Source organism: Coturnix japonica, chromosome 19 (assembly GCF_054131305.1).
Source record: "Coturnix japonica strain WE chromosome 19, WE-NBRP24, whole genome shotgun sequence".
NCBI lineage: Eukaryota > Metazoa > Chordata > Aves > Galliformes > Phasianidae > Coturnix > Coturnix japonica.
This window is the reverse complement of record NC_140681.1, coordinates 11495236-11634807: the sequence shown is the minus strand read 5'-3', so window position 1 is coordinate 11634807 and position 139572 is coordinate 11495236. Positions and strand designations below refer to the sequence as shown.

Genomic DNA, 139572 nt, shown 5'->3' with positions numbered 1-139572 from the left:
CCCAGGCAAGTACCCACCTTATGAATCCTGGCTGAATATGAATGCCTGACCTGATAACAGTAATCTACTTCAAACGTCTTCCTATATTTCTCCTTTAGTATGAGACCTAGCCAAGATTTGCACTGCTAAGGAAGCTTCCCTGGTAAGAATTCTGACTTCTGTACTTCTTCATAATCCTTTTAATCCACTTATGATCCTAATTAGTCTAATTTGATATTTTATCATTCCAGGGCCACCTGTTTATCATGTGTGCTCAGTAAGGGAAGGTACAGGCCCATTCTACAGCTGAGAGCTCTGCACCAGAACACTATATATACACATATAGATTTCCCATATGTTTTCATGATTCATTAAAAGCTGCTGTTCTCAACAAAACTCAGCAGCAGCACACAGGTAAAGCCACATAAGCCCATTACTTCCTTGGCAAATATTTCAAAGAGAATATAGGGTTTACTTCTCAGTTTAAAGTAATACTATTTCACCTTTCATCTTTAATAGAGATTGGAAAGGTGATAAATGTAATCTGCTGAAGGAGATATTTTACCTGCTTTTTTTTTTTTTTTTTTTTTTTTTTTTTTTTTTTTTTTTTTGATCTAAAGCCACTGCAAGAATGAGTATTTTCAGAAGAATCATTATCTACCTGTTGAGAAGAAAGAACTGTATTTGAATATCTTAAAGTGACAAACACTTCATGAGCTGCTGAAACTAAAAAACCCAGTTCTAGTAATGGCAATTTCTTATAGTTGTTCTTACAGCCTGCAGCCTCTGTGGTTGAGTTCCACTGAAAATAAAACTGCTGCGACCTGCACTGGAACCTGAGACTGTCATCCATGTGGGATTATAACATCACCTACAGAATATTCCTCAGGACAATGAGCAAATCTCACCGCACCTTCTCTTTCTGCACACAAACTTCCCAGGTGTTCTGCTATAACGTGATGTTCTCCTATGGAACTTGTAGGTGCAGTCAGGAGCTACCACAGCACATTTACAATCAAATCCAATCACAGCACATAATTTTAAAGAAATTAAAGGAGTTGAATGTTTCAGAAACTAAAAGGTGATAATCAAAAACGCCAAGAAAATTCAGAGAGTCCCCTGGCCCCAAAGAGCTGGTGTATGGTACAATCACTTCCAGCACCCAGCAGTCGATCAGGCTGTATTAACTCATAAAGCAGGCATTTGGTTATTCAGTATTTAATCTCTGGTTTTCTTCAAGTTAAATTCTGCTCTCCCAGTTTGCTTATAGTGCTGCCAACACTCAGCCAAGGGATGGATTAATTAACCTTAATTTTAAGTTAACTTGCTCAAGTACCAAAAGTGGTCTAGCCACAGCAACTGTGTGTCAGCCAGCTTACCCTGCATACATAAACACAAACCCAGATAGAACTACCTAGAATAGGAATATGAATAGGAATAGAATACCTAGAACTACTTAGGCTTTCATACTGAAAAGGGGCTTTCTCTTTAATTAGGAGGAATCTTCAAATATATTAACTTACAACAGCACTCTCACCAGTTTTCAAAGGTCTAACAAAGGATAGTTAAAGTTAGCTCTGTGTTTATCAGAGAATCACCTGACAAAAAAAAAAAAATAAAATAAAAATAAAAATAAAAATAAAAATAAAAATAAAAATAAAAATAAAAATAAAAATAAAAATAAAAATAAAAATAAAAATAAAAATAAAAATAAAAATAAAAATAAAAATAAAAATAAAAATAAAAATAAATGCAGGCTATTAAATATGAATGGCAGAAGACGAAGCTTCATATGAAACAACATTCATGAAATTGGTCAACTTGTCAAGATAACCTCTGAAAGAATCAGAATGGCCTGCTGGTTTCTGCATACTGGAAGACATCCATTCAGAACTCATGAAGAATGATAGAGCTCATAGAATTTCAAAGAAACTAATGAAACCACCTGCTATGCTTTTGCTGCTATTGTTTAACCATTCCAACTGTATTAGCATCGTGAATAAAGGAAAACCTCCCTGATAACTGATAAAATAAATGAAACTTGAGGACATCGGAGGACTTAAAACCTCAACTCTCCTCAGGGGTGAAAAGTCTGAGAACATTAGAGCAACACATATAGAGTTTGTTTTCCAAAAAGTTAAAAGAACTCTTCCTTCAGGAAATGATGACATTTGAGATATTTAAAGCACGATGATAACAATAAAAGAGGAGATGAGTCTCTGAGTGGTTTGCCTCCAAACAGGGAGGTGCGAGGGGTGATTTCACTTTGATGAGAACCAGTTAGCATTGCTCACAGCTTTAAATGGATGAGGGGGTGCATAAGACTGATTGCTCTCAAAAATTGCTTTCTCTGAAGCGTTTCATTTCAAGTAAAGTATTGCTTCTCAGAAACAAGACGTGTGCCATAACGCTGCAGAAAATGGAAATGCAGGTGTTGACCTGACCTGCTGCAGAGATCAAGAGCAGCAGAGGATCAGAGCCTCAGGCCTCAGATCGGAATGAGCACAACACAGAGCTCACCCCCAAGAAAGGTGATGGCTGTAGGCTTAAACGGGGCACCTCAAAGAAGACTGAGCAGGGTCAGCAAGGCAACTCGTTTAGGAATTATTACAGTGCTGACCAGGGTAGGGTAGACAGACTTGTTACTTTTAATAGCCAAGCAAGACTTTGCAAACACCATTCTGTCTTGTGATAAGTGCACTATGAGGCCAAAAGGGGGGCAGGAATCCATCTTACATGACCCGGTCTGTGAAAAGCAGTTTTAGAGAAAGCCCACAAAGCACTACAAGCAAACCAGTAAGATTTCATCGAGCTTTACAGACCAGCCACAGGTTCCAAGCTATCATTATAACAAGATGCAGGAGATCTTCCCAACAGATCTTTCTTCATAAAGACATTCATTCCATGACTTGATTGCCACCATGAACTCTAAAGGGTTGATTAGGTTACAGGTCACGGATGCACTTTCCACCCCTTTTATCTAGAACAAACAACTCTTACAATAAAACAGATTTAAATATATATAAAATGGGAGATGTAACTACCAACGCTTGATTAACCATTTTTATTTTGGAACCGAACCAAAACCAGTGTTCGTAACAATACCCGCCCCTCCTAAAACCATAAGGCTCACCACAACTCATGACTGAGAAACACATTCATTAAGAAAGCAATAAGCAAGAACACTTGTGAAAGATCAAGTGTAACAATAATGATTGTTTCTTTAATAAAGACTACTTTATTCAGATATGTTTTACTGATGAGCACTAGGACACCCCTAGAGGAACTGTATGACAAACTTTCAGTCTTCAGTGAGACTCCTGGTACTATTCAATGGAAGGAAGACTCATAAAAGTTACCCTGATCAGTAAAACTCCACAGAAAACAAAGTTCCTGATATTTCAATAGTTTCAGGTCAGAGCCAGAAAAGCTTTTTCTTTTTTCAAGTATAAGAAATTCACAGTTCTTTACAGTTGTTTTGAGCTGCAATACCAACTGAGATGCACAAAGATTCCCCCATGAAGAAATCTACATATCTTTGGAGATCTGAGTCAATACTCAGGATCTCAGTTGATCATAGACTGAAGCAACGTTCACATTCTGGATTTGGAAAGAACACTTTTCTGTGCTGGAAATGTCAAAACTTCCTCATGATATGAGGATTAAACCAAAAGTGAATTCAAGCCCACAGAATGAAATATTACAGATATGAGCATCTGCAGACATTTATATCAGTGACAACCCACATGGACATGGCAGAAGAACTGACATGCTGAATTAATAACTACAGAATCTTCCACGTGAAGGTTGTAATGTCTCCAGTGGCCAAAGAGCTTTCAAACCCACTGCAGTATTGTCATACTTCATGATTTCAATACAGAGAATAAGTACCTACAGTGAATTCCCCCTACACACAAACTATGCCTTATAGGAAAGGCATAAATTCCTTATGAACTGGTCCAATCCAAACCTAATGAGGAAGGAAAAAATGAGGGGTCAGAAAACTGCAACAAGCCACAAACAAAGAATGCTGTAATCCAGACTACATCTCACATTTTGATACTCAAGGAGCGCATCACTAAATTTGAGAGATCAAACCCAACAATTACTATTAACAGGCTGCCACATTTAAGTTCCACAGCTCTCAGTGCTTTGAGAATCCTCATTTTGCCAAAGGTTTGGGACTGGTTTTTCTGCAAGAGCTGCTGTTCCCTGTGCTACAAGAAAATAATTTCCTTGGCTAACTGTACCTCTCTTAGTTTCTTAATGCTGGTATTCTTGGCAATAGCTCAGGCTGCTGCCTCCTCTTTGACTACTGAAAGCAATGCTACCCATTCCAGCTTCACAGCAGCAGGAGGGAAAGAAGGGAACCTGAGTGGTGACACAGTGCAGCCCTTGGTTCAGAAGTTATTTCTTCTGCGGAAAAATACGGGCTCAGTCCCATAACCTTTATGTAGTGGGATATTCTGAAGATTTATGTTAGAGTACAGATAATCTCTTCCACTTCAGACAAACAGAAAGAGTATAATAACAAAAAGAAACACTAGACAGGAACATGAGAAGCTTAGAATGCATTATAGTCACTTTCCAAGTCTATGCATAACCTAAGGCAATCCTGTTGTGTAACAGCATTCAGTGATTTAGTTGCATTTAAACAACACACTCCGTGGGAGTGCTTCAGGATGATGGACACAGAGCACACCAGTGGTTGGCATGCTGATTCCAGGAGAAATCTGATGAAAACTGAGTCAAGTGAGAATCAATACTGAATAATTCAATCAGTGCTTCAGGATCCTTGTGAAGCCTTGAGACAGCCCCCAAACCATGCACAGTATTTAGCAGTAAAAAGGAGGGAGCAAGCTGGTTAATTTCAGTAGCGTTTGGCTTTATTTCTCTTATCTCTGCTTCAATCTTTTGTGAGATTAGGAATTAAATTAAAAACAGGGAGAAAAATGAGCCATCATTCCAACCAAGCACTATCAGTCACTTCTCCATTCCTGGGTCTCATATCTGCACTTTAGAGAAAGTTTCTCTTTTTCAGATCTTCCCCTACCACAAAAGATTTTCTACTCGTTTAAGGTCTTTAATTCAGCCTTTTTGTAAGAAATCCAAGCCTGTTAATTACAACATCTTTGTTCACATCCAGATTCTCACTCTTCTCCCTCTTTTCTTTGAGTCCTTTCTCAGGAAAAAGAATCTCATCACTAATGAAGTATCCACATTTTATTACCCTGGTCTTTTTTTTCCTCCCCTCAGATCAGGAGATATCTGACACCTCAATAAAATCCCTTCTGTGAAAGTAAATGTTCTTAATTATGCCAGTGCTGGGAATATTCCTGCTGTAATGCATTTGGCAATCCATAGCTGTAAGAAATCTGTGCATGCAACATAGACAACAGTTGGGGTCAGAGGCTCAAGCAAAGTATTCTACAAGCTCCAATAGCCCAGGAAGCACTTCTTTAGAGTACTGTGACGTTTAAATTCCTTCTCCCTTAATATCAACGACAACCTCACTTTCTTCAGGCCCAGTTCTGCAGAATATGCTCTGATGGATTCCTAGAAGGACCAATTGTGGCCATTTCACAGCCTGGATGCCTCGTGGAAAATGCTGAGCAGCAGCCTCTATGACACAAAGCACACAGAATATAAGGTACATCACAGAGCTTTGGGTTACCCTCACCTGCATCGTGTCAGCCTGGACAACCTTTGTATGCATGCAATACGGACACAGGCTGCCACCAAACAGATGGTACGTCACACTGTGACACAGCATACCATGCCTGCACTTCTGAACACCTGGCAGACACACATCCAGAAAACCAGCTGGTGGTTTGGTTTATCCTCTCCCCATCCCATATTTTCACAGCATGTCACATATGCTTTCTGTAATTCTACATGCCCTCTGGGTATCCTCAGTGGATAACAGAGCGCCTTCCTAATTTTGTCACATTATGTAATAGAGGAATTCCCATGCTGGATCCCAGCACATGCTGATAGGTCACACAGGCTCTTTGAAATGTAGGCTTGGGGCCAGGCCCTGTTTGCTTATTCAGTTTTGTAATTTTTGCAGTTCTTTAGCTCATCCCTGCAGGCACTTCAAACATGTTAAGCTCTGTCTGTCACCAAGCAATTACCTTCAGTGCTCTGAAACAAAGCAGCCTTCAGCTTCTGCCCTGTACCTGAGGGAAGTCAGTGCAGAACCTCACTGTCCCTTGAACATGAGCTACTGCTTGCCAAATAGGTGAACAAATAGAAGCATAACTCAAAATACATAAGCACAACAATAGTTCCATCAGTATTATTACCCTTACTGGTACTGACAGTATCAAAGTTGATAAATTCAAGGAAAACAATGCAAAAAATCTCTTAAGAGATGCAAAATGGGAACGTTGCTCTCTGGGAGAAGGCATCACAACAGCTGCAGTTTTAATGTGCAAAAACAAACAGGAGGCAAAAGCTGGAAACACACAGAGGTGGTGTTTGTGAATCCAAATGATAAATAGGCTTTTTTGAAGCACACACACTAATATTTGTCACAGTAAATTTCAATTCAGGTCGCCTGGACAGGGGTCAGAGAAAAGAGAAGCAGTCAGGAATGAGGATTTAAAGAAAGCAATTCTGCTCGTACAGCAATCTGGATTTTGAGTTTCTTTATTCACAGAATATAGAAACAAAGTCATGTCTTGACTGTAGAGGCTGCCACAGAGAGCTGACATGCTGGCAAGATCAAAGCATCACAGAGTTCTGCTGCAGGAAGGCATGTTCCACCAAGGTATAAATACAAGGGCTGCTCCAGAAGTAATGCCTCCTATTTTATTGTGCTGACCCACCACCTCTGAGGTGGATGTTGATGCTACAGCACCAAAGACCTTCCCACCAATATTCAATTACATTTTTTTTGCCATGTGATGGGTGGCAGCAGAAGAACAGACTATTACGGGGCGGTAACAAACCAAACTGCTCATTAAATACAACTACAGGTGAACAAGACGACAATCAATGCTCACCAATCGATCCAAAACACCGCCAGCCCCCGCTCTGCAACGCCGACCCAACACCGCCACCCAGCGGTCCGGCAGACTGCTTTAGTTTAGTGTAAAACCCAAGTTACAAATGCTGTCCTAGAAAAGAGACTCGCCGAGCAGTAATATGATGGAAAAAACCTCAAGCTTCTAAGATAACAGCAGTTGTGCTTATGAAAGAAGGACATGAATCATTATGGATTAAAACTACCTGGATTGCTCAATCTAGAAATGTTGTCAACAGACACGTGTCCAACAAGAAAGCTATTATAAACTAGTGGTATTTCACAACTTTGGGAAACATTGTAATCAAACCAAAGAATTTCTTTAGGTAAAGCCACATTTATATTAGAACTCAAAAGTCCAGACCCTGGATTTAAAACATGGCAGAACACCTTGCTTGACACTGAAATTATTGAGTTCTAGGAGTAAGTTTGAAACATTAAATATATTTAGATTGCATAAATGAAACAACAAACACACCAAAAAACCCAAACCAAACAACCAACCCCAACACTCCCTTCCCCTCAGTGAACCACTCCCCAGTTGTTATCCTGAGTACCAAGGAATTTGGGAACAGAACGGACCAGGAAGTATTCTGAGCATTCTCAGTTAAGCCTGCAACAACTGAAAGCCAACAACAACAGTTAAGGACAGACCTTCTTTGGCTCAAACCTTCCTTTCACTGTCTGCTTTGCAGGCTGTAATTGCTGACCTTTGGTGTAAGAACGCTGCTGATTCTTATTTTTCAGTGTTCCTGGAAACGTGTATTAAAGCCCTGAAGCCTTTCCTAAGCCCTAAGCTTAATGACACAGACAAGAATGTTTGCTAATGAATTTCCATTTACTCACAGTCTCTTAGACAAAAGGTACTTAAAGCATCTCATGAAGCAGTCCTCCATTTTTCTCTACAGAGCTTCTCCAAATACCACCCTTCATCCTCTGCATTTGGGCTTTACAGTTCCTTCTTAGATACATGGTTGTTAGAGAAGGCAACAGTCTTGTGTAACTGTTCCATTCCTCTTAATTATTCACCATTCCATGAATCACCGCAATTTGTGATGGTTATTTACAGTAATTGAGATGTTGTTCATGAGTAGCACAGCTCACTGTTAAAGACATGGGAAACTAAGCTAAGAAAGAGCTACTTCTGCCATCACTGAGAAAGCTGTCCCTTCCAGCCCCTCTGCCTCTGCTGGTGGTGAGATCTGCAATGAAGAATGGAAACAGAGACAAACTGTTAACACTGCATACAACTACAAGCTGCAAAAATAGAGTTGGTGTTCACAAATTAAACCAAGAACGGGCTACTGACTCTCCAGAACACTTAAAAATGCAAATTCTCTCTACGAGATGCATCTGAAGTTATTAGGAACTGTATGATTTCCAGTGTCTGACCTCCTTCAAAGCAAAGCCAACACTTAGCACCACCCCATCTTTCCTACAGAGCTCACTGCTACTTCACTAGGAAGAGTAACTGAAAGCCTCGAGTTCCTAATAGTGTAGGTATGTGCAACAAAACATGTTCCATTCCTATAAGCATGCAGTGATTTACACATGAAAACTGAGTCTCTCTCACTGATGAGCTGAATTCTAAAGTATTTACCACTTAATCACATCAAATGTATATATGAAGGTTACCTAAATTATTCTAATGAATGATCCCATGGTGGGTAACATGAACACACAATGTTATCCTTCCAGGCAATAAGCCCTAGTAACTCAATGTACTCATTTAACACCAAAGATGACAGAGCTGTTAGAGATCATTTGAACTCCCATATGCTGGGGTGTAAATTGCATGCGAGCAGTTCCTTCTCTGCCTGGCCTAGCTTTCTTCAGTTATGAAATCTTCCTTCACCTTTTATTCCACAAAATCTGGAATTCTCATCACTGATGGGCTCACCCAAGGACAAACACGCCTAAGACAACATAAATAAACTCAGTCCAAAGTCAGCAATGGACTTTTCCTGAACTTTTCACCAGACATAGAACTGGATCTGCACTTTCAGACTGAGAGTTTTTTTCTTCAGTAATTAAAAACATGGCAGAGAATTCCATCCCCTTTTTGAGCCCTATACACATTCTGCTGGCCTACATTCAGAATCAAGTTTGCTGCTGTTACATTTTGAGAACATTTACAGTAAGAGTAAATGCATTTGTTGATACTTGTTTCTAAACAGACACTAACACAGGGGGCTGGAGCACAGGTCGCACAAGCAAGAACTGATAAAGGTGGCTTTCTGCAGCCTGATAAAGAAAAAGCTGGGAGCAACCCGCAGTCTGCTCTGCCTATAGGGTGGAGATGCAAAGAAGTTAAGTTGTTTTTAGGGATGCAAAGCAAAAGTACAAAACGCAATGATCCAAGGTTGCAAATAAGGGAAACAAATTTTGGAACAGAACTGCTGAAGCACTGGAACAAGTTGCTCACAAAGCGTGGAAATGCCATCCTTGAAGACTTTCAAAACATGATTAATCCTGAATAAATGTAGTTTAACAACTGGATTTAACTTCACTACAAAATGGCCGTCCTTTGAGCCGGAAGTAAAAAGCCTGGATAACCTCCACAGAGCCCTTCCAGTCTAAATGTTCTCACTGTTCTGGGACTTCTAAAAAGGGATTTGATTAAATAAACCTATGTATACACAAATGACCTCGAAATACAATCACCAAGACTGTTGCTTTTAGATCTCAGTGAACTACTAAGAGCCAGTTAAAACATGCAGCCCTTCATTGTACATGAACTAATAATGACCAAGCATACTTCTCTATAGGTAAATAATCACTGAAATTCTTTCTGAACACAATGTATTCGACTGCTCTAAGAATGGTAAATGACAGAGCACCTAAAGCTCCTTCACACTTTTCCACTACTGACACAATTTGATTTAAATACAGAAATGCAATGCTGTTTTTTGATAGACATTTTTATTTAGTTGAGAAATTGTATTCTTTATTATCAGTCCATTTAAATTGCTTACATTCATCAGGCCATCGACCTGCTGAGACCAACACACAGTAAAGCTGCTAGTTGAGCAGGTTTATTTTTACTGCAGTGTGGTTCCTAAACTAGCAGTGCTTTCTTTGCACAAATGAAGTAGCTGAGGTTAGGTAATCAGAACCCAAAGGGTTATCATTGGTATGAAACACAGGAAATCATTTGGATGGTTACTGTGCCAGAAAGTCATTGCTAATACAAATGTTTCTTCACAGTAGTTTAACAGTTATGGTGCAGCACATCTATATTATACCTTCAGAATCCTCTGTGAGAATTAAAAGATCAAAGCAAAACAAGAACACTTACACAAATGTTTTGTAAATGAACTCTTCCAGATTACTGTTCTACTGGATATACAAATATTAGAGATAAAGTCCCATACTTCAAGAGAGCTGCTAATGCTAAAAGTCAGGATTTATGTCAGTTTACTTCTGAGACTCCTTCCTGACTTGGATACCATGAACACAATGTAAAGTGATGGTTGCTCTGAAAGTAATGCTTCCTATTTATTTCCATGAAACTACCACAGGCATAACTTCTGGTACAGCTCTCACTTTGTAAAGCCCTTGTTGGCACTCGGCACTGACAGTGCAGAGACCAAGACAGCCCTGTGCTTTATTATATCAGTCATTAAGTGGTTGAGTTTTTAATGGAAAAATTTCTTTTTGGTCACAGGTCCCAGAAATTCATCTTGCATGTAAAGAGGAACACTTAAATACCAACAGGCCAGTCAGAACATGGAGTGAATCTGAGCTGTAGGTGCTTATTGCCCATCTGCCACTTAGGAAGCTCCAGTGTGAGTTGCGGATAGAGTGGGTTATTTTGTGGGTAAGCAAAGAAAACAAGAGTGGTTTTGGTCAGTGAAGTGAAAAGCACTCAATGACGAGAGGCCAGGGAGTTGGGTAATGCCACAAAGACAGTTAGCATGGGAAAGGAGCACAAACATAATGAAATTAGGCTCAGTAATGCCATCATTTTCAGAACAATTTGCTGCTCATGTTTACCCTATTGCAATTTGGACTGCAAATTGGATAGGCATCAATAGGAAAGGAAAATTAATTTTACAGGCAGGAGGTCTATAACATACAACAGGAGAAATTAAAATCACTGGCTGAAGAAGCCCTTCCAGATCCTGCCTACTCTGAGCAAACATTTCAAATAGAGGAAGCCCAAGCTTACACTGTAAGAATAATTTCATATTTTAATAAATCCAGGGAACACAATTTTTCTCATATCTCCTTTAAGATCATATTAAGCAACTGTTAAAAAGAGCTTCAGTACAGAAAAGAAACTATTTTTCTGCATCTGGCAAAGTGCTTTTTGCATCGCTCAGTGTCTCATGTAAAACTCACCCCCATAAAAACAGATGGCATGAGGTCTCTATAACCCACTGGAGAATGGCAGTGAGGGGCTCCTTTTGTGTCACATTTAGCAACCAGGAACTTGCTGCAGTCACAGGTACAAATACAAGCTAAGAAAGTTGTGTTCTCAGAATAAAACTTCAGCAACCGAATTCTGAGTTTCACTCACTAAGTTTATGGCTCCTCACTGTCCTCCCTTCTCACACAGTTTGTTAGGAGCATAATAAAAAGGACTCTTACAATTGTCAAATCCTACATTACTACTTCCCTGCTTTGAATTACTGTGTTCCACAGTGCATGTTTTGTTTTAGAGAGATTTGGAGGAAACAGAACTTGATCTCTGCACTGTCAGCACATCGGCCAAGGCAGCTCTGTGCTTTATCATGTCAGTAAACAAACTGCAGTAGAGAAGTCCGGTTGGGTAACTGAAGAAAAGAGACCAACGCTGTGACATGAGCTCAGCACCCTCTGTGATGTTCTGTGCACATGTAGGGGGCCTTCCTTTGATCTCTGACCTCAGTTCCACACGAGGGCAAGAGCCAGCTCGTGTTTTATGACTTGGGCACTCAGCCCAAGAGAATTCTGGCAAATTGCACGATGGTTTTTAATCCTATTTCTCATCTCTGCTTCCTATGACTCACTTCTATCATTCACCTTCACCTCCCAAAGAGAAAAAAGGTTTTTGGTGGTGTTTTTTTTTCCAATGAAGAAAATTAAGTTAAATTGCTTGAATGTTTGGGCAGGATTTACTTACTCAAGGAGTGGCCACTATTTACCATTATAAATATTTATTGCAACTTACACTACAAAAAACATCCACAAAGGCCTGAGGTGCTGATGGCTAAAACTGCAGTGACACTGGAGTGCTACAGCTCCATCACACTGGGATGGAATTAAACTTTAATTTCTAGTCAAAGACAAGCTTCAGGTAGAAGGAAATGTATCTGTTAGCGCTGAGTTCTGTACAAAGAGGCCAGTTTATAAAACCTGATCAGTAAAACTTCTCAAAGTAATAAATGTGTCAATTACACAAGCATTTGCACACTTATAATACCTGAGTACATAACACAACCAAATATAGCACTGACTGACACATTCTCTAATTGTGTAGATGTAATAAGGAATACTGAAATAGATGACAGACAAACTTCCTCTCTGAACCTGGCTGTTTGCCACATCTCTGCACATATGGGAAATAACCTCACAAAGGAGATGGAAAAGACAGCTTTACTTCTTCACCTTCAGTCCACCGACAAATATCTGTTACCAAAGTCAACATTTCATGTTTAGAAAGAAGCAGCTGTCATAAAAACCTGTTTTGACAACATCAAGTGACCACAAGGACTCTGACCAATGACTTAAGGTTGAGTAAAACGGCCCAACAGATATTCATTCTAAATAGTCATTCCAAATTCTTTCAAGATGCTCAAGATGTTAGTAATTCTGGGAAATTACCAAACTGTGACAAGTAAATGTTTTAGACTCTACCATATTATGACTCCTCTTTAAAGTAATTGATTGCTTATGATTGAATTTCATTCTTGATTGGTTGCAGTGGAAATCCTGATTGTATTGACAGTTCGCAATGGAAATAACTGGCAGCTTGCAGTAAGAAGCATTCTTTACTTCCTTTTGGCTCTGCACAATGCTATAAGACCAGTTCTTCTGGTTTCACACAGTGCAGTCTAGGGAAGCAGTTGACTTGTTATCCTCTAACATGGAAAATAGAGCACACTGGAACACATTCATAAATACTTATCTTTGACAGCTCACCCAAGTGCCTGCCTTGACAATAACTACATAACTTCTTCAAATGTTGAATGCATTCACCTTCTCCAAAGATCTCCAAAGAATACAGCAACTCAAGGCACTATAAATGTGTTTTGAACTTTCTTCCACTAAAATTTTCACTGTCCTTATAGCAATCACTCATCTTTATCTCTCATGTGAGTATCTAATTGCTTTTCTTCCATAATTTGTTTTCTCAAGATTCTGCGCCCCCCTCCACCCCCCCCCACCCATAAGGTCTTCTTAAAAGAAGTTCTAGTTCTAGAAGGGTTGTTCTGGTTCAGACCAGATGCAGGCACATGTGGAACTCTAAGAGCATCTCTTCTCACCTCCCAGTTTAAACCCTCCAGTCATTTTCAGTTCTCATCCTGCTCCAAATGCTATTCATGTATTTTAAAATCTCAAATACTCTTTTGAAAAGTATTTTTCTAGTGTCTTCAGAACTGCTTGAATCATCCTTAGGAGGAAACACACGCATTTGGTAAGACAAAGCAGACATAATTATTCCTTGCTGGTATGTACATAATAGATATTACAACTGTACACTGACAGCCCAATTCTACTTCACAGATGCATCCCAGCAAACACTATTTCCAGAACCCTCTGGAATTCCTTTGGAATAAAACTGTACGAGGAATCACAGTGTTACAGGTAAGAACACCAAATATCATTTTAATTCCACAGTGATTTCCAGCAATAAAGACCCTTCCCATACATTCCTTTTCCTGTTTATCACAGATTGAATAGATGATTGTCTTCAGCTTATGTTGCAAGGCTGTAATTATTCATACATATCCTTAATATTAAATGAGGAAAAAGTACCTAACAAATCAAGATTTGGCTCTCAGCTCAATAGAACTCTGGAAAGCTCCAATCAATAAGATTTAAGCTGATGAAAAGATGTAAGTTCTGGCAGCACTGCAAATGTAACATCATCTCCTTCATATTATTCTCCTAGCTTCTTCACTCTCTTGGTTCCAGAGCTCGTGGACACTTGTATGTAAGACTCAACCCCCAAAAGGAATGAATGTAAGTGCTCACAGGACTGGACCCTTTGAACTTAAAAGGACATCCATCTGGCTTGATGCAGCCAGCGTGTGCTCTGCTTCATGAGATTTTAATGATGAGGATTGTTTGAATTAGACTGTCTCAAGAGAATGCAAGTGACACAACAAAGATAAATTGGGGTTAAACAAAAAGCCAACTGATTCAGCATGTAAATAGAGAATCAGCACAGTAAGCCCAGTGAAATTACTATGGATTTATGACTGTATCTGTTCTTCAACGGCTTTTATTCATTAGAAAAATTATTATATTTAATCATTTTAAATGACATCACCCATATTTTGTAGTTTTAGTGAAGGTGAAAGCTGTCTCATGCAATCATCCTGTGATTATTAGTAACTAATAAGTACTGTGACTGAAAGTCTACCTGGCATTGACTTTCCAGCGTAGCTCAAGTACACAAACACTTAAATTAAACACGGAGTGTCATTACTTTTGTAATGAAAACATGCTCAAGTGAAATCCAATTAAATAAGAAAAACATATCAAAAAATACATATCAAAACCATCTCGAGCAGCTATAAAAGAAATGTCCAGAATATATCAGATACCAGAAGGATACTGATATTGCTATCAACTTTGGAAAGTCTGGGAAATTGACTCTGGAAACCTCCCTATAGAAGAGGGTTGCTGGGAAGCAGATAATTTAGGCAGGCAGAGAACAGGATTATTTCCCCTCCCCGCCCCCCCCCCCTTTTTCTTTTTAATTTGGATGCTAAGTGGCAGGAACTTGCTACAAGTACTGGCACTAATGGGTAGATAGAAACCACCTTTAGCTTCCCAGGATACCTGTGATCTCACAGAAATGCTTACGTGGTCTCTATTACTGCATTCTCTGAGCATCTCAGAGCTGTCAAAATATTTATCCTCTAATCAGCCTGGGAGGGACTTAGCATCCTATCTGTTCTACAGATCAGGAACTAAGACACAAAGACTGCCTTCACTGCAATGGAAAGCGCAAACCTTCCAAAAAGAGCAGATTTATGCAACCCAATCTGCTTGATCCTGTGTGCTCTCAGAATATATTATTGCCTGACAGCATGGGAGGGAAAACACCTACACCACTCACAGCAAAAACTGAGCTCAGGATATTTGCTTGGAGAGTGATTTACTTCACGCACGCTGTGCGGTCTTACTTTTGGTCCATTTGCCCACATATGGACAAAACTTCTCTATAAGGGCAGTAAATATACTTATGCTTCCACTTCAGCAGGGAAAAGTATGTCTCAAAGCACAGCAACACATTCAAAGATCCTTGAGGCAGATGAGGAAAACAACATCCATGCTTTGCACCAACACATTAGCAATATGGTATGCAAAGTAGCTGCCTTGCTTAGGGTGAGCTACCATAGTGTTAACATGGCACTGCCCTACCCAAGGAAATACTCATTCTTTGCAGTCTGTCACACAGAAAGCCACACACCTTAGATGTTGGGACCTCAGAAGATGAGAAGAGCAGCTACAAGCTCTTTGTTGTCTATTTCTTACTGAGTGGTGCTCATAGAAAAATAAAACTCTACCGCTTCTGAGCTTTCTTGCTTTCCTCTTCGTTTTTTCTTAAGTGAACAGATAAATTCCAATGTGAATTTTAGTTTATTTCTAAAGAAGTGGAGATGTGAAAGCCTGCTTGTGCAAACCTGAGCTCCCAAGATCAGGTATGAAGCTTCTTTTCTGTTTACATTGTATTGTAGTAATGATTTCAGTGTAATTAATGCGTCACAGAGAAGTACAATTATTTACTGAGATGAAACATGCCAGATGCCTTCATTTAACTTCCATGCAGGGAAATATTAAAAGCAGTGAAAGGTTAAACAGGATATTAAAACTTTTCCCCTTCTCAAACACACAGGGAGTTCAACCATTTGATTGAGGTAATTAAAGTGACAAAGAACAGCTGAGCTCAACTGAGTTGCCTGAAGTATCCTGCTGACAAACAGGAAGGAAAGAAGGAACATCTAGGAGAAACCTAGAAGCAAAACACTGCTTGTTTTCAAAGGCAGATTTTCATTTTCTTACTCTCTGCTTAATGTTGTCATTCTCTCAGTTTGACACTGCAAGTACAGTCACAATGAACTGTGCATCAGAATGAAGATTATACTAGAAAGCTGAAAGATTTGACGATCAGCCATGATGTAAGCTACCTCCAATATGCCACAAAGAGTTCCCCCAGTATCAGACAACAAAAATCCCAAAGCATAAGCAGTTTTGGTTAGGAAACCAAAAAACACAGAGATGGGTGTCACAAGTGATGTGTTTTTGAGCAACATTCAGTTACTTCATAAATATGACTTTCCATGTCCCATCAGTCTGAAGTGAAGTGCTCAAGTGAAGCAGTTGAGCCCACACCTTAAAACTGTCTCCTTCATGGGACTGAAAGGCAATATTCCCCTTAACTTTATTACAGTGTCAAGGAGAATATGAATCTACCTTGTATCAGCATCTGCTGTACTTCCAACTGCATAGGTGAGTTATACCATTTTCTCCTCCTAGTGCAAAGTATGAATGTTGGACAGGAAAGGGCACAAAAGAACACAATGAAAACCCAATAGACCTGAAAAAGATGATGTGTTGGCAGAAAGAAAAGACTTTGACAGTTACATCCAAACTCAATTATTTAAGAAGAAAAACACAAGGCCTGGGGCACTTCTCCTCAGCAAAACGCAACAGATCTCAGGAATAGGAGTACAACTGCCAGTCCCCATAAATAAATTTATAAGCGGCAGAGTTTTAATCTTCTCATTGAAACTGCCATCAAAAGTTCTTCTAAATTAAATGAGATTAAAAACTATCTTTTAAAGAACAGGAAAAATCAGAAGCGATCTCTAAATCTCAGACATTGGGGTTCAATAGCATTGTAGGTCTGTGATGTCATTTGAATGTCATGTTACACAGCAGCAGCCTCTGGAATTGTCAAGATCCCTGACATCCATTTTGTTTCATTTCAACCTAACCACAATATTTGGACATATCTTTGCAATAAGGCAGTGGAAATCCCATAGGTAGCTGAAGATGCATTGTGTCTGATGAACAAAAGGCAATTATTACAGCAAAAGCCACAAGCTGCACTGTACTTGTTAACACAAGAGAGAAAACCCAGAGTGACTAAACAGCCTTAAAGTTACCAAAGTGGAGCCGAAAACAATCATTCAAACCAAGGAGAAATAGAGCAAAAGAGAAACTAAGAAATTAAATCAATGTAAATGTCAGCATTCTGGCTGTGAGCATGAGGAGTTTGTGTCAAGTTAAGATGCTTGTTAATTGCACTAATACTGATCAAGCTTCAGAACTATTTGGAAGGGTTTTCAGAGGAAAACTCTGGATTACAAACCCCACGTTATTACCATCCTTGGAAGCAAAACGCACAGTAAAATTGTGTTCCATAATTAAAGTGATAAACTCCTAAATCTTGTGATGTGGTAAACATGGTGCTGTGACAGACCTGGGTGCCACTGACATTTTATGGCTTTTCCTCCTCCACAATCCCTCTAAATACAGAGGAGATGATTATCTCATGTTTTAGTTTGTAGCATATTAAAAGACAAATGCTGTTACATAGAAAACAGCATTACTTTGCAATGCTGATATTTTCCCCAAACAAAAATAAGACACACACTAAAAAAATTACACAGATGAGGTACAAATCTTGGAAGCTTCTAGTTGTGAAAGGTTTTTTTCTGCTGAAATATTACATATTTTCAAGTAAAACCAAGTGATCTCATGGAAAAAGTACATCTACATAAAACACTGAAGTTAATTGATGGTGTGAAAAATAGAGACTTCCCAAAGGCTGCACTGAAAAAACACTCAAAAGCAGAAAAACGTTTCTCTCTGCCTCCAGAGCCCAGCACCTATTTGGCAACCCAGAGGGGATTTACACCACTCCCCCGCAGTTAAACAGCCAAGGGGCTGATCCTTGTCATTGGATTGGGGCAAACCAGGAGCACCTCCACAGTCAACACATTTATAGAAAACACTCAAATTCAACTATGCTCAGATAAATCCTACAAATCAGACCATGAGCTGCTATACCTATTAGCTTGCTTTCATATTAAATAGAATCAGACTACTATAGTTACTGCTTTTGTCATCCCTCATTTACAGTTGCTAAAATAACTCTAAAAGCTAAAGCAAAATTAAGCTAATATCAATAAGTGTTCTGGGTATCACTCATGGCAACAGAATTTTCTTGATTTACTTCCTGCTGTTTACAGGGAAAGGATGAGCAGCTCCAACCAGCTTCAGCTGTTGGAAGGTGTGTTGGAAAGAAGGATGCCAGGCAGTTTCAACCCATTGCTCATCTCTGTGCTGCAGCTTGTTTGGCTGGACAGCTATTGGGATGCCTACAGTGATTTGTGACCTCCATATATATTCATTATCAGATGCAGCACAACATTCATCTGATTTCCTAGCATGTGTATTTTCCTGGGAACAAGCTGTCTAAATATTTTGTCAACTTGTACAGCAACTGGCATGAGGACAATATGGATTTTTTTTTTTTATTTCCTCCTGTCTTAGTCTTAAAAAGAGGAGAGAAACTGAAGGGGTCAGCAGTTGTTTGCATTCTTCCACAGCAGCATTTTTACAGCAAATCACAATTGGTTTATTTTACAGCTTTATTCTATTCTTAACAACTACAACAAATGAAGCCTGGGTTGTGGGAAGATGCTGTAGCATGTAAAGCCTTAGTAAATACTGAATTGCATGTTGTTGGGCAAGAAAGGAATCAATGAACTGAATGTATTATCAGCAGCCTAACCCAAAGCATTACAGAGTATTAAGTAAATAATGTTCAATTAAAGAACTAGAGGGGAGAAAAAAATGCATAACACATACATAATTACATTTGCATAACAATTCATAAGCCAAAAGAATTCAGTTCTGATTTTTCCAAAGGTCACTGAGACAACAATCTATAAATCATCTGCACACAACAACAAAATAGAAAACCAGTTGCTCAATTCCACAATCTAAAGTCTGTCCTCCTGCATTTCAATTCTACGGGACACGAAGCCAGAAAATTAGTCTGTTTGCATATTAAGATCCCACGACTCTTGTGTGAAATCAATTAAGCCAAAATGACTTACTCAGACGACATTGTGCCCTATAAAACACACACTTATATTTTAAAATAACAAATGCAGAGTTCAAAAGGACTCCTCTGGATATACAAAACAAGTATAGGATTTATGAGAAATTGATGGAAGGAAAAGATGTTTGTTTAAGTGTGATAGGATGAGATACTGCCTGTCAGCTACACACATAACTAAATTTAAACAAAAAAATGCATCGTGTTTTGTTATTTCATAAAAAGAAGCAGCATTGCAGAAGATTGAAGAGAGATTTTAAATGAAAAGCAGCAGCTCGAAAACTAACACAATAACATAGGTAAGAGCACACACTGTTCTTGTGAGGCATTAGTAGTCCCAACAAATAGCGTACTAGGTTACTACCATAACATAACACAAGCAACTCCTAGGGTATATTTAGCAACACTTCTCTACTTATCCTTACATTGCAGAATAACAACATTTGCTCTCAGGACCAAATGCGACAAAGAATTGTTAGCTTTAGATGTACAATAACATCTTATTAGCCAGGAATGCTGGTTAAATTTGTCATTGTGAAGGAAGTCTGAATCTGAGACAGAGCAAGACACCCTTCCTGCCTTCCTACTTCCAATTAAAAATGCCATTATAAGAAAAATAGCTTCAGAAAAGTGAAGGACTTGATCTTTATTTGAAAAAAATAATTTAAGCAGCCAATTGCCCCAACCTGACCAACTCCTTGTGCTGGAGCTCATTCTGGGAGTAGCCTTGGCTGCTCCAGGAAAGTAGGATATCCCATGTGTCCCTCTGAAGTCAGACTGAGAGCTATCAGAGTGTAAAACCCAACCATCTCCACTTCAACCTAGAGGTACATCTGTCTGGCTTTTTGCCCATCAGGACCCCCCTATATCCTTCCTCACAGTGCTGTTCTCAGTGCATTCTTCTCTCATTCTGTACACATATTTGATACTGCCACAGACCAAGTGCCACACTTTGCACTGAGCCTTGTTGAACCTTGTTAGGTTCAGGTGGGCCCACTTTCCAAGCCTATCCAAGTCCCTGGATGGAATCTCTCTTTCTATTGCATCAACTGCACCACTCAGCTTGGTTTCATCAGCAAACTTGCTAAGGGTTCACTTTATCCCATAGCCTACATCATTGATGAAGGGGAGATTATGGAAGCATCAGTCCACATCCACTCCATATTCAAACCAACTGACAGGAACCCCTACATAGTTACTGTGGGGAAGAAAAAACAGCTTGTGTGCAATAATTCTTTGTCCTCCAACCTCCTTGCTCAGGTGCTGGGAATAAGCACAGAGTAAACACTTCTGCTCTTCATATCATACCTGCTGCATCAGTCCCCACAAAAGATCTAGAGCTCAGTGATTAATGATGGTAATTCCAAAAAGTAACTGAGATCCATTGATGTAAAATTACCAGACAGAAACATCTTTCTTCCTACTTACAGGTGAAAAAGAAACATTATTCTGGAAAAATAAAGCACTAACATTCTGAAAGAGAAACAGTGCATCAGTTTAAAGGACCTGACATCTCTATATAATACAGTATCCACTCTCTTTCAAAGAGGATTACTAATATCCTTGCAGACATGCAAGAACTCCAGCCAGAGGCAAGCCATGTTGGGACAAAGAGAAGAGACATTAAAAAGGAATGTTGCCATCCCACTTCAAATAGAAGATTTTACATGGTGAGAATTCTGTTTTAAGACACACAGATACAGAGAAGAGATGAGAACTGTGCACAGACCACCAGTTGAGTAGGGAAACCTTCTGGAACAAGTCAGAAGACACAACTTGAGGAATAAGTATATAGAAGGAAAAACTCCCCCTGCATCAGAGGACAGAATGAAACAGTTTCTTAATAGGTAAAAGGAGAAGGAGGAATGCTGACAAACAATTCTCTAGAAGTATTCCCATTCCAGTTAAAGGATGGCAACCAGATTCACAAACTTGCCAGCAGCAACTTACGAAACACAACCTAAAATGCCAATTTCATTTTACGGTAAAATCAGATTATAAGATGATGAAGAAACCGTCAGAAAGCAAGCTATGGAATTTGCCGTGCCATGGCTAAATAGACTAAAACAGCAACCACATCTCTGGCTGGTCCATATCTCCATTATATTTGAGCCATTTTCAAACACCTAAAATTCAATAGAAAATTACCACAGTTTCATGCTTGGACAGAGATGCTCCTTTAAGCAACAGTTGGCAAATGCTGAGTCTGCCAAGCTGGGCTTCTCCATACACAGTTTGGTTTCTGGACACACAATTTTACCAGTAAGGCTGGAATCTCTAATCTGAAAAGTATATTTTATGAGGGAACTGGACACATTAAACAGACCTTGCCAGGTTATTTACAGGGATATATTATTAGCTTTGATTCTACCCCAATAGAAACCAAACCCAAATAAACAATATCAATAAAAAAAAAAAAAGAACAAACCCCACAAATTTAGCAAGGCTTCGGGTGTTTAATTGATCAAAAGATGAGAGTTAAATCATCATCCTTAATGAATTCTAAACATATTAAGAAAATTACCATACTTTAAATTCTTTTCCAGCCTTTCTGAGCAATTTACTCGGCCCTCATATAAACTCACCCTGAAGCTTTGCTGTAAGTAAGAATGTTTGATAGGATGAAACAGGCAGCCCCAAGGAGAGACCTGTTCTATACAAGCTCACTCATCAACACAGCCATAAAACTTCACCTTCACCACATATTACTCACTGCTCTCAAAAGATCTTAAGATATTTTCAAGTTCATTTTACAGTAGCTGATTTTTAAATTTTTTTCTCATATAAACATATTAGCATGGTATAAAGAATTAAACTAATAAAGACCTAATAGCTGACCCCAGGAGTCACTTGATCCAAACCAGAGAGATGATCACAGGATGGGGTAAAGCTGACCTTACAGCTAAAAGACAGAGGGCTCCTGACTTAGAACTGTGACATGATCCTAACACTGCCTCAAATGTAAGGCTTCAAAATCCCCAGCATAAGGAGATGCCTTTAGATGAAATGATGGCATACATACTTCCCACAAAAATAACCACCAATCCTTTATACTCTGAAGCCAGTTTTCAGCTTGGTGTGGAACTGCATTAAGAAGCTCCTTGCCCTAAGAATTAGAACAAATTGAACCTGCCAAAGTATTCACGACAGGCTCAAGCATAACTCCTCCCTGCAAATTTGTTCTTCTGCCATAGCTTTACCAGCTCTTTGCTATTTATACTGCACATCTAATCCTCTCACCAGTAACATCTGATACTATAGGATCAGTATCTCTCCTGCCTAAGGCAGTTTCCTATTGCCAGTACAGCAGGTCTTGGAAAGGTCCATATCCCTTTGCACCTCTTCTTTATCCCTACAGAACCAAGACATCTTCTGTCACTGAGGGAGGGAGCAGAGTATACTGGCTATGAGTAGTAAGCCATTTTTTCTACCATTTTCTTTCAGAAGCACTAATTATTCACCGCACCCCAAACACAGCCCACCTGAGTGGAACAGCCAGATAGACCCCAGGCTTAAGGTAGCAAACCTCATATCACTTGTGAATGTTGAAACAGCCTTCTTGGAACTAGGTTAGAATAAGCACAGTAATGCTACAATGTAATGAAAATTATAGCAATAATAGCAGGGAATCATAAAACCACAGCAGCACAACCCTAGGTGGCAGCAACCAAGAACAAGCCCAAATACAACAGACATAGAAAAGAAGAAAAAGAGCTGCCTACCTTCAGAAGGCCTCAGATACGCAGAGATTGCCAGCAAGACCCTCACACCTGCACTGCCAACCCTTAAATAAGGGCTGGGAGGGGGTGGATCCTGGCTCCAGCCCTTCTGGTCAATCAAATAGATTGCGTACACCTGAGCTGCCCTGGGTTGGCCCTGCCTTCCCACCAGGTGCTCCCCATTTGTGTTCATAGCTGCTGCACTGAGCAAATCCTTATTTGTTGCAATCAAGGACTTCGCTGTTCCCCTCTTATTGCTGTGCTTTGTATTGCGTTATAGCATTATATACCTGGTAATTTATTTTTTAGCAGCTTTCTTAGAAGTTAATGTAGCTGATACTGGTTATTTTCTATTTGCTTTGCTCTGTGTTTATTGCAGCCCTCGCCTCTTCCTGGCCTTCACTTTAGAATGCTGTAAAAATCCTTGCAGGGCAAGAAGTGAATATTGATGTAAGAAGTGCTCACCCAGAGAAACTGACATGCAAAATGAAACGCCAGAGATGCTTAAATCCCGGCTTAACATACTCGGTTCAAAACTAAAGAGGACTCTTGAAACACAGTGTGCAAACCTTTCCTATTTAACTTCGTGCCTTATTTTCTGTTCGGCCAGACCCCAACCCTAACCCCGCTTCAGACAAGGCACAGTCACGCATTGCCCTCTAGTGGTTCCTCAGTCAGGATGGTCCCCAGGTTTAACACGGGCAAAGGAATCAAAGTATTCGGTCTGTCTGTCCTGGCTGAATGAGAGCTCAGAGCCTCCCCCAGGGATCACCACACCTGCAATACGAGTAATCCAAAGTGCATTGTATAATTGCATAGATCTCTTTTTCCCCGTCACGCTGTACCCTTCCTTGCTTGTCTTCAACACCTGTAACTTCCTGCTATGTACCACCAGTCACTCTCTGTAGCTCTCGATACCTTTTAAAGAAGCAGAATGTTTGACAAAATGATGGGCAGCCATCAGATATCAAGAGAGGGAAGCACAATTATCAGTGGGGTGGTAAGCAGCTCTTTATCAACATCTCCATATCAACCATAAACCACAGAGCTGGGAAATCACTGGATGTTAATGTAACTGAGAATTGGTTCTGACACTGATGACAGTCTCAGGACCCCTGGGGTGCTGGTATAGGGTGAACTGGGGTTGCCAGTTATGCTGCTATCGAAACAGCAGCTCCTTCTGCTTTGGCTTTATCCCATTTTAAGTTCTATTTGTTTCATGCATGTGAATACAGTTATCATTGGCCAGTCTTTAATGTGGGGTGTGGACAATGGAATTTTTCAGTCCTCTACGGAAGCATCGGTACCATACACAGCACTGAGCCATGAATTGACTATTGGGTATCAATGCCGCTTTTTCGAGTCTATCTGTCCCCAAAAGGGGCAAATCTACCTATCTGGGGACTGAGAGAAAACCACTGAAAGATCCCAGATGGTTTTGCCAAGACCCGGACAGCAGATAGCAGTTCTGTGCTATAGGAACGACCCCCCCGTCCAGTTTCCCTTCCCCCCGACGGGAGGAGCAGCCGCTGACTCCGCCCCGTGCCGCCCCGCTGCGCATGCGCCGCCGTTGGGCCACGCGGTGCTTTGCGGTCGCTGGGAGGGGCGGACATGCTGCACAGCCTGGGGCTGGTGGGCACCATCGGGGAGGGGGACGAGGTGCCCGAGGAGCCCGAATCGGGAGACTCTGAGGATGAGCAGGTGGGGCCGGGCCGGGCCGGGTCGGGTCGCTTTGGGTTGGGTGCTGTGAGGCCGGTTCGGTTCGGTTCGGTTCGGCCGCCTGGTGGCGGTTGTCGCTCACGGGTGTCGTTGCAGGAGGTGCGGCCGGTGCCGGGCCCCGTGCGGCGGGGAGCGAAAGGAGGGGACTTCAGCGCTGCCTTCGTCTTCGGGGAGGTGGAGGCCGGCGGGGAGGGCACCTGGGCGGCAGCGCTGCGGCAGATCCGCGGCAAGGTGAGAACAGCCGCACGGAGCGGATCGACACGCGATGTCACGGTCTCATCTCACCAGCACTTTTCTTTTCCTGCTTAGAGATCGGCCACCACGTTGGATGAGAAGATTGAGAAAGTGAGGCAGAAAAGGAAGCTGCAGGTCAGGCTTTCCTCCAAGAGTCACGTTACTGAACGAGTTTGCGCCCTCTGATCGCAGTGCTCGAGCTGTGTTTGCAGCTATACCTGCCTGGGGTTTCTTTTGTATGCAGAATTATCCATTTCATTTTATCCACTTGGCTTGTTTTATGCTTTGTCCAGGAAAAAGAAGCTAAGCAAGGAAAAGTGGAAGATGGTAATGCAGAAACTGAGGATGATCAGTCCGAAAAGAAGGAGTGCGAGGACTTTGATAGAGAGGAAGAAGAGGACAATGAGTCCCAATACTCATTGGAAGATGAAACTATCTTCACCAAAGCAGGTACATGGACAGGCCCCTGATCTGCAAAAGCAAAAGTGGGACAGGCCACTGATCTGCTGGAGAACAACCTTTAATGAAGTCTTGGTGGGAATGAACAAGGATTTCTTGCTTTGCGTTGGCTGCAGGTCTCTTTGATCAGTCAAGCTCATTTTGAATGGTAGCTCAGGTATTTCTATCAGAGTGGTTCTTGAATGAGGAGATTTGCTTGGTGTTTTACTCCACTGCTTGCCTGTATTTGTTTCTAAGGCTTTTTCATCAATAACTTCTTAGAAGCAAAAAGTACCAAACAGGGGTGCACAGAACATGCTGTTCTGTGTTTATCTGCACTAAAGATCCTGTTGTCATTCTTTGCAGATACGCTTAAAGTGAAGGAAAGGAAGAGATCAAAAAAAGGAGGGCAAAAAGTAAGTGTTGGAGACAATGGCACCAGGTGTCCAGCCAGTAAGGTTGTAATGAACTGTAGGACACAGAGCAAACCAGAGCGCTTTGACTGCGTGTTGTGTTGCTGAATGTGGTTTTCTTGTTTTGCTTTTGTTGCTGTTTCTAGGAAGCAGAAAGCTTTTTTGAAGATGCCTCTGAATATGATGATAATTTGTCATTCCAGGACATGAATCTTTCCCGACCTTTGCTAAAGGTATTTATCTGGTTTAGTTATTATGTGTTCTGTTGTAAGGAACATTGGACAGTCTCTCTCCACCACCCAAAGCCATCACATTCCTCCTCTCTCTGCAGCCCCTCTGAAAAGGAAATGTGGTGTGGTATGGTGTGATAGTTAGCTCTCTAAGCCTTTCCTTATGTGGGAGGTGCTCCAGTCCTTTACCATTTTTACGACCCTCTATTGAACACTCCAGTAGTTCCCCATGTGTTGGGGAGCGCACAGGTAGAGAAAGGATTCTAGATGTAGCCTCAATAGAAGTGAGTAGAGACAGCACTTAACTGTTCCATCTCCTTTGAAGGCAATCACAGCTCTTGGTTTCAAGCAGCCGACTCCAATTCAGAAGGCTTGTATCCCAGTGGGTCTTCTGGGCAAGGATATTTGTGCTTGTGCTGCTACTGGGACAGGTAGGGGCTGGAGCCATGGGGAACATGGGGAATTCAGAGTATTCACAGTAACTGATAATTTTTGGTAATTCTTCTCAATTTTTCTTCTATAGGCAAGACAGCTGCCTTCATCTTGCCTGTGCTTGAGCGCCTGATTTACAAACCTCGTCAGGCCCCAATAACAAGGGTACTGGTTCTTGTGCCAACACGAGAATTGGGTATTCAGGTGCATTCTGTCACAAAACAGCTGGCACAGTTCAGCAGTGTCACAACTTGCCTCGCTGTAGGTGAGTATGGAGTTTGCATACGTGGATTGCACAGGTCACTGTAAACTGCTGTATGGAACTGCAAATGCTGTGCTCTAAAACTGGACACTGTGGTTGGTGTAGACATGCTTTTGGAAGGAGTACTAGAGTTTAAAATCTCATTTTCCAGTGCCATGCAGGTTTTTTGGTTGTTGGTTTTGTTGTTTTCCATAAAAAGAAAAGGTGAGGTCACTTCCAGTTGTGAATGTGTAATTAATATGTGTTTTTTTCCCATTTCTCAGGCAATCTGGACGTAGGTACTTAGTTGCATCCTGCTCAGCTGTCCACTTGCTCTCTTCCAGGTGGCCTAGATGTGAAGACTCAGGAAGCAGCTCTGCGCTCTGGGCCAGACATTCTTATTGCAACTCCTGGACGACTAATTGATCATCTCCACAACTGTCCCTCTTTCCACCTGAGCAGTGTAGAAGTGCTCATTTTGGATGAGGCAGACAGGTAGGCTAGACACAACAGTGGTGAAAAATGTAACGGTGGTTTCCACTTCTCCTTTTCCCAGGGTATAAGGCAGAGTCTTTGCTACCCTGCCTTACAAAACGGTTCTTAGCTAGAACTGGATAAAGCTGCCTGATCTTGCTGTGTTTCTACTGTGTAGGATGCTGGATGAATACTTTGAGGAACAGATGAAAGAAATAATCAGGTTATGTTCCAAGCACCGGCAGACAATGCTTTTCTCTGCCACAATGACTGAGGAGGTAAAACAGGCTGCTGGGAAACCTGCTCAGGCAGACGGTTGAATGGATGGTTGGCTATGAAGTCTTTCACTAGAAAGCATTGAACTTCTTTTTTTAATATTTTCTGACAGGTGAAAGATTTGGCTTCTGTTTCCCTGAAGAATCCCACCCGAATTTTTGTGAACAGCAACACGGATGTTGCCCCTTTCCTGAGGCAGGAATTCATCCGGATTAGACCCAACCGAGAGGGAGACCGTGAGGCCATTGTGTCAGGTGAGCAATGACCAAGGAAAAGATGGAATCAGTAGTTGACTGTGAAGCAGGCTGCTGACAGGACTTTATTTCAGCTCTACTGACACGGACCTTCCCAGACCATGTGATGCTTTTCACCCAGACAAAGAAGCAAGCTCATCGTATGCACATCCTGCTTGGGTTGATGGGTCTGCGGGTTGGGGAGCTTCATGGGAACCTCTCCCAGGCACAACGGTTGGAGGCACTCAGGTATTACCAGGCTTATTGGGCCGTCATAGGAAGAAACAAGATAAGTAAAAGTTGGAAGTTTTAGGGAAAATGTGAATCTCCGAATTCATAGCTAATATATTTGCTATGTTTTCTCAGGCGTTTTAAGGATGAACAGATTGATATTCTGGTAGCTACAGACGTGGCTGCACGAGGACTTGACATAGAAGGGGTTAAAACAGTGAGTATTTGCAACGCTGATCTGTTTAATGAGTCCTTCAATGTCATTTCCCTACTAACACTTTATTTAATAGGTAATCAATTTTACCATGCCCAACACCACCAAACACTACGTTCATCGAGTGGGTCGAACAGCAAGAGCAGGTAGGGCTGGTCGCTCTGTTTCACTCGTGGGAGAAGAAGAGCGGAAGATGCTGAAGGAGATCGTGAAGTCTGCCAAAACACCAGTGAAAGCCAGAATTCTCCCTCAAGGTATGCACAGAGATAAAAGCAGAGCCACAGGCGAGGAACATTGTTATATAGAGAAGAGACTGAAAGAGATGCTAAGTAGTAGAGTGGACATTAAATAGGCTACTTCTGATAGAATTCACACTGGATCTTTTTCAGATGTCATACTAAAATTCCGAGAAAAGATTGAGAATCTGGAAAAAGATGTGTATGCAGTTCTGTGCTTGGAGCGTGAGGAGCGTGAAATGCAGCAGTCAGAGGCTCAGGTAAGTTTTCTTTAGGATGCTGACCTGAAGTCTGTAATGCATAAGGAGAAGACAACCCTAGTGTGCTTAACCTGTGTACTTCAGAAGGGAAAGTGGTGGATATTCCTTGGCAACCATGAGCTTGAATCTTGTCTGACTTGTTTCAGATCAATAAGGCAAAGAAGCAGTTGGAGGAAGGAAAAGAGGAGGCTGCAACCAAGGGTGTAGAGAGGAGCTGGTTCCAGACCCGTGAGGAGAGGAAGAAAGAAAAAAGTGAGTTGTAGCAATGCTGGGCATGCTAAATTCCATTGCTGCAAGTAGAACATGCTCTGTCACGAGACAGGGACGAGAGATCTTTATGCCCTGATTTTCTGTCTTTCCCCAGTGGCTAAAGCACTGCAGGAGTTTGACTTAGCATTACGAGGCAAAAAAAAAAGGAAGAAATTTATGCAGGACACACAGAAAAAAACCCAAATGACAGTGAGTATAATTATGGGTTAATGGGACCCTGGATTGAATTATCCAAGTTTTTTCCTAAGCAAAGCCTCTCATTGCTGTAAATGCACGTTTTAACACTTTCTAGCCAGAGGAGAGATCACAGTTTGAAATCTTGAAATCTCAAATGTATGCTGAGCGGCTGGCAAAAAGAAATCGGCGAATGAAGCGAGCCCGAGCTTTGCCAGAAGAGGAACCAGCAACAGCACCAAAAGGTGGAGAAAACGCTTCTGTTTTACAGCTGATAAACCTTACGTTGATTTCTTTGTTGCATATGGGTGAAATGAACTAAGTTGTATAGTGGAAAGCTCCAAGTTAGAAGGAATGGCTGCTGGTGCTGGCCAGGGCGCACAGTTGCAGAGGGGGGAGTCATTGCTTTTGCTGATGGTGATGCTAATTGTTGTGGTTACAAATACTGGGCTTTAGTAAACAAGGTGATGCTCTGGCCTTCTCTTTACAGCCAATGTTCTGACTACTGTATTGTCTCCTTGTATTAGGTCCCAAGCAGAAGAAAAAGGTGTCTGTGTTTGATGAAGAGCTTACCAACACAAGCAGGAAGGCTCTGAAGCAGTATCGTGCAGGGTAATGGCTTAGCAGCAGTATATTAGCATTGTACGTCTGTAGTGTCTGAACTTTTTCAGCAGTAGTTTGTGCTGGGTAAAAGGATCCATTCTAGACATGTTACGGGCAGAGCAGAGCAGTGCAAGGCATCTTTCTAGAAATACCTGTGACACTTACTTGTTTTTCTCTCTGTTAAAGTCCATCATTTGAGGATCGGAAGCGGTTGGGTATGGCCCAGCGTAGGAAAGGAGGAAACTTTAAATCCAAGTCCAGGTATTGCTCCTCTTTCTATTCCAAGTTTTTTATTTCTTTTTACTGTAATGGTTTAAAGGCCCTTTCTAAGACATCTGATGCTTCTACAACAGTTTAATCTGCTGCTGCAGGGTCTGGGAGAAATCAGAGACTGTGGTAGCATGTTTCTACATTTTAGCATGAGAGAGCATTGCCCAGTAAAAGCACCGTGCTGCTCCTTATCATCAAGGTGGGCTGGTGCAATGTGATTCAAGGATCTTCTCTTTCAGGTACAAGAGGAAGTAAGAACTGTTCTACCAAGTGGGGAATCTGGGCTGTCTGTCTGCTTCAGACTTGTCTCCAGTGCCTGGATTTCTTCACACTGGGAGAAGATGTTCAGTAAAACTGAAGAGATTTTCATCAAGTCTCAGAATGGCTTTGGACTGTTCATTTATAGCTGGTTGAACGCTGTGTGAAAAAATATCTTCAGCCAAAGTAATAAATTTTGTAAAAAAGAAAAATTCCTTTTTGTTATAAAACAGCTCAAGCAAGCGAGAGCTGGGCTAAGTTCCTTCTTTCTGTCACTCTTCATGCTTAGTTCTTGTGCTTCTGTGTTTGTTACTTAATGTGGATGAAAGGATTTATCGAGGTTCAAAATCTGTTTCTAAGTGGAATACCCCAAATGTCCTTCTGAGGGGTAGTCTGATCCTCTAAAAGGATACTGAACAGAAAGCAGCCATAAAGCGAGACAGTTGCAACCAGAATACTGATCTTTCAGTAAGAAAAGGGAGAATTCTGATTAGTAACCCCTAATTTTGCAGCAGTGTTAATCTCTTGTTGTTACTGTCCTTACTCTCCCTAAGAATTATATTTCATCTGCTGCTTGATAAAATCTTGTAACATCCCTCAATTCCTAAAAAGGATGAGTCAATATAGACCTAAATCCAACTGCTTATAGATGATCTGTCTATGGGAATCAGTCTCCTGTTCAAACATCTTCCTTCACACCTTATCAAAGAGCAAAAAGGTAACGAGTGCAGTCCTGAAGAGACCAGTACACTAGTCATAAACTGTTGTTTTCCAGCTTTATTAAAAAGGGCAAACTTTACAAGCAGTAAATAGAAAATATACATAGCAAAGTTCAAACAAGTGATACTGCTCAGTGTGTTTTCTTATTAGTCTTCTCACAGTTCTAAGGTACGTTGTAGAGGATCTTAGGGCCTTGGTGGACGCATGCCAGGGGGAGGGGGTCCTGGAAATAAAGAAAAAGTGATGAATATTGGAGAAGTCAGAGGAAGCAAAGCTAATGAACCAGAGAGCTCTATCCTATGCCGTTGCGTTGGGCCCCTTTTTCAACACTGATATATCGGAGGGTAGCCAGCATAGCTATGGAGCCACTGAAGCGTATCACTCTTCAAATGTGGGTTGATTTTTACGTTATAGCTCCTATGCAGATAGGAAAACCTCTACTCACCTCTCATTCCTGGGGGTGGTGGTCTCATGCCTGGTGGTGGCATTCCCATAGGAGCACCTCGGCCAGGTGGCATTCCCATTGGTGGACCCATGGGTGGTCTCATGCCTGGAGGGGGTCCCATCATTCCTTAAGGCAGAGAAAAAAAAAACAAGTACATGCATGAGTTCAGCTGAATGCTAAAGGGCCTAATGGCATATCAGAATATCATCCTCAAAACCAGCTCTCCATCACCCCCATAATGTGGGCTATTTGCTGTTCCACTCTATGGTAAACCCTACCTGGAGGAGGGGCTCCTCTGCTCATGGGTGGAGGAGGACCCCCGCGTCCTGGTGTGTATTGAGTTGGGGCTCCTGCTATGCTAGCAGTGGCAGCTGCAGCAGCAGCAGCGACCGTTCCACGACCCTGGGGTGTCATCACCTGCCAACAACATAAAGAGGCTCACAGAAAACTGTATCTGGTTTATATTAATAACTTACCGTAACCAAAACTTATATTCTTAATTCCAAAATCCCTCCCAGTCTCCCCTTTACAACCGTGTAATACAATTCCCTGAATACCACAGGATCCCAATGTGGTCCACAGCATCTCACCTGTTGGGATGGTCCTCCCACTCCTCTGACAGGGCCAGCTAATCCTGCTGGAGCCTGGGGCATGGGTGCACCAGCTGGTACTCCCCTTCCAGCTGCTCTCCCAACTCCAGGTCCTCCAGCAGCTCCAGCGAGAGGCACACGGGCGATTCCAGTCTGAAAACAGACACACACACACTCAAAAATTTATCAAAACAGAAATCCTCAGGTTTTAGCAACCCCCACATCCCTCTTCTGTCCAGTGAGTGTCTGAGGCAATGAACAGGTGAAATTTCTGCATTGAAATTTACTGTGCCTACAGCCACAGTGGCATCTGGAAGCCCAGAACATGGCATAACAGCCACCTCTTACAACCAAACATCCCTTCCTTTTCTCCTCGGTTCTGCACTCGTTCTCCTTACATCTTTTGGAGGTGGCCCTTCAACTGTCATAGACACCAGGTTTTCTCCTCGCAGCAACACAAGACCAAGGACTCGTTTTTCTTCCCGCTCTGGCTGTTTTGAATTCTTAGGTCTAACGAGGAAAGAAAAAGAAAACGTTACAAGGCAGCGAAAAAGAAAATCACGTTGTTCTTTGAACATGCACTGAATAATCATAGAATGGGTGAGTTGGAGGGATTTGTCCAGGTCACCAACTGCAACCCCAGCAGTGCACAGGGACACCCACAGCTCCATCAGTGCTCAGAGCCCTTCAGATGGACCTTAGTGCCTGCAGGGCTGGGGCAGCCACCTAATCTCTGTGCTGCTGCCTCACCACCCTTATGGTAATAACTTTCTTCTTTACATCCAATATAATTCTCCCATCTTGAAATCATTCCCCTTGTCCTATCATAGAGGCCCTACTGATGGGTCCACATCTCTTTTCTTGCTCTTAATAATGTTAAGAAACCTCCTAAAATACTGAAAGACACAACCTGACTGCTCCAGAGCCGAGTCTGTGCTATGAAAACAAACAGACACACATACACCACCAGGCTAAGAACGATGAGAAACCCAAACAGAAGATGAACAGCATCTCTATTTTTTCCTCCATATCACGTTTAATGGGCTGTGGTAGCATCGCTTAAAGGTACATCTTGGCTATTAGGATATTACTTGGCTATTGGGATAGAAGTGAAACAAACACGAGGGTTTTGGAAGAGGTAGGTGGTCCAACTGGGCCGGGAGGTACTTCCACTCACTTGATCTTCCTGAACTCATCGCAGTCGCAGAGGATGAGGTTCATGTGCTTATCGAAGGCCTTGAAGGTGCCGATGAAGACCCGGCCGTCCTGCAGGATGCACCGCATGCGGTAATCGATGTGCTGCAGCATCTTGCTGCTCTTTCCCACCGTCTGCAATAGACCAACGTTACACCGCGCGTTACCGGGGACAGCGGCTCATCCAGGCCGGCCCCCCCCGCAGCTCCCGCTGTGCTCACCATGGCTGCGGCTCTCGGTGCTCCCCGTTCTCTCGGTGCTCCCCGTTCTCTCCGTTCTGTCCCCGCCGCCGCTCGCACACCCACCTCCCGCTCTACCGGAAGCTCCTCTATCCCGTACCGTCGATTTCCGCCCGCCCGCACGCGGACCGCCCGCACGCCCCGCCCGTTCCGCCGCGCAATGGACGCGTTTCCGCCGCCGGCGGGGGCGGCGCTGCCCGGCTGAGGAGGTGCGGGGCGTCGGCGGGAGCTCACGGGGCGGTGTGGGGGCTGTGGGTGTTATGGGTGCTATGGGTGCTGCCTGCGGGCACCGCCGGTAACCGCCGCAAGAAAGGAGGGAGGGCTGTGCCGTGCCGTGCCGTGCCGTGCCGTGCCGGTCCTCGAGGAACCCGCGGACGGGGCCGGGCGGCACCGAGGGGGCGGAGGGGATGCGGGGCCGGCGAGACTCCGTTCGTCCGTGGGCCGCAGGGGGAGCCGGGCAGCGCTGCCGATGGGCCCGACCCGCACCTGCGGGGCTCGGCAGGGCGGGGCCGCCCGGGCTGCGTCTCTATGGCAGCGCGGAGGGACGGACGGGGGCGGCGGGGGATGGAGCCGTCGAGGGCCGGGTGCTGCTCGGGGCCGGGCCGGGCCGGGCCGGCTGCTGTTGCCGCCGCTTCCTCTCTGTCCGTGGTCCTTCCCCATCTGGACGCCCCGCCGTGGGGCTTCGGCCTGTGGCTACGAGCCCGCTCCGCGGCGGTGCTGGGCCGAACCGGAGCCGAGCAGAGCTGGATGTTGGGGATGGCAGCTCACCAAAACAACTGTTTCATCCCGTAGGTCGGGGTCTGGCCCGCCCCGGGGTGTCGCTGAGTGGCGTTACAGCCTTTTTCAGCTCGCTTGACTGATGATAAATAATAAAGCCTTCTCTCTTTTTGCCTGTTACCACGTTTCTGTGTTTGCCAGGGAGTCCGTGCTGAGCGTTCAGCCCGGTGCCATCAGCCCGCTCCGCTTTGCACAGTCATAGGAGGCCCCCGGGCAGAGATCTGAGCTCCTGGCTCAGCACTTTCTGCAGCGAGTTGAGTTTCTCATTGAATTGAGTTTCTCATTGAATTGAGTTTCTCATTGCTCGGTGTGTGAAGTAACCTGGAATGCTGTATGTGGTCCCATGTCGGGCTGCCGTCTGACTGCTGCTGGGTTAGGAAGCCGCCTGCTCTGCATGCTCAGCCGGGTGGTCACTCCGTTAATGGCACTAACCCTCCTTTGGCCTGGGCTGGCCGTACAACCTGCTGGGGACTCGCTGGGAATCAGCTCTGATATGTTTTCAGCTGTGCAGTCGTGCACTGGTTAACTGGGGGACTCTACCAGGCAGCTTTTTTTTTTCATTGAATGTTCTTTCATCCTCCTCATTTTCATTCTGCGGGCAGCACAATTTGTTCTATCTGTGATGAAAAGAAGGTTGAGTTTGTGAATAGGGAAGTTCTGTTTAAAATACTCCAGTTGTTTTAGCTCACAGCTCCTCAGAAGTCTCTTGAATGGCGTGTTATAAGTGGCTCTGCTGATTTCTTCTTGCTCTGCAGCCCTGCGTTGCTGATTCATATGATGGACCTCGCTCTGCAGAAACAGAGTGAATTTGCTTCTGATGGATTTCATCTTGACTGCTCTCTCCCTGCATAAAGCCTTGAGAACTGCTTATGTGAGATTTATATATATATATATATATATGTGCTGTGAGAGACCAGCAAGTAACTGATCACAATGATGATGTGAAATTGTAGCAACTGCTTCTTCACAAAGGCTTCTAAACAGCTGTTGTATCAGATACATCATTAGTACTGATCTAATTAAGCAGTCTTCCTTTGTGTGACCTCACCTTGTTCAAGTTGGAGGGTTTCTTGTTACCTGACGTGCATTCTCTGAAGGACAGACTTGTTACAAGAGGTAATTTATTGATTCAAAGTGAATCTTGAAGAGGGAGGCAGCTTGATTGTCTTCCCTCCATGATTAAGAAGTCAAGTATCAGCTGTTGTACGAAATTGCATTTTAGAGTCAACCAGTTGCACGAGCAATAGAGATCATTATATAAATGTTTTTTCTCTCGTTGTCCTCAACATGTGTTTATCCTGATTGCTGAGTCTGTTGCTTTTTGAAGGGCAGCTCTTTTGGGATTTTATTCTAAACTAATAGAGTCTGAGTGCAGAAGCTGAGTAAACCAGAGTGAGAAGATACTCACAGGTTTGTGTGTGTGCAGAAGCAGAGAAATTAGTGTGCCTGAGGTGTTATGTGTCCGTGAGGTCTTACCAGTCCTTGATAGAGAAGGAAGAGCCATGTAAACTTTATTTCTTGAGGTCATTTGTGGTTCTTTAGGCCAACATCTTATACAGGCCTGGCACACACACATTCTGTGGTAGACTCAGCAGATTTCATACTGTACTGTGTCCAAGGGCAGTCCAGTCATGTAGACCAGCTTCCTGTGCCAACTACTTCTGCAGCTGCTCGGTCTTTGCTGATCCATAGAAAGGTCTTTCATCTGTTCTTCCTTTTAGTCATTCTCTTTGCATCAGGAAAGCTCCTAAGGTGGCTGGTTTCCCTTCAGGTCTTAGCCTGTCTTAGCATCTCTTTCCTGGTTGATCAAAGAAGCTGGACAAGTGCGCTAATCGTGAAACACTGTCCCTGCTCTGCATCATCTCACCTCTGATCTTTCACTCTGGGAAAGCTGAATCGGGTCGTCCCAGCAGGAGGTGCCATATGAGCTGGGGAATTGTCATTTATATGCTTATCTCCTGGATTTTCTGGAAGTTGAGTGTAAAGAAGAGTCCTTAAGGGCAGGACTTTTGTGGCATGTCAGATCTCATGTCTGGAAGCATGAAGCTGTTGTATCTGAGAGCTGCTGGTGGGAGGGTGTCGGTCTTCAATGTGACTTTCTCCCCATGTTTCTATGGGAGTGAGTAGGGCAAGTCTCTCCACATGGGAGAGGACAGAAAAGGAACTGAACAAGTACATTTCTTTACAGCCTCTTACTACCAGATGAAGCACAAATCACCGTGTCTGACAGCTGTCTGGGACCAAACCCTGAACACAAGCTTATGCTCTAAGGTAGATAAAGGAGTGAAAGGTAGACTTCCAGAGCAGATGTAGAGTTGTCTTTTCTTTTGTAATGAGTGCTCATATTTTGAAATAAGGGTGTTAGAGGAAGGGAGAGGAATAAAGCCAACTGCTGCTACTTTGTGTAGGAGTGTCTTGAATAGATTGAGATATCTGAAGTGTGATAACAGCATCTGTAAACACTGGCCCACAGGAGGGAGGCTGTCAGGTCAGTATACCCCTGCTCTCTCATTCTGGTAATAGCCAAGTCTAGGGAACTTCTGTTTTATTAGTCCTGAAAATTGAACTTACAGCATAGAGTGGATGTTAAATGAGAGAGTTAGTCTCCTTTTGTTAGGGTACTCCTAACAATCTCTCAGAAGTATATCTTAGGGATTAATGTTAGGCAGAAAACTTCACAGTGTGTTGTTTTAGTATGATGCCTTGGTCCCTGGCATACCAAATGTTTTGTCTATGTTGAGCATGCCCAGCAGGCTGCAAGGCTTGTCTGTAGCCTTTGGAAGCTTGATGTCAAATGAAATGTAATAATTCAGATCTCACTGTTTTTTCTCCTAATAGGTGTGGGGGTTGCATGCTGTTGTGAAAGCACCTGCAGGAATCTGGAGCAATGCCACCCCCTTCAGACATTGTGAAAGTAGCCGTAGAGTGGCCAGGTGCCAATGCCCAGCTGCTGGAAATAGATCAGGTGAGATCTCATAACATGCTGGAATGTAGTGCTGAGTCCTGGCCTAAACTAGTGGATGAGTACCTAGAGAAAAGACCAGCTCAGCCCGGGGAGCACAGGTGAATGCAATTCATCTGTGTGATTAGAAGGGGTGCAGCCTGTCTGCACCTCTCTTAGAGCTGACTGCCACTGGGGAAGGATCTCTTTCTAGAGATCCCTTTCTGGTGAAGTTTCCCCTGTGAACCTGGAATCTTCTGATACAAGTGTGCAATCTTCTTCCCTTCCTTTATAGCACCTTTCTGTTGTGATGGTCCTTCCGTCATCACCACTTTTGTTGCAATGCCTTTCCCATTGTATTGATCTGTCCTATTGCTGCTTTGTTTGTGTTTGAGAGAAATATACTGAGAACTCTCTCTCTCTCTCTTTATTTTAGAAAAGGCCTCTTGCATCCATCATCAAGGAGGTCTGTGATGGGTAAGTCTAGTTTCTGTTATGCAGAAAGTCTGTTACCCTGATAGGTGTTGCTGAGGTACTGTGGAAAGTCTTCTGATTGTCAGTGCACAGCTAGCATCATTCATGTTGCCTGTTGCAGTTCCAGCCACAGAATGGGCCTGTATTTGTGTAAGGGAAGAAGAGAAACTCTTTTCCACCTACCTGTGATTGAGCTGCTTTTCCTAATAGAGAGGAAGAGGCTCACATATTCTTCCTCTTCCAGGTGGTCTCTGCCAAACCCTGAATACTACACATTACGGTATGCCGATGGTCCTCAACTGTACATCACAGAGCAGGTCAGTCTGAGAGATAGCTACATGTTGATGTCCTGAACTAACATCACAGAGCAATACTGTGACTAATCCATTAGTCAGTATCTCTACTATCAAAAGTACTCACTGAGAAGGTATCATTCCAGTGAAAAGCCTTGCGCTTCTCCATTTGCATGACTGTTGGTGCAAGGACTCGATGGCTTGATTTCACAAACCTTAGCAGAGCTATATGGTATAGTAACCCCTTTAGTTTTGCATGCGATTGTGCACTGTAGGTTCAGTTGCATTCCTTTTCAGACACTTCCCTGTAGTTTCTGTTTCTTTTGTCTTTCAGACTCGCTGTGACATCAAGAATGGAACGATCCTGCAGCTGGCAGTCTCCCCAGTAAGTACTTCTCACATCCCTCTTTCTCCTAGTGTGATAGACTCTTCTTTGCCTCTCAGCTTTTCTTCTTCTTTCCCCCAGAACTGTAGAGCCTTTACCTTTCTGTGGATAAATTCAACTGGCATCTTTAGTGCATATCCTAGATCTGTGTGTAGGAAGGCACCTGACTCTTATTTTCCCAATTTGAGTGTAGTTGGTACCTATCAGAAAGCAAGAGTACTGATGACATCATGTAGAAAGAAAAGCAATAGATAAACTTGATCCCCTGGGAGTTGTTCCCAGTGAGTTCTTGTTACTGTAAGCTCAGTAGCCATCTTCTGCAGATTAGTGCTGTTGGTCTAGATTTGTATATTCACTTCCATTCACCTTGCCAAGAATAAAGAGATGTTCTTTTACATGTTAGAGTTAAGGATTTTTACTTGTCTGCCTGTCACCAGAAGCAGCTTTTTTTTAGTCTATCTTACATCTGGTGATTGCTGTTACTTCCTCTGTCAAATGCTTTCACCTCTCTTGCTTTTTCCTGTCTGTGGATATCTCAAAGAATGCTGCTGATACTGACGGGACTCAGTCTCCAGTCTGTAATGGAATCATCCCTCCTTCCCAGTCTAGGGCAGCTCGCCAGCTAATGGAGAGGATCCAGTCGCACAGTATGGAAGTCCGACTCGATGCCATGAAGGAACTGGCTAAACTTTCAGCAGATGTGACCTTTGCCACAGAGTTCATCAACATGGAAGGGATTACAGTGCTGACACGGCTTGTGGAGAGTGGGACCAAGCTTCTGTCCCAGTAAGCTTCTTGTATTCCGTAACTCTGGAACAGGGGTATTGACTTAATATAACAGGGCTTCAAGTAGAGGCAAATCTTGCTTGTTGAAGTAGTGGTATTAAGCAGCTAACCTTATAGCAAATGCTAGTATAATAATTCAGACAAAATCATACTTTTTTTATTAGGTGATGCTTTTCTGCTTAGTTTATCTGAGCTGAATTCTTCCTTGCTACCAACTTGTTATCACTGCATTCCCTTTTGATTTCTTTTTTTAGTTACAGTGAGATGTTGGCCTTCACCTTGACTGCCTTCTTGGAGCTCATGGACCATGGTATCGTCTCCTGGGACATGGTCTCAATAACTTTCATTAAACAGGCAAGTTTGGGTAAAGGGGGTGAGTGGATACTATTTCTTCTTGTGATTTAACACTGCTTCCAGGACCAGCACAATGACTTTTAGAAGCTGAATATGAACTGACAGCTCAGTGTGATATTATGGTTTCATCTCAGCTTTCTGAGTCGTATTTCCCTTACCTTGTCTCATTCACCACAAGGTTTGCTGGATGGGCGTCTGTTGTTGACCTGATGGTTCATCTGGTTTTAGATTGCAGGATATGTCAGTCAGCCTATGGTAGATGTCTCCATCCTCCAACGATCCCTAGCCATTCTAGAAAGTATGGTGTTGAACAGTCAGACTCTGTATCAGAAGATAGCAGAAGAGATCACTGTGGGGCAGCTCATTTCTCATCTGCAAGTGTGAGTACCCACCAAACAGTGGTGTGATCTAAATCGATTTTGTGAATCTCTGTTCATTTGAAAATATACACATTTATCTTTGAAACACATAAAGATACTGTCTTTGAAGTACTTATGATATACTTGAAATTGAGGATTTCCAATGTTTAAATTTAGTGAAACTCAGTGAAAATAAGGAAAAGATTAGGTTGAGCCAAACTGCTGAGGTTAGAAGGCAGTGCCATATGTTTCCTTCCCCATTAGTTCCTTTGGCAGAGATGAAAGTGTTCGGTGGCTTCCATTGACATGAAGAGAAAAAGGGCTTCTCCAGTAAGGTTTCTAGCTGTAGCCATATAACAGACTGAATTATCACTAGGCTTTAGAGTGATGCGTTTCTCTGCTGAAATTGTCATGCTCTGAGGTCTGCTAGGCTGCAGCCCACACAACCTTCTTAATAATGGAGTTACGTAGAAATTAGGAAAAATTTATATACCGTGTGGGTAGTCAGACACTGGAATAGGCTTCCTAGTGAGGTGGTTGGTGCCTGTTGATGCCTGTCAGCATTCAAGGGCACTGGGATAATTCCCTCAGTAACATACACAAACTTTTTGTTAACCCTGAACTGATCGGGCAGTTAGACTTGATCTTTGCAGGTTCCTCCCAACTGACTTGTCCTGTTTTGTTTTACTGGTAATTTGTGTCAGAGTTTGCAGCTCCGCAGGAAAGATTCGATGACATCAAAGTAGATTACCTGAATCCTGCTTGTACACTGAAATGCAGAAGAGCTGCAGTAAATGTTGTTACACACAGGCAAAGAGCCTGTTCTCTTCTTATGATCTTCTCGTTATTGTTTCTGCAGCTCAAACCAAGAGATTCAGACATATGCCATTGCCCTGATCAATGCCCTCTTCCTGAAGGCACCTGAGGACAAGAGACAGGTTTGTAGTTGCTTAGTTAAACCCAAATAATGCTTACTGAGTTACTTCAGATTTACTGGTTTACTGTTGTGCTTTAGGAATTGCGTTGATTGGCTGTGGCAGACCTCAGACCTTGCCAAGAACTTAATGCCATTCTAAAACAGCTGCTTATAGAGGAAAAAATGCTGTCCTGTATAATAATTTGTTCTGGAGACACGTCTGCATATAGAAGATTCTTAGAAATGAATTTGAAAGACCTTGAGAGACAGAAAACAATCTGTACAGCATCAATTTTTTTTTAAGGAACTGCACTCTCTATGGGACACCAGTGGATGGCAGAGGGAGGTTGTGGGTAGTGTCCTTGATGTTGGATATGCTTATTTAACACTCGGGTACGCAGAAAAAGCCAACAACAACAGCAATATGTTTTTGAAGTCATATGGGGATATTTCTTATGGCAAATGGGAGGAATGAAGCACCTGATCTGAGAAACCCTGTGACATCTCAGCTATGTGCAAAATGTGTGTGTGTCTGTATTGTGTAGCTTTTCTGTGTGAAGCCTTTCTTCTCCAGTGCCCTGTTTGTGTTTTTATTTTTCTGAACTCAGAGCTAAATCTTGTCTGCTTCTCTTTGTGCCTTTTTTTTTATTTTTTTGCTTTCTGCCATCAGGACAAGCTGCTTAACCCGCTAGACCTGCCCATCACTGTAAGTAACTCAAGGTTGGGGGCTGGTCATGCAGAACTGTAGGCATGTAGCTCTTCTCCAGTTGTGCCTCCTTGTATCTTAGAGACAATACATACAAGATTCAGATAGTGGATGAGCCTAGGGAAAAAGATGGGGGCCCTCCTGGGAGTGTACTCAGATTATGAAGGGGAGAAAAGGCTCAGTAGCATGAGAGAACTGCCTGACATAGTGTGTGCACGAGACATTAATGATCATAAAAGGCTTGCTTTGAGAACTGATACTATACTGTAAAACTAATGAGGTGAGACAAGTTTTAAACTGGAAACAGTTCTGTAGAAATCTGGGTCACCTTAAACCTAAATAATTCATTTTTTGCTGAAGATGTAGCCCCTTCAGAAAAGAAACGATGACCTCGGTAAATTTTGCATAACAATCTGAAATTAATCAATATGCTTAACATGTGAAAATGAGGGGGAACATATTCCTCTATAGATAATTTAGCTTGGATAATATATTGCATAGCAAACAAAATTCCAAGATATGTATTACTTTCTTTCTTCCCTTGAACACAATACACAAAGCCATGAAGGGCTATGAGGATAATTAAGGGACTGGAGCATCTTTCATATAGAGGCTGAGAGACCTGATGTTGCTCAGCCTGAAGAAGAAGAGGCTCAGATGGATCTTCTCAATACAGATATTTATATATCTGATGGAAGGGAATAAAGAAGATGGAGACCAACTCTTCTCAGTTGTACCTACATTGCTGACAAGCAATGATATGCACGTTTTAAAACCCAGAAAATTCTGTCTGAACACAAGTTGGGGGGGGGGGGGGGAACTTATCTGTGGAAGGTGGTTAAACACCAGAACAAGTTCCCTAGAGATTGTGTAGTCCATGGAGATACTAATAACCTGACTGGTCACTGTTCTGAGCAGCTTCATTGAGCTGATACTATTTGAACTGGGCAGATTGGACTAGATGACCTCAAGAGGTCACTTCCAACCTGAGTGATTTTGTGATGCTATGACCCCATCAGGCAGTGAAGTGGGTATTTTTGGACTCTGTGCTAAACACAGATCCTTTGGCAGTGGTTAGGCTGTGTGCGTGCTCATGCTTCTTACTCTACTGTTCAGAGTCATTTAATTGTCTTTGTCCTTCCCACTGTTTCCTGTGCTTCAGTCACTCTTACTTTCTCCCATGTGCAAACTAATTCTTTTTGAGTAAGAATTCTTTGTGTTGTGTGTGTGAACAAATTCTAACAGCAAGCCTTGTTCTAGTAGAACAATACCTCTTACGAGTCACGGTTAAAAATAATGACTCAGAGGGCAGTCTGAAACCACTTCCTACTTCATTGAGTTGCTTCTTAAGATACCCTCAACAAAAGCACTGGCTTATTTTGATTATAATGTGAGTGCTGCTTGACTTGGAGATGCTACAGATTGGCTGTCAGTCAGCATAGCACCCTTGTTTTAGCAGGCTTCTGCTTGGAGCAGAAGTGATAATGGGGACTTCTGATAGTATTCCACCTTGACATTAGCAATTGTCTTGCTCTCCAAACAGGTGAAAGGAGATTGCCAGTATTGTCCTTAAATTGACTTCTAAACATCTTTATAGGATTGAAAACAGAAGGCAGTGTACATTTTAGAGGGCAAGTTTTGAGATGGATGAGAACTGAATGCTGTGTCCTCTGGTCCTTGTTATCTTGGGTGTGAATTTAGGTATAGAAAGCTGCAGAAAACTTATTGAAGGAACCTTTTGTAGATCACAGGTTCTCTGGGCAATCTACAGTATGCTCCCTGCAGCCATATCTCCTGATATGTATCGTTAGATGTTAAGTGTTAGCTAAATTTTCTTCTATTCTTGGTTTACCTTAGCGCCTTGCTCCATGTTAATGTTTTGTATGGGAGCCATCCATGAATTGTGCCATGGTAAAGATGACTATTGCATCCCAACTTAACTGCTTGCTTTGTGGTGAGACTCCATGCTAAATTGACAGTCTGTGGTGAAAGCACTTTGTCATTTGTCAATGCTGTCTCCAATTCATAGGCTTCCTTCTTTTTCTCTTTTCTGCATGATGTGGACTTCTTGCTTATGTTTCACTCATTTAATCTCCCAATCTCCTACAGGAAATGGCTAATTCATTTGCCCAGAAGCACCTGAGGTCTATAATCCTGAATGTAAGTATGCCTGAAATGGCTGAACACTTTCTAAATGTTTTCTTAATAAAAGTCTCACTTGTGCACAGTTTAAAGTCTGCTGCCCTCCCAGCACTTCAGAAAAGTGAAATTGAATCGACCTGTTCAAAAGGGAGTTATCAGCATGCTTCTTCCTGCTGTTAGAGAGCATTACCATTATGCGTCTGATGGAATATGGAGGTTAAAGAGTTGAACCTTCATATGCAGAGATGTAGATGCAGCCTGGCATGTTGCCTGCAGCTAATACCTCACTGTCCATTTGTATTATATTCATTATATTCTCTTCTTTTTTTTTTTTTTTCTTTGCAGCATGTGATCAGAGGAAACCGCCCAATTAAAACAGAAATGGCACATCAGCTGTATGTGCTGCAGGTCCTTACGTTTAATCTTCTGGAAGAGAGAATGATGACCAAGATGGATCCCAATGATCAGGTCGCTATTAGAGCTGATAGAAACTAGAAGGGGTTTACTCTACTGAATTTGCAGTAGTCTGTACATAAAGTGAAACTGCTGCTCACATCACATTGTGGTCTTTGAGCTTCTCGTATGCTCATGACTAACCTGCTGTATGCTGTGGGGCTTTTACAGACACGGTTGCTGGAAGACATGTATTTTCCTGACCAGTGTGATGCGAAGTTGTCAAGCTGATTTCTCTGCCTCAATGTCCTTTTTGATACTTTTCTTTGCAATGTGCATGGAAGCTGGACAGTTATTAAGAATTGTTACTTAATTATTAAATGTGTTGCAGTCTTAAACAAGAAATACCTTAGTGTTATCTGAATGCATAGAGATTGCTGAAACTTGCCATTTTGAACTGGGTTGCCTCATTTTATGTAATGTCAATGACCTTTGGCACCTCCTTGTGTTCACTGTGTGGGCTCTGGAGAGAAGTGGGTTTGTGTGTTATAGGAAAACACTGCCCTGCCGATTGCTCACATGTTACCATTTCCTCCCCTTCTGTCCCTCAGGCACAGAGAGACATCATATTTGAGTTGAGAAGAATTGCATTTGATGCAGAGTCTGACAGCAACACCATCCCTGGCAGTGGAACAGAAAAACGCAAAGCCATGTATACCAAGGACTACAAGATGCTGGGATTCACTGTATGCACCTACAGGGTGGGGTGGGCGGGAGGAACAGAAACAGCTGTTTGCTTCACCATGTTTCTATATCTGACTTCTAGAAACTCATCTAAACTCAGACTTCCAGGACAGGTTATTATGAACTTACTGTTTGGACAAGTGCAAGGGCTCATTAGGCACATCCTCTGAAGATACTGACTTATTCTTGACAAACTCAGATTTGGCTTCTCTTCTAGAAAGTTTAGATAGCATTGTCAGTGGGTGTCTTAGGTTACCTGTTGGGTAGATGTAAAAGGAATTTGGGAAAGATTCTCACAATGTTTCTTTGGGCTAATTTATGTGGCTTATTTCTGCATGCTTTGCAGAATCACATCAATCCAGCTATGGATTTTACTCAGACTCCTCCAGGGATGCTGGCATTGGATAACATGCTGTATTTGGCCAAGTTTCATCAGGACACCTATATCAGGGTAAGCGAAGCTGCTGTTCTTTGCAAGTAGCAGCACCTCAGCAACAAATTCTGGCTATTTCTTCTGCCCTCTTCCTTTAGATTGTCCTGGAGAACAGCAGTCGAGAAGATAAGCATGAGTGTCCCTTTGGACGCAGTGCCATTGAGCTTACCAGGATGCTCTGTGAGATCCTACAAGTTGGGGAGCTCCGTGAGTAACATTGCCCTGCAATCTCCTGAGTGACTGTCCTGGGTTAACATACAGATTGGTGAAGATTCTCAAGCATTTGTACTTTGGTGTCTTTTCTGCCATGTAAGGATGGGGTAGCTTGGAATTGTATTGTCAGTTTGCCCGTAATACCAGTATTGAATTTAAACAAGAAAATTTGTTGTATGTGTTCTGGTTCTTCTTAAAAACAGAAGCAAGTGGAAGACTCCGGCTTCCTGAAGCTTCATTAGGACACTGTACAAAAACCATTCTAGAAACTACCATAAACTTAAAAGTCAAGTAGCTGTGACAGTCTCAAAAGAAACCAACCAAACTGTTTCTGTTTATTCTTGAAGCTAATGAAGGCCGGAATGACTATCACCCCATGTTTTTCACTCATGACCGTGCATTTGAGGAGTTGTTTGCCATTTGCATCCAGCTTTTGAACAAGACCTGGAAAGAAATGAGGGCAACGGCAGAAGACTTTAATAAGGTCTGTCAGAGTGGGGAGCTCTTGTAGAATTGTTTGCAGAACAGTGTGTTCATTCAGCCTTGCGTGACAGTTGCGTGACAAGTACGCTTGGTTAAAGAGATGGGGGTGGAGAGTACGTCAGGGCCTTGATGTGGACTGTAAGGGAGGATGGTGCAATCTTTACTTGGTATGACCTGAGATCATTCTATGTTTTGGATCTTCAAAGCCACTGGTACACTGATGCTCTTGGCTGTGTTTTTTGATGCCATTGAGCTGAGCCCTAGTTCTTTTCTGCCGTTAAACAGCAAAAATGATACTTGCTTCCCACTCTGCCTACTTCAGGTTATGCAGGTTGTGAGGGAACAGATCACACGGGCTCTCCCCTCCAAACCCAACTCTTTGGACCAGTTCAAGAGTAAACTGCGCAGCCTGAGCTATTCTGAGATTCTGAGACTACGCCAGTCTGAGCGAATGAGCCAGGATGACTTCCAGTCACCACCTATTGTGTAGGTGCCTAACAAGAACAACTGCTTGTGCTTCTTGTTGTCACTGGTTCCTGCTTACTCTTCTGTGTTTGATTGCCAGGGAGCTGAGAGAGAAAATCCAGCCTGAGATCTTGGAGCTGATAAAGCAACAGCGCCTGAACAGGCTCTGTGAGGGGAGCAGCTTTCGGAAGATTGGAAATCGCAGAAGACAAGGTGAGGTGACTTTGTGCACTGCATCTCTTCATGTGAACTGTAGGCAAAAATACCTGATGGGTTAACTTGTCGGAAAGGGAAGCTGGCAACCTGATCTGTCTGTAGCAACCAGTATTTTGGGATGGAAGAGATGTGCATTTCTAAGAATACAGCTGTATCCTCATGAACAGCAAATAATGCTGAGGAATTGGAGGGGTAGAGGGGTTGGTCAGTGGTTGTGAGGCCTCAGGTGAATGATCCTGCTCAGCTTGCTCTACTTCTTCTGAGTTCCAGAAAGATTTTGGTATTGTCGCCTTGCTCTGAACCACAAAGTACTGCACTATGGAGATCTGGAAGATAATGCCCAGGGGGAAGTGACCTTTGAATCACTGCAGGAAAAAAGTAAGTCCCAGTTACTGCTCTCTGAACACAACGAGTGTTCTGTGCATTGCTATCTACTGGCTCTAATGAGTATCATCCCAGAGAAAAGAGGGATGGCTGTGGCTGAAGCTCCTAACAGCCACAAGATAAATGTTTGACCTTTGCACAAATCCTTTTAGCACCATCAACTGCTTGGCTTTTCTTAGGACAGGCAGCTGTAGGGATGCGTTGCTCGTACTTTATTTTGGAAAACTGCAGTAATGAGTTAGAAAGCAGAAAAAAATTCCCAACTGCAAAACAAAAAGTGCTGTCTCTTCCTGATCAGTATTTCCTTTGTGTGAGTTTTACTTTTCCTCTGTTAGTTCCAGTTGCAGATATCAAAGCCATTGTCACAGGGAAGGATTGTCCACACATGAAGGAGAAAAGTGCACTGAAACAGAACAAGGTAACTGCTCTGTTTTTTTGCCTGTAAGTAATACCTAAAGCTATGGAGATATGAAGGCTGGGAGCAAACAAGAAGAGCAATTGGTCTTCCAAATTGGCAACTTCTCATTGCCTTGTTTCAAAAAGAAAAGGCTACTATCTGGGCTTTTTCCATATGATTGCAGCATTCTGTGAGCTTTGGGGCTGGTTATATTGTAGGCTGCTAATGCTGTTCTAGGAAAGTGCACTGAGCTGCAGCAGTGCTGCTGTTCTCGTGTTGGCTGAAAGCAATGTGGTGTTTTGTTCCATCAATTGGTGAGAGATTCTTTTCTATTCAGGAGGTGTTAGAATTGGCCTTCTCGATACTGTATGATCCCGATGAGACGTTGAACTTCATCGCGCCTAATAAATATGAGGTAAGAAGCGCAGTGATTAACTATAGAATCATACAAGTTCTGGAGCTGAAAGGGACCCACAAGGATCACCATTTAACTGCTGGCTCAGCACAGGAAAAAGCAAAACTAAACCCTTTACCTGAGTGTTGTCCAAACTTGTTGAACTCTGGCAGCTGTGCAGCCATGACTGCTTCCCTTTGGAGTGAAGGGACAGAATATAGGACAAAAGTCTATTGCAGGAGACTGAGCACGATCAGTTGAGTCTCACTGAAAAGGCCTTTGTTTCACCCCATTCAAGCACTTGTTCCTTTGTTACTATTTGCTTTTTGTGCTGTTTGGGCCTCAGTAGAAGCTCTTGTTACTTCCCCTGGAGCTTTAGGCTCCCACTTATCACCTCTAGGTTTCTGACTTACATTGGGAATCAGTGCACGCTGGTTTCTTGTTCGGTGTTGAGTTGTTTGCCCCACGGGTTGCCTATTTTGGAGCTGTGTGGGGGAATCCTGATGCCTGGAGCTGTCAGCTGTCCTGTTCTCCGCAGTACTGTATCTGGATCGATGGGCTTAACGCTCTCTTGGGGAAGGACATGTCCAGCGAGCTGACACGGAGCGACCTGGACACGCTGCTGAGCATGGAGATGAAACTGCGGCTGCTGGACTTGGAGAACATCCAGATCCCCGAGGCTCCACCGCCCATCCCCAAGGAGCCGAGCAGCTACGACTTCGTGTACCACTACGGCTGACGGGGCTGGGGCCCGTCCCGGTGCGGCGGGGTCCCGTTTGTCCGCCGTGCTCCTTTTGTACGAGTTGTAATAATAACCAATAGCACGGCAATGGCTCCCGGGCCTCCTTCCTTCCGCCCGCCTCATTCCCCGCCCTCCGCCGCGTCGTCACCGGTTCCTCCGTTCCTCGGCCCGGCGCTGCTGGTCGCGGGGCCCCGTTCGGTCGCATGGGGACGGGGGCGGCGGCGCTGGGCCGGGCTGCGCTGGTGGCGGCGCTGGTGCTGCTGTACTACGGCTTCTCCATCGGCATCACCTTCTACAACAAGTGGCTGATGAAGGTGCGGGGCGCTGGGCGGCGGGGCGGCGGGCGGCCGGGCGGCGGCGGTGACGGCGGCTGTCGGTCCCGCAGAGTTTCCCGTTCCCGCTGCTCGCCACGTTGCTGCACCTCCTGCTCATCTTCGCGCTGTCGGCGCTGTCCCGCTCCGTGCTGCGATGTCGCTCCGGGCGGCCGCCGCCGACATTGTCCTGGGCCGAGTGGCTCCGCCGGGCCGCGCCCGCAGGTACGGCCGGGGATGGGGCGGCGGGGGCTGCCCGCGGCTCGGGCCGTGGTTGTGTTGTCTCCGGCCGAGGACAACGGAGGGTATGAGACATCCATAGCACCGCCCCGAGCATCCACGGAGCGCTCCCAGCCCTCGGCCTGTCGTTGGAGTCGTGCTGCTCCGCGATCTGTCAATGCTGGGCTCCTGCCGGTGTTTCCCCTGTGCTGGGGGCCCGGTGTCGGGATGTGGCCCCACCAGTGCTGAGTAGAGGGAAGGACCATCTCTGTTGACATGCAGGTGACACATGGCCCGGCACAGCCAGGGCTGGCTCCCTTAGCAGCACGGAGTGCACGCTGCTCACTGTGTTCAATGTGATGCTAACTGGGGCTCCTGGGCGGTCCCAGCACCTGCTGCTGCCTGGGGTTGTTCCTTCCCAAGTGTGATTATGTGCCCCTACCCGTGGTCCACTTTATTAGGTTTCTGTGAGCAAAGCTCTCTGGCTGCCCGCCCCTCTGGTGCATCAGGTTCATCCATGGAGTTACTGAGAGTGCACTCACCATCCAAATCTACTGACAACTACCAATGACTTTCTTCTCCTTCCCATGCCTGGAAATGGTTTTTACTGATAGCTGTTCCATGACCTTCCCTGGGAATCTCAGCCTTTTGATATTAATACTGTATCAGGAGTTGTTCCTTCCCAGGTGCAGCTCCCTGCCCTCATCCTTATTGAACTTCATGAGGTTGTTAGCAAACCTCTCCATCCTGACAGGATCCCTCTGGACAGCTGTGTGACCCCCTGTAAATGAGCTGCTCCTCCCAGTCTATTTTCCAGCCTGGTGTTTGTTACATTAGCAGCTTTCTCTGGTTGGAATTTGGTCTTTGGCTCCAGAATAGAAACAGAGCTGAGCATATCCAAGCTGTGTTAGTATTGAAAAGTTAGTGAGAAAAACACCGTTATTTTTTCCTGACTCTGCTCTGTGTTTGTGGTCACTTAGCAGGGATTTCTTTTGTGGGCTGGAAGGCAGTTAATTTCAGGACGTTTTCTTTGATTCTTCAGCTTTGTCGACTTCCTTGGACATTGGGCTGAGTAACTGGAGCTTCTTGTATGTCACTGTGTCCCTGTGAGTACAGATCTCATCTTCCTTAGGAGTCCTAATAATTCTTCCTAATAGTGCTTCTCTGGTAAAAGACTGCATTGGAAGCTAATGATGATGTATTTTGGTCCTTACAGCTACACGATGACCAAATCCTCTGCCATTCTCTTCATCCTGCTGTTTTCACTGCTCTTCAAGCTGGAGGAAATGGTAAGAGTTCAGTGCAGTGCTTTGAGGGGGCTGAAGCTCAGGCACAGGGCGGCAGGAGAGATAACACACGTGAGAAACTTAAGTAGAGGAGGAATGCACTTGTGTGGGTGACTGAAAGAGTTAACTGTCTGTTCAGCTCTAGGAGTCTTGGTAGTGATTTTGTGTTTGCTCTCACCCAGAGGGTGCAGTTGGTGCTGGTGGTTGTGCTGATCGCTGGGGGGCTCTTCATGTTCACCTACAAGTCCACGCAGTTCAACACACAGGGGTTCATGCTGGTGCTCTGTGCCTCTTTCCTTGGGGGTGTTCGCTGGACTCTCACACAGATACTTATGCAGAAGGCTGAACTGGGTATGTAAAGAGCAGGAACTGGGAAGTGGTGCTGGCAAAGGGTGGGGAATGAGGAGGCTGTAACTTAGTGCAGAAACAGAACCTCCTGTGTAAGGGGCAGCATTTGAAACCTGGGTTGGGATCGTCTGTTGGTGGGTAATAAAGATAGCTTGGTCTCTGCAGCAGCAGCAGCCTGGGCATTGCAAAGAAGGTTTACATCTACACGTAGTACTAATAGCTCAAGGAATTTACTAATCCCTGGCTTGTTGTTACCTGATCCGTTATCGATTCTCTTCTTGCAGGGCTCCAGAACCCCATTGATATCATGTTTCACCTGCAGCCACTCATGTTCCTGGTGCTCTTCCCTCTGTTTGCAGTGTTTGAGGGTGCGTGAGTTCATTAGGAAAAGCAAGGGTAGCTTAATAGAGTGGTTGGGAGTTTGCTTAGCTGGTTTAAGATGGTTCGTGTAGTGACCACATGTGAACTTTACAAAGCAGTCCTTGAGTTACAAGGACCAAGATATAACTTAAGTAGAATGTCACAGAGTATGTAAGAGTTGTAGCTTGCCACACTTGTGGAAATAAGGGGACTAAAGACCTGGCTTTACATCCTCCTGATACTGGAATGTGAGCAGCTCAGCTGAGTCTTGTGGTGGGGCCGGGGGGTTGGGAAGGGTCCTCTGCTACTCACTGTCTTGTTCCTAGGCCTGCCTTTGTCCGTATCAGAGAGGCTCTTCCATTCCCGTGAAGCAGGAGCGATGTTCTGTATGGTAGGAAAGCTGTTGTTGGGTGGAATTCTTGCCTTTGGTCTAGGCTTTTCTGAGTTCCTCTTGGTTTCCAGAACGTCTAGCCTCACCCTTTCTATTGCTGGCATTTTTAAGGTAAGACATGGTTCCTGTGCTAATACTAAAGGGCAAGTACTGAGGCACCCCTAATGGGCCTAATGTGGTGGGAACTTCCTTACAGCCTCAGTGGTCATCTCCTATGTTTTATTCTCCTGACACAAAAGCTTGATGCTTTGACTTGCTGTCTCTGCAGTGAGGGCTCATCCCTGGTGCTCTGATGACAAAGAGCAGAGGCATTACATACTGTTAAGGTCCAAAGTTTGGTGGGATCTGGGAGGAGCTCGAACACGTGGGCCTTGTGACCATTGGATGGTGTGAGAGGGAGGAGAGTTGAGAATGTTTTCGTGCATCAGACCTGGATAAGGATAAACCTCTGGGTAGAGGTAACTCATTAACCTGATGTGGCATGTGCTGTCCTTCATTGAAAAGTACAGTGCATGTACTGCCGAGCTGGTTGGTGACATGTGAAAGTCAGCTATGTAGGAATCTTATAACTTCCAGATTAGATGAATGGTTCAATCAGGGGACGTAAAATCCCTGATCCCAGTTTGACAGGTTGTTCTGATTCTGGAATCTGTTGTTGGAACTTTTTACACATGGTGGAAGTCAACAGCCTGACATCTTGATTTAGGCTTGAGCTGCAAAATAACTTATGCACGTCTCGTCCGGTGCTGTGCTGCCACTTGTCATATTTTTTCTTTCCACAGGAAATCTGTATTTTATTCCTTGCCACGCACCTGCTGGGAGACCGCCTCAGTCTCTTGAACTGGCTTGGCTTTGCTGTCTGTCTGTCAGGAATCTCCCTTCATGTCATTCTCAAAGCTCTAAATTCCAAAGGTGATTCTGTTTTAAATACCTTTGTGTTTCACTGTAGGTGTTCTTGAGTTTCACCAGGAGCTGCACCTGATTCCAGGTTTGATGGGTGCTCCAGTGTGAGCTGGCTTCTTAGTAAATGAGCTGTTTGCACACAGGTGAGAAAACACTGAATCTACACAAAGAGACATGCTCTGAGCCTGACCTGGAGCTGCTGCTGCACCACACTGAACACGGGGAGGAGGAGGAGGAGGAAGATGTTGGAAGCCTACAACAGCACTGAATGAACGTGAAGCAGAGTCCCCTGCTCTGTGCTTGCCAGGTCATACAACTGCCTAAGGAGAAGGTCCAAGATTCTCTGTCTGACTTTCCAAAGGAGAACGAGGGTCCAGTGAGAGTCCTGCTGTTCTGCTGTAGTGTGGATCCATAGATGCTGCACAGCAAACAAGCAATATCCTTTGCCGGAGAGCAAACTTGGAAATTGAATCCCAGTTCAGCAGAAGTAAAATGGTGAGACTGGGAAAACTTTCTAGGGAATCCTGAAGGCTTTATATTGAGATTGCAGACCATGAGCTGTGGATCAAGTATGGACATGTCTGGACTGCAGGCTGAGTGGTTCCAGGATGGTTTTAGTGGTGTTTAGGCTTTAGCTGCAAAGAGGAAGGTAGGTGCATCTTCCTGTGCTTGTTTTGTGGTTCTGCCAAATGGGAGCTCCTGTCCTTGTGGGTGCAGGTAATTGCGTGTAATTCCCAGTGACAAGGAGCCTTTGTGCCTGGTGATATCCATGTGTGTATGTAAGGAGGGGAGTACTTATCAATCTGCTGGTATTTGGGATCAATTAAACAGGGCCAAATGATGTTGGGCAGAGAAAAAATGAGGGTGCAGGGAGTCCTGCTGGCCCTACAGCCGAGGGAGGAGAGGGCACAGGACGCCCAGCTTAAGCAGTAAGCTTACCAGAAAGTATGTGGGTATTTTTTATGGCTGGTTGGTTTTGGTGGCTTGGTTTTTATTTTCAATAAACTAGTTTTCTGATTCCCTACTGTCTGCACCTTATGTAGCTGTGCTTCAGCAAGCAGAGATCATCTCCCTTCTGAACTTTGTCTTAGACCCATGGCATCCTTGCTACTGCGTGCCCTATTGATTTGGACAAATACTTGCTCAACCTCAAGGTTGCTTGACCTCTAGGATTGGGATCCCTATTTGGAGGATCTGTCTACCTTGATGGTGCTAACAAGACCCCATATCCTAAGAACATGTGCTATTCTGTTTCACTGTAGGAACCTTATCTCTGCCCCATTGCTTTGGGTCAGTGAGAGCTGAAATTTTGTCCAGGGAAGTGGAATAGTGCAGGATTTAAGGCGTATCTACTTCCTTTCTGCTATGAAATGGGGTTGGGCAGCAGCTCTTTATTAAGTGAATTTCCTCATACTCAGAACCTGAAACATCTTGACTGATTGTCCCTCCATTGATTTTGCTGGGTAGCTTTCAGACTGGAGGCCTTTCTTGCTGCCTTTAATCAGGAACATATTCTGAAAAGAAAAAAACAAAACCAACAAACCAGCTGGTTCTGAGGAAAACTTTTGTTAATGCTGATCGTTTTACATCGTGTTCTAAAGGAGCCTGGTGCCTTGCTTTAGAGCAGACAGCAGGTGGAGCAGCTACCTCATGGAAAGCTGCTGGTGCAGCACCCCCAGGGGATCCTGTGTGCCAAGTGGGACGTGTCCTGGAGTGAGAATGGTTTGTTCTCTCCCTGGCTGGATTTTTCAATAGTTGGGGCTTGTGGTCCTTCCACTGGGGTTTACCATTTGCCCTGTTGAGAGGTGTGAGCACCATCCTCTTTTGTGAAGCACTGAGTGCTGTTTTTACATGCTGGAGGGCAGTGGTGCTTTCTGCATGTGGGCTGTTAGCAGTGTTGCAGCTGCTCTTTGCCTTTCATTTTTCACTCTCCTTGGACTGAACTTTAGGCTTCTTCCTACTGCATAGCTCTTGCCTGGGATTTCAGGTCCCTGCAAATCCAAGGTAAGGTGACTTTGTTCACAAAGATTTGCATCCCATATGGTGCTGAAAGATAAAATTTAATTGTGCCTGTGCAGGGTCTTGGGAGCCATAGGGCTCTGTAGTCTGGTGCTTCCAGAGTTGTTTCTTCTTTAAGGCAAAGGAGCCCTACAGCCTGGTGTCCAGCATTCTGTCTTTCTGACCTAGGTACAACCTCTTGGTGACTAATACACCACTGACATTTACTCCAGCTCTATGTGCTGCTAATGCCTTTTGGAACAGAGATAGTCAGGGTCTCCTGTTGTCACTGAAGCTGTTGCAGATGTGGGTCAATGCAGTGAGAGGAATGAGGTGGTCGTGCAGACCCCCAGCCCTACGTCAGGAGCTGCTTGAGAGGTTGGGAGGTCACTGTCTTCTGTGCCATTGTGTAGCATGGTTTGGTTTGCCTCTGTTTCCCGATGGAAGAGTGTGAAGGTTGGTCTTGCTGGAACAGTTGAGCACTGCAGTGCTGAGGGGACCTGCATGTGTGTGACAGCACCTTACATGGAGAGAACATGCACACGTGTTCCTGCTGGGGAGGTTTGTGACGGTCTGCACACACACTGACACAGCCAGGCACAGGAAATAAAGGGCTGTGATTGAATATTGATGACGTTTGAACTAATTAACGAGTGGAAGCAAAGCTGAATGAATCTGAGGTGCTGCACTCTTCCCACAAGCTCTGTCCTTGCCTGTAAGGCCAGGTGTTTACATGGACGCTGATTTTTGTTCCCTTCCTCCCCCCCAGGAGGTCTCTTTACTTGTGCAACAGCTGCTTGCCTTCCTGCTGGGATTTCAACACAGCAAACACCCTGAGGGCAAGGAGAAATTGTCCCTGCAAACCCCTCTGCACTCTCCAGTTCTCTGCCCAGAAAACATGGTCTCATCAGCAAGCTTACTGTCAGAGCTCACATGCATTTGCAATTTTTGCTATGTCAAATTCTTACCCTGCTTCAGCACCAAGGCTCTCCCGTTCAGCGCTGTGGTGTTGAGGTTTTGATGTTCACAGCCTTAAGTATCTGTACTCCAGGGGTGGTGAAGGACCTTTGCTCCTGGTTTGCACCCCATGCATGGAAATGACACCTTTTCATGCGGTTGTGCTTACCTGAGAGATTCTGTGTGTTGAAGCTGTCTGAGGAGTTGTAGGTTGGGAATGGCCTTAGGGGCAGAATTGTTTGTCTTGCTTTGCATTAGGAAAGGTGATGTAGCCAAAACAGGGTTGTGTGTGTGTAGGGGGGGATTGGGGTGGGGTGCTTAAGAAAGTGGTGGTGGCTTTTGCTTCCCTCTCGCAGATGGTCTTTCTGACAGGAGCAGGGATGTCTGAGTGCCTGGCTGGAGCTGTGCTGCCCACCTGGCCTTGGGGCAGCACCCAGTGCCTGCCCTGCTCAGGACCTTGCCAGGAGCAGAGCTGCTGCCGTTGTGTGGCAACTTGCCCAGTGAAAAGTAGCAGAATTGACTGTGCAATTGTTAATGAAAATCACAGGCAGGAAGTTGTAGCCAAGGCCTGTAATTGCACTAATTGGTGGCATCCTCATGAATGTGCCAAGAGCCATTCTCCTGATCTCAGCCTAGTAATTCTTCTCATGTCGTGTTTCAGCATCTCCTGTGTGAGGCAGAGCCACCTGCCTGGTGGACATCATCAGTGTGGAAGTTGCTGTAGATCTGCTCCTTTGTTTTCAGATGTTGAAAGTTTTCAGTGGAGAAGGTGTCGGAGTTGGTGCCGGGTATTGCAGCATTGCATTCTTCATCTGTGAGATGAGATGGATCAGCCCAGGCCAGGCAGGAACCTCGTGGACTCTCTCATTGGGCACCACTGCCAAGAGCCTGGTTCTGTTTTCTCAGGTAGCTTCTATGTGGTACTGGTTGCTGTGAGGGACCCAAAGCCATCTATCTCTTCCCCAGGCTGAACAAACCCGTCTCCCTGTGCTTTTCCTTCCAAGAGCATATATTCCAATCCCTGTATTACCATGCTGGCTCTCTACTGAACTCAATCCAGTTTGTCCATGTCTTTTCCTGTACTGGGGGGAAGCTAGATACAGTATTCTTCATAGAGTTTTCAAACTATGGGTACAGATGGATAATCATTTCCCTTGACCTATCGCCTGCTGTGTAGCTAGCAGTTAGGATGCCATTACATGCTACTGGCTCATGTTTAATGTCTTGTTTACTGAGATTTCCTGGTTCTCTTCATGAGAGGAGCAGGAGAGCCAGGGGTGGTCCTGGAGGCACTTGAACAGAGCCCTAGGCTGCCTTGATAGGTATTTCAGGCTGCTGTCATGGCACAGATACCACAGGGACATTCCCTTTGCTAGTGTGAGTTTAAAAACAGTGTGGTTTTGGGGGACTTGACTTGCAAAACTGTTAAGATGGTCAGGCCTGAAAGAGGAGGGATGGGCAAGACCACGTGGTGAACTGCTGCCTCTGCACTGGTATGGCTGACAGTTGTCCAGGTTCTGAGACAGGAGCAGGTTGGCCTTGCTAATAAGCTCTGCAGGCAGGGTCTACTCCCAGGTCTCTAAAGCGTCCAGATCCTCAACCTTTTCTTGTCCTCTGCATATTCTATGGAGATGGATGCTCCTTCTGCCCAACACTCTCTTCCGAAGTCATTTCTTGTGAGAGAAAACCGCAAACCCAGCATAGCTTTTGCCCTAGGACAGGTCTTTGGCTTCCTTGACACAAGTGCACTGTTAACATTCTCCCCAGTTTCCCTCCAGGCGTTTGTCCTCAATCTGCCAGTGTCCCTCAGCATCTGACCGCCTACCTGTGCAGGATGCAGCCTGCAGGATTCCCCTTGAAGCTCCGATTCTTCCCTACATCTCTGTTCTTTGATGTTCGGCAGCATCGCCCTTCCTGTTAACACTCTTATCAGAGCCCACAGCTGCACTCCCCTGCTGTTGGCACGGGGAGGGGAGGCAGTTCTGCACTGCAGTCTGATGGGCTTCGGTGTGGGTGGTAGGAGCAGAGAGATGAGGAAGGAAAGTGTGGGGAGAGGGCCTGGAGGAACGAATGTTCTTGTTACCTGTCCTTGCACCAGCCTCAGAGGGAAAGAAAGCCTTGTTCCCACCAGGGGCCATACCAGCATCCATCCTCTGCAGCAGTGCTGTCCATTGTAGGTTTGGGTAGAGGTAGGCACTGATCCTGGGTCCATCCCCAGGTGGCAGGTGAGACCAGTGGCTCAGGAGCTCCCTGCAGGTGGTTCAGTGCCTCCTCGCATGGTGCCAGCTGTACCTTGTGCTGCCAGCTTCATAGATTTTAAGGCCTGAAGTGGCTGTTCAGCTGTCCGGGGGCCCTGTGTAGCTCCAAGTGAGAAATGCCATTATCTTCTTTAGCCTGTAATGAACTCAGTATCTCTCAGCTGATGTATTTTCCATGACAGGATGGAGGATGCTAGGAGGCAGAGCAGATGGCACTTCCCTGGTAGCGTGGCCCAGTGCCGTGTTTCTTATTTGCACTTGCTTGACTACAGGCTCCATCCTCTTTTCTTCACAAAGTTAAAGAGCTCTTTCACACCAAGTATTTTCTCTCTGTGAAGTGCTTACAATCAAATCACCTCTCAGTCTCCCTTTTTGGTGAGATAACAGACTGAACTCTTTCATTCCGTCTCTGGCAAGTGTTTTCTCCAGCCTCCAAATCACATTTGTCATTCTTCTGTACATCCTACATTATCTTATGTATTTTTTTTTTCAAATCCCTTTAGAAATGTGGGCACCAGAACGGATCGTCAGCGCCATCCCACTCATCGCAACCATCCACATCTCTGAGCTTGCTGCCACTGCTTTCCCCACTGAGAGCATGTGCAGGAGACTGGGAGTGCTCTGTGTAAAGCAAAAAGGACTCTGTGGTCCCGTGAATGGCTGATTTCCCCTCAACTTATTATTAACCCAAGTGGGTCAGTCTCATTGTCATTGCCCACTGGGGTTGGAAGCCGTCTTGGAAGGGGCTGCCCCACCAGGCTGGCAGGTCCTGGAGGATAAGAGAACGAAGAGCAGTGAGTTATTGCTAGGAATTGCATTACTGTTCCCATCATTGGTTCATGACCCTTAGTTGCCTTCCCCACAGCCACATCTTCCATGGAAAAGCAAGCAAAGGGAGGCTTTAAACAGAAAAGAGGAGGAGGCACCTGACCAGAAAAGGGCACAGAAAACAAGGGATGGGAATGGTGAGAGATTCAGCTGGAGGGCATGAATGCAAGAACTCATTCTGTCCGGCACTGAAAGGGCTTTGGTGGGACACAGAACTGTCCTACAAGACCCCCCCTTTAGCATAAGTATCCCTGCTACCTTAATTGCTCTTAAACTTCTCAGCCTTGCAGGACTGGGTGATTGCTTTATCAGAGCTGCTTGCATTAACAGGCAGTAATGGGCACCTGTGCTAAGGAGCCTTTTTATGATTACTGCTGAATGCAGATCAAACTCTCCACAGCTGGGAGATTACGTGGGGGAGGAGTGGTAATGCTCATGTTTACCCTGTCTTTCCAGCAGGTGCTCCTCTTCCCTCAGGGCTGAAGCATTTTTGGTGTTTGTTTCTTGTGCCTTAAATCTGCAGTAGCACCAGCCAGGGCTCCATGGGAAGCATAGCTGTGTGCTTCTCTGGAGCATAGAGAACAAGCGCAGCTCACGCAGTGCTCATCTCTGTTCTTTGTCACGTGGGTGTTTCGTACAGAAGCTTCTGCTAAAAATCTTACCTTGACTAGTGAAGGCATGAGAGGGATTTGGTCCTTGGTTGTTCCCTTAGCCCTATGCATCACCAGCTGTGGGGGCTCTCCCCCTGGCATACAGCTCCCTTGGCTCCTGCTGCATCAGCGCTCCCTGTGCACTGGGCCCAGCCCCCTTCTGTTGCCATTTGTCATTTCTGATCCAATAAATAACAGTACAGTGAGGGACTGATTTAGATTGTGGGTAGGAGCCCTAGGCTGTGTGATGGAAGCACAGAGGGTTGGCTGCGAGCACCTGGGGGTAAACTGTGCTGGCATCTCAGGAGTGCAGCAGCCTGGTGGATCCCAGGTGGTGAGGAGGAGTCCTGCTCTATGGGGGAAGCAAGGCCTTTGTAGGCTTCACTACAGGACTCCTGTCCCACAGTTCTGTCTAAGAACCAAACCTTGAGCAGTAACAAATTGACCTCAGCTGCATTGCTCACCCTTTGCTCTGTCTCTGCAGGGTGCAGTGCTCTGGCAGAAGCCCATGAGAGGCCCCCATGACTGCTCCAGGGGACTGCAGCAGCTGTCCCACTGCCACCTACATCCAGTGCTCACAGAAGTGGCAGGAGTGGGTGCAGAAGGAGTTAAAACAGTGCTGGGAAAATTGGTATTTAATCCAGCACTGTCCCTTCTAGCAAACCTAGATGGGAAAATGCCTCCCTGTTGGAAACGGTGCCTCTCAGAAATGGAAATGCAGGATGGCTGGGGATTAGGGTGCCTATCGCTGGAAATGGGTTTCTTATCGTCTCTCTGTGTTGAAATGGTGGGACAGCCTCTGAAAATTGAATTGCTTTCCCTGTTTCTGCCTCTGCCATTGCATCCCTCCTGTACTGTGGCTTTGCACTTGCTTTCCTGCCTCTGGTCTCTCTTGTCCCAGTGCTCAGCAACGTCAGCAAGGAATTCATGTCTGTGGAGAGAGATGGTTCTGCAGCGGGCTGTGGGCAGGGCTGGCTGCATTGGGAGGGCTTCATTCACGGGACTCCCAAGGCCAGGATGCAGACCCTCTTTCCAAGCTTCCTTCCAACCCTGCAAGGACAGCAGAGGCAGAGCCTGATAATGGGGCAGCACACAAGGAGGCTTGGAATGATCAGAGGACATCGGGCACAACTGGAAAGGAGGACTAATGGTGAGGAGCTGGGGGAGAAACCAGTCTGAATGTGCAGCACGAAAGAGACTGAATTCTCATGAGACAAGAAGCAGCCTTGATCCCAGGGCTTTGCTGTGGCATGCAGAGGTGTGGCATCCCACATCTCTGGCTGTGACTGCAGTGGCCATTCCTCCTCTTTCCTCCTTGCAGCTTGTCTTCGTAGTGTGAAACACACGTGTCCACAAGCAACAGTCAATCTTTACACAGCTCTGTGATGCTCTCAGGCAAACCCACACAGCACGGCTGTTGAGCACACCAACCTGCAGCCATGGTGCTGCACCTGGGTTTGCTCACTGCCCTTATATCTTTCTCTGCCACCTGTGGAGCTTGCAAAGAAAAAATGATGGAGCAGAGATTATGGGAGCCAGCACAGAGCTGTCCCTGTGTCAGCTGTGGATACTGAGGGTCACCCAGCTGGGCTGTGCCTGGCCTGGATGTGCATTTTGTCACCTGGGGCTCTCACAGCCCCTTGGGTGTGGTCATGTGTTGAACAACTATTAAAACAACTTCTGTTTCATTTTGGGCTAAAGCTGATAAATCAAGGTGACTTTGGGGAGAGAAATAATTCCTTTCCTCGGATTTGCATAATCCTGGCTGGTGATATGATAATGGTGTTTGTTAAAGACAGGACACAATAAATTAATACTGTTAAGTTGTTGCTGCAAACTACAAAGCAGGTAATTTACTCGGGGTGCAAAGGAGAGAGTGAGTGCTGCAGGCATGGCCATGGCCTCTGTCCTCAGCTTTCACCACGTGCACCTGGGTTCAGCTGATGTGATGCTGCAGGACAAGTGAGGAAGAGCTGGTGTGATGCAGAGGTAGGGAGAGGTGCTCAGTAGGGGTGCACTGGAGCCTCACTCATTCCCTGGGCTGCTGCTGCAGCTCCAGAGCCATCCTTGCATGTCATATCCCACTGGAATCCTAATGCACCATTTATCTCTGCAGCTTCACAGCTCTATTAGAAGGAAGATGCTGTGTGGGAGCCAGAGCAGGGTTTCGAGCTAATTGGATTCTGTGTCTCCGTGGTTTCCCATGTAGGCAGGCAACAGGGATTAGTGCAGTGTTTCTGAGGAACAGAGGAGAGTTGAGGATGACCTGTATGGGGATTTCCTCCTGCATAACCCCTGCTGCTAGCAAAGGACTTTTAAAACAGGCTGTTGAGGTGGAATGGCTGGGAGCAGCATGTCCTTAATCTTTGGTAGAGTTGCTGCCTGAATTTCATGTTCTCTTCCTAATTCTTTGAGCCAGGTGCCATTCACTTTCCAGGGACTAAACCAGCTCAACCAGCCTCCAAGCACAAACAAGCCTGGCACTGTTCTGGTCTCTCCTGCTAACCCCTTTGTAGGGGAAACCAGATGGAAATCAAACTGTTGGTGTCTCCTGAGCACAACTAACCACCTGCCTGAGTTATTCCCTTTTGCCTCCCTGCTCCCCTTCCCAAGCCTAGCTGCTGTCTGGAAGCAGTGCACATCAGATATCCATCCTCCCTGAGTTCCTAGTCTGCCAGTGCAGGAACAGAATTCTCCTCATTAACATAGATTTATTCCTGTATCAACATTTCATTGCTTTAATTGCAAACCAGTCATACTGCAGGCAGTGGTGGCAATGCCTCCATTTACACTAAGCATTGGAGACAGCAGAGTACATATGGCACGTGGCTGAGTGCACACAGGTAGGACGTGCCACGGTGTCTGCGTGCAGAAGTGTGTGCTGTGCAATGCAGTGGCAGCTGGTCTGGGTAAGTGACCCTTCTTCCTGGCAATAGTGAGGCCCTGGGGCCCCATTCAGCTGAGCACCAGTGCAGGAGGATGCACCCAGGCAACGGTCTGCTGATCTGACAGCTCTGTAGGTGCAGAGAGGTACCGGTTCTTGACAGCCTGCTGCTGCATTTCATGCTCTCTGCTCTCCCACATTCTCACCCAAACGTTAATTTTACGGACGCCTTTATAAATCTCGCCGTTTTCTCCTGTTCATGGGCTTCATAGATTTCATCATGCTGAGAGATGGCACTTCTGGCCTCTGGTACCAAGCTATCAATTTAATACTCTGAGTGTAATAAAAAACATGGGACGATATTAACTCACAATTACTCTGCTGCTCCTTGCTGTAACTCGTTCTATTCCATCTGAAAGCTTGGGATGCAGAGTATGTGCATCAGCTGCTGGCAGAGCCACAGGCTCAGGGCAGCCAGTGCCTCCCAGCTTGGATCTACTCATTTCCCAAACTATGAGCTGTTCTTCTGCTTGCCAAGAATACAGAGGTGTCTGTCTGTACCTCTGTCAGACCAGACCATGTGGATGCTGAGATTGCTGCCTTCTAGAGAGCGCTTTTCCAGGTCTGTTGAGTAAATATAGACCTGGAAATCATTTTTTTTCTATTCTGTTCCCCCGCTATTTCATGAAGTCGGGACATTTCTCATACAGAAGGCTCCCCCAGCAGCCCAGCCACAGGGTGCAGCGAGCGCCCAGGTCCCAGCTGACCTATCACTCAAAGAGCAACAGCAGATGGATGTGAAAAGCCTTTAAATTCAGCACATGATCAATGCTAAACCGATCTCCCGGAGTCCTTTATAAGATTGCCCCAGCTTCATGCATCCAATTGTAACGAAAAAATCACTCGGCACACAGGGGAGATGTGAGAAACGCTGTAGATCCCATTTAGGATGCAAAGAGCCAGAGTAAGTAACTTCACATTGTTTCTTGCCGTAAATAATTTATCCAGCTTACATTTTGGTTTATTGCCCCTGCCCCCCTCAGCTCTATTTTACCAGTTTCCTTCTTTTGTCCTGAAATTCCCTCGCTGGGTCACTTCTGTCACTATGATTCCCTACCACACACGTGTGTGTGCTTGTGCACGCACAGTGGCACGACTCTGACCCAGTTCAGCTTCTGCTGGTTGCGGTTTATCAGGGCCACCAATGCTGGGCCAGGGATGCTGCCTTTTCACCCAGCTTCCTCACCCCGGGCTCTTCCCCAGCACAGCTTTTACACGGTGTCAGGATGCGTTAATGAAAACGTTTGGAATGCGTTAGCAATGCTAATAGTATTGCTGTACTAATTAGGAATGCCATTTGAACGAACTCTCGCTTAACGATACAAATTACCAGCCAGCCAGGCGCAGAGCGAGGGCTGCAGCTGCTGCATGGAGAGCAGCGATTACGGGCTGTGAAGTTCTGGCACCGGGCCTGGCAGCAGAATGAGGCCCTGGGCTTCTCTGTGCTGTCAGAACCAGGAGGATCCCTGCAGCGGGTGCTCTGCATCTGGGCCGGGGTGCGTGGTGGGCTCTGCCCTGATTGCACAGCCTTCCTGGTGCAAGCTCTGGTGGTACCACTGAGCCAGATGACCTGTGTGTCAATGCAAGTTGCTACAGCTGCAGAAAGAACAGGTTGATGTGTGTCCCCGCCATGGGAAGGAGCTTGTCTGGCTCTGTTGTACTGCAGTTCTGAAGCCCTTGGCAGCACGCTGGCTCTGGGGCATCCTGCTTCCTGGAAGCTTGGTGGAAAGGGCTGATTTACAAACAGACAGGTGTCCCCAGAGCTGAAAACTAGTTGGGAAGAGCAATGCCTGCATACCCATCCCCAGCCTGCTCCTGGTTATTGCTCCTGGATGCTCTGAAGACATGACACAGATTGAAAAGACTCTCCCAGTGGAAACCATTTGGTGCCCAAGGAAACCAGAGCCCTGCAGATACCTTCCAGGGAGTGGTTTTGTTGGGACAGGTGGATGCTGTAAGTATCCAACCCCACCTTTGGTTCTGTTCACCTCTTGTTGCTGTGAAGGGCAGGAGAGTTGAGATCAGAGAGTGTGGCCTGTTTGTCCGACCCAAATGGCACCTTCAGGAGCAGATCTTCAGACCTTGTGCAACCCTCTCTATTGGCTGTTCTGCTGCTCCTTCCAGCCAAGCAGCAGGTGACCTTTAGGAGAGAAATGATCCCAGCATCAATGTGATATTTTGCATGCTGTCCCCTTGGGAATCGGTAAGTATTTATAGGCCAAATCTGAGTTATTCTAATCCTTTGTTTTGTGATGTGCTGGCAAGGTGTCACCATCTGGAGGTCAGGGGCTGCTCTGGGTATTTTGAATCCAGACCAGAATGCCTGTAACGCCTGTGGGGCTCTTACTGGGCCTTGGTCCAACCAGAGCTGATACTAACGGGGTGCAGAGCGCTGCACAGCACAGCCCTGCAGGTGAGAGCTGTGGCACTCAGCACCTCTGCAGCCGCTCTCAAGGCTCTGACTTTGCTTTCTATTCAAAGAAACATCCTGGCTTGACCCCCATGCTCTTCCTGTGGGATCAGACATGCTGTGCCTATGGGCTCTCTGCTGGCAGACCCTCTGTGGCAGCAGCCAGTGGTCCGGGGCCGCGTCAGGCAGCGTTGACAGCCCTGGTGTGAAATAAGATGAATGGGCTGAAGTTGGTGAAAATGATTCTAATTTATAATCTGCTGCTTTGTGGAGCTCCCCAATTAATTCTCTGTAGATACATAAGTAGGCCACATGTTTGCTTTGCTTCAAGTGTAATAAACATTACGCTCTGTCCTTTGCTTTTGGTGCTGGTTCCTGTCAGAGCGTTAGTCCCTATAGCTAATTTCTCACACCTGTCTCCCAGGCTCCTGGGAGCTGGGCTGAGCACGGGGAGGAAACGCCAGGCTGCAGGAAACTTGTGGCATGGAGAGATAAATTGCTGATCAAAGGGCTAGCACACAGTGCCTCTGAATATTTAGTTGCAGGCGAGGCAGCCAAACCCACTCAGGAAAGAGCTTTGTTCTTGAAGAGCTGTTTGCCTGGTTCTGCTCTGCAGCAGTGAGCAGCTGGGTGTGATGGGGCGGTGGGATCAGCGCTACCTCGGAGCCAAGCAAAGAAATGGATACTGGGGTGTGATGGCAGTAAGGGGCTGTACTCAGCTCTTGACAGGGAAGAGGTGGGAGGGGTTCCAGAAGGTGGGATATTCCTCCATCTAGATGGTAAGAGTGCTCAGGTGGAGGCAGTAAGTTCTGATGAAGAGACAAGCACAAAATGTTGCTGGATGCACGACCTTCCTGCTTGCTCTGATCTTTCTAGATCTCTGGGTAGCCAGAGACCTTCTCCAGACCTTCATCTTCATTCCATACCCAGCAAAAAAACCATCACAATTGCTTGCTTGCATCAGTTTGCTCAGCACCCTGACCTTGCTCTGGTGCTCTGTGGGTTCATTGGGTGAGGAAGCGCAGAGCTGCTTTGCTTGCTGAGATGCCCTTGAGAGGGGGTGAACAAACTGGAATTGCCACACTGCCCGCAGGTGCCAGTGGGCACTCACTGGTGCTCATACATAGAGCTCAGTCTGGGTCAGGATCCAGAGCCCTGGAGATGGAGAGCTAAAGCACTACAGCAAGAGGATGCACAAAGCTCTTGAGACTCTATCCCACTGGCTGAAGGCATTTCTGTATGGCCCAGGGCATGGTGGCGGTGCCCTCAGGTGCCTGCTGCTCACCCTGTCCCCAGCAGCCAGCTCTTGGCAGCAGCAGAGTATGTTTCCAGCCCTGAGATGGAGTGTTTCTCTCTCATCAGTCCAGTTTGGTTCAGGGATGATGGAGCACTCACAGCAGGAGTGGGCTGAGGCTGCTGGGCAGCCAAGCTGCTGGAGCATGACTTTTTAAATGCTTTCCATTACAGCTCTCTGAAGCTTGTGTCTCTCCGGAGCTGCTTTCTGCACAGCAGGGGGATGGAACTAGGTGATCCTGAAGGTCCCTTCCAACCCGAGCTGTGCTGTGATTCTATGGTCTCAGCAAACAGGAGCTTTCAGAGTACGCTGCTGCAAGAGCAGCTCTGGGCTCCTTGAATGTGTCCCTGGGAAGAGCTGCTCTGCACCTTGCTTTGGGGATCCCCAGCACCTCTGGAGAGGCTGTGCTGGGGTTCTGGCAGTGGGGAGGGAGAGGGCAGTTTCCTATGGAACAGGACTATGCTTTTCAGCCTTTCTTAGCCCAGCTCTGCTCCCTCTATACCTGTCTTTGGCTCTTTCCTTACCACAACATCACAGAGAGAAGACAAGGGACTGCAAGGAGTCGGAAGAGGCATCAGGGCTGATCATCCAGGCCCACCAAGCCCAGGACCTCCCTCAGCCCCAGGTTCCCTCATCTTTGTACTACCTGCTCATGCTCAGAGAGCTGCCAACGTGCAGAGAGGTGCCTGCTTGCACCCAGCATCCCCATCCTGGCCTGGCTCCTGGCCTGAATATATTTTTACATGTTATGACTCAGAGGTTTTTAAATTTAATGGGTTCTTTTTTTCTTGCTTGCTTCTTAGCACCTGAACTGGATCCTCTCTGAGCTGCTGCCAGCTCCAAGGGATTACAAGTGAATAATTCAGGTTCGATGCTGTTTGAAGTTTCAGGGAAGGAAGTGGCATGTGAAGCCTGTTCCCCACACCTGTCCCAGGGCCACGCTGCTCCAAAGGCAATCACAAGAACACCCTGAGGAGCCACACTCTGAACATTTCTGTGTGGATGTTGCCTTCCCAGCTCCTGGCAGCCTGGACTGAGGCTGTTTGTACAGGCTGCAGCTCTGCACAGGGGCAGCTCCCCAGCACTAGAGGATTGCTGCAAGGCTTGAGAGTGCTGTGGAATGAAGCACAGCATCCTGCTTGTCCAGGAGGGGTTAAATGCCAGACTACTGTGTCTGTTCCAGCTGCATTGAAGCATGGAGAAGAAGGCAATGGACAAACATGACCTGCTGTAAACAAATTTACAACTGAAAATAAATCAAAAGCTGAATTGCCATCAGAAGCTGGGTGTTCTTCCGTGACAAAGATGGTGGGAGCCACATCCACGGGCACTCATGTTTGGCAGCTGGTTCTCAGATGGCCTTCAGAGAGGTTTCCATAAGCAGAAGTCTGTGTTAAGACAGGGAAAGGGATAGGTAGCACAAAGCTTTGCTTAGAATCTCAGAAAGGCTCCTAGGGATCTTTGGAGGGATGGTGATGATCACAGAGGGACTATACTTTGTCTCAAGGGGTCCCTGTTGCTAGGAAATGCCTCTGGGAGCGTGTCCTAGACGAGGCAGTGCTTTCCTACCCCACTGCACCACTGCTCAGACACTGCTCTTTTCAAACAGCACTCATGGATCACCTGTCGCCATTGAAACTGCTATGGCACTGGTGGCAGAACCAGGAGCAAGGAGGCAATGGGAGCTGCTATCCAGCCAGTGGCTTCGTGCTGCTCTGGGAGATCACTTGGTGTGCATTCCTCTGCTGCTGAACTTCAGTGGGAAGGGCTGAGTTTGGGTTTGCTGCTGCAGGCTACAAGAGGCACCTGTGATCCTCGGGCTGTTGGCTGCAGTTGTGGCTGGAGGAGGAAGAGGTTTGCAGTGTACTGAGGGATGGAGAGCACAGAGCGTTTGTCCGAGGTGTTCATCTTTGCTGAGCACAGAGCACATCTCTGCTCAGCTCTCCAACCCCTCGGGGTCAGGAAGCAGAGCTGACTTCCTTCACTGCATCCCAGGGATGTGTGCTCCCATCAGTGCTCTCCACAACCCGTGTTTGCACAACGCCAGGTGTTGCTGCTTCTTGAGACGGGGGACACAGAAAGATAGGCTGGGAAATTATTTTTAACCTCCTGCAATTTACTGTTCAGAAAGATGTCACATTTGTCAGGGCTGGTTCATAGCAGCCGCAGTGGAGGCAATCTTTCCCTCATATATACACTTCTTTTTGTAAGGTGGCTCTCACAAAATGTAAGTATGATCTTTGATGGCTTCTGAGAGCTCTTGGAAGAACTAACAAGCATATCACAGGGTCCAGTATTAAACCCTTCCCTGCAGGGGTGCAGTTGAGAATGGAAACTATCAGGCAGTTTGAGATCCATTTAACAGCAATTAGTGTGGATGAAAGAAACGCTAACGTGAAAGTGCCAGTCTGTGTGCATAGGGTCAGAGGAGGAGAAAAACATGGAAGGGAAAATATAAACGTGACTAAATGTGGTTATGTAGCCCATGAAACAACGACTCCTTTTAAGTTTTTTTCACGCCAGCAGAAGCCAATCAGTCTGCAACATGATTGAAGACCTGCAGTAAAACCACGGAGCTGACGGGATTGGAATTCTGTGTGTGGTATGAAAGGAAAGGCAAGCGTCCAATGAACGAGAGCCAGAAGCTGCAGCAGCAGAAGCCTGGATGAGAGGACCATGCTTTGGCAAGGAGAAATCACCTCTGGTATGAGATACGGAGCAGGTACAGAAAGCAGGAGTATTACCCAGGAAAATCCCAGGTCATGGCAAATGTGGCCCTGAAGTACAACCTGAAATATGTGACTTGGATTGTGTTCTTTGAGGCTGCGTCTCATGGAGGACTCTGTGGGTAAAAGCATATTGTGGACTTTATGCTGTGAAGTGGTGTATGAAATGCAGAGGTGAGGTTGGCTTCAGGGGGGGACGGGGGGGAGGTTGGTAGGATGGCAGTCCTGGAAAAAGGGAAAGGAAGGAATACACAGCAGCTGAACTTCATTCTGTGGGCAAAGGGCACTCTGGGCTACACTTCAGTGTGTTCTAAAAGTACCTACGCTGCTAGGTCCTACGCTTGGGAAATAAGAGGGAAGACACATATTTGCCATTTGGAAATACTGACGTTTGTTACAAGGTTAGTGTTATTCCCTGGATCCTGGTAACTGAGTGAGCTCGACGTGGTGCACTTGTGCTGTGCCTTTGGGGAGGCTTGAGTTCCTGCAGCTGTACACACTCATTCAAAATGATACACAGGGAAACCTGCTCGCTGAGACAGAAGAACACGTGGCACAAGGAAAGTGTATTTCAATGGGAACTCTATGAGTGGGGCTGTAGGAAGCAGGGGATTCACCGGGATCACACAGATGTGTATTAAAAGATGGTGGATCTGGTGGTGATTGCTGAGCAGGGTTTGCATAGGAGGGGACTGGGCATGGGGAAGGATGGGCTCTTGTGCTGTACCTCCAGATGCAGGCCCTGGACAGGGCTCCTTCACCAGCAGTGCTGGGGCTTTGCTGCTCCCTCCCAGCCATGTTATTTATCAGAGTAATGAGTTCAGCCATTACAACACCGACATACTCCAAAAGTGGTCACATTGCTGTGCCTTGCTGGGATATGAGTCCAAAGACCATCCTAGTACCAGAAATAAACTACTGCTATTTTCCAACTTACCTGCTCTCCGCAGCTTTTTGCAGCAAAATTGGGGCTTTCACTGCATGTGACTGCACCACAGCTCTCCTGTCTTTATGGGAAGATTACAGTTGCTCTGAGCCCTGTTTCTCCCCTCTCTCAGATGGAGAAAGGGAACAGAAAAGCACGTGTGAGTGTGCGTGTATGCATGTGTATTTACTAGGGAGAGAATCACCGGAGGAGGCTGTGTGGTGCTCCTCCTTCCAGTGAGCCCTGTTCTGAGGTTACAGTCCAGCTGGGATCCTTGTGTTTAGCCCAGATCTCTGCCTTTCCTGTGTTTTCTTTGCAGGGTGATGTATAACTATACATCTAGGGGATGGCTTCTGTCTCACTCTGCCTAAGTGGTGAGTCTAAATGTAGTTCTTGGAGTAAACACCGCCTGGAACAGAATGTCTGTGCTGACTGCAGCAGGGCACTGTGTGAGTGCATCCCATAGCAGTGGGTTGTCCTCTCCCCATCACCTCTCTGCCGCTGCCTATCAGCAACTCCAAACTCTTGCTGCTGGGCTTTCTTCAAGCCACAGTCTGGGACTGGGCCGGCAGGGCAAGCGCTGAGTCACTGCTACAAATGACTGCCCCAACCATTAATTTTTGTAGTCTGAGTGGCAGCATTTCATGCTGGGCACAACCAGCGGCAGAGATGAAAGCTTGAAGCCAAATAGGCATCGCAGAGCCAGCACAAGTGCTATTTATTAAAAAAATGCCTGGATTGCAGAGGAAGCAGAGGGGTGCGCCTTGAAAGGAACCTTTAACACCTGTGAGCAAAGAGCAGCGAAGGGCTGAGGAGCACAGGGAGCTGCCAGAGGCAGCAGCTAATGGCTCTGGTCCTGGGGTGAGCTGGCAGCAGGGAACGTGTGGCTGAGAGCCAAGGGGTACTTTGTGCTGCTTCCTCTGTAGCCATAAAAGCAAAGTGAATGAGGGCTGTCGTACTGCTGGCTGTAGGTGCTGCTCAAACTGAGCCGAGAGGCAGTGAGGTGCAGGTGGGGAAGGGGATATCCCTGGGCTCCTGCAGGGAACTGCTGCCCTTCACTGTCCCAGCCTGCCTGCAGGGATTGCCACGTGTGTGTGCCCGTCCCCAGCCTCCAAGTTGCTCCGTGCAGCAGAATCTGCTGCATTAGGTCGATTTCAAGAGCCCCTCAGGTCAGTTAGCAATTACCTGCACCAGATACGCGCTTGGAAAGGAGCTTCTGATCTCTTCAATGCACTCGTTTTCCTCTCTCGATTTCAAATTCCCCTTGCTGGAAATAGGCACTTCAGCCTCTTTTACAGACCGTAGTAAATTAAGATTTTGTCCAGTTCTGTTGCTTTTGCTGATGGAGATGTTTTTCCCTACAGAGGCAAAGCCATGGCCAATCTGAGGTGTGCTCAGACCCCTCCATGCCAACTCTTCCAGGTGACGTCATGGTGTGCAGAGTATTTCTGCTGGCCCCGCTGTGGGCTGAGGAGCCTCTCCTGAGATTGTCCCCACAGTGCCAAAGCTCTGCTAATGAATTCAGGCTCCAGGGAGGGGGTCAGCCCATTTGCTTTGGGGCTCTTAGCTGGGCTCCTGCTGTCTGATGGGAAGTTGCGTGACTCCCTATCCCAAACCAGCGGTTCAGTGCTCACAGGCAGAAGCAATTTTACATAAAGTTCAATTAAATATTTGCTTTATAATTGCGCAACAAATTATTCATAAAGGCATTGGAATTTAATCACAAGGCTGACACCGCAGAGGCTGCAAATGACACAGTACTTGGGGAGAATAAAGATAGGGAGAGATTGCCTAAATGCACGGGACAGTGGAAATGCTCCTAGAAAAGGGCTGGAAACCACCATCAGCCAAAGCAAGGCAGTGCTGCTCGGGCAGCTGGAGTGGAGCAGCGTGTGAGAACTGCTCTGAGGATCAGGCTGAGGGGGACGGGGTGCTCTGTGTATGCTCAGCAAACCTAGGGCAGTGTGCAGCTGTGCCCATCCAACTGTCTCCTGTTGGCTCTGATGTCACGTCCATCCTTGCAGCACTGAGAACGCAATGCATGATGTGGAAGGGATGTGCTGGTGTTTGCTGTGGAGCAGAGCTGTGGGGGCTCACACACGTGAGGAGCTGTGTTCCTCTTGGCCTTCAAGGCTGGGAGTCATGCAGTTGTATGAGGTTTGGAGGCCTTGTGCCATCCTCGAGCTGTAGGGGGGAATATCTGTTCCTGAGATGGTGCCAGGTGAGAGCTGGGAATTTAAAAAGGCCTTTGAGCCGATGCTGAGCACAGCTCTCACCACAGCCCGATTTTGCTTTACCCAGCAAGGACCTCTCCATCCCAGATATTGTCCCTTACTGTCACTCTGAGTAGCGGGGATGAAGGTGTCCCACCATCCTGCTTGGGGGAAGCTCTGCAGGGCAGCAGAATTAGGCAGGTTGTGAGTGACAGGGAGCTGGGTCCTGGACAGAGAGCAGGACTGGAGATGGATTGCCTGCCACTAAGATATGGACATTAGATAGGGAGTTAGATTAATGGGAGCTGGCTCTGCCAACATAGAGGTGAGTCACAGAGCTTGTCCTGTGCTGAATCTGCTCTCCAATAGGGAAGAAGTAGGAGGATTTAGCAAGATTAATCCCTCACAGCATTGTGAGAATAGCCAGCGCTCAGGAGCTCCTCAGCAACAAATTTCCATGTGAGCAGACAGCTCTGTATGGAGCATAGATCCATACTTGGGAACCTTGGAATTCCCTGCTGCTGGGCACAGCTCAGGTTGGCTGTCCTTGTCCTGCAAAGCTCTGCCTGCACCGAAGCACCATGAGAGCAGAGGTCTGAAAGCACTTCATCCCAGAGCTTTCCCTGGGGTCATTGTCTGCAGTTGCTCTGCCCCAGACAGTGCTGGATCCTGCATAGAGCACACAAGAAAGGGGTAAGAACTCCATGCAGCCAAGAGGGGTGCTGACAAGCCTCACTGTGTGAGGTGTTTATGGGAACAGTGGATAGAGATTATCTCAGTGGCAATGAACGAGGGAGGCTTACATGGAGAAGACGAATCTCCATGCGATGCTGGGAGTCCCTGTGCTTTGTTCTGTGTTGTGTTTTTCTTTATTTGTTCTTTCTGATATTTCTTTAGTATTTCTTCGGTTCCTGTGATGACTCTTTGGTCTGAGCAGTTTTACAAATGCTTTTGTGCTGTGGAGATGAAAGCACCAGGGAAAGCTGCTCGGGATCAAGTTGGGAAAGCTTTTCATTTTCAGCTCCTACAGACAAAGGCACGTGGGAGCTGGTGGGGAGGTGGGGGGGTGGTTAGTGCAAAGAGTGGGAAAAGGAAAGGAGCAAAAGAAAAGAGGAGAAAAGATGAGTGAAAGGGGCAGAGCAGAGAACACAAATCACAACATGGGAGATGGAACAAGTCAGTAGCAGGAAGAAGGTGAGAGAACAAAGCAAAGGGGCCTGGAACCCCATGAGATAGGGAGAGTGTTGCAGGTACAGAAGGACTATTTGAATGCTGGGACAAAGAAGTATAGGAATAGGAAGAAAGGAGAAGCCAGATAAGGACTGAATTACTGTGGAGGTACAGGGGAAGTCAGCAAAGTTAAAGGATGACCGATCCATCCTTGCATCACTGAGAATGCAAGACATGACATGGAAGGGATGTGCTGGTGTTTGCTGTGGATCAGAGCTGTGGGGGCTGCCCTCAGTGCTCACACACGAGGAGCTTTTGGCCTTCAAGGGTAGGAGTCATGCAGTTGTACGAGGTTTGGATGCCTTGTGCTGTGCTTGAGCTGTATGAGGTGCCTGAGCTGCTGCCTTGCTCAGCTCATGGTCCAGAAAAGAAGTCATTTCCCCTGGATTCATGCTGTCATTATAAGACACTCTTTTTGCTTTACATCCTCTACTCTCTGACCTGCAGACAACCTGCCAGTGTGGGAAGCACCATACCCAAGTGATATGTGGATGAGAAACCCTGCTGCTGTGTTACCACCGTTTCTTGCCCCTATTGGCTGAGCACAAGATGTGTACAAGGCACTGCACACTCGGAGCAGCAGGGTATTCCCTTCTCTGCTGCTCTGTCTTACTCTTTCCAGGGCCAGATTCCAAGGCCCATTACTAGATAGAGATCACCGTGAAAACAGTGGAGACTGGAAAACATCCCTCTGGAGCTGTTTGCCTGAGTTGTGGCTAAACCTTGACACATATGACCAAATATATCAGTCCTAAAACGATACTGCAGCCACACCAGCCTTGATCGTCTTTTCTTCCCTGCTTCCACTTTCCCCCTGCCCTAATGATGCCCACAGCAATGTGTAAACTTGTCACCCCGTTGTGGATCCCACTGGCACATGGCTCTCCACCGCAGTCACTGTGCTGCACAGCTGTCCCTGTGACCGCAGGGTGCTGCTGGGCCCAGATGATGCTCTACTGTACAGCTCTGGGGGAGGCACCTTTGACCTGAGCTGAGGATGCTCCAAGCACATGTGGAGTGGGGTCTGCCAGTGTGCAAAGTCCATGCCCATTTTGAAGCCTCTGCCAAGCTTCCACTGGGCCATGGAGATGAGGGAGGGCAGCCTGGGGTCACCCCGCCCTATGGATGCTCAATTCGGCTCTATGCTGCCACGCGCTGTGTTTGTGCGTTCTCAGCCATGGGTGACTCCCGGCGGTGAGGTGCGTCCCGTGCCCACAGCGCCATGGCTCGCCCCCTAACTCTGGGATGGCCCCAGTCTCTCAGCGAACCCTAGGCGGCTTGGTATCTGGATGCTGAAGGAATAGGAGCCGAGGGGACTGCTGGTCCGTAAGGCTGGGCTCGGGCCGCCCCGGGGGCAGGCGTGGAGCAGGTCCCCGCAGCCCGTACCCGGAGCTCGCAGCTCGCCGGTCCCCGGGGCGGGACACCAGGGCCGGTCCCGGGCGGGGACCCGGCGCTGCATTCTCAGAGTCTCCAGCAGAGGCTGGGCTGGGCAGGGCTGGCGGGGAAGGAGGGAAGGAAGGGAGCGAAGGAAGCGAGGGGGAGGAAGGCGGCTCTCGCCGCACATGCATCCCCAGCCACACACCCCGCCGCCCGCGCCCCGCCTCGCTCCGTGCCCGCCCGGTGCCAGCAGCCGCTGCGCTCCGCTCCGCTCGGGGCCGCCGGGATCCTTTCGGTGCCGGGGAGCGGCGCAGGATGCCGCTGGAGGCCGGGAGCCCCGCGCGGGGGGACCGTCGCGGCCGCCGCCCCAGGTAAGAGGCGCTGCGGGCGGCGGGGCGGGCGGCGCACCGCGGGGGGAGCCCAACTTCCCCGTCCATCGCAGCGCCGCAAACTTTAGTGCCGCTCGGAGAGGCTGCGGCGGGCGCTCCCCGCGGGGCTGTGCGGGTTCGGCCCTACCCCGACCGGCCCGGGACCGCCGCAGCACCGCACCCCGCCGCCCCTTCAACGCTCCGCGGCCGTAGCGTTGAGCGCTTCAGCTCCGCAGGGCGGGTGAGGACTTGGATTTATGCGCCGTTGGGCATCGCTGGTGGTACCCAGGGCTCTGGCAGCTGCGTGGTTCGGCGTACCCTTCAATAAAGGGCTCGGGTTCTCACGGAGCTGCGGCTCTTTTTAAACCGGTGCAACCTTCAAGCAGCTTCTTGGAGCTCCTTCCTACCCAAGAACGATCTCATTTTTCTTAGTGAGCCCGGAGCCCTCCATGCCAGCTGCACGCTCGGGGACGGGTGTGAACGTGAGGCTGAGCTGCCCAAGGAGTCCTGCCCGCGTCCCTTCAGCAGGCAGGGGAGCATCTCTCTGTGTGGAGCCACGTTTGTGGTGTTTGTTGTTGGTTGGTTTTTTTTTTCTTTTTTTCTTTTTTCCAACAACAAACTATAAATAACCGTGCTAGAAAAAAAATAACGGTGCTAAAACTGGCACTTTCCTAATTGAAAACGTGGTTCCCCAATGGCTGCGCAGGGCCCTGCTGAGGGCAAGGGCTGCAGCTGCGCCTGCCCCTCCTGCGTGCACAGCCACAGCACTCACACCAGCGCCGGGTGCTGAGTGCCCTGGGAGCTCATCCCGTGGCAGCCAGGCTCCCACTGCTGCTCGCCGTACCAGCAGGGCAAGGAGGGATGTGGTTGATGCATCCATTCTTCTTTTGTGTGATTTCTGGTCGTTGTAACATTCAGTTGTACTGTATGCGGAGATCTGCGCTGTCTTTTCTCCTAACCTCATTTTATACATGAGCAAGAACAGTTACAGGCATGATGGTGTGGGTAGCAGCAAGGAGAAGCAGGAGCAGAGTTCAGGGGTAACTTCCTAAGACAGCACAGTGCATTTCAGGGAAAGCTTTGCACCTAAGAGGGGTAAGAAGGACGCTCCTCCAGAGCTCTGCTTCTCCAGAGCTCGCAGAGAATCAGGGACATGTGCCTCTCCCTGTCTGCTGCTGGCTTGGTGCTGTGCTGTTACGTGTGTGTTGCAGCAGCAGCTGGTCCTGTAGTCTTTCATGCCACTGAGGAAATCCCAGGTAAGGAAACCCCGGGTGATGATGGTTTCTTTGGGATCTGTTCAGAGGACTTAATGTTTCTGCTGAAGCCTACAGAATGTGCTCCTGCACAGCGTGCTCCTGCAGACCTGGTGCCCAGCTATGAGCCCCGGCTGCACTTAGTTTTCCCAGAGACCAGTGGATGCTCTCCACCTTTCTCATGAGCACCGGTTAAGGAGTATGTGCAGCAAACACTTATCAGGGTTGAAGATTGTGATCCTGGCACATCAGTTTTCAAAGGCTGGAAATAAATTGCTTGTCTGGCTTTGGGTATCGCATAGCGGGGGAAAATGGAAACAAGAGTCTGAAATGGTTTTGCTGTACTGATACTCCGTTTATTTGTGTTCGAGGCCAAAAGGTGGGTCTGCTGCTTATTGATGGAATCCCTGGAAATGCTGACAGGACCCTGAGAGTTGCACAGGGGAGAGCCCACTGTAATGGGATAAGATGGCCCAGAGTCTGTACTGACCTCAGTACTGCGTACATCTCTGCTCCAGCTAAGTGGAGGCTGGAGCAGGTAAAACTTGGTCTCTGTATGAAATGGTGGTGATATGACATTGGAACTGATGGGCTTGTGGAAGAAAAAAAAGTGGGTGCTGTTTCATAGGTTAAAAAAAGCAGCTTTTTTCCTTAAAATAATACAAGTCCTTCGCTTTGTGGTGCACTGCCTGTGATACGACACGGTGATTTTATACCTAGGACAGACAAGTGGCGACTGAAACCAATCATCCTGAGAGCCCATGTTTGATAACTAAAGCAGACTACATTGAAGTAGCATGGTGACATTTGTTTTCTTTTGCCATCAGATCACCAAACAGCATTTGTACAAAAGAATACAACCACGCACGGGTTTGTGTGGGTATCTTTTAACCATGTTGTTATGCTGCTGTCTTTGAGTTTACAAGGAGTGACACTTCTCTGTGGATAAGTCCACACATCCTAAGGCACGGCCTGTTTAGGAGGATCTGATTTTTTATGAACTTCATGTAGGAATTGGGTTTGGCCAGCAAAATGCTGCCCGTCAGCTTTCCCTGCCCTTGTGTGAACCAAAGGCGTGGGGAGCTCATTTTAGAGCTGTGGGTCTGCAGTTGGGTGCCCACGGGTCATCTGTGCCTGCAGCTGCATCCACTTTGAGCATTGGATTCCACTTCAGAGAACTGTGGAGGGACAGTGGGAGTTGCTCTGACCCCACCAGTTGCCATTGCAGAGACTTTTCCCCCCCGATCACAATTCTTTTTGCAGTCATCGATGACACTGTGTTATTTGCAAAGCTTGTAAAGGGAACACAGCACACCCCAGTTAATTTCAACTTGATTCCTTGCAATGACAGACAGGGAGAGCTGGAGCTGTGCAGCCCAGAAGGGAAAAAGAGGCTGTGTGGAGAGCTGAGAGTGGACTGTCAGCGCCTGGAGGGGCTGTAAGGGAGGGGGTGGACTCTTGAGCAGGGACAAGGGAAATGGTTTTAAACTGAAAGAAGGGGGATTTGGATTGAATGTAAAGGAAGAAGGTTTTACAGTGAGGGCGGTGAGGCAGCAGCACAGAGATGAGGTGGGTGCTCCATCCCTGCAGGCAATCAGGTCAAGCTGGTGCTCTGAGCACTGATGGAGCTGTGGGTGTCCCTGTGCACTGCAGGGGGTTGGGCCGGATGGCCTTTAAGGGTCCCTTCCAATTCAAACCATTCTATGACTCCATAATGAAGACTTCACCTCATGTTAGCCCTATATCTCTTTCACTTCTGTTTCTTTTTTGTTTGTTTCAGTTTTTGTTTTGTGTTTATTTTGTGCTACATTAGGAGGAGATAGCTTTGTGCCATGCTGTTGGCTGACACTGTACTGCTGGTTCTGTGGTGCAATGTCTGCATAGCAAAAGCAGATGTCTTTTTCAGTACTTGCTGCTTTTCCCTACCCTGGAGGCTGTCTGCCATGCCTGCAGGGGGTGTGGGGTCCTTCTTTTCCTGTGGAGGCTGAAAGATCCCATAATACTTACTTGAACAAAACGTAAAGGACAGACCCTGCTAAGGCTGAGGCTGCACAGAAAGCAGCCGGTCCATCCACCTGCAGCCCAGGGGTGAGGTTCTGGCTGGATCATTCCCTGCTGCTCCAGGAGCTGTGCTGAAAATCAAGGTGCTTTCCAGAAAGTGACTGTGCTCTGTGCTGCTCCTTCTAATTCGGGCTCCACTGTAAGGGACCCGTGGTTTAGTTCACACACTGCAGGGCTGGTGCCTATTAACACACACAGCAAACTGTTGTGTGCAGGGTCTGCTGTGCAGAGAACTGCCTCACCTCTTTCCTGTGCTGATTTTGGCACTGAGTGGCTGACAAAGGAGTGAAGCTGTGGGTGTGATGGAGGTGATGATGGACCTGATGCTTGTCAGCAACAGCCACGAGTCTGCGGCTGCAGCATTTGGTCAGGTGTTCACTGAACAGAGCTGAGAGCATCCCGGCCTTCCTTTGGGAAGCAGCATGCCAGGGCCAGCTATTGCACAGGGTAAGCATCCCTGTGCTGCAAGGGTACAGCTGTGCGAGCCTTGCTAAGCCTTCCCACCCAGGAATCATCACAGCAGAACTCTGTTCAATCCCCTTTTACAGATGCCTCTACCCCTTTTTCCTGCTCTGCCGTGCTACAGCACTCCAGAGGACACTGAGGGAAAAAAGCTGCAGGACCACTCCTTTTTACTTGCAACATTGCTTCACTCACATTCACCACTTCAAGTAGGTTTTGCTAATTTTTTTAATTTTTTTGCTAATTAACTGTGGCTGATAGCAATAAGAAATGCTGGTGATTTGCAGCTTGAAGCCCTCAGCCCACCTGAAGATGCTGATGGCCAGAAGCCTTTTGCAGCCAATGATGGGAGTCTCCATAGAAACATCCTGGGCAATAAATAAAGCCTCAAAAGCACTGTGTTTCTTTTGGCAGAAGCCCATGCACAAGTAGGGGCACAGGCACACAGTGCTGTGTGCAGGAATGGGGAAAGGGATGGGTTGGTAGGCTGTGACTGATAGAAGGTGAGCTGTGGGGAGGCTGAGGCTCATAGGGAGCAGAGCAGTGATTTCTGTATGTGCCTGAGGATGCTGTGCTCTGTTTCCTGGTCCCACTTCCTTCCCTCTCTGTCACACTGGGATTATCTCCCTCCACTCCTACTGCAGCTGCTTCCTGGAATTTGCAATCCTCAGAATGCTGTTTCTCTGGTAATCCTTGCTGCCAACGGTGGCTCCTAAACTCTGAACACCTCCTCTCCCCATCCGGCACCTCAGCATCCTTTCAAGAGAGATACAGTCTGAGATGACCACATGCTCAATGTGAGCAAAGTAGATTGATAAGCAGAGAAATCAGAGACAGGACACCGCCACCCCTCATCACCACGAGCCCATGCTGGAGTCACCCCAGGCCATGGGCTCTTCTGGATTTTTCACTGTTCTGTTTCTGAACAGTACAGAGATGCTCTCCCCTTTGCTGCCCTCATGGCCAGTGGGGCTGCTGGAGGCTGTGCTGTGTGTGAGGGGCAGCTGTCTTCCCCTCCTGCTGAGTCTGGAAGGTGAAGGACATGAAGTGAGCAGTTCCTTGAGGAGCATTCAGAGCTCAGCCGGTGGCGATACAGCAGAGCCCTTGGAGAGCATCAGCACAGCCCTCAGGAAGCGACGTCCCAGCTCAAAACTTCTAAAAGTCGGCTGAGCGCCTGTTTGCAATGACCACCCCCCCTCCCCGGCCCCCCTCTCCATGGATGTGCTCTTCTCCCCAGCAGTGTGCCCAGGGACAGGGTGCTTCCTCGGGAGCCTCCCCGGGTGGGATTCAGGCTGTGCCCCCCGAGGTGCTGCGTGCAGAGCAGCGTTGGGGTCCCAATGTTTTTGGGGAAGGGAGGGCGTGGGGCTCCTCGGGCCTCGTGCCGGCAGAGGGAGCCATGCATCCTCCGTTCCTATGTGCAGCCTGACACGCCAATTAACGAATTAATTTGAAAGGTGCTCTGAGAGATGAGATTAGAAGCAGGATCCTCCAGTGGGCAATGGCTGAGGTAGGCTTGCCGGGGGCTGAGAAACGACCGCACCCTTCCCAAATGTCTGTGTGTTGCTGCCTGAGTTTGGATCAGACAAACCCTCAGGTGGGTTTGGTCTGGTTGGGCTTTGGGCATCTGTGCTGGGCACAGAGAGCTCTGAGCAGATGCAGCTGGTGTCGGTGCTGTAGGCAAAGTACCCAGCAACCAGGGCTGCAGGGGTTGTAATTGATCCTCACCCAGGGCTTGACAGTGGCTTAGCTGGGCAGACAGGAGCTCGTGGGTCAGGGCTGTGAGGTCCAACACTTTGAGACCTGCCTTGTTCTGTGTGCTGTGCTGGCAGCTGGTGCTGCTTCCTTCCTTGGTACTGCCATGTGATGGAGGTATGAATTGCAAGCACTGGGCCACCCCTGGGTAGAGAAGCAACTGCAGGTGAGTATTTACAGGCTTTGGAAAAGCTGCTGGCATTTTTGTGTAATGGTGGACTCTGAGAGGTGACCACATCTAGATGAGCTGGTGGTTTGGGGCTGCTCCACAACAGATGTGAGCTCATGCCACAGTGCTGAGAGGCTCAAAGGATGGTGCAAGCACTGTGGTGGCTTCTCACTATGCTGGGGCTGCTGCTTTCTGGTTAACAGGCTGGGAAAAGGATTGATATGTCTTCTTCCACTCTGGCTGTGCATGCAGCCAGTGGTGATGCTGCCATGTGTTTTGGGACTTCTAAACACTTCTTACTGTGTGCCTTTGCAGAGTGCCTGAGCTGTGGGAAGTTGCTTGATGCCTTTTGCCAAAGAGTCCTTGTTAACCTGGTTAGCACAGTGGGACACTTGGACTGTACTCCGTGGGTCTGATGGCAGAGGCATGTCTGGGACTGCCTGTGATGCTGCCAATCACAGCTCTGTTTTGATAAGGCAGGGAGAAACTGAGTGCCAAAAAACAAGCCTCAGAGCAGGGCACTGAGCTACCTCAGCTGTTGCAAATTAGCCTTGCTTTATTGCTGTGGTTGAGCTGGACAGGCAGGATCTGACCTGTGACTGCTCTCAGGTGTCTGCAGACACTGCTGAATGTCCCTCTTTAGTTCCTGGGTACAGACACCAGTCCAGCTCGATGCTGCTGGGAAGGCCTTTTTTGAGCCTTTTGCTGTCCAAGAACCAGAAAATCTGCAGCTGGGTCTGTACTTCTCCTGCCAAGTGCTGTCCTGGTTGTGAAAAGCTGTCTGCTGCAAAATAGAAATGAGAGGGAGGGGCTGTGAAGCAGCAGGCTGGAAGGCCCTTGCTTTGAAGCATAGCTGAGCTGGGCTCAGGGCTGGGAGCACGCTGCCTGGTCCTGGCTGCCATAAGGCAGCACGTGCGTTTCCCTTGTGAGCACTCAAAGGATGGCACTGAGTCTCATCTCTGTCTATTTTCTTTCTTCCTATCTGCTCCATCGCTGTGCTATCTGGTGCCTCCCAAGTATGTTTAGAAATAGAAATGCCAGCTTTTCTTTCTCCTTTTGTATCTGGTGGGTGAGGTGTTTTTGTGTGTGTGAGGTCTATCTGTGCACTAAGACCAGCAGCTGTCTCCTGAGCGTCTGATGTACCTGCCATGGGCTGAGGCCTGGGCAGATCCAGTGCCTGTGTCTAGTTCACTCTTGAGCCTCTTAAGGTTCACTCTCAGCACTCCAGGCAGCTGGGACTCATTATTCTGGTTTTGAATCACGTTGTGTATTCAGGTGTGAGTTTTGGTGTCAGTTCACCATGAGGCTGTGATGGTTGGGGGCAGGAGGTGGGTACAGCTCCATGTGCATCATGGGGTAGAATGGCTTTTTGTCTGCGCTCTGCTTTGTGTTCCCAAGCTCTGCTGAGGCTGCTGCTAATCCAGCGACCTGAGAAGGGGGTTATTTGGATGGTAGGGAGCAAAAAAGCACATCTGCCTTTGTGGTACCGCTCCTGGTTGGCTTTGGGCACGTTTACAGAGCTCAGTGTTAGGAGCGATGGGGGCTTGGGGACTACCATTATCCTGTACATGAAGGCAGTGTGCATGGCTGGAGTCAGGGTGTATTGTGTTTTGGCTGGGAGAGAGTTAATTCTCTTTGTAGAGTCTTCTCTGATGCTGTGCTTTGGATTTTTGATGAATATGATGGCAATAACACGGATGTTTTCAGTTGTTGCAGATTGGTGCTTATGCCAAGTCAAGGACTTTTTGGCTTCTCACGCTGCCCTGTTGGTGAGGGGCTGAGGGAGCACGTGGGGATTCCAGTGCTTTGCATGAGGATGCTGGGCTCTGGGTGTCCCTATCCCTCTTTAGGTGTGCACGAGGGGCTGTGGGGCTTTGAGCGTGAGTTCTGACATGATCATCATGGGGGGAAAAAAAAAGCTAAAGAGAACAGTGGAGAAGGAGGGGGAAGTGAAACAGCCCAAGGAATAAGGGGAGAGGGAGCAAAGGTCTGCGATGTAATGATAAAGACAGCAGGAAGCGAAGATGCAACGTGTGAGGATGACAAAGCTGGAGAGAGCCGTGTTTGCATGTAGGCAATGAGAGGTGTCTGTGTGCTGCCACTTCTCCCCATTTCCAGCATGGAGCTCCGGGGAGGAGCGGTTCAGGCACTGCTGAGAGCACTTGGAGCCTGAGTTACAGCTTTGGTTTGGCTCTGAGGATTGTCACTGCCACAGGATGGCTGTGAGGGTCTGTGCTGGATGGAGTGAAGTGGGTCACAGCATCCTATGTATGCAAGGGACAGTCTGTGAACCCACGGAGGGTCTGAAGGGCTCAGGGCTGTGCAGGACCACACCTGCTTGTGTGGGTTTCTGTGCCCCCTCCTGTGTGCATTACATGCTCACGTGTTCCAACACGATCCTGCTCGCTCACGTGTATGCATATCTCTCCTTGGCTCTATTCTTTCACATGCACTTTGTCCATTTGCTTTTCTGTCTTCCCTGTTGCTACTGTAATCTCTCTCTCTGTCTCCCTTTGTTGCCTGGGCTGCTTTGTTGCCTCTCACCTCACCATGTCCTTCTTTATTTCTTTTGATAATAATAACATTAGAACGTACACGCAAGGCCTCAAGGTCCCTGCTTTGTGCAGATACATCAGGAAAGACCCTTCAAAGCTTGTGCGTTGGAGAGAGCAGATTCCCACAGTCTCCCTGTTGCCAGGACTGATGGAGGTGAAGGGTTCAGTAGTGACACAAGACCTGTGCAAAGCCCTGTGTGTGTCCTGTGTCCATCCTGGGATGTTGGAAAGGGAGATTTGAGTCTCTTGTTTGATGGAGTTCAGCACCAAAGCCCTGAACCCTTAGATCTGATTGATGGATTGGCCAATTCACCTCCTTTCATTACTTGTGTTAAGCCCAGTGCTTGTCCCCAGAGCTCCCAGTCTGTCCCTTCCTCAGCGTGATGTTGGACTGGTAGGAACGCAAATCTGAAGCTACTTGTGGATGCAATTCGAATGTGCTCAGCTTTCAGAAATGTTCTCCTTTCCAACTGTGTTTTGCATGTTTGGCCTCTGCTGAGAGCTGATGAACTTCAGTGGGATGCTGAAGGAGGAGAGCAGAGCTCCCGGTGACACACACTGCTCACAGTGCCTGCTGTCCCTCCTGCATTGGCAGTCCTGTGTGACTGCTGGGTGCTGGGCCATGTTCTGCAAACACAGCACTGGAGATGGGGGAGGAGGAATCCAGTTTTATTTTCCACCTGACAAAGTGGTCAGAGTTCTTTGTGAAGGGAAGGTGGGTACTGTCTCCAGCTTGCCAAATCATATCCAGCAAGCCAAGCTATTCTTTTTGATTTGTCAGAGAGATGTGGCTCTGCCGTGCCCGTCCATCGTGATGTGTCAATGATTCAGGCTTGAACTAGGAAAGTGTTCTGAAGTCAGAAAAGAGATTTAACACTCTTACAGCCCTCTGAGAAATGTGCATTCTGTCTGTAGTGGTCTCTTTCAGCTTTGTTCAGCCACGCTTCACAGTTTTCAGGTGCTTCCTTCTGTTCTGGCTCTGACAGAGGAGCCTTTTGCTGCGCCTGTGTCAGTTCCTGTGTCCTGAACCTCCTTGCTGACACCTGGATCTGGGGAAGAGTGAGCAATAGGCAGTAAAACCACGAGCCCTCACCTGGCCCTGGGTTTTGTGGTTGTCTGCAAAGGTTGCTGAAGCTGCAGGTTGCCTTGGCAGATTTGCTTACCATCCACTTTCTCCAGGAGAGAGTTTGCTCCCAGAACAGGTGGCCAAGGTCCCTCTTGGTGAGGTCTCATCCTGGGCTCATCACCCCCAGAGAAGGAGCACGGTGGTGATTTGCCTTCCTCCAGTTGCTGACATTAGATCTGCCCATGGCAATTGGAGCTTCCATCTGCTCTGCGCTGCTGTGCACCTGCCTGCAGCTGTCAGAACAATTCCTCATTGCCAGAAGTGGAGGGAGGGAGGAGAGCGTTCCCCTCCCTGGACAAGGCATGCTAGTGAAAAACGCTGGATCTGGCCAGGTGAAGGTTTTGAGAAGCACCTGTAGGCACCAGCAGGGCTGTTCTGGATGGCTGCCTCTCTGTGGGTCTGCGCACCTTTGGTCTTGGCCAGGAACTGTGTGCAATGAGTGGAGTGACAGGCATCAATCTGTCTGGGGGTGCACGTGAGAAGTGTGGCAGGGCAGGGGGAAGCTGTGTCTGTCCACCAGCACAAGGCACACTCCTTGGCAGGTGGTCTGGGAATGGAGTGGGCTCTTAGACCTGTTGTGAGCCTTGACTGTGTGTAGTATCTGCCCTTGCTTATGGAGAAATGAGGACAAGTTCTTCTCCCCCCTGTGCACACACAGGAAGGCAGTGGGGCTGGCATGCCTGCCTTCAAACCATCCTCTTGCTCCCGCTCCGCAAAGCCTCCTCCTATAGCTAGTTAATATTAGTATTCAGTTTGTGGAATGGGCTATGCAATTAACACAAAGGTACAGTCATTCATTCCGACTGGAGGACTCATGGGATCAGATGTACTGGGGATAGGAAGCGGAGGCTTTCTGCTGGGAAAGAATGTCACAGCACAGCGGACACAGAAATGAAAAGCTATTAATAATGATCCCGGAACTTCACTTCCATCAGCTGTTTATTTAAAGGTGCTCCGTATTCAAAGCCTCCTGATTTATGTGGGCAATAACACTCACAGTCCTGGGATCACTTTTTTAAGCAAGGCTAATGGGGTGAAACCATCATACTGCGACAGTAGAGATCAAGCTGGGAAAATGATACTGGAGAGAAAAATAAACTATTGCCTAGATTATCCAGGAGCTACGCCGGGCTGGGAGTCAGTGTGAGCTCCCTGCTCTTCCAGCATTTATTAAGGCTTTTACTTCTTCTTTTTTTCTCCTTGTTCTTTGTGAACAGAATTTATTGGGCATGGAAGGATATAAAAAGTTGATTCTATCAGACAAGATGCCAAAAGCTTCTGATTTTTGCGTTAGTATGATTTTTTTTTTTTATGGTCTGTGGTAGGACTGTGTCATTTCCCTGACTCAGCCCCATATCTGAGGGACCCTCCAAGGAAAGGGCTTTCTGCTTGTTGCTTGGCTTCTACTTGGACAGTGGTGTTTCTAGGGTACCTCTGCCTTCAGCCATGTGCCTGCAGGGTGAAGGTGAGAGATGTGGTGCTGTGCTCTTCCTGGAGGAGCTGCCTTTCAGGTAGACTTCTGCAGTCCTGATGGCCGAGAAGTTCTTCCCGAGGAGGTGACTCAGCCTCCAGGGATTCCTGCCAATTCTGGATTTTTCTGAGCAATGCCGCATCTTAACAAAACATCTTTTCTTCCCCTTTGAGGAGTGAGGCTGCACGATACTCAGTCACCTCCTGATTCCTGAAGTGGTTCGGTGCTTCCTTTCCCTTCTGTGGTTGCTCAGTGGTTTCTGGAGAGCAGAAAGGTTTGGGCCTGAGCCCCTTCCCCATACCAGCATGTTCTATCCTGAGGTGGTACTTCCCAGGTAGCAATGTGATGGTGATGGCACCAGCCTGGTGCATCACACAGATGGACATTCCAGGGGCAGCCTGGGAGGCTGAGCAGTGCAGCTGCAAAGAAGTGGATTTTGGCAGGTTTATTGTTGCAGAAATAATGTTCTTATCTGTTATACTATCTTGCTTCTAATTCTTATTTAATGAGCTCCTCTGAAAATAAGAAAAGCATTGGAACAGTTTTCTTAAGTGTGAAAGATCAGGCTGAAATTGGCGTTAAAGAGACTAATTACTCTCATTCTTCCATCTTCCTGACAGCTGTTTACTGCTGCAGAGCTTGTCCTGAGGTGCTGAGGAAGTCACTTACATCTTCACAGGCTGCTTTCGGCCCGAGGTGCCAGCAACAAAGTCAATGCCTGCTTCTGATCTGGGCTGCGTGCAGCTGATCATCCTATTACATGGGCGGAAAGCACTGTCACAGCTGCAGGCGTGAGCCCTGTGGTGCAGCTCCCCCAAGTCTTGTCCTGCTTTTTGCTACTCTCTTTTTCTCCTTTATGTCCTCCTGGCTTCAGTCAGTGTGACCCTGTACTGCCTTAGGTCTCACCATCTCAAAATGGCACTGTGTTGGACTGGGAAGAGACTTCCCTGATGTCATATACTGGAAGGAGGTGACGTGCATCCTACCATAAGACGGAGAGGTTTACAGGGACAAAATTGCCAAGAACACCTAAGAGAATCACAGAATGGTTTGAGTTGGAATGGACGCTAAAAAGCCACGTAGTCCGTGCTCAGGCAGTGCACAGGGACACCCACAGCTCTACCAGTGCTCAGAGCCCCCCAGCCTGACCCTAAGTGCCTTCAGAGATGGGGCACCCACCTCATCTCTGTGCCTCTGCCTCACCGCCCTTATTGAGGAGCAAAAAACACATCGGAAAGAAGAGTTGGCAGCAGCAAGACCTTCTCGAGAGTGACGTGTACCTGCCATAGCATTTATTTAACCAGGGAACTGAACCTGCCCTCAGACCCTGAGCAGTAAACAGAAGGAAACTGCTTGGAGCCCTTCTGGCTCAGTGATGCCCCCAAGTTTCTGTAGAAATGTGAGGTAGAGAGTTGTAGGTAGGAAAGCTGTGAACATCTTCTATTTAACTACACGATATTGAGTGATAAATAATTCATACATCTGCCAAACATTTGATTAAAAGTACCCGATTCCCTCCACATTTGTCAAAGTCTAAGAATTCCATTTTGTGTCTTTTATTTTAATCTGTCCTTTAACTCCTATCCAGGTGCCCACTTGTCGGGGCTGTCAGCCTTGATTCATCTCACCCTGCGCTGGGTATCCCAGTGCTGGGGCTGTTCCTTTCTCCTCTCTGCTGGTTTGCAGGGGATGGAGGGGCAGTGGGCAGGGAGGTGCTGGGTTAATGTCCAGTGCTACAGCAAGGAACAGCAATGTCACCTTGTTTGCCTTCCCAGCTAGAGACAAGCATCTCCTTCATGTGCTTTCTTTCAGCTTCACCTCTGCATTAAAGCCAATTTGGCACCGCCTTTCAGTTGCAGTTTGGCCAGTCCCTTGGCTCAGTCCAACCCTTCAGAAGTTCCTTGCAATAGCCTTGACTGGGATAATCTCCTTTCCTTTATGGATTTTTCTTCCTACGTGGGCCCCCTTGGCATTTTCTGGCAGGTCATGATTGAATTCACTGCTTGTTTTTTCCCTTTCTTTGTCAGATTTGTCAGATCTTTGTCAGATTTGGACTTGTGGCAATGGGATGTATCTTTTTAGGGTTTTTTTCCTTTTGTTGTTCTTGTTTGCCATCTTGGTTTATCTCCCATCTGCTGCTGAGAGCTGATTCTTCTGCTCCACAGCCTTTGGGGACCTGCAATGGGAAAGTAGGGAACAGCCTCAGTATGTGCCAGGGGAGGTGCAGGTTGGATGTCAAGAAGAATTTCTTCTCAGAAAGAGCGGTGATGCATTGAAACGGGCTACCCAGGGAGTGGTGGGGTCCCCATCCCTGGGGGTGCTTAAGGAAAGGGTGGATGTGGGACTGAGGGATGTGGTTAGTGGGCAACATTGGTGGTAGGTAAGCAGTTGGACTTGGTGGCCTTTGGAAGTCTTTTCCAACTCTAATGGTTCTGTGATTCTCCCTCTGCCAAAGAAGCTGGTGTGTCCTAGCAGACAGCTTGCCTATGTGAGGGGAAAACCAGCCGTGCCCTGTCCTATCTGGGTGCACCAGTGCCTTGTTCTGCTTTTTGTTAGCGCTTCAGGCAATTTGTCAGCTTCACAGGAAAGAGCAACCAGGAGCTATCGGAGCTGTGTCCAACAGGTGGGCAGCGTGGGTGCTTGCAGGTGCTGTGCTGAATGGGGAGGACGGGTCTGGGTGTACACAGCAATCCTCACTGGGGCTGTGGTTTCTCCCATCTAACTTTTGGCATTCAGTGCAGGGATGTGTGTGCTCAGCTGGGACGGCAGTCTGTCCAGGTGCACTGCTTGTCCAGCTGGGCAGTGCTGCTGCTGGCTGCTCACCTATGGGGTGCTGGGGGGGCACAGTGCAGCCAGCTGAGCTCTGCTCCAGGCACGGAGCCACTCTGCTTTCTTCTCCTTCTGGCTTGGAGTTGGTTCCTTTCAGACGTGGGCAGAGATTGTGTATGTAGTCAGGGCGGCGGGAAGCTGCCTTTGCTTTCACCTCCTCTGAGTTTGTTTTTAAAGGCAAATTAAAAGTATTGTATTCACGTAGACAAGGCATGAAAATTCCGTTTTGGAAAAGAATTGCTGCAGAGCGAAACCGTTCTGGCTGTAAAAGCCTCTTCCCTAAGGCGGACTTTGAGATTTTCTTTGCAATTAAAATTTCTTTGAAACTTGGACCAAAGATGATTTGGAGGAAAAGAAAAATAGGAAGGAAAAAAATAAAATAAAAAAAAATCCTGAACTTTGAAAATACGTTTTTCCAAACGCTGCTTGTGTGAGAGCTTGAACAAATAACTCTTCCTCCCAGTGTGTCTGATAGCAGACAGTGGCTGCTGAGCATGAGAAGCCAAGAGGTTGTGAATAGCTTCTGCTCTGACAGTTGCTGCACTCTTTTATTGGAATTTCTCAAGGCGGCATCAAAGGGGACAATAATTAAACTGAACTTAAAAAGGAGGGAGAAAATGGGTGCTTAGTCACACGGCCCAGCACTGTTCATGTAGAAATTCCTTTAGGAAAACAACTTCACCTGAGCTGTGTGTGTGCAGGTTCCCCTCAGAAGAAAGGCAGAGGCTCAGGACAGAAGATGTGCAGAAAGGCACCTTGCCAAACCACATTGCCTGCATTTGGGATCAGTTCATCTGCTTTACAAAGGCCTTTCACTGCGTAAGTGAAAAGGCTTCTCTGGTTTTGAATCCCTTGGCCACTTATCTCCGGCATTTTTACGCACATTTATGCTGTGTGCCACCCAGATCAATATCTCCTGCCTTTTCTCTATTACTTGATTGGTAAAATGCATTGAGATTCTGGAAAGGGCACCAGAGTAGAGTGCGCCTCATGCATGAATGTATTCCAGCAGAGGGATGCTATGGGGCATTCCTGAGCTTGCACTGCTGACAGCCTCTCTAGCCTGCTGTTGCTTTCTGTGGCACCATTCAGACATATAATGTCCAGATTTATTTCATCAGAACATTGGACCTTGAATGGGATCTGGTATGGAATGGGGACTTGCAGTGCAGTGGCTATGACCATGGCCACTCTCAGTGTGGTTTGGCATCCCCCACCTTTGCTCTCACCTGTGATGATGCTCCTTATGGACTTTGAAATGCAAGTCATATATTCCAGCCAAAGGCACTTGCTCATTGTGGCAGTGGTACAGTAGTGGTACAGAGGGAATGGTGGTCCCCATTGTGCTCAATGTGCAGAGCACTTGTTCCTTATAGGGCTGAAGCTGGTGAGTGCCCTGGCTGTGTTACTGTCCAGCCCACAGAGATGCTCTTAAAATACCTCTTAGAAGCCAGGGAGAAACCATGGGAAGATGTGAGCATGTGGGTGCTTGGGCCTGGCACAGTGGTTACAGTTGGTGTTGCACTGAGGTGAATTGTCAGAGGTAGTATGTGGGATGCTGGTATGGGAGGTCCTTGCCTTTGGCCTGCTCTGGAGTTGGCACTATCTCATATCTGGTGAGGTTACTTCTTTCTTCCTTCTTCTCTGGATTTTGAGAAGTTCATAAAAGGAAAAAAAAAAAAAAAAAAAAACCAAAAAAACAAAACCCAGAAAAACACTATTTGCCTCATTTTGTCTTACAATATCCAGTAGAGAAAGCGAGCTCCAGAGAGCCTGAGTTCATATCTTAGCCGTAGGCCTAGAGATTATGAACCTTCTTAAAGCTTTGCAGCAAGCTTGCCGTTCTTGTGTTGCCTCCATATTCCAGACAGCAGTGTTAGCTGGTCCTGTGTCCCAGGAAGGGGAGCATTAAGTGGCTTTGTATCCTGTTTAACAGGAGGAGCTGTGGTTACATGGCATGTGCGGAGCTGCAGGCAGTACGAGACAAGAATCTGATGGTAAATAACTGCAGACTTTTTGCTGCTCCGTCTCCCAGAGAAGTGTGGCTGGCCCGGCATGCTGCCTGCTTGTGCTCAGGGATGCTGCCTCGCTCTGAGCTGGCACAAAGTGTGGTCCTCAGAGCTGCTGTGCTGCTGCTTGCACATGGCCTCAGCTATTCTCTTGTGACTGAGGCAGCTGGTGAGTGTAGGTGGTGCTGGGCCCCATGTTGGGCTCCTGTTCTCTGTTGTCATTGCTGCACGCAAGAGATGGCAGAGCTGTCCCACCGAGCTCCTGGGTAAGGACACATTTGTGCAGAGAGTGGAGAGCTCTGCATGTTGCTGGAGGTTTGCCCGTTGTTGGACAGGACTTCCAACCATGCTCTACTGCTGCTGCAGTGCTGTTGCATGTCTGGCTGTGCACTGGGAACCCTGCAGGAGCCTTTGTCTCTGCTGTCCTGAGCTGTCTCCGGGGGCTGCAGCTCTGCCTGCCAGGAGCAGCACTGTGAGCTGTGTCTGTGCTCTGTGTCCATATGCAGCCGCCTCTTGGTGCACCTTCCAATGCTCTTCTCTCTCCCGTGTAGCAGCTATGTAGTGCCAAAGCTAATCAAGCCCCATGGGTTGAGGCTGAGCTGTGCTTGCTGACCGGCTGCCTTCCTGCTGGAGCTGTTGCTGTCTGTTGTCCTTTGGGTTGGGAAGAGACAGAAGAAGGCTTAGGCTGTAGAGAGCTCCTGCCCTGTGCCTGGCAACTCTGCCTTCCAAGGGTGGAATGAGCAATGTCTGCCCATGCAGTGGAGCTGCAGCTGTGGCACAGCAGGTGCAGTGCTGATGCAGTGGGTGATGCTTTGCTGTGGGGGGTAAGGAGCAGAGTGCTGCTGGTTACACATTAGTCTGGCAGAGAGTTGGGGGGAAGGGAGACTTTCCTGCCTTGTTGCATCCTTTGTAGCTGATTGTCAGCTGTGTGTTTTCTGCTGATCATAAGGGCTCATCTCAGGGGTGGTGCTGGTGTGTCAGTCCTTCTGACATGGCTGTGGGCAACAGCAGTGCTTGGAGCTCCTTGTGTGTTTACCTGGTGCTGGCTGGGTTGGCACACTCTGCTCTGGTGTGGCACTGCTGCAGAGCTGTGATGGAGCAGGCGGTGCTGCCTCTGCCTGTTGTTGTCTGTCCATGCCTTCCCCCTCCCCTGCCTGCTTTCCTTTGCACCGGGCTGCATTTGTAAAATGAAATAAATATTGACACGGACGGGATGCTATTCAATTTGTCCTGATCACTGGGCTGCGGTGAGTCCTGACAGAGCAGAGTGTAAAACATAAGCTCAGGATGTAATTTCTACTGTCAACATGATGTACAGTACGGCTGTGCCAAATATACACCGACAAACGGCACAAGCTCTTGCAGGGAGGAGAGGGGGAGCTGTGCTGATAATTGGGAAGTGGGGATGACGGAGCATCAATAGGAGAGGGGGCATGTTGGGGTGATGTGAGAATCTGCCTGGCAGAGCAGGACCTGGGCACAAAGCCACGTGAGTGCATGTACTTCTGTGCATCTGCAGGCTGCTTGGGGTGCTGTGCTGGGGCTGAGTGGCTGCAGAAAGTAGCAGCTCCCACTTTGCTGTTTGTGGCAGGAAGGAGAGGTACCTCCAGCTTTGTGGAGGCAGTGGTACAGGTTGCCCAGAGATGAGGTGGATGCCCTGTCTGCGCAGGCACTCAGGGCCAAGCTGGAGGGGTGTCCCTGATGACTGCAGGGGGGTTGGACCAGATGCCCTTTAAGGGTCCTTTCCAGTTCAAACCATTTTATGACTCTGCAATGTGGGGCTCTCAGGTACTTTGCCCCTGGAAGAGCTCTGTGGTGTGACAGCCAGAAGGAAAAATGTGCATTGACACAATGCTGGCCGTAGGCATGGCCTGGAGCTGTGACAGAAGAGGAAAAGATGAAAAATTTTCGGTAGGGTGTGAAAATCTTGTCTGTGGCAATGAACCTTGTCAGAGATGTGGCTCTGGGTATGTACTCTTAGGTGGCTCTGGGTACCAAGATCATAGGATCACAGAATGGCTGAGGTTGGATGGGACCTTGAAGATCACACGGTTTCAATCCCTGTCATGAACTGGTTGCCCCACCACCACATCAGGCTGCCCAGGGCTCCATCTAACCTGGCCTTTAATGCCTCCAGGGATGGGACATTCCATCCAGGTCTGGAGCTCACAGTGGGGTGAGTCGAATCTGGGACCTGAGTGTCTGGGAGGTGCACTGGGACTGGGATGTGCTCTGCTATCACCTGCAAACAGCTCAGCCGAACGGAGCTGAACTTTGTCAGTGTGAGACAGCCACCAGCAAACCACAGTAGTTCAGGCATAGCTGTAAGATGAGAAATCTGTTAAATGTAAAACACAGCATAATGGCTGGGACTCGGAGCACAGTGTTGTGGTTCCCACAGCAACGGCAGCCCAGCCCATGCGCGCCCAGCGGGACTCTCCTCGTTGAGCCAGAGCTGCTCTACGGAGTGCTCAGATGCAACAGGGCTGAGCAAGTTGCCTTGGGAACTGTGGGCCAGCTCTGCCAGAGCCGTGCTGGCCCATTGCAGCATCTCCTACCCTTGCATATTTTGCCTTGCTTCAGTGTGTGCATTTAGCTTGTTCTTTCACTGCTTTGTTGATGCTGTTTTGGATTTAGTTGCTCAGGAGGTCTTCAGAACTGTTATGTCTGTAGTGCTATTGCTGCCTGGTAAGGCTTCTGCAGGGCATTAAGAATCACACCATGCAGCCTGAATGGCCTCAGGGCATGGGGGGAGATGGCTGCAGCTGGTGATGGCCTCTCCCCAACGCTCTGCTTATGTGGCAGTCCTTGAGAACATGTACATACGCTGTAGTTCTGCTTCAAGCAGCTCTGTTGATCAGGTACAGTCTGTTTGTAAGAGGATTCTGGGCACATCTGGAGGCACTGCCTGCAGAGTAGCAAGAGGAGAGATGCTGGATTGGGTGTTCTTCCCATGCATATTGCATGTACCGGGTGCCGACCTGAAGCTGTTGCTCTGGCACAACTTCGGTCTGCTGACATCTCTCATTGTCGGGGGAACTCACTCAAAAATAGCTGCGGATTTCCCAGGTATGAGGAATTGGAGAGATGCTGTTTGTGGCAGCGACACTTTGTGTCTTGTTATTTGTATCTCCTCTGTATCCACGCAGGAATGATAGAAACAGATTTGTACGCACCCTGTTACTTTGTCAATCTCTGTTCTTGAATCCTGCTGCAGGTGGGGCAGCTCCTTCACATCCGTGTTTGGCCCACGAAGGGAGCAGTTGCTTTATGCTGTCAGACTCTTATTGGTGGGAGGGAACAAGTCAGCCCATCACCCATCCACAGATCATCCTACTCCCCTGGATGTAGTCTGCCTTGTAAAATGCTTCGTGGTGTTTGTTTATAGGGATTCCTGCCCTTTACGTTGGCAGGAATAACCTGACCTCGTGGGGCAACGGCTGCGAGAGGGAGCTCTGCCATCTCTGCCGACCTTATGGGGCCACTGTGAATATGTCTGAATAACAAACAGGCTGGCAGGGCAGAGAGGCAGAGAGGAATGTTAGTGCTTCTGCACCGTGGCTCCTAACAAAAAGATACACTGGGGACTCTGTGCTTCTTGGAGCGTGAAGTGCACAGGGCTTGCACGTGGGAGAGCTGATATGTGCATGTGTGCACGGAATATGGCATGTGTACATTGAGGGAAACCTGGCACGTGTAGACCCAAATGAGGCACAAATATGGATAGAGAGGAGTGATGGCTTGAGGACTCTGAGCTGTGTGTGTGAAATATGAGTGAGCCCTTGTGTGCAAATGTGTTTGTATGCATTGCCTGACACACTGTGCACGAACCAGGAGTAGGCAGCGCTGAATGATGCCTGGCACTTCCTTGGGTCAGCAGCTCTGTGCTTCTCAGTGCTTGTCTGGACAGGGAACTGTAGAACTGACCATGTGCCTCCTTGGATGCTGTAGGGAACCTGCTCTGTAGGTGCAGTCACAGTAGGGAAATGGCAAGAGCAAGGAACAGCTATGGTGATATTTGCTGGCTGCCCCTTCTCTAGGCTGCTTGGGCTGTTTGGAGTCCTGCAGGGGGCTGTGCAGGGCATGGGTCCAGGCAGCTGCTCAGTGCCCTTCCCTGGGGAGCAGATAGCAATACCTGGAGCCTCGCATGTGTGGTCCAGGATGGATCCCCCTTTCTGTCCATCTACGTTCCCTCTGCTATTTAGAGAAACAGATGGCAAGAGATTAACTCCTCCAACCAGTGAAGATGAGCATGTTTCGTGCCTGGCGGGTGTTGAGGAGCTCTGGTGGAAGCTCAGGGTGTTGGTGGAGGGAGGGATGGGTGCTGCATGCCTATCCCTGACCCTTATCAAGCTCGCTCTCTCACTGAGTGCTCTTGTTTTTTATCCTTACCACCTCATTTATGGCTTGAAGCTTACTCCAGAGGTTTTTCTTTTTTCTTTCTGTTTTTTTTCTTTTCTTTCTTTTTTTTTTTTTTTTTTTTTTCTAAATTGGCTTTAACATCATCCAGCTGATGAATCCTTGAACAGCTGCCTTTCTCCAAACCCACTGGCAGAGAAATGAGGTGCCAGGAGCACAGGGCTGGTGGCAGGGGCTGGAGAGCCAGCAGCTCCCACTGGCAGGGCTCTGCCAGCTTCCCTCCAGCAGGACCGGTGGGGTTGGGCACTGCAGTGGGACACCCAAGGTGGGGAGGGGGGGGAGGTACCAACTGAGGGCACAGGGGCAGCGGGAGGCATGGAGCCCCACTCTTGCAAAAGCACTGACACTTGGCCTTTTCCAGGCTCCCAGAGTTGCTGCTGGCTGCCCTACACCTTTCTGCATGAGCTGGCAGAGGATGGAAGTGACTGGCGTCGGCTGGGCCAAGGATCCTTCACCAGGTGCTGGGATATCACCCCTCTGAAGACAGGATTTACAAATGGGCTCATGAGCAGCGTGTGCAACACAGAACCCTGTGCTGCTGGACCCCTCATGCAGTGCTGCGGGACTGCCATGGGACAAACAGAGGCTGCCTGCAGCACCTCATCCACTTAAATCCTCTGTGAACCTTTCCATGGAGAAGCTGTGCTGTGCTCCCTGCGGATGCTGGTCCGGGGCAGCGGTGTGTTGTGTGTGGCTTTGGAACTGTCTGCCTGCAGGGAGGGCACCAAGCTATTTGTGACCCCGCTCTCGGGCACGGCTGTTGCAGCTGATCCCAGAGCCGTGCAACCTGTCCCCAGGGACAAATGCAAGCTGCCAGACTCTTCTCTGGAGATGCAGGAGCCTCCTGCAAGGCACCAGCACTGAATGCTCTTGAGCTAGCAGCAGGCGGCCCAGGACACCTGTAGTTGCAGACAAGACCGCAGCCAGCTGGAACAGGAGGTGTCCAGCTGCAGGATGTAGCATGCTGCAGGGATGGACACACTGCAGTGACCAGTGAGTCCCACGCTGCCAGTGTTGACTTTACTCCTCCTCTTCCCATAAAGATGCCAGTTGCCTGTCCGAAATCTGCAGCTCATGCGGCCTCCTAGAGTGCGATGGCAAAGGGTCTGCAGGGCTGCTGCTGGACCATGCTGTTGCTGCTCTGTGCCATCCAGGAGCTGGGGGCCTGGGCCATGCACACCACGGCGGAGGGTCCTGGCCTGGGGCAGCCGGGGGATCCCACACTGCTGGCCAGCGGGCGAGTGAAGCGCGGCTGGGTCTGGAACCAGTTCTTTGTGGTGGAGGAGTACACGGGCACGGAGCCACTGTACGTGGGGAAGGTAAGGCAACCCTGTGTCTCCCTGGGGCTGGCCAAGCCTGTGCAGAGCAGGGTGTGATGTAGCATTGCTGAGCCTGGTGAGGTGAACTGGCAATGCTAGAGCAGTAGCCAGGGCATGGACTGGAATGACAGGAGCCTGGCTCTACAAACAGCACAGCTCAGGATGGTCAGTTCCTTGTCCTGTAGCCATCTCAGCATGGGGATGGTGTGCTGGCTGTGTTTCCTCACCCCTCCCCAGGGCTCCCTAGTGGTCCTGGAAGGACTGTGCTGTTGGATCTGTGAGCTGCAGCTGTTTCTATGCTAATCATCTGAGCAGACCGAGGCTGGCAGTGGGGATGCCCTACTGTGGCCATGGCATGGAAATCCTGGGGCCAGGATGAGGTTAGTGTGGGGCTGAGGCCTTGGTGTCCTGTGGTCATCTGCCTTGGGGTTGCTGTGCTTTGTCCTCAGAGCTGTTCAGAGGGTGCCCCATGGTTCCCAGGAGCATGAAGGATGTCATCTGTGCTCTGATGAAAGAGCAGCACTGGCTGCTGGGCCCAGCCCAGAGTAGAGCTGCTCCTATGGGGGCATGGGCTCTCCCCAAAGGAAAACACCCAAGCAAGAGCTCCTGCAGCAGGGCTGTCTGATGGCTTTGGCTGTCAGGTTATGAGTCTGGAGGAGGCTCGAAAATGGGCTTTTTGGCTGGAGGCCAGGTGGAATTTCAGCCATGATTTGTGTCCATTTCAGCAGACACTCGAAAGCCGCACTCCTCCGCCGTGACGCTCGATGCGGTTACAGTTAATTCACAGCTCCCCTGGGAGGTGACTCGAAGCATCAGGCCCTGTCAAACTCCAGAGGTAGCCTAGCAACGGCCTCATCTCCAAAATGAACCCAGGAACCTAAAACTAACCCATTTTACAGCCCCTTTCACATCATTCAATGCATCACTCGTCCTGCTTAGAACGAGCAGCCGGGCTGTGCTGGGAACAATTCCCTTTTGGTGATGCTCCCTGGGGCCAAAAGCAGCCAGAGCCCAGAGATGGGAGACACCGATGCCCACTGATAAGGCTGTGCTGGGGTCTCACAGTGCCCATGGGATGCTCCCTCCATGGATGCTCCTCGCACACCTTTGTGTGCTCTTCCAAAGGCCGATCCCATTTCCCTGAAATCTGGGTTCTCCAGCTAATCCTTCCTCTGAACTGTAATTTCCCCCGAGGCTGCTGTCAGTTTGATGTGGATTTCTTTGTTTTATTATTATTTTTTTTTTAAATAGAATTATGGGGTCAGCACTAGTTACAAACTTCTGCGTGTGGACAGATCTATTTTAGATAGAGGAGAGGATTAAAGGGGGAAAAAAGCAGATTTAATTAAGTTGCTAATATTTAAAGAAAATTGATGAACTCGGGCTTTATGAGTTGGAGCAAACAAAGTGCGCCTTTATTACGGGCTAGTTTTTATTTGATTTTCTTTCTTTTCCAGCCCCAGAGTCATTTTTTATTTGTGTATCTGTGCTTTCTGTTTAATCGCTTTTAATAAGGAATGTGCACCTCTGTTCACATTTAATTTCGATTTAATTATTAGCAAGTAATTAATGGCTCTGTGAAATTCCTGGGTTTGGTTCTTCAGGATGAGGGAACTGTTTTCCCATAGAACAAATGGGAGCAATGGGACACATGGGTGCACCGGTGGCTGTGGCATTGCTGTCTCTGCACTGAGCATAGGGGGGACCCCCAAGAGGGTGCCCATGACACACAGTACAGCCCAGAGCTCCCAGGAGAGGTGCAGCGGTGCTGTGGGATCTGCTCTGCTGCATTCCCCCTGATGTCTGTAGTCAGTTTTCCAGCCCTCCCCCATTAGTTGTTGTTTAGCCAAGCAGCACAGATTTAGGTCTTTTAATCTTCCCTTGTAAATCAATCTGTATGGCCCCTTGAGCCCGAGCTCCATTTTTCTTCCTTGCTCTCCTGTTTGCGGGGATGCTGGTGTCTGCTCCAAGCAGTCAGCAGTGAGCAAATATGTAAAGAGGATGTGCTGGGAGCTCAGCATGGTGCTGGGTGGTTGATCTCTGCCCTAATTATTAATCACCAGCCTGGTGTTCAGCAGGAAAGCTCAGCTTTCTGCTACCTGCACTGAGCAGAACAGGTGCAACTTTGTCAGATAAGGCTCAATTGCTAACAGGGTGTAATAATGAACTTCAGGGATATTAATAACATGGAGGGGTTGATGAATGCCCCAAAGCTGAGGGGTGTGTGGGGATCTAGGAAAGGATGCTCTGTGCACCAGCCCTGAGGGTGCTCTGATCCCCATGGAGGTGTGGTTGGAAGTTGTGGGGTTCCCCTTGGTGCTGTGGGACCCCCACTGGCAATGGAAGACACCTATTGGTGCTGTGGGATCCCCATTGGCAGTGGAAGTTCCCTACTGGCAATGTGGGACTCCCATTGACACTACAGGGCTCACAGCCATGCTTTAAGCAAAGGTCTGAGTGCTGGGGGTGCCTGGGGAGCTCCTTCAGGTAAGAAGCAATACAGTAATGTATGAAATGCATTGAGTTGTCCAACGTGCAGGCACCTCACTCATGAAATAAATATAGAAACTGTATCTAACAAGACAAATATAATGAAGGCATCATAAAAAAAAAAAAAAAAAAAAAAAAACGAGAGAAAAGAAAAAAGAGGCAGCTCTGGTATAAATTCTTGCTGGTAGAGCTGTGTGTCTGAAAGGTGGATTATAGAACTGCAGTTTGGAAGATTGAATGGCCCATAAACATTTTCATATTTCATTAGCCGATTAATGGGCAGCTTTTTTTCTTCTTCTCCTTTTTTTTCTTTTTTTCTTTTTTTTTCTTCTTTTTTTGAGTTGGTGGGAGAACTTTGCTGATTCTAAGCAGAAATTGCAGGGAGCAAATGAAGACGACTGATGAAACCTTGCAGGTCCCTGTCCTGTTATGGATTGTCCCAATTAACGCCCGTGCTGCTCTCTGTCAAGATGCATTCTGCCTGTCCAGTTACTGTTAATAGATTTCTCATAAGTGGCTAGATTGTAAAAACCTCATAACTCAGCTTAATGCCACCAATAAAATTATCTCTGGACGTCTGGCCTGGATTCCAGTCAGCTCCTGGTCCAGGAGGAGCTTCTGTTTACCCTTTCTTTTCCTAATTTCAAACGTTGTCTTAATTAGAAAATGAAACGGAGACTGGCTACAAAAAGCACCTTCCCCAGGGTCTGTTTTTCATTCAGCACAGCCCGTCTCGCCTCATTTCACTGCAGGCTTTGCCCAAAAGCAATGTCTGGCAGCATCAGCTCTGCCATGAGGCTCCCCAACCCCAACCTGAGCTGCATTCCTACCCTGTTTGCTGCACAGCCTGGGAGAAATGGCCTTGTGTTGCATCCTGAGTCCCTGCCATGGGGTAACCTCTTTTTAGGGGGCTGATGGTGAGTTCTCCTTCCCATACATCTCCTGGCCTCGCCATGGCAAGGTCTGTCACTTGGTCTGTGGTGTGGGTGGGTACCGGCAGTGTTTGGGTCCTGCTGAGCTCACAGTGGCAGAAGCAGAACTGATGGTGCTGTGTGTTGTGCCCTCCCATGTGCAGCATCCCCTGTGCTCTGTGTTCTGGTGGTGGCAGAGGGGAGCAGACACAGGGCTCCTCATCCCAACCTGCTCCTACCCTCTGCTCTTTCCCTGGCAGATCCATTCGGACTCGGATGAGGGGGACGGCTCCATCAAGTACACCATCTCTGGGGAGGGTGCGGGAACCATCTTCCTCATCGATGAGATCACAGGTGACATCCACGCCACCGAACGCCTGGACCGGGAGCAGAAAACCTTCTACACACTGCGGGCTCAGGCCCGTGACAGGCAGACTGACCAGCTGCTGGAACCCGAGTCTGAGTTCATCATCAAGGTGCAGGACATCAACGACAGTGAGCCACGCTTCCTGGAGGGACCCTACATCGGCAGCGTGGCTGAGCTGTCCCCCATTGGTAGGTGTCCTGATGGGTGAGAATCCTCCAATTCTGCCACTAAACCCTGAGCCTGCCATACCCCACAAACCAGGCTGCAAATCACAAGGATTCCCACTGAGAGCAGAGCTGAGAAGCCGAGAGGGACAAATAAATAAGGTAGCTTAAGGAAAAACAAGTGAATAAATCCTCTGAGCTGATTGCCAGCCTGTGGCTGGGCGCTCAGCCCCAGCCCTAAGCTGTGCCCTGGGGATGGGCCAGGGAGATGCCAGATGCCCTGGTTTTGTTCAGCCCTCAGATCCTGGGTGCTGTGGGCAGGGGTAGGAATGAGCCCTTAGGAGCCAAGGAGCCCATGGCTACCTGTGCTCTGGATTATCCCAAGGTCCTGCTGTGCCTCAGCAGCTGCTCTTGCTGTCTCCCCCTGCGCTCAGAGCCCTGTGACTGCCTCTCCGTCCCCTTCAACACCCCTGGGCAGTGATGCTGCACCCTCTTGCCCACTTTCTGGCTTCTCTCCAGCATTGCTGAAGTCAGGGAATTCATGTCCAATGTAATAGAGGTGGTTTTCTCCACACTACCGCTGGCCTGCTCCCCCAGCTCCCCACTGACTGTCAGCTTGGTGCTGTGCTCAGCTGTAGGTGGGATGTGTGCCATGAGCATCCATCATCAGGGATGGCAGCAGGGCAGTGAGCTGCACTCCCCTGAGTGCTGGGAGGGACACGGGGAGAGGATGCAGCACTGCTTGAGCTGGGGGTGGCTGTAGATGTGCAGGAGCTGCTGCTTGGGTGACTGTTGGTGGATGGGGAGCAGACACTCCTGAAGCACCCCGGGCTCTCCATCCTCTTCCATTTACCTGCACTAATCCTCTTCTGAGTCAGATGGTGACCCCTTGAACCGCAGCCATGTGCTCCTGGCGCAATGAAAGGCAGCATGAGAGCAGGAGGCATCCCGTTCCCAAGGGGAAGAAATAAATTAATCTATTTTGCTTGAACTACTTTTAAAAAGCAAAGAATCCTCAGCTCTGAGTATTAGACAAGGATCCCAATTCTTTAAAAAACGCTAACAATTACGGAGCTGCCTGATCACAGACTGATGTGAACAAGACATATCAAAGGAGACAGTTTCTATGCGAAATTGGAGATCAGAGCAAGAAAGAATCACGGTTTCACAACATGAAAGGAGGCGATTCCTGCAAATTAAAATACTCAGAAGTTAAAAGTAAAGAGAAGTGCTGTGAACGGCGTGGGATGTGCTTCCAAGCTGCATGCTCAGAGCAGGGGGAGCTGGAGCCGAGAGCTTATTGGGCTGAAGTCCGTCTGCCTGTGGTAGCCTCCGAGCCCTCTGCAGCCTGGTCAGCCCAGGAGGTGGAAGGGCTCCTTCTCAGCAGCCCAGCGAACAAGCAGGGATTGCTTCACACAGCACCTTCTTATGGTGCTGCTGCAAGTTCTTCCACTGGGCATGGAGCTGCACAGAACATGCCTTGCTGCTGTTCTGTGTGTGAATGAAGGCATCCCCCTGTAGTGGCCAAGCAGGGTCAGGAAGGCTGGGTGGCTGGAATTGGCTGTGACATCAAGATCAAAGGCTGGAGACCTGCTGGCAGTGCTTGTCCATTGCTCCGTTTCCCTGGATGACCTGTGTCCCTAATTCAGCTGCATTCTGCTAGGATGAGTCAGCCCCAGGGAGCAGGGCTGCTCTTCATCTCAGGTGTGGTTTGCAGGGAGCTGCTTTTCATTTCCCACCTCTGCCACTCTGCAGCCCAACCTGAGAAGTGAAGGGTGACCCCTTCTTGCTCTCCTGGACCTCCCTGGGGCTCATGCTGAAGGCTGGCCATGTGGGTGGCTTTGCTCTTACCAGCAGCAGCAATCAGCTGCAGCTCCCTGCCAGAAGCACAGTCCCAGCTCCCAGAGGTGGGTCCCTTCCTGGAGCATAAAGAGAAGTAAAACAAATACGGTCAGATCCGCTCTGTGACAGCAGGAACAGATCAAAGGACATTATTTGCATAATGAAGGAGTACTAATTGGGAGGGAAAGTCATTTGACTTCCCGGTGCCTAAGAGGGAATAACGAATAATGAGGGAATTGCACAAACTCCTGTGCAGCACCTGGGAGCGCTCACATTGGCCCCATGTTCTGTTCCTGCACAGAGCTCAGCCCTGAGGCTGCATCCCCTGCTGGGCACCCCCCCCCCCTGCCCAGTGCCCATCACCCCCCAAAGGACTGAGCTGAGCCAAGTCAGTCTTGAAGGAGCTGCAGAGGAGGTAGGATGGACCCAACTGACTGCTGGGGAGCGGCAGGAGTTTCACCTTGTAGCAGGAGATGCTAAAATTAGCTGTGTTCTCCATGAGCTCCCTGGGGTCTGCTTAACAGCTGTCTGCCGCACACAGGTATGAGCCCAAATCCATACTGCCTCCTGCAAGACATCTCTGCTGCACAGAGCGGGTGGCGTAGCCCAGAGCTGGCTTTTGGGCTGGGTAGAAAGCATGGTGGTAAATGTGGATGCTTCCATCAGAACAGCTCTCCTCCGTCGATGCATTTTGCTTTCATTTCTCTGTGTAGCGCCAAGATTAGAGATGATTTGGCTGTGCAGACAGGAACTCGGGGTCAAACCCTGGCTCCATCACAAAGCTGGCTGAATGCAAAACTGATTACTGTGAAGAGAAATTGTTTAATCTCCACACTAGAAGCAGAGGAAAAGACTTTGTTTAACGTGCAGCCAGAACACTTGCAGGCAGTCTGATGGGTTTTTCTTAATAGAAAATGCTCAAAACGCTTTTGTGCATCTGGCAGAGGCTGGGGCAGCAAGTGAGCGTGTGCTGAGGATTGCACTGCCCTGCAAGCTGTGAATGGTATTGCTGGTAGAATCAGGGTTTCCCTTGATTCCAGGCCTCCAGGTCACTCAGATGGAACTGCTGCCCCCTGGCATCCATCCAGGGTGCATGGCTCTGCAGGATGAGGTGCTTACCACAGGGTTAGAAATCTGGTATCATATGGAGAGCACTGCTGTGGGTAGTGCTGTGCCTGGAGAGCAGGGTTGGGTGCTGCTGGAGGTGGACCCTCACAGATATCCTTCCTGAGGGCTGTCTGTAGGTGAGATTAGCAGCTTCTTCCTCATTTCAGTCGCCTTTGAGGACCTCAGATTCTTTGTTCCCAAGGCCATTCTCATGTCCTGGGTCCCGCTTCTGTCAAATTGAACATGATGTCAAATTAAAGCCATCTCAGGGACAGCTGGAGTGAAGCACCCAGTTTAGTGAGACAGCGTTGGAAATCAATAACTTAATTGCAGACATTTGATGGACTTTTATCCAATTTATGGTCCTTCTGCCCTGCTACGTGTGGAGCATGACGACACAGTTCAGTGCCTGGCTCTGGGCAGGCAATAGCTCTTCCTCCCCTGCAGCTACCCTAAAATGTGAGATGACTGCTGGGAGCAAAGCTACTTGCTGATCTGGTGAGCACGTCCTGCCCTAAGGTGGCCCATGTTCCCATCCACCTCTCACTCTGTGGGACAAGAGGGGCAGTATTACTGGATGTCTTCTGATCACGCTCTAAGAAATCCACATCTCTTCAGTTTTTGTTCTCATCCCTGCTGCAGGCACCTCTGTGATGCAGGTGATGGCCTCTGATGCTGATGACCCCACATATGGGAGCAGTGCCCGTATCGTCTACAGCGTGTTGGAGGGCGAGCAGCACTTCACAGTGGACAGCAAAACAGGTGAGCAGCACCCAGGGAGCTGCAGGGAGCCTCACCCTGGGGGTTCAATGCATGTCTGCACTGTGAGCAGCTGGCTGAGCATTGGTATGGGCAGCAGTGATGGGGGGAAACTGCAGCTACAACTGCACCACCCCCTTCCCAGCCTGCACCAACCGCAGAGCGAGTCCACCCGTGGGCATGTAAAAGCTGGGAAAGGTTTAAATACTACCAGAGGGGCCTTACCAAAGGCCACGTTGTTATCGCCGGGGTTTTGATTAAAGGTAACACTTCAAATTAAGGAGCGGTTTATAAATGCTCTATTAATATTTAATGAAAGAACAGTAGAAGCTGCTCCGTTCCTTAATAACTTATAATAGAGCCCATTGTAAAATGCATCTCTAATAAATCCCTAGCAGATGATGCTCTGACATACTGGTTAGAGTAGACCATAACCAGGAGATGTTGGGGTATATATTCTCCTTGCCTCCCAGGAGTGTGACTCTCATTACCCTTAATGGGAACCTTGCAAGCTTTCTAAGGAGGGAAGACACTCAAATGCTAATAAGAGATATTTAAGGTACAAAGCATGCAGTAAAGAACCTTCAGTTTAATGAAAAATTGTCAAAAGATGAGAGCACCAAGCAGCTGCAGCTCCGTTTTGAAAGCTGGGCTGCAAAGTGCCCCCACCCTGGCTGCCTTCTCTCCCACATCATCTTGGTTTTCCTTTTATTTGTGAGGAGACAACGAGCTAAACACTGAGAACTCAAGTGTGTGTGGGATCCTGCTAGTCTGAGACAGCTTTGTGTGAGTGGAGGCTGAGAATGGGGCTGCTGGAATGGAGAGGGACCACTGGGAGCAAAATGCACAAGCCGGGACGTGCAGAGGCTCAGCTCCCTGCAACAACATTAATGCTGCAGTATTAAGGCATAAAGTAAAATGCGCCCTGTGGGACTGTGGTGAGAATTAATGTCACTCCAGGAGTCCAAGCTTCTGGATTCCTTGACTTTTTGTGTCTTAACTCTCAAGCTGGCTGTTCATACACTGGCTGTTTCATACACCGGCAGGGTTGATTTACGGTTCTGCCTGCGATTCATAAGAGCAAAACTGCTGACAGCCTGCAGCAGCCATCCTCAGCTCTATGGCAGTGCAGCCCTGTGCCCCTCTGCCAGCAGTGCCATGTGTGGCTGTGCTGCTGGAGGAGGCAGGGGCAGGGCTGGCTGTGCTGAGCAGGGAGCGATCTCTGCGTCTGCCTTTGGCACCAGCCAGGAGCTGGATCATCCTTCTGGTGAACCCCATCCTGCTCCCTCTCTGAACCTGGAAAGGTTTTATTGCTCCAATGGGAGTCCTGCCCTGCCCGCTATGGGTGGCCAGGCTTCTTCCCTGAGCATAAGATTTAATTATCCGTAGCAGAAGCATCACTCTTCAAAGCCACCATTGTTATTAATGGCCATAAAAAGAACCATAAAAACCTGGAATGTTACATTTCTCATAATATACGATAATGAAGAGCAATTTGTTTTCCCTGTTTGGTTTCGACCTCCTTCTCCACCTTTCCTTGCAGTTCCACACACACCTGTGCTCCCTCATGCCCTGCTTAAGGCAATGCTGCTGGCACCGCTGCCTGGGTAGCTATGGGTGATCCAGGGGACAGGGAGCAACCAGCCCACAGCAGGGGGTTGGAGCTGGGTGGTCTTTAAACTCCAACCTAAGCCATTCTATGACTCTTTCCAGCTCCACTTCTCCTTTTCTTCTTTGTCTTTGCGTTGTACTTCACACTGGGGGGTGTCATGTGTATGGGTGTGATTTGCTCACTTGGATACAGGATGCAAACTGTGTGTATGTAGTTCTGTTTGTCTCCTGTTCCTGGGTGTTACCAGCATTAGCATTCTGCTGGTGTTTTGGACTTGACAGAGCTTTCAAAGGCAGGACCTAACCTGCCAGTATGCCAGCAGAGCATACTGTGCTCAACCCCACAGCTCACTAAGGCCTGAAATCCTGTGTCTTGTGTTGGAAGCCTTTTTGGAGGGAGACAAGCAGGAGCCTGAAGGTGTTTGTTATATTTAGGCTTTGCGCTGCCTTCCCTATTCACCCTCAGTGTGCCAGTAGGTTGCTGCTGATCTTCACGTGCTCTTTATCACTCCGAGCTGCATTGCACTGCTTTGTGGCAGCGGTGTTCCTCTTGGAGGAGGCTGCAGTCAGTGCACACACTGTGCTTTGCTGCTGCTCTTGGGACATGGTCATTTCTGCTGTCACACTGAGAGTGTTGGCTCTCAGCATGCTGCAGACTTTGCAGGGATATTGGCTGTCATAGAACGATGCTCTGGGTGACATTCCTGGCCTTGTGTTGTTTGTTGCTTCCCTAAAAGCTCAGCTTAGGAGAGTGTATGTGCATCTTGTTCTTTATTGGAAATAAGAAGCCGTTCTTAAAATCTGTCATTCTGCTGCACACAGAGAAAAAACAGAAGGACTCTGAAGGCTAATTGGAATGCAGTCTGGCATTTCTTATTACTTAAAACAACTCCTGAGTTAGAGCCTGTCTCCTTATTTGGAGGCTCAGCCAGAGAGGGCTCAGAGGTCCTCGAGCCAGGGAGAACAGGACGAGAAATACTGTCCTGCTGGGAGGAAGTTTGTTTTATTGCGTGTAGTCGTGAGTTGTTTCATCCTTAGCTGCCAGCACTGTTGCTTGGAGATCTCTGGAGACCACAGGCTTGGTCCTGGGGTAGTGCTGGTGGGATGGGAGCTGAGCTGCTGGGAGCATGGGGAGCTGTTCTGATGAGCTGTCACTGTGATGCGGCGGTGGGAGGCAGAATGTGTTTCTCTGCTGCTCTTGCCAGTTTGTTAACAATGCTTCTTGGTGCCTGGGAACACAGATACCAGGATGCGCCTGTCTTTGTGCTCTCGTGGGTTTCAGCAGGTTCATGCCTCAATCCCAGAAGATTATACACCGCAGCTGTGCACAGGGAAGAGGAGCAGGTTTTTATGATAGAAGTGGTGAGGCAGTGGCACAGGCTGCTCAGAGATGAGGTGGGTGCCCCATCCCTGCAGGCACTCAGGTCAGGCTGGGGGGGCTCTGAGCACTGATGGAGCTCTGGGTGTCCCTGCACACTGCTGGGGGTTGGGCCGGATGGTCTTTAAGGGTCCCTTCCAACTCAAACCATCCTATAACTCTTGGGGTCTGTAGAAGAGCCACCTGTGGGCTGATTCTATGAAGTTGAAAGTTTTCTCCTTGTCTGGGAATGTGGACATCTGAGCTAAAAGCATTTGGGAGCAGAGAAAAGCCCGTAAAGGTAGGATTCCTGGAAGATATTTTACCTGCTGAGTGCTTTGCCCTGCTTTGTTTCTGTCACCCAAATAGTGTCTGCTATTGAGCAGATTTGGTGCAATTTATGCGATGCTGCAAGTGTCCCCTTGCTTTGTAATTACACTGATTAATCTGGATCATGCTGGAAAGCCACATGTGCCTTGTACCAGAGGGTATGCCACCATGTGTCTGTATTATTCAACTATAACAGATGCTGACAAGAACTGGGGAGATGAAGCGAGCTGGAGGTTGTTCTTGCTGTGTTGGCAGAGTTTGGGAAGGAGAACGTTTGGCAGTTTCTCTGGCTGGAAAGAAGGTGAATTTGTGGATCTTAGGAGATGACAATGAGGTTTTTCCATGTTCTGTCTGCAGCAGCACAGGTCCCTTTCTCTTCTGTCTGTGCACCCATAGAAGGGCTCTGTTGCTGTCTCTTAGTGCTACTGTGTGCATGGCAGGCAGCCCGGACTTGTTCCCCACTGGAACGAGTGACCTTGGTGGTGTTCTGGGAAGCCGAGCTCTTTCCTCCCATCTTACACAGGGTACTCTGGGCTGTGTCATTACAAGCAGCTCAGTTAAGTCATTACCGCCTTGGTGAATACATGAGCTTTTTCTCTCTCATCCCAATTCATCACCTTTGTGCTGACATGAATCATTTTCATTATAAAATGCTTCAGACCCCGTTAATTAACAGAATTGCTTAAATTTCAGTGAGATAGTGCTTACCCAGAAATAATGGCTTTATATTCATAGCAAAGACAGGGGAGGCCCATAAACATAACTGGCTGAGGCCAGCCCTGTGCAGAAGAGCTGGGATGTGTCCTGCCAGGAGCTGTGCTCTGTGCTTCTGACCTGTGTGCTCATATGGAGAATGGGCCTTGGTGAGGCAGCGACAGGAGGGCTGAGGCTTACCCCTGTGTGGTAGTAGGCAGAAGCTGGAAGTGCCCAAGGAATAGGGGACAAGGCAGAGCCCCCTTTTTCAGATGGCTGAAGATGGTGACGGTTCAGGCAATGACACAACTGAAATGACAGAAGGACTGGGGAAAACTGAGTGAGATTGTGCCTGTCCGTGAGAGCTGGGGAGCTGCAAGCATCTGAAATGGCAGTGATGCCTTTATAATAAATCCTAACAACGATAATTGTTGGAATAATTGCTAGTTTGAGAAAGCAAGGAGAGAGAAACGTCTACAGAACAGCATTGCCAGCTACTGCTGCACCCATCATGTCATGCAGAGGAGAAAAATAGATCTTTCTTCCTTTCAGCTCGGTGCCATTTGACTGCCATTGTGCCACACCACCGGCAGCTCCTTTTGTGACCTGTCCACTGCTGTCAGGAGGTCGGGCCCCATAGCTGCGGGCAGCACAGGGCATGGCTGGGCATCTGCCATTCAGGCTTGGGTAAACCTGAGCAAAGGAGGATGTGCAGGGCTGGCAGTAATGGGCAGTAAAGCCAATAGTTAATCAGAAAAGCCTGGAAGAGAGCAATTACAAAAACAGAAAGCAGTGTCTAAATCTGTGGAATGTTACGAAACTGAGCTGGAGGGGATTTTAAGCTGCTCTGGGCTGCTGCTGGGATAGTGGGGCTGGGAATGCGCCGCTAATGACCTTGTACTCATGTACACATGCTTGTGTGCCCCTGGTGCCACCTCAGGGCAAGAGTCGGTTCTTTCTTTCTTTCATTCTCAAAATGTTTCTGCGTGCTTTGTTTCCATGTAAATGAAACATGTGGGCTGACATAGAAAGTCATAACTTCTTCTTTCATGGTGTTTTTTGGGCTTCGCTACTCTTTCCTTCTTGCTTTACATCACTGTATGTTTTAGTCCAGGTCATTTCTCCATGCTCAGATTATTGAAAACCTGAAAAGACTTTTTATGCGATGAAATCTAGAAGGAAAAAAGAAGCACCAACACACTGTGCATTCTGTTTGGCTTTGCCTCAGGTGTGCTCTCAGTCCCCTGACACTGGCAGCTTCCCTGGTCTCCCAGCTTAGAGACGCTTTTTAAAGACCCATTTGGAAATGAGGGGGGTCTGTGCACCTCAATGTGTGAGGGGGGATGGAGGTCAGGCGGATGGACAGCTCTGCCCCACGTCCCTCCTGCACTGCTCTGCAGCAGCCGCTCCTCCCATGGCTGCGAGCTGTGCTCATCCTCCTGTGGCTCCTGTCGGAGCAGATAAGGATAAGTGGACTGCTGCAGATCGGTGCCAAAGGGGCTTTGTGACTCAGCAGGGGCTTTTACATAGCGTTCCTCCACACAGCATGCAGCTGGCCCCCAATAATCCATCACCCTGCTCCTGGCTTCCCCAGAGGGAAACAGACCTCCTCCAAATTTGGTGCTATGAAGGTTAGTTAAGTGTTGGAGTTGCTGTATGAGCAGAGGCTGGGAGATGTAGTTGGTCCCATTTGGAGCTCCATCTTGCTCTAGGTAACCCCAGCAACCTCTCCCAGCCTCACCTGTTCTGTGACTGCAGATGCTCTGCCATGTGCCTGCACTCACTCTACTGCCCGTTTCCAGGTGTGATCCGAACAGCTGTGGCTGACCTGGACCGTGAGACACAGGACCGGTACGAGGTGGTGATCCGTGCGACAGACATGGCAGGACAGCTGGGCGGGCTGTCCGGCTCCACCACGGTCACCATCGTGGTCACTGATGTCAATGACAACCCACCACGCTTCCCACAGAGTAAGTCCTGCTTGTGTTGTTGGGCTCCTGGCACAGACTGGTGTGTGGCTGTGGGCTGAGCCGGTCCTGCTGCTCTGGATATTTTTGGGCTGCAGCACAGCACTGCAGAATGCACAGCAGTGTGCCTGGCTCTGAGTGTGTCCCTGCCTAGCGACCCCATGGGGGGATTCCCTCAGCTGAGAGTGTTGCAGCTGGAGGTGGCTCAGCTCTTTAGCTGCTACTCCTAGAAATTAGAAATGGCAATGTTTGCCAAGAATTGGACAACGCTGCTGTGCAAGGGAGAAAAATCACCCCTTTCCTTACCTAGCTCTTTGAAGCATTAGCTTTCCCCAGTTCTCTTCTTGCAGCCCGTTGTTGGCTGGGGTTTGTTTTTCTCAGGACATTCTAAACTACAGATATCAGCAGATTTTGGACAGTATTTGTGACCCAAGAGTGATCCCAAGGAGGAACATAAAGGCATGCATCAGGCTGGGGAAGGTGAGCAGAGCTGTGACCCCGGTGCCTTTCTCTCCTCCAGAAATGTATCAGTTCAGCATCATTGAAACTGCCCCTGTGGGCACTGCCATTGGGAGAGTGAAGGCAGAGGACTCTGACGTCGGGGAGAACACTGACATGACCTATCAGATGAAGGATGAGGAAGGGGTGGAGATGTTCAAAGTCACCACAGACAGCAATACCCAGGAGGCTGTCATCACCATTCAGAAGGTGAGGAGGAAATGCTGGCTGTGGGGAGGGCAGGCATCTCTGGGAGAGCTCTTTCCTTTGTAGGCTTCTACTGCATCTGAGTTGAAATAAACACTCCTCTGAGCGTAGCTCTAGCAGTAGCATTTCTGTGCTTGCAGATGCCTGTTCTGTCTGGATAGCACAGCACAGACCTGTTTCTGGGTGGAAAAGCTGAAAAGGAGCAGCAGTGCAGTGCCTTCTGCTGCCTGCACGGCTCCTGGGAGTGAGCAGTGTACAGATGAAGTGCACAAAGTGATGGAGAGCAGTGCTTACAGCTCTTATTGATAGCACCTGTTAGGAGCAGAAATGTGCTCACCATGTTTCTGATCAGCAGCACCACGTATGGCTAATGGGGGTCCTGGGGCTGTTGGGGGGCTGTGGGCCAAGTGTGGCTAATTCTCTCCTGTTGTCTCAGCCTCTGGACTACGAGTCAAAAAAAGTGCACACCGTGGTGGTGGAGGCCCTGAACAAGTTTGTGGACCCGCGGTTTGTGGACCTGGGCACCTTTCGGGACCAGACCATTGTGCGGGTATCTGTGCTGGACGTCGATGAGCCTCCTGAGTTCTGGCCCCCCTCCAACACAATGGAGGTCCAGGAGGATGCGCACATTGGCTCTATTGTGGGGGTGGTCACTGCTCTCGATCCGGACACAGCGAACCACCCTGTGCGGTAAAGCACTGCTCCAACTTTGTGTCCCCTTCCTTCCCTTCTGATGGTGGGCACAGGGTCACAGTGTGGGGTTCTCTTGGCCACCACGTGTGACAGAGAGGGGGTGGAGAGGTGGTGCAGGTGATGAGAGCTTCACGTGTGTGCTGCAGGGCTGGCAGCAGGCGGTGAGCAGCAGTCTGCACATGGGTACCGGCAAGCTAGAGCCACCATCTCACAGGTGACAGACGTGTCGTGGGCAAGTGACAGGCTTGTGAATGGCAGGGGAGTGCTGGGGAAGGTGGCTGGGTGATGCCTGCATGTCCTTGTGCTGACAGCCAGGCAGCCGCAGTGGAGCCTGACACGGGCCAGGCAAGCAAGCAGGAGTGACAAGCGGGCAGTGATGGGGAATGATAAATGAGGTGAGGATTGGGAAGTGCAGAGCCAGAGCTCAGCTGTGTGTGCGCCTGCGTGCGTGCACGGGGATCAAAGATCAGAGGAGTTATATTTGGGCAGGGGACATAATCCAGGCAGCAGCTTATCTGCACAGGACATTTCCCATTTCCATTTAATTTGTGGCTAAAGAGATTGTTACCTTGTTAAATTGTTATTACCTAAGGCACAAAGCAGCCTTCTGGCTCTGCCAACTGGCCTGAGTCATGAGCAGTCGGGATGAAAAGCTGGTGTTCTGAAAACATCCTCAGCGCGTGGAGAATTTCCTTGAAATGTGTGTTCTTGTGCCAGGTGACAGCGGGGCTGCAGGCACCTTGTGCACAGCCTCACATCAAGTGAGCAGCATCGCCTCTGCATTGAGGGTTCTCTACGGAGCCCATCCCTGCCTGCAGTAAACTGGGACAGAGCATTGGGATGGCTGGTAGAGACCTCAGTGTGTGCATACACAAGTACCTGTGCTTTGCACTGGCACGTTTCTGGCAGTGCTACAGAGCAGAGATTTGATTTTGTGATCTGCAGCTGTGAGGAAGGTGTCTTGGGGACAGAACTCTCCTCCTTATTTTCTCTTGTTCTCTGTGCCCTTCCCCATGGAGCTTGTTGCAATATTTGCAGACAGAAAAAAAGGAAGCAGAGGAGAGGCTTCTACCACTGTGCAGAAGGCTGAGGACTTGGAGCAGGTATATGCAGATCCAGCTGATCAGCAGGAGGGTTAGAACCCAAATGTTGCCATACAGGGAGCTCAGTGCCAGGTGGGGCAATGCCATGTGCTTAGGGACAGGGCACAGCCAGCAGGACTCTAGGCAAGGAATTGCAGTGTGGCTTAATAAAAGGCTTTGCCACACTTGCAGCTTCAAAGCAGCACCCAAAGATGAAGGCAAGCATCCTGCCAGGGCGTGCCAACAGCCCATCAGTGAGAGACAGCAGCACATCACCTCGCATCTCAAGTGTGCAGCTCAAAGTGCAGTCACAAGGAGCCAGCACTTGTACTTCACCTCTCCTACATGAGAGAGCAGCTGGTCCTGACAGCGTGACCAGCATTTGATCCTCAGCCCCTTGAAGTTGGTGCGAAGCCTTTCAAGTTGGTGCAGTTCTGTGGATCCCTTTAACTTCCTGATCCTTGTCTGCTGGAGGGGGGAGCTGGAACGCGGCTCCTGGGCTCTGCTCCATCAGCTCTGCTCTGTACAGAGGAGAGGGCCAACACCTTCTGTGCAGCATCTCCTCCAGGCGGGAGAGAAAAAGGACAGCCAGAGGCAGCCCAGCAAAAATCAGCACCGTCAGCGCTCCAACCCTGCTGACACCAGGCTGCTGGTAACGAGGTTTGGGAAGTATTTTAAGCCAAGTGGGACAGGAGGTGCCCTTGAGTCTCTGCATCCATCCCCAGGTGACGCAGAGGGCTGTGCCACATCCCAGCTGCACGGTGCCCACAGAGCACCAGCCTCTCTGGGGGAGCAGCCCCCCCACTGCAGCCTCACAGAAGGGCCACAGTTCTGCCAGGTGGATCTGGAGCTCAGCATGGGCTGTGTGTCCTCTGGGGAGCTCAGGAACCCAGCAGGGGTAGCACCATGTGAGAGAACAGTGCTCCTGCTTTTATTCATCCTTATTTGTTGCCTGACAAAAGCTGGAAGCGCTCTTTTTCAGAAAGCATTCAGTTCCCATTTGCCTTTTTGGAGTTAGCTGTGTATTTCCTGAGCATAGCACTGTTTCTCACCCAAACCATTGTATTAGGTTATACAGCAATGTGCTGTGTGTGTGTGAGGCTGTTTGGATGGAAGCCTTTTGTTTCTCTCTCTGCAGTGAGCCTGTGTTCTGATTGCATGCATCCCAGCCTTTATCAGCACTGGGAAAACGTTGCTTGGGATTTAAGGTTCTCAGAGATATCCTCGTTTGGCATTCACCAAATCCAGACGCACGTGTTGGACATGGGCATTTCGCAGACACCAGCAGCACAGCGAGAACTACAACCTGCTTCAATACAAAAGGGAGAGGAGGAAAAACAAACATAACAAAAAGCTTTTCACCCAGTGGTTGAAAAGCTCGCTATTAGCAAAACACATGGCATAAAATGTGCTCCTTGTTGCATTCAGGAGGAGAAGTGAAACAAACTGCTCGAGAAATGCATTCACGAGAAAGATGAGCACCGAGAAAGCTGTCTAAATTAAACAGTCGCTTGTAACATCCAGACCAACAGGCAGTGCCAGCAGGAGGAGAAGAAAATGGTTTACAAGGTCTGCATCCCAATCAGAGCTGGGCACTGCGGTTCCAGATATGGAGCAGCAGCAGCTGAGCAGGAATGCAGTGACATCCTCCCTCCGAGCACAGGGAGGACATGGGAATGATGGTGTCCCTCCCTGGGCAGAACATCAGTGAGACAATGAAGGGGAAGTGGGAGTGCTGGAGGAGAGAGGCTTGAGGAGGGCAGCACAGACTTTGGTTAATAAAGGTCCTACTATGCAAAATGACATTAACAGAGAAGAACTGGATTCCTTCTCTCTGGAAGCCCTGGTCTCAATGGGGTTGGCCATAACTCCTTGAGAAAGGAAAGTCTATGGCCACATGGAGCCAATGGAGCACTGCAGGTCCACCTGGACTGGCCACTTTCAGATCTCAGCCCCACATCAGTGATAAACGCAGGCAGCACCCAGAGCTCTGTCTCCTTCTGACAGCATTGCACTGAGAAGATGTGTAGCATCAATGACAAAGGGATCAGGTTCCTGGTCTGGTTCGTGTCCTGCCATCAGTGGGCAGTCAGTCCTTCCCAGCCAGCTCTGAAATGACAGCAGACAAGCTCAGCAGTGAAGCAATTAGAAGCACAAGAAGTGGTTACCAGTGACACCACGGTGCTCCCTGCACCCTCCTGCCCTCTGGCTTTGCAGGCAGCTGCTGCCAGATGTGATCATAGAACAGGACGAGTTAGGGGTCAGCAGCTGTGGGAGAACAATCGGAGCAATTACACAAACATATCAATTATGCTATTGGAAGGACAGCAGATTTTGCCATCCCAGTTTCTGTTCCTCTTTCTAGCACAGTGTTGGATCTGCAGGAGTTGCCAGACCCTTCCTGTCCCTTCACAGTGGGTGAGTGAGGAGTGAGAGGCTGCAGTGTGTGCTGGTGTCACTGTCCCTTGGCTCCACATTCATAGATGCTCCATTTCCAGCTTGGAGATGGGGCAGGAAATGCAGGAGGGCTGGGAAGTCCCTGGGATGTGGTTTGGCAATGCCTGGGCTTTTTGTGACAGATCACTGTTACCTCCAGGGTAAGACAGACATGCAGGTGTGGAACACAATCGTTTGTGCACGTGCACCAGTGAGATTCAGATAGCAATTTTCCTTTAACTACAAGCAAGTGCTGTTCTACATTCTCACCCCCGTCTGCCTGAGAAGGAGGGAGCTGAGGAATGCAATCTGGTGCTGTGTAACAGTGAGGGCTCGTAGGCACGGAGCCATTGTTGTGCTGTTTGGGTGCCTCCATCAGGTAGGGATTCTCAGCTGTGTGGATGGGTGACCTGGGACATGACCACTCCCGCAGCTGGCTCCCTCCTGGACATGGGGATGGGAGGCACGGGGCTGCCCATGGCTCTGTACAGCGTGGCCATGGCCATGCCTGGAGTGCTGGGCACATGAGCTGCACACTGTGAGCCACAGGTGCTTGGAGCAGCCACCACGCAGTGTGCCTGTGTCACCCCTGAGCCTGCTGCCAGCCTGGGGCTGCCCTGAGCCCTACCCTGTCTGTCAGCTCTCCAGCTTGCTTTGTCCCTACGTTTATCTTCCTCCTGTTGTTGGACATGTGACCGAAGGCTTTAATTTATTCCCAGCCCTCCTCTCGGTAATTTATCCTTTGTGCTCTTTGCTGTCTTGTATTATTTAATTCTGCAAAGCGCTCTGGGATGCAGCGCATATGAAAGATGCTGTACACAATGGCATTATGCTGCATTGTTGTGATTTGTAGGCATTCTGGATTTCTAATTCCGATCGCAGCGGCAGTGGTGGTTATTTGTGTTACAGCTGCACCTGATGGCCACAGTTGGGTTGGGCTTCCCTTCCAGCCCTGCCCCCAAACAGGGCACCAAGGCTCTCTTTGGCAGGTCCCATTCTTCACGTTTTCCCCTCTTGCCTGCTCCCAGGTACGCCATTGACCGCAGCACAGACACGGAGAGGATCTTTGACATCGATGCCAACACAGGTGCCATTGTGACAGGAAAGGTCCTGGACCGGGAGACGGCGGGGTGGCACAACATCACCGTCCTGGCAATGGAAGCAGGTGAGAGGAGGAGCAGCTGTCTGGGCTGGACCAGAGTGTGACAGCCGTCTCCTATGGTCATCTTCCCTATGGCTGTGCACTCTCAGTAAGTGCAGGATCTGCTCACACCCAGCTTGGAGAGGCAGGAGGAGCTGAGCAGCTGTGAGGGTTTTGTTGGTTGATCTTCCCTCCCTCTGCGTGATGCTGAGGCAACAGAGCCCAGCTTGGATGTTTCCAGCAGAAGTTCTGTTTGTCTTTTCTATTCCGGTAAAGAAAGGAAAGAACAAACCTGGGTCCTGCTGCTCAAAGGAGCTTTGAATAAACTCCTCTTGAGGAATGAAAAGAAAATAATAGAAGCAAAGGGAAGGCTTTGATTCCCTGCAGATGCTGTGCTGTGGGTAGGAAGATGGTGGAACTGCCCTGGGCATCCTGCTGCTCCTGTAATGTTTGCACAGGGCTTTGGTGCAGGGGCTGTGTTGGGTCCCCGTGGACCCCAGGGAGCACTCAGATTCTCCGTGTGTTCCTTTTTCTGAGCCTTAAGATGGAGGCAGACTTCCATCCCAGGCACTGTGCTGGGAAGCAGAAATGCACTGCCAGGTTTTGTGCTTTGGATGCACAACACCTCCCAGTTTCCGTGGGTATTTGCCAGGACCTTCTTGTGGGATGGAGCCTTTCCTGGGCTTCACTCTGACACACCCCACAGGGTTCCTGGTTCCCTTTTCTTTGCTCATTCTGAATAGGAAAATGCCATTCAGATTCAAGAAACAGCACCAGGGCTTTGGCTGAGGGCCCAGCAGTTCCTTCTGGCTGCAGAATGGTCACTGCCGCAGTGGCAATGATCCTCTCATTTAAGGCTGCCCCAGCGAGGGCGGTCAGTGACCCCACAGACCCCACTGCCCCGGGCTGGGACTTCTTTGGCTCCGCAGCCCCATGGGATGCTCTGTGCCCATGGGTGGGTGAGCTCTGCACGGCACTGCCCCGCTGCAGGGGGAGGAGGGCTGACGGTGCTCAGCATCCAGAGGAAACGTGAGGTGACAAGAATCAGAAGGAAAATATTTATACGCGGCATCTAAGATTTCAGAGCAAGTCAGTAAATGCTGCAGCTCCCCTCGGGCAGGAGCGCCTGTCAGGCTGCATCGCTTCAAAGCCAGGGAGACTCCAGCGCTTCGACTTCTCCCATCAGCAGGCTCTGACTCATCCATTTTAACTGCCCAGACATTCCTCCCCGTGACATTATCCTTAACGTTTTGTAATCATGAAATATTAATGACTGATATTGAATTTAAAGCGCAATTTATGTCTGAATCCTCAGGCAGAAAGGGCAGTTGTAAAGGTAAGGCCTTTGGAGTGACAGGGGGGGACTCATGAGCAGGGCATCATGGCACTGCCCCGGGGCAGCTGGAGCTCTGTGTTGGCGGTGTCAGCCCCACAGCTTTGCAGCAGTGCTGCCCAGTGTGTGCTCAGTGGGGTGCGGATGCCCATCCTGAGGTTGGCATGGCACTTCCCAGGGGTGCGTGGCTATTCTCTGCAGCAGGTGTCCACCCACAACTGAGGGACAGTGCCAGATTTAGTGAAGATGCGAGGCTTATAGAGCCAGGTGCCCAGCTCTGGATCATCCTAGGGCTGGTGGGAAGCTGTGTCCTTGCGATCAGGTGGGGTACAGCATCCTGAATCTTGCCTTCCCATCCCTGGCAGCACTGCCCTGCAGGGGTTTAACAAGCAGCAGCTGCTGGGAACGTGCCAGCTGGCAGCACATGCTCCTGTGGCCAGGCTGGCTGCTTAGCTCTGCACAAGATCTAGAAGCAGGTGTTTCTGCAAGAAAGACCACATCCAGGGTCTATGCCCCACCTGTAGATCACTTGAGAGACTGTGTTTGCGTCTGAGGAGCAATAAGAGAAGCAGTTGAAGGCTCCTGGCATGCCGGTGCCGGCTGCTGCTGAGCGCAGTATTTGGCCTTGCAGCAGTGCAGCCAGCGGGAAACATGGGAACCGTTCAGCAAATCTGGGCTGGGACGAGGCCAAGCACTCCTGGAGATAAATCTTCATCTCACTCACAAGCTGTTTACCTTCCTTGGGCTAATATTAGTGATTCTCTTCCTGTTTTCCTCTTTGCTCATGTAAAATGATGAGGCCTTGACTGCTGTGTCCACTGCTGGTAATTGAGATGATAAATCTTCCTGCTGGAGACTGGCTTTAATCAGAGCATTGTGTTTGGATGCGATTTAATGACTCTCATGCTGCTGAGTCTGGGCAGGGCTCGGGAGAGGTGAGAGCCATTTGTATGTTACTTGGCTGCTCTGTTGTTTCCACTTTGCTTCCCTGGAGCTGCGTCATCAGCCCCAGCTGCTGGTGTTGGCCCTGTGTCTGAGGAGCTGTGCCCTGGCCAAGCCCCTGCAGGGTCTCTGCTATCTGTGCTCCATTCCACAGTCTGCAGCTCTGCTGACAGCTGTAGAGCTGCCCTGTGCTTCACAGCTGGAAAGCAGCGGTCCATCCCAGTCTGCATTTTATTCTTCCAATTTGCTGAGATAGTGAGGATTAAAATTCCACCCCTGACTCTTCTGGTTTCTCAGCTGATGTAAAAATTCTGAATTCAGTATTGTACCAATTTGGTCTTGATGCAGAAGAAGGTGGTTGTGTGCTGTGCCCAGTGCAGACACCCCGAGGAGTGCTGCAGCCACAACCATGGCCTGTGGCCCAGGGGGCCTTACTGGAGCTGGGCTTTGGGCTCCAAGATTGCTGCAGAGCAGCTCTCTGTGGTGTGACCATGCAGCAGGGGAGCACAAATGATATGGCTGCTTCGGCACAGCTGGGTATGGGGCTGCACAACAGAGGTTTGGTTGTGAAAGTGTGAAGTGCTTTATCATGAGTTTGCATGAGGATCTGGAGAGGCACCAGCTGGATCCCAGCATGGTGTAACCATCACTGTCCTCCTTCCCTGCTGCAGAGGGGATGGACGAGCATCTCCAGTCTCTTCCCATCGCTGCCAGCTTCAGCCACACAGCTCCCAGTGCTTATGGAGCAGTGGGGCATCCCCCTGGCAGCTGTCTGGGAGCCTCTGCCCGGGGCAGAGCCTGAGTCCCTTGCAAGATCACTTTCCTGGCTAACTGAATTAAATAAACCACTTGTGGCTGCAGGTCCAGCCAGAACACTGGTCTCAGACTCAGTGTCTCTGTGCAGTGGGGCCCTTGGATGACATCCAGCCCAGGGAGTGCTCCCATGGCAGCACAGGGAGCAGAGCTGCTGGGGAGGTGCTGCAGCGTGGAGCTGCATAGCACAGCTTGTGATGCAGCATCTCCGACACCATCAGGCCCAGGTTGGCAGAGGCAGCTGCCAGCCATCCGCCCGCTGCGTTCCCAGCATCTCCCCTGTGCTCCACGTGTTTTCCATGTCTCTTTCCTCAGTCTTTTCAGATTAATAGCATTCCAACTCCTGGAGGAAATGCAGGAACCCGACATGTTTAATTTTAATTTAGGGAACCGTTTAGGTAGCAGCCTGGTTTCCTCGCTGCTGTCAATCAGGTTTTCTCAAGGCTGACATCAATTAGTTTAAAAATATTGAATGTAATTTTGCCTGACACAACATATTGCAGCCACTGCAAAATATAATTTATTTTAGAAGAAGAAATAATTAAACTAATTTGCATGTCAGTCAGCTGGGCTGGGAGAGACACTGCCATGGAAAATGACTTTTTTCCTTTGCGGTCGCACTCGGTCCCAGCGCGGCACACAGTGCCCCGTTGTGCTCTGCCTGGTGGTGGTGAATGGGAGCGTTCATGTGAGGGCTGGGAGCGTTTCCGTGCGCATGGAGGTGCTGCACAGCTGTGTTTTGGGGTTGCAGTGGTGCTGCTGGCAGTACTGCAGTGTGCTGTGCGCCTTCCATCACTGCCGTGTGCTCCTCATCGCGCTTCTGACCGCCGTAAATCCACTTAACGCTCCGTGAGCTGCAGGAAGGGTATTTCAAAGATGGTCTGGAGATATTTTTATCAAACGCATCCAAATATTTTTCGTATGTTATGCCCATAAATTCAGGTGCTGGCTGAAAGGAAGGGGAGGTTTATAAGGAAAGCGTCTGAGGAGCCTTCACATAGATCATGGTTCCACTGGAGTAAAGAGGAGCGGGTTGTGCTGCTGAGCTCGGAGCTCTTGGAGGTGGCTGCATCAAAGTGGTCTGGGAGCACTTGGCAGCATTGTGATCAGCTCCTGCACTGGGGAATATGACTGGGGAAGGGAAGAACGGGGACATGGGCTGTTCCTGCTGCGCTCTGCCTCCTCCCTTCTCTTTCTGTCTCCTCTCCTCCTTCTCTCAGTGGGGCAGTGCCAGATTTCTTGCACCATAGCACTGAAATAAGGGTCTTCATTTTCTTACAGTGAGCTGAGGGTGGTGAAGTGGTGCTGTCACCCCTCTTCTTGCAGGAGCTGAACTGATTTCCCCCCAGCTCCTTTGCAACCCCTGTGGATACAGAGCGCTGCCCCTGGGTTCCCATTCCCTCCCGCCCCACTGCCTCCCGCTGTCTCTCCCCCTGGAAGTGATGGCAGTTTGTTTCACTGCACCAACATGCTTTTTAAAATAACACGGCGTTCCAGGCTTTTAGTCACGACTTCTGCCTCCCTCCCCCGAAAGCAACCATCTAATCACCAGAGCAGCTGCTCTGGGTGAGAGGGAGTGATAATGCAGGAGTGAGGTGAAGGCAGCTCCAGGAGGGGGGCTCAGGTTCCTGGCTAATTATGGAGCAGTGTTAAATCTCCCCTCCCTTGGGTCCTCCTCTATTGATACATGGGGGACAGCATTAATTCTGTAGACAAACAGACAGCAGAGCTCCTGCCCATGAGGGGAGAGGTGCTGGGTCTGTCTGATCTGTAACCTCTGGGTGGAACAAAAGAGATGGAGAATGAGGGATTCCTCCTTTCTGGAATCACATGAAGAGCTGCAGGAAATGGCAGGCCCTCCATAATGATTTGCTGATATTTAGGGCACCTATGGGGCGCATGCTGTGAGCATTGCTGCGTGTGTGGCTCCAGGCTGTATGCCCCAGAGCAGCTGCGGTGCTGATGGCTCTGACCTGACCGTGGGGCCTTGCTCCCAGCTGGGTAGAATGGGCTAACTGCAGTGTGCTGGGAGTCCTGGGCACACAGCCCAGCCATTGGGCTCATTTACTGGGAAGCACAGGCAGTGAGGCCAAGAGCTGCTCTGCAGGAGCAGCCAACCCGCAGAGGTGGTCACCGGGCACGACCTCGGCACTGGTAGCTGCTGCACAGCCCACCCACGGCCACGGGCAGATGGGATGAGAAGGGCTTGCTCCCTGCCAGCAGCAGATGGCACTTCCCACTGCAGCTTGGTTCTCCTTTGTTTCAGATAATCATTCGCAGGTGTCGAGAGCCTCTCTGCGCATCCGCATCCTGGACGTGAATGACAACCCGCCTGAGCTCGCCACCCCTTATGAGGCTGCGGTGTGTGAGGATGCCAAGCCAGGCCAGGTAGTGAGCAGCCCCCTGCCCTTCTCCCAGCTCTCTGCCACCAGGGCAGGGGCTGGTTTTGTCCCTGTGGTGCTCCCCTGGTTCACACCCTCAAACAGGACTCCACTGGGGCTGCAGGGTAGCTCTGGTGCTCACCTCTGCTCTCTCCCCACAGCTGATCCAGACTATCAGCGTTGTGGACCGTGATGAGCCTCAGGGTGGTCATCGTTTCTACTTCACGCTGGCACCCGAAGCCACCAACAACCACCACTTTTCTCTGCTGGATGTTAAGGGTAAGCCCTGCTGGTGGGTGTGAGGGGCTGGGGCTGTGCTGGGTGCAGCTCAGGAGCTCTCAGGTACCCCCACGGTTCATGGTTCTGAGATGGGCCCACTGAGTGTTTGCATTTCTTTATAGTGGCTCCACCAGTTTCCTCCTTTGCTGCAGAGCACTGTCTGCTCAGCCCACTGTGTTTTCAGGGCTTGTGGTCCTTTCTTTGATGTGAGATCTCCAACCTGCCTGCAGGCAAAGAGATGATGTGGGCTTACAGATGAACGTGCACCTGTTTGCAGCATTATCATTTATCTCTCTGCAAAGCATGCCCCGGAGCATGGGTCAGCCCCAGGCTGCCATGCGGGTGGATGAGCAGTGGCCTGCAGGTGGGCATGGGAGCAGCCCCAAGGATACTGGAGGGGGCAGCAGTCAGGCTGTGTTTATGTGGATAGTGGCAGTCCTGGAAGGCAATTATCAGGCTGCTCCCTGTCTTTAGTGGGTGTTCTTGGTGAGTTTAGGTGCTGATTTCAGGTAAGGACAGCTTGGCCCCTTGCACCTATTGGGGTCTTCTCCAGCCACATGTGTATGTTTGCCACAAGAACCAGCCCAGGTTGGGACCAGCAGATTGTGCTGCAAGGCTTTCTCCTTCCTTGGCATTACTAGGGTTGTTCAAACAGAATTTACAGCAAAACTTCCAACATAATTGTGGAAGAACAGATCTCGCTCTGTGTCCTGAAAAGCACAGCCATCTCTGACCCACGACCCCCCCTGCACTCATGGGGCAGCTGGCCACCAGACTTTTGCTTCTTAGCATGTAAGCAAGCTTTAATCCTGCACAAGATTTTGCCCCACACCCAGCGATTAACTTCCTTTCCTGACCTCAGGAAAACATATGGGAGCTCTGTTCCACACTGGGTCCATCCCTTCCTGCACCCTAATGTCAGCTCTGGGGCTGCAGTGACTGTTGTGAGCTGAGCTGTGCTGGACCCAGGCTGGGGTCCTGCTGGGATCGCTGCTGGGGGGGGACCTGGGGCTCAGCAGGGGCTGCTCCACTGCCAGCAGCATCGGGGCCAGCCCCACTTGTGCAGTGGGGCTCGTGGGCAAGGACCCCAGAGCCAGTGCTGCAGGGCAGAGCTGCAGGAGGGCCCAGGATGTGCCCCCCTCCCAGATCTGCTGCTCTCATGAGTGGGACGACGCGCTCATCACGCGGGGTAATCCTCCGTGCTAAATGATCCCACAAACCTGCGTGTGGTGCAACACTGCATGAAATGAGTAAAAGCTGGCGTCACCTCCCGCCTTCTGCTCTCGGTAAACAAATGCTGTTGCTGCAGGGTTATTCCCAGGGTGTTTGGAGACCCTCCCAGTTGCCAAGCGGTGCTTTCTGCCACAGCAGGAGGCGGTGGCTGCCTGTGCAGATGGAGGCATTCCTCACTTCTGCTGTGTGTGCTTTGCTGTCATCTCCCTTTGGTTTTCCCCTGCCCTGACTCCTCTGATCCATAGCGAACCCTGGTTGTGCCCCTCCTCTCCCTGGTTCCCCCACTGCTCTCCTCATTGCCCCCCGCCCTTGCCTTACCCCTCTTCCACTTATCTCTCCTCCTCCATATAAATATCGGTGGTGACAAACTGCTACCACCAGCCCATCTGTTTCTTTGTACAAATTTGTAGCCAGTTTTGAAACGTGATTTATAAATATTGCTTTTGCAGCCAAAGAGTGACACTGATGGATGTCAGCACAGATGGATCTGCTAAGCTCTTGCTTAAATCCTTCTCGTTTTTTTGCTTTGCACCTACTTCCCTCGGCTCCCACCAGGCAGCAGAAAGCCATCTCAGGACGGTGGTGTCCCCAGGGACCAGTGTCCTCTTGGGAACACTCTCGTTGCAGTCCATCTTGCAAAGCACCCGCAGTTACTGCCTGCAGCCCCACTCATCAGTGCCCAGCAGCACGCATTCCTGCCTGCGCTGCCAAGAGCTGCCTTGGTGCCAGGTCAGGGATGTAAGAGCCAAAGGTGACCCTGCAGGATGTTCTGCATTAGCTGAATTACCACTGGAGCAACATACAGGATTCGGGCTTTTAGAAACAGTGCTGTTTCCTACTGGCATCTCTTTTTCTCTGCTCTTGACCCATCCAAGTGAGTACTCGAGCACTTGCTAATTCATCAGATGTGAATGAAAAGGCGTTTGTGATAACTGTGAACCCAATCTGGAATGCAGATGCTTTGCAAATAGTGTCCAAAAGAGGAGATAGCGCTGGGAAAGCTGACCTTGCCCAGGTCCAACCACTGCCTTTCCAAAGGCAGTCGCTATCTTGTGACTCCTAACTCACCTTTTGCTGGGCCTTTCTGGCCCTAGAAAATTGATTACAAAAGGATCAAAGGCAATTAAAGCCTGAAATCATGTTCTCCAAGAAATGCTAATTGTGTTGGAAGGGACAGTAGAGAGCATCTAAGCCCAGCAACCTGGAAGGGTGGTAGATAATATGGAGAGACACATGGAGCTATTGACTCCAGAGCTCAAGGGCTAGGCAAGCAGATGTCAGAACTCTCTGCAGGTCTCATTAAGAGCTTGTAATGGCTGATAGAAGATCTAAAAATCATTGCAATCAAAAGCAAAACGTTAGGATTTGGGGATTGCCTCAGGATAGACAAAGCTTCCTCCAGCCCTGCGGGGATGCCTCTCTCAGCATGAGCAGCGCAGATGCTGATCGGATTTGGGGTGAAAAAGAGCATTGAACCTCTACGAGGTCTGAGCCAAAGGCAAGGGAGCAGCAGTGGTGCTGTGTCTTGGCATTCAGAGAACTGGGGAGAAGAAACAGGCAAAGGGGAAAAAGGGATCCTTCTCATAGTGGCTGCACCCTCTGGGGCTGGAGGGGGTCCCGGCAGCGGCTCTGCATCCCCTGAGAATGGGACATAGAGGCTGCGGAGCAGAAGCAGAGAAGGGAAAGGTGGGCACCCACCAGGATGTGGAAGAGAGTGCTGGTAGCAGCACCCAGGCCAGAGCTGATCGCTGTCTTCTGCTGTGCTGGTGCTGGTGCTGATCAAGATTGAGTTATGAGAAGGATTTATTAGCTCTGTCTTTGAAGCTGCCAAGAGCCTCTTTGGAGAGGGAGTCTGAGAGACATAATTATTTCATTATTCCTAGTCATGTTATGCCCCCGCCAGTGTATGCTGCGTTCCTAAGTGCTCCTCTCTCTGTGCACTGACTTGTCCCTGTGCTCTGCTCATGTTGGTTTCTGCCTTTTGTGACTGCTCCTCCAGCAGGCAGAGGTGCTGCTTCCTGACCATTGCATGAGGCGATATGATGTGACATGGAGTAAAATCGCTGTGTGTTCCTGGACTCTGCTCTGCCTTTCTCCTGTCAGCTGGGAGGGTTGTGCAAGCAACAGGGATGCAGGAGGTGCTGGGGAGGAGCACATGGGTAGTAGCAGTTGGAGGAGTTGGATTCAGGCACTGCTGGGGCCAGACAGGGGTCTGCTCATGGTGAGCAGCACCTTCCTCCAGTAGGACATGCTCACACCTCCCCATTAGAGAAGAAAAATGTTGCTTTGTGATGACTGAAATAGTTCAGTGCTTGTGATTTTTGTCTCTCCCATGCACCACTTTGAGATGCTCGGCCCCTTCCTGAGCAGAGGTTTCTCACACAGAGCTGGCTGCACTGCTGCTTTATTTTTACTTTGTGGGTTCAGCAATGAAAATACTTCTCCCTCCTGCACTGAGTGGTGCAGAGCTCGATGGTGCAGCGCTGTGAGAGTGAGCTGAGGGTGGCAGCTGCCTCTGCAACTTGCATGTCTATTTCCCCTTCATTTCCACAGATGGTTTCTAAGGACACAGCATGCAGTGCTACGTGGCAGGCCATGCTCTCAGCAGGCTGCAGACTGAAGGGGACTCCCTGGTCCTCTGCTATGAGATTTGGAGATGCGCTCTGGGGCTGCTCCCTCAGTCTCATGGCATGGACAGGGGAGTGCTGGGCTGGATCTGGCCATGGTCTAGGAATGGTGCCTTGTCTGAGCTGCCATAACTGCATCTCTACCATCTCTGGGTGCCCAGTGCTTGCGATCAGCATGGACAGCTGGGAGCTAGTCGTAGCCTCTTACTGAGATAGCACCATTAATGTTATTTATATCTCCTTGCTACGCTGCAGCAAGCTGAGGGAGCTGCACCGAATGAGATCGTGTTACCTTTGTGCAAACGATTAGCATAACAATTCAATTTTTCCCAGCTTAGCCTTGGTAGGGAATAGGAATCTGCTCTGCTCCTCCCTCCCACTCACTTCTGCACTGGACTGTGCTGTGCCTGGAGTCACAGCCGTGCTGCAGCCCGTGGGCAGGGACTCCAGGCAGCCTGCGGGTATAGAAGGAGCACACTCCTCTGCAGGCAGTCCCCTGCCCTGTGCAGGCTGCCCACGCTGCAGCATTGGATCCTGTCTGGTTTGGGAAGCATGAGCCAGCATTGTGTGCTGCAGCCCTGCAATACCTGAGTGCAGTATTGCCTTATTGCTGCCCTGTGATCTGGGCTCTGGGGTGGTTGCCTTTCTGAAGCGTGCTTTGTGAGCAGGGATGAATGAGGTTACCTGGAAAATTCGATTGGTGGATGAAAGATGCTACATCCAAAGGAAGAATTCTGCTAGTGAAAACCGCAGCACAGCTCTGCATGGAGGGACAAGGTTTGGTTTTGAATCCTGGCTGTGTGCCATTCAGTGCAGCTCTGAATGTTGCTTGGTGTGGTCCTCTGCCCGGTGTCCACGCCTCTCCCCAGCAGGAAGGTGAGCTGAGCTCTTCAGGGCAGACCCTGCATTCTCACGTGAACTGGAAGAGAGATGGTGTTTTCCTGCCTCCTTTATGCCTAAATCCCAGCCATCCCCAGCAGTGCAGCCATGGCAGCTGAGCTCCATGCTCTGCTCTTCCCTGGCTGCAGTGCACTGCCCTGGGGCCTGCCTGCATCCTGCCTACCCCATTGCCCTCTGTGTGGCTCCTGTCCCTCTGTGCCCTGGTGCTCCCGGGCTGCACCGATCCATACAGCAATTTCCGTGGTGGCAGTCGGCCCGAGCGCCACGATTAAAATAGATGTCTTTTCCGATCGAATTGCTGATTGATACAGAAAGGGGCCAGTCCAACATAAATCAGGAGCAATGAGGAGAGAGGCTGCAGACAGCAGCACCTTCCTGCAAACAGGCCAATCTACGTTCTATTAGATAAAGTCTGCAGGCAGTCGGCAGCACCTTCTGACATCTGGCCACAATTGTTCAGCCACTATTCAGTCCTTTGCTGTCCACCTGGTTCTCCTGCTGGCCAGCTGCAAGCAGCACGTGTGAGCAGGGTGCAGAGCTGATCCCAGGCCCTTTTCCTGTCTAACATGCTCTGGGTGATGCATGGCTGCCCGGGCTCATCCCTGGCCCTGGAGCCCTGGTGTGTTATGCAGTGGCTGTGTTATGGTACCGAGTGGTGCTACTGAGCCCCTGAAGAAGCCACGTTTGAACAGATGAGGCTGCCAGCTCCAAGGAGCTTGATGTGCTCCTGCAGAAGTTACAAAGGACCCAGTGGGTGCTGGGCTGGGCTCTTCCCCTGTGGCTCTTGTGTTTGGGGGCAATAAGAGGTGCACAGCCCCTGCTTGGCTGAGCTGTGAGTGCTGAAGTTGGTGTCCAGACAAGATTGTGTGTCTCTCTGCACCCCGAGGGTTTGTCCTATGAACAGACAGGCTCATGCTGATCCTGCTGTTTCTACAATGGGAATGACTTTGCTGTGTTTGACTTCTTCCCTGCAGACAACACAGCTGCAGTGCACACACAGAGAGTGGGCTTCAATCGCCAGGAGCAGGACGTGTACCTGCTGCCCATTTTGGTGGTGGACAGCGGCCCCCCAGCACTCAGCAGCACAGGAACCCTGACCATCCGCGTCTGTGGCTGTGACAGCACCGGGGCCATCCAGTCCTGCAACAGCACAGCCTATGCCATGTCAGCAACGCTGAGCCCTGGCGCCCTCATTGCACTGCTGGTGTGCGTCCTCATCCTGATCGGTGAGTGCTGCCCCTGGGCACAAAGTATGGTGCACTGGCTCTGGCACTGCTTGTGCTGGAGCACCAGGGTACAGCATAGGGATGCAGAGAAGTGTGGGCTTGTTTGTGTGTGGGAATGTGATGGGGATGGAGAGATGATGCTGCAGTGCCCTCAGCCAGCGCAGGGCAGCTGGAGAGCTGAGAGCCCTTCAGCACTGATGCTGGCCTGCAGCTGGCTGCTAAGGGCTGCCAGGGCTCAGGGAAGTCCCCTCTCCTTGGCATGGCATGGTTCCCCATCTCCTGTCACATCTCCATTTAGAAAACCCTTTCCCATTGGATGCACTTTACACCGGTTTCATTTTCCAATGCAATGCAAACAAATTTCTGCCTAATTGCCCAAAAGAATAAAGTGCACATCGGTGCTCAAAAGGTGATGGGCTGAATGGATGATGATCCAGGACACATCTGTGGCTCGCTGCTCAGGCTCCGTGCCATCTGCTCCACAATTGCCCTCGCAACATTTGGCTGCCGCCGTGATTCATGCACCCCCCACTTTCCAATGCATCTTCCCCAGGCTCCATCCGTTTGTCTGTCCAGCCGTGTGCTCATCCATCTGTCCCTCTCGTCTCCATGGCTGTGCAGCATGGAAAAGGGATCTCCCGATCTGCACTGAGCCAGCATCTCTCGCAGGTGGTGATGTGGCACAACTGTTGCTCTTTGATGGGAGCTGCTGGGGCTGTGCTCTGTGTTCTGTGCTGCTGGTGCAGCCTGGGCCAGAGGTGTTCTGCTTTTGTACCCTGGTGCATTGTGAGTGTGGTGCTGCTGCACAGCACTGTTGCCTGCTTTGACTGCCTCTGTGCTTCCTCCCCCAGTGCTGGTGCTTCTGATCCTCACGCTGAAGCGACACCACAAGAGCCACTTGACGTCCGAGGACGACGAGGACATGAGGGACAATGTCATCAAATACAACGACGAAGGAGGGGGCGAGCAGGACACGGAGGCTTACGACATGTCCGCCCTGCGCAGCCTCTACGACTTCAGTGAGATCAAAGGCGGGGACGGGGGCGGGGGGCCGGGAGAGGGGGTTAACCCGGCCTCTGAGCGCCATGCCCTCCCGCAGTGGGTGCAGAGCCCGGACCTGGACTTCACCGTATTCAGAGACTATATCTGCAGGAAGGTGGAGCAGGCGGACGAGGACCTCTCCGTTCCGCCCTATGACTCGTTCCAGACCTACGCCTTCGAGGGCTCCGACTCGCCGGTGCCCTCGCTCAGCTCCATCAACACATGGTCCAGCGGCTCGGAGCAGGACTTCTCCTACCTGGGGGGCTGGGGACCGCGGTTCCGGCAGCTGGCAGCGCTCTACGGGGGGCGCCGGGGTGAGGAGGACAGCGAGGAGTCCTAACGGCACCGCCGGACCCGCCGGGGGCAGTGGGTCGGGGGGCTGCGGCGGTGCCGTGAGGCCGGGGGTCGGTGTGGGTGCTCCTCGGCGGTGCTCCCGGTCAGAGCTGTGCCACAACAACCGCGCCGGGTGCCCGCGGGAGCGCTGTGACCGTCATAATCTCCTTAATGCTGATCTCCGTTAAAGCACTGCACATTAATTTAAGAAAGGGAAAAAAAAATCTAATTCGAGAGCATTTGGAGGGGGGTTGTCCCCCACAAATTGTCATTTAAATAGATCTGTTCAGTGAGCCCCATTCAGGAGGAGAAGAGCAAACCGGGAGCCTTTTGTTGTTTAAATTGTTTTTGTCACTTGAGTCTCAGAGCATTTGGAGAGCTTTGATTCCTTTAAGAGCTTTCCTTGCAGAGGGAAACAAGCTTTTAATTCTGTTCTGCTTTTTTTTCGCTTACGTTTGCTCACTTTTTGGAGTCCTCTCTGTGCGCAGGGGCTGCTCACGCTGTGACTCCACGGGCACATCCTGCGCTGAGCGACTGCTGCTGGGGAGCTCGCTCCAAAGCGCTCATCTCTGCTGAGCTGCAATTGCTTCTCCTCTCAGCTCTTACACCTTTCCTGTGGCTGACCGATTGGCGGTGCCTGGATGGGTCTTTCCTGCCTTCCTGCACTGCAGGCACTGGCTGCAACATCCCGGTGTGCCCCAAGGCCCTGGTGACAGATGGGGACGTCCTGCTGCGGGGACACGGTGCTGTGGGCCCCTGCAGTACAGCTGCTTTGCACGAACCCTCTGGTTCTGACAGGTGCATCGGGAGGAGGCAGGAGGGATGTGCCATTGCTCCTCAGCTGCAGATGTAGCTGGAGGAAAGTGCAATCTGTGGCTCCTTATCTGTTCGTGGTGAAAACAATCAATGACATAATAGATAGGTAACTGATAAGGTCTCCCAAGGTCTGACGCATCCTGGGCTTGTCATTGGGTTTGTCCTTTTAGTTTAGCCAGAGTATTTTCTATCCTTGGAGGGGGTTTAAACGTAAATGTAGATGCGTGTTTGTTTTATGCTGTTTTGCTTCCCGGCCGCTGGTGTCAGCCCTCTGACCTCAGCATAACTCCCAGCAGTGGAGAGGTGCAGGGGTGCCCCTTCCCCACAGCCCCCCTCTGCACTGCTCCTCCTGCAGGGCTGGGAGCTGCTCACTGCTCAGGGTCCTCCAGTCCCTGCTAAGGAGGCTGTGGGCACCCACACTCGGAGTGCCACTGGTTCACTGTGACGATGCTGGAGAGGCAGCAGGGCTGATGGAAAGTGATGCCCTGATCCTGGAGCAGGAGAATGGAGAAAGCCCTCTTTTTCCTCAGGAATGTGTATGTGTTTTCCTTCTGGGCTAAAGAGCTGTGTCCAAGCCTCTCCAGAGCTGGCCTTTCCTTTAGCAAAAGTGTTGTGCAATAGTAGGGCTCTGTCTGTAGGAGATGGGGTCTGACAGGGTACGTGTTTAGCCACCTTCCCCTTGGGTTTTCCCCCATCCTCAACCAGCCTGTCCTCCCACACGCATGCACGCACGCTTGCGTCTTCATTTCCATCCCCCATGTAAATACACGGGGAGAGCAGGGCCCAGCAAAGCACTGCTCCGCTGCACCGCCTGCGCTCGGCCCTCTCGTGACTGCAGGAGGAGCTGCCACAGTTCTCTACCCAAACTAAATTAGGAGGTTGATTTTCTCACCCTTGTTATTTTTTTCAAGGTCTTTCATGGACCTGGAAATAAATTATTTCCTTGTCGTCTAGCCTGAGTCTCATTTCCTTCTTTGCCTGGTTCTGTTTCCTGGTACTGAGCTTCCAACATGGTCCCAGAGGGACAAGGGCAAGCTCTACTTGATCTTGCTCACTTCTTCCTGTTTTTCAAAGAAATGCTCATCATAAAATGCATCTTCATGGAAAACATGTTTGGTGTTCTCCATCTTTTGGACAGAACGCTGCCCTGCTCCCACCAGGACCTACCCAGGACCCACTCAGCACCATCCCCGAAGCAAACTGCATGCCAGACAGCAGAAGAAAACCTGATAGAGCATCCTCAATGTCATCCTTCCTTAGCCAACATCATTCCCAAGTGTTCTCTAGAGCTCCAGCCCTCAGCACGACGCAGCCCGACGCCCGGAGCTGTTGTAGCGCGGGTGCTGATCACGTTCTTCCCATCGTCACCAGCACCGGGCATCGATTGCTCGCAGATTCCGTCACCATGATCCATATTCATGTGTATTGCTGCAACCTTCCGTTGTCAGCTGCAGAAAAGAGAAGAGAAAAAAAAATCTCCCTCAAACCCAGTTTTAATACTGAAGTGGTGTAAATAAATGACACTCTATCCTGACCGCAGACAATACAATTGCTGGTGGTTTTCTTGATGGCAAGAGACTGGGAAATGAGCAATGTGTCATTGGCCAACGATGTGAGCTGCCCTGGCCCAGGGGGCTGCCAGGCTCTGGGTGCAGGGGGATGTGCAGCTTGGTGGTGTTGGTCAATAGATAACATGGGGAGAAGGTGAACTTCTCCATAAAGCAACAGTCATTTAAGTAGCATCTTGCAGCCCTGCTCTGGAAGAGGCTGTTGATACCCAAGGTCTTGAAGTTTTCCATATCCATTGCCATCCCGGTGCCTCTGCTCCCATCCCGTTCCCCTGAGTGTTCACTTCATAGCAACAAAGAGGCATTGGTGACCTTTGATGGCAGCCATCAGTGAGATGCTGTACCAGAAGAGAGCACGGGGGCTCAGACAGGCAAGGTGCACTGCCCGCTCCTGATGTACATCTGTTTCTCTTTTCACAGTTGCAGTGAGTGCTTTGGTAGCTGCCAACACTGAGGAGGCCTTTTTGCAAACATTGTTGTTAATTGCCTACACACAGCAAGTGTGTCAGTGCTGCACTCCCAGCTGTGTGCTTCACAGCTTTGGACACACTGGCCCCAATGGCTGTTCGCAGAGAGCTACTGACAGTTGCTGTGCATTTGCACCTTGAGTTTTAAGCCCAGAGCTCTCCTCTTCAGCTGCAAGAAGCATAGATGGGGTCCCTGAGTCCTGCTGCCCACCATCAGGCACCAGGACAAACAGTGCAGTTACTGTGGGACATCCTGGGGCCCAGGGGACTGGGCTGCCCCAGCAGCTCCCACTGACAGAGGGAGCACCCTGCAGTTGTTGTGTTCCTAACAAAGGGGTAATGAGTGCTTAATACTGAGTGTGCTGGGTCTGGGCCACATAGGAGAATTTGTGTCCTGATACTGCAGAGGAATTGAGAGAACTCAAAGCAAAGCATTGCCAGCCAGAATCAGACCCTTCACTACAAGAGGAGCATTATTGAGAGCACTGATTGCAGAAGCACCTATGAAGATGTTTTGAGAGCTCCGTGCAGTGCCCTCTCAGCACAGCCCCTTTTGAAGAAATCTTTCCATAGGCACTCCTCTTTCTATAGGCACTCCTCTTTCTATAGGCACTCCTCTTTCCATAGGCACTCCTCTTTCTATAGGCACTCCTCTTTCTTCAGCAGTTGCACGGCTGCCCCTGGCTTATGTGGGGCACCTCAGTGCTCACCACCACCTGCATGTTTTGACACTTCTTTGCCTGGAGGAAGTCAGTTCTGCTCAGCTGCTCTGCAGGACCATGGCAGCTCTGCTGTGCTGCTGTGTCTGCTGCTTTTGCTGAAGATCAGTAGCTCTGCTCCTGGGGATGGCAGTGTTTGCCACAGGTTTGTTCTGAGCATGTCCTGCAAAGTTTGTGCCCCTGTGCCTGCACACCACTGTGGCACTGAGCACTACGTCTACTGGCCGTGGCAGTGCTGAGCAATGTTACTTTTAACGCCTTTGCTCCAGCAGACAAGGTGTTAGAACCTCCTCTGGGAGGCATTTGCAAAAGATGGATGTTATCTGCTGGGATTGTTTAGGGGAAATGAGAAAGGTAGTGATATCTACACCCCCAGGAGAAAAATACATCTCTTATACCCAAGAGCAAGCAAGGCCTCAAAGGCTCTGCCTCCCTCTTGCCTGGGTAATTCGCTGCTTGTGAAAATGATCAGCCTTCCCCAAAATCCTCCAAGCAGCCACTCCATCACCAGCAAGTGGCTGCTTTAACCACTTCTGCCACAGTCGATAGCAGGGCTCCCCACATCCTGCTGCTTACCAAGCCCTCAGCTTCCTCTAGGGCAGGTATCAGATTCTCACTGCTTGGAATAATCTCAGTTTGGGATCTCTGCATTTCCTGCTTGGTGCAGACAGCAGCTGTGCCTTGTTTGGAGTTTCTCCTCACAGCAGAGAGCTGAGGGGCTGCAACTGGACAAAAAGCTGTGCTCACTGCAAGCATCTGCTCTGTAATGTGAGCACTGCCCCTGGACACCCTGTTGGGCTCTCTGCTCACCCCAACAGCTGCAAAGTGTCCCAAGCTGCCCAAGTCCCCAGCCATGTGTTGGAGAGAAGCCCAAGTGTAGGATGAGCCTGGTGATCCTCCTCCATAGCAATGTGGGTTCAATGACTACCCTTCCAGTTCTCAGGGAAAGACTTTGGACTTTGCAGAGCGGGATCCCGTACAGTTGGGCAAGATCTGTTGCAATCAGGAGATGCAGCCACTGTACCAAAACAGCAAAGAAGAAAGAGGATTCACTGCCCCAGCTGCAGGACAGCTCTCATGTTGTGAGTGGGCAGCAAGGAGGGGCAAAGCAGCAGCAGGAGCTGAATCCCCAGCACTTGCTCCTGTTTTGTGCCACTCAGCACACTGCCACTGCCTCTCCGCTGCTGCCTCTGCCAGTTGGTGGTGGTGGGATGCCAAGCACTTGTTCTTAGACATCCCTCATCTCTTGCCAGGGACAGTGAGTGTCTGCAGCACAGGGCTGTAGCCACACTGTGCTGCTGTGGATGTGTTTGAGTTGCTGCCATACAGGGGCTGCTCAGGTGAGCCTGAGCTTTGTCTGCCAGTGGCACCAGACAACCTGAGCAGGATGTGTCCCCATAACAACTGATTTAACCATGGTAATGGGAGAGGTTTTAATCCCTCCTCTGCTGGGAAAAGCACTGCTAACAAAGCCATCCATGGCCATTGCAGCCCCGGGAGCTTCATGCGGTCAGAGGCCACTCACCTGCAGCCAGGAATGGGCAGCTGCTGAAATCCCTTCACACCACATGCAAATTAGGCATTGAAAATGCTCATTACAGCCAATATGACACGCCTTCATTATTCCAAAATAATTGTCAGAAAGGCTCAGCTCGCTGCTCGAGCTTCACTTGGTGCAGAAACGTGATAAAAAGAAAACAGGAAGTGCAATCAATGCTTGTAATCCTTTTAAATAAAAAAGGTACTTGCTAGTAGCTGCCAACATCTTTAAAAAGCTGTGATTTCCCCAGAGAGAGCCCTTATCAGCCATGACTGCGTGTCATTCCGGCTGTCTGTCAATCCATCAGAATCCAGTGCCACTGACATTAAGAAGCCAGGCATTAAGATTATCACATTTAGCCATAATGTAGCACAGATTGTGTTGACATTTGGAAAATATTCCACCACAGGACCCATTTGACTTCTATACTTTCTACCTAAAGAAAAGAAATGCTTTGAAAAGTTGCCGTGGGGCCCTGCCCTCTGCATGGGAAGGGCTCAGCTCTGCCCACATTGGAGAGGGAATGAGCCAGGCATGGGCTGGGAGGTGCTTGGCCACGGAAACAATGGTAAACGACCTCAAATGAACTGATTAATCTCTTAAATAACTGTGAAACCATTTTCCAGAAAAAAGTTAATCTAGTCTAAATGGCTCTGGTGCTTTTCCTGGGCTCCAATCAATATGTGGTCGCTCGCTTTTCATGTGTAATTCACAGTAATTGCAAAAGAGCGTTTTCTGAAGAAAATGACATTCTGCAAGAAGAAATGCAAAGAGAGATGAGGGCCAATTAGTTTCAAATCCCAGACCAAGCCCTGCTCTCGGGTGCCTGGCAGAGATGGAGCAGCACAGCAGCTCACTGTCCTGGGTCCTCACCAGGATGTCTCCAGAGGTGCCAACACCAAAGGTGACCATATGTGGAGCCATGTGGCTCAGCTGTGGGTCAGTGCAGCACTGCCCTGTGCCCTCAGTCTCCTGCATGCTGGCACATTTCCCTTCTTCTCCCCATCCTCTCCCAGCACATGGCCACACAACCATCTCCTGCTGTGCTCCAGCCTGCATATGGGGCAGGAGGAGCTCTGCTGTGGGGTGGTTGGAGAGGCAGCAGATTGGTGGAGGATGGCAGAGCTCCCCATCATCCAGGGTCGCCCTAGCGCTGTGGTCTTGCCCAGCCCTGGCAGCCCAAAAGGAGAACAGGCACCAAGGAGGCCATTGCTTTCTGTCATCTGCTGTAAAACCAAAACATAATTTCCCAGGATGTCATTCTAATTCTAGTGGGAAAGCTTATTACTTGTGATTTACCCATAAAAAAGCCCGGTGACTTACGACCGTGTGTCCATGGGTTTGCCCATCAATCCATCACGGGACTGCGGGGTGGCAGGGCAGGGAAGCACGGTGCAGGACTGAGGTGAGCCTGCTGCTGTGATTGACATGCTGCTTTTGCCATCCATAAAGCTTCTGACATATTCCTTTTGGCTCAGTGCAGATCCGCACTGCTGAGCTCCAGCACAAATGTCATTAAAACATGTTCTACCCATGGTACCTATAAATAATTGAGGCAGCAGGTCTGTGCTGAGCACTGTGTTGCAGCTCTGCTCCTGCATGGAAGGGGGCCGGGAAGATGACCTTTCCTTCCCTCATTTACCACCTTTGAATTCAGGAGGTGCATGGGGACGGGGCACACTCACATCACTGCAGTGTACCCCAGGATGCTCCCAGACTGTGGGGGTGTGCAACCTACAGCAGAGGGATTGCAGGCAAGATGCAGTGTGGGATAATGCAGTCCTGTTTGCAGGATGGATGGCCTCAGCCCTCCTGCACACTCTGTACAGGGCAGGCATCGATCCTGCAGGTTGCAAGCAGGTGGGTGAGCGGCAAGCAGGGCAGCAGCGTGGGCATGGGTGTGCTGCTCAGCCTGGGGGCAGGCGCTGCTCCTGGCAACAGGGCTCCCCCCACGTCCCCATGCTGGCTCCCGCTGTGCCACAAGCAAATTGCTTCTTTTCCTCCTTCTCATGACAGTCACCAGCTGCCCCGTGTCAGTGGGAGTCAGCATCAAGCCTCACGCTGAAGGAAGGCGCAGTACCAATGCGGTGCCAGCATCTCTCCCCTGCCACCCAGCCCATCCTTCATGCAGAGCAGCAGGGGGCGGCTTGGGGATGGAGCAGCACACCCATGCCCAGTGGTAGAGCTGTGGCCCTGTCCCCAGACTGTGCAGAATGGGCCCATCTGTCCACACAGCGGTGGTAAAGAGATGTGTAGCTATATGGTACGTGCCACGTGCATGCTGAGCACAGCCACTGCTCCACACAGCATGTGGATGCCCTGACAGATCATGAAGGTATATTAAATAGCAGCTGTCGGGCTCTTCCTGAACACAGCGGTAACACAGTTGGGACCGTCGTGACGCCTTCTTAATTTAAACTCATGTTGTCTTCCAGCCACGTGCTAACGAGGGCTAATGAGGAGATCAGCTTGCTGTTTGGCTGCATGCTTTGCCACTGCACTGATGCTCTCCCCAGCCACAGGTGCCTCAGCCCTCCTTATGGCTCAGGACACAGGGAGAGATCAGGGGATGCTCCTCTGTGTGCAGAGGCAGAAAGACAAACACTCTGAAATGCTGTTGTTTGCTCACCTTTGTGTCTCTGTGCACGCAAGCATAAAGGAAAAGAGGGATAGCCTCACTGCACAGCAGCCATAAATGCTCCAAAAGGCCTCAAATACCAACACCGGCACTTACGCCATATTTGCATAGTTGCTTAATAAAAAATTATGGCTGTTCAAAGCCCCATCATTAATTACCCGGCATATTTTCTTTTAACTCCCTCCCTTTTTTTTATTACGGACTAAGCTGTTTTCCTGCTTACTCAGCAAAAACTCCTCACAACTCCACCAGGATGAGACGTGCAATAAATATGTACTTATTAAGTGTGCATTACAACTACACAAGCTGGGAGAAGTAATAACGGGCCCAACATAAAGCTGAAGTATTTATGCGTGTACCTAGGGCCACTTTAGCTATTTATTTTCACAAAGAAATTAAATTAGATAGTTTGATGGCTCTCGGTGTAATTACGGTGGGAATTTACGTAGGCCCCAGCCCATCAGGAGGAGCTGTGTGATGGAAGGAGGACGGGCTGGGGGTGTCCTGCCGAGCTCCACGCACACAGCAGTGCCCCAGTCGCACTATGGACACCGTGGGTGCCGTGGGAAGCGCTGCCTTGCAAATAGACTTCTGGTAAATGGCAGAGCACGGCCATGGTGCCAGCTGGGCACAGCATCCAGTCGGGTCCTCCTGCCGCAGCTCCCCGCAGGAAGCCCGGCAATTACTCCTCTCCCTGATTAGCGCTGATTGCACCCCCGCCGTCCCACGGCTGCCAACCCCCCGTCCCTGCGCTGCCGGCTCCGGGCTCCCTTCCGCCCCTTTCCCCTCCCCTCCAGCCCAGCTCAGCCCCCGAGCAGCCGCCCCGGCCTCCAGGGGCTGCTTCCCTTTGTGCTCATCGTCCCATGTCCCCTTGGTGCTGTCCTATGGGTTCCGACGTCTCTGAGTTATTAAAGATGGGAATTTAAAATAGCACAGAGGATGTCCAGGTTTTGTGGAGTCAGCACAGGGGGGGTGACAGGGAGCTGCCGGGAGCCAGCCCAGCCCCTACAGCGACAGTGTCCTTTAATTACAATTGATAACCTGGCATTTCTCCACCAGCACTCAGCATCACCTTGCCGTGGGGCACTGGGCATCCCGAGCCTTTATCCTGCCCATCCCCGCAGCTTGGGCAAGATCTGCTGTGCTCCTCTGTTTGCACACCATTTATCTTATCCAAACGAAACCTTGGCAAGCTGCCTTCCCAGGGAGGCAGGGGCATCTCTTGGAGCTGTGCCCTGGCACCCGTGTATCCCACAGCACAGCGGTGCCTGGTCACCCTCCAGCAGCTGCTTCCAGCGGGGGCTCTGGCAGCTTCCAGGCACTGGGGATGGTGTTTGCTGGCAGAGGGAGGGGAGAGAGAGCTGCCTCTGCCCAGAGCACAGCTGGGCTGGGAGCAGGCAGGCTGAGCGCTGGGGCCAACGGCAGGATGTCTGCTTGCCGAGGCGCGTGAGAATCGCTGCTCTCCGGTGAAACAGGAGGGAACACAGCTCAGCAATTACAGCACAATTAGCTCAAACAGCAGGTTGATTGTAAATTGCAGCTCTGAGCCAGCTATAAGTACAGAGTGAGTTGCAAGCGGGATCCCTTCTGCAGCCCTGCTGCTGCCCGGGCCAGAGCCAGGCTTGGGGTGGAGAGACCCGGCCCTAAGCACCCCCTGCTGTGTCTTCCCCACTGCACCATCACATCAGTGCTGAGGACCCACAGAGGTGGTGAGGAGTCCCACGGGCTGGTGGTGCAGTGCCTGCTTAATGCTCTGGCACCCAGCTTGGGCAGCAGCTCCTCAGGGGTAACCCACCCCACCCCAGTGGAGCCAGGGAGTGAGCAGGCTCTGCATGGGGGATTTGTGGGAGCTGCTGCAGCTAAGCAGAGCAGAACAAGTGTTTTGTGCTAAAGGGATGAGTGGCAATTAACTCCAGTTCCTTTTCTTGGATTGACTCTGGGTCAAACAGCCTCTTTCCTCTCACCATCTCAGGGAGAGCCGTGGGCGTGCAGGCTGCAGTGCTGCTCTGCCAGGGGGCAAAGGGACAGAATTCACCCAGTGAGAGGGAGGGGGCCTCTGCAGCACAGCAGCGGGGTTGTGGTTCTCATCTCTGCAGCAGGCTCTTGGGGAGCAGGACGGGAGCTCCACATGCTGGGATGCATTGGCAGCTTGGAGTGGGGGTTGGCAGGAGACAACAGTTCATCACCCACCTGTGCCAGGCAGGGAGGGCTTCTCCCACCCGGGCTGCCCCTTCTGCCTGAGCTGCTAAGCAGGCCAGAGGCTGGCAGCAGGCAGTGCCCTGTCAGCCTGCTGAAGCTGATGCCTTTCATCTCCAAGTTACTGGCTCGTGTCAGGGTAGAACTGGAAATGTCAGGGACCGCTGCAGGGTGACCGTGCAGAGTGGCAGATGGTCAATGATGGATTTGTCACTTCGGATTCAAGCAGTTTTTAAATATTCAGCAGAATCGGAGGTGACAGCTGATGGCAGCAGGCAGAATTTCTGTGCATCTCAGTGAGACCTCCCTCTCCCCCGGGAAGGGAGCATGGCAGGACGAGTCCTGGTGCCCGAGGGGGTGGCTGGGGACAGCGCAGCCCAGGATGCGGGGATGGGGCTCCCTGTGCTCCTCAGCCATGCAGGCACAAGGCTGGTGTGGGGCCTGGCCTTCCCCTGGGTACAGCCCCCTTGCAGCCCCTGTGCTGCCCTATTTCATGGTCACCATCCAACCCAGTGTGCCTTTGGGGCACAGGGGAATCTTGCAGCGCCACTCAGCAGTTTGGCACACCCAAGCCCAGCAATGCTGCCGTGGCAGCTCTGTCTCAAGGAAGGCTCCAGAGCTGGGGCACGGGGCTGGTGCAGCACAGAGCAACCTGCATGCACAGCCTTTGAAGCTGTGCCATCCACCCGTCAGGGCACAGACAGCTGCTCTGCAAATTCATGGTGGCAGCTGCATCATGCGGCAGTCGGCACCACTGCGGTGCTGCGCAGTCGGTGGGGTTGCTCAGGACCAGCAAGGAGCAGGTTGTCAGAGAGATTCTCCTTTCAGAGCTGCTGGCAGCAGCCCCGACCCTGCTGAGTGCTGCGTGGGAGCAGTCACAGCTGCTTCGCCCTCGAGCTGAGGAGGACCCGATGGCACAGCTGCCTCCTGCAAGTACTGCAGCAATGTGCTGGGGCAGACAGACTGCTCCCAGCCAGTTCCAGCCCACACTCGGAGCAGTTTAACAGCAGCAGAAGGGGGTGGAGGATCAATATTG

At 49.0% G+C, this 139572-nt stretch overlaps 5 protein-coding genes across 17 annotated transcripts; 4 read left to right on the top strand and 1 right to left on the bottom strand.

The window, feature by feature from the left end:
• The first annotated feature begins 24596 nt into the window (after positions 1-24596).
• Positions 24597-30435, top strand: DDX27 (DEAD-box helicase 27). Of its 2 annotated transcripts, XM_015881887.3 has the most exons (21): positions 24597-24718; positions 24833-24967; positions 25046-25105; positions 25264-25420; positions 25775-25824; positions 25968-26054; positions 26377-26482; positions 26575-26748; positions 27069-27219; positions 27377-27476; positions 27587-27728; positions 27803-27956; positions 28074-28155; positions 28229-28406; positions 28542-28648; positions 28795-28900; positions 29013-29107; positions 29211-29337; positions 29620-29704; positions 29882-29956; positions 30205-30435. In XM_015881887.3, the coding sequence occupies exons 1-21, from the start codon at positions 24629-24631 to the stop codon at positions 30218-30220; spliced, it is 2277 nt and encodes a 758-aa protein (XP_015737373.2). In that variant the 5' UTR covers positions 24597-24628; the 3' UTR covers positions 30221-30435. The 2 variants fall into 2 exon arrangements, with proteins under 2 accessions (XP_015737373.2, XP_085375888.1); XM_085519762.1 differs by having other exon boundaries at positions 24597-24967.
• A 550-nt stretch (positions 30436-30985) lies between these two features.
• Positions 30986-34071, bottom strand: SNRPB (small nuclear ribonucleoprotein polypeptides B and B1). The gene is made up of 8 exons (XM_015881892.3): positions 33745-34071; positions 33394-33612; positions 33156-33307; positions 32377-32488; positions 31979-32131; positions 31667-31805; positions 31389-31514; positions 30986-31166 (listed from the first exon to the last, which is right to left on the bottom strand). The coding sequence occupies exons 1-8, from the start codon at positions 34069-34071 to the stop codon at positions 31129-31131; spliced, it is 1266 nt and encodes a 421-aa protein (XP_015737378.2). The 3' UTR covers positions 30986-31128.
• ELMO2 (engulfment and cell motility 2) lies at positions 33567-48496 on the top strand. 10 transcript variants are annotated; one of them, XM_015881888.2, is made up of 23 exons: positions 33567-33620; positions 36377-36459; positions 37027-37153; positions 37566-37606; positions 37848-37920; positions 38231-38281; positions 38886-39067; positions 39322-39421; positions 39650-39801; positions 40640-40718; positions 41367-41402; positions 43512-43562; positions 43890-44012; positions 44549-44683; positions 45028-45132; positions 45213-45321; positions 45675-45811; positions 46133-46296; positions 46376-46488; positions 46762-46869; positions 47211-47293; positions 47610-47687; positions 48205-48496. In XM_015881888.2, exons 3-23 carry the CDS (start codon positions 37076-37078, stop codon positions 48403-48405), a joined length of 2199 nt encoding a protein of 732 aa, XP_015737374.2. In that variant the 5' UTR covers positions 33567-33620; positions 36377-36459; positions 37027-37075; the 3' UTR covers positions 48406-48496. The 10 variants fall into 10 exon arrangements, with proteins under 10 accessions (XP_015737374.2, XP_085375890.1, XP_085375891.1 ...); XM_085519764.1 differs by having other exon boundaries at positions 46756-46869; XM_085519765.1 differs by having other exon boundaries at positions 33567-33706; positions 46756-46869.
• A 70-nt stretch (positions 48497-48566) lies between these two features.
• SLC35H1 (solute carrier family 35 member H1) lies at positions 48567-53246 on the top strand. 3 transcript variants are annotated; one of them, XM_015881889.3, is made up of 9 exons: positions 48567-48722; positions 48794-48944; positions 49981-50044; positions 50155-50227; positions 50407-50575; positions 50857-50940; positions 51259-51434; positions 52106-52235; positions 52370-53246. In XM_015881889.3, exons 1-9 carry the CDS (start codon positions 48612-48614, stop codon positions 52492-52494), a joined length of 1083 nt encoding a protein of 360 aa, XP_015737375.2. In that variant the 5' UTR covers positions 48567-48611; the 3' UTR covers positions 52495-53246. The 3 variants fall into 3 exon arrangements, 2 of the variants coding, with proteins under 2 accessions (XP_015737375.2, XP_085375898.1); XR_014935806.1 differs by lacking the exon at positions 50407-50575; XM_085519772.1 differs by lacking the exons at positions 50407-50575; positions 51259-51434; positions 52106-52235; positions 52370-53246 and having other exon boundaries at positions 50857-51047.
• Positions 53247-74150: 20904 nt separating this feature from the next.
• On the top strand, positions 74151-130361 carry CDH22 (cadherin 22). Its single transcript, XM_015882098.3, has 12 exons — positions 74151-74407; positions 94872-95829; positions 99491-99785; positions 103353-103472; positions 109263-109430; positions 109948-110135; positions 110569-110822; positions 115372-115508; positions 120839-120960; positions 121115-121232; positions 126967-127218; positions 128070-130361. Exons 2-12 carry the CDS (start codon positions 95605-95607, stop codon positions 128597-128599), a joined length of 2409 nt encoding a protein of 802 aa, XP_015737584.2. The 5' UTR covers positions 74151-74407; positions 94872-95604; the 3' UTR covers positions 128600-130361.
• Positions 130362-139572: the final 9211 nt, after the last annotated feature.

Bases quoted from the DNA above. Each gene is read 5' to 3' on its own strand.
- SNRPB (XM_015881892.3), bottom strand. From the start codon at position 34,071: ATGGGGAAGGACCACGGACAGAGAGGAAGCGGCGGCAACAGCAGCCGG. The intron at 33,613-33,744 runs GCACGGCACAGC...GCACCTCCTCAG, and splicing joins GCACGGCACGGCACGGCACG to CCGGGCAGCGCCGCCCCCGC. The intron at 31,167-31,388 runs GTGAGTAGAGGT...CTTTATTTCCAG, and splicing joins ACCACCCCCAGGAATGAGAG to GACCCCCTCCCCCTGGCATG.
- DDX27 (XM_085519762.1), top strand. From the start codon at position 24,629: ATGCTGCACAGCCTGGGGCTGGTGGGCACCATCGGGGAGGGGGACGAG. The intron at 28,156-28,228 runs GTGAGTATTTGC...TTTATTTAATAG, and splicing joins ACATAGAAGGGGTTAAAACA to GTAATCAATTTTACCATGCC. The intron at 28,649-28,794 runs GTAAGTTTTCTT...GACTTGTTTCAG, and splicing joins TGCAGCAGTCAGAGGCTCAG to ATCAATAAGGCAAAGAAGCA.
- SLC35H1 (XM_015881889.3), top strand. From the start codon at position 48,612: ATGGGGACGGGGGCGGCGGCGCTGGGCCGGGCTGCGCTGGTGGCGGCG. The intron at 50,045-50,154 runs GTGAGTACAGAT...TGGTCCTTACAG, and splicing joins TTGTATGTCACTGTGTCCCT to CTACACGATGACCAAATCCT. The intron at 50,576-50,856 runs GTATGTAAAGAG...CTCTTCTTGCAG, and splicing joins TATGCAGAAGGCTGAACTGG to GGCTCCAGAACCCCATTGAT.
- ELMO2 (XM_085519763.1), top strand. From the start codon at position 37,076: ATGCCACCCCCTTCAGACATTGTGAAAGTAGCCGTAGAGTGGCCAGGT. The intron at 37,607-37,847 runs GTAAGTCTAGTT...TTCCTCTTCCAG, and splicing joins ATCAAGGAGGTCTGTGATGG to GTGGTCTCTGCCAAACCCTG. The intron at 45,133-45,212 runs GTAAGCGAAGCT...CTCTTCCTTTAG, and splicing joins ATCAGGACACCTATATCAGG to ATTGTCCTGGAGAACAGCAG.
- CDH22 (XM_015882098.3), top strand. From the start codon at position 95,605: ATGGCAAAGGGTCTGCAGGGCTGCTGCTGGACCATGCTGTTGCTGCTC. The intron at 110,823-115,371 runs GTAAAGCACTGC...GCCTGCTCCCAG, and splicing joins ACAGCGAACCACCCTGTGCG to GTACGCCATTGACCGCAGCA. The intron at 115,509-120,838 runs GTGAGAGGAGGA...CCTTTGTTTCAG, and splicing joins CGTCCTGGCAATGGAAGCAG to ATAATCATTCGCAGGTGTCG.